This window comes from Phocoena phocoena, chromosome 11 (assembly GCF_963924675.1).
Source record: "Phocoena phocoena chromosome 11, mPhoPho1.1, whole genome shotgun sequence".
Taxonomy (NCBI): Eukaryota; Metazoa; Chordata; class Mammalia; order Artiodactyla; family Phocoenidae; genus Phocoena; species Phocoena phocoena.
The window spans coordinates 30,626,773-30,770,951 of record NC_089229.1 but is presented as its reverse complement, the minus strand read 5'-3'; the positions used below and the strand labels follow the sequence as shown (position 1 = coordinate 30,770,951).

General features: G+C 38.9%; 2 protein-coding genes and 1 non-coding gene across 4 annotated transcripts; all 3 read right to left on the bottom strand.

Annotated features, from left to right (window-relative positions):
• Positions 1-28,971: 28,971 nt before the first annotated feature.
• POC1B (POC1 centriolar protein B) lies at positions 28,972-131,853 on the bottom strand. 2 transcript variants are annotated; one of them, XM_065887547.1, is made up of 12 exons: positions 131,814-131,853; positions 131,061-131,145; positions 110,805-110,976; positions 106,354-106,533; positions 86,982-87,089; positions 86,736-86,851; positions 85,248-85,381; positions 83,071-83,139; positions 82,181-82,333; positions 67,184-67,264; positions 32,642-32,860; positions 28,972-29,298 (listed from the first exon to the last, which is right to left on the bottom strand). In XM_065887547.1, exons 1-12 carry the CDS (start codon positions 131,826-131,828, stop codon positions 29,194-29,196), a joined length of 1,437 nt encoding a protein of 478 aa, XP_065743619.1. In that variant the 5' UTR covers positions 131,829-131,853; the 3' UTR covers positions 28,972-29,193. The 2 variants fall into 2 exon arrangements, with proteins under 2 accessions (XP_065743619.1, XP_065743620.1); XM_065887548.1 differs by lacking the exons at positions 67,184-67,264; positions 131,814-131,853 and having other exon boundaries at positions 131,061-131,406.
• LOC136131628 (U6 spliceosomal RNA) lies at positions 52,310-52,411 on the bottom strand. The gene has a single exon (XR_010656365.1). It is a non-coding gene; the product is annotated as a U6 spliceosomal RNA (small nuclear RNA).
• GALNT4 (polypeptide N-acetylgalactosaminyltransferase 4) lies at positions 128,364-130,715 on the bottom strand. Its single transcript, XM_065887546.1, has one exon. It carries the CDS (start codon positions 130,471-130,473, stop codon positions 128,725-128,727), a length of 1,749 nt encoding a protein of 582 aa, XP_065743618.1. The 5' UTR covers positions 130,474-130,715; the 3' UTR covers positions 128,364-128,724.
• Positions 131,854-144,179: the final 12,326 nt, after the last annotated feature.

Sequence of the window (144,179 nt, the reverse complement as noted above, 5' to 3'; positions counted from 1 at the left end):
ATTCAAGTTACCATCTGCTATTCTTCTCAGCTACAAACTTCTTTTAGTCTATCTTCTGAGGCAAGTATGCTAGTAATCAGTTCTCTAAGTCTTTACCTGTGAAGGCATTTATTTGGCCTCCTTGTTGGAAGAATAGTTTTGTTGGATATAGGGTTTTTGTTGGGTCTTTTTTCTCTCTTCCAGCACTTTGAATATGTCATCCCACTGTTTTCTAAACCCTATCACATCTGATCAAAAGTAAGCTGTTAATCATTTTGAGGTTCCTTTACTTGGTGGATCATTTTTCTCTTGCCAGTTTTAAAGATTGTCCCTTTATCTTTGGCTTTTGATAATCTTCCTATGATGTATCTAGATGTGAATCTCTTTATATTTGTTCTACTTGGACTTTCTTGAGCTTTTTGGATGTATAAGTTAGTTTTTTGTTGTTTGTTTTCCCATTGAATTTGGGACGTGTTCAGCCAATACAATTTCAAATTAAATTTGTGCTTTTTTTCTCTCTCTTTGCCTTCTACAACTCCCATTATATGTCTTAGTAATAGTGGAATTCTGTAGGTCTCTGAGACTCTGTTAATTTTCCTTATTCTTTATTCTTACTGTTCCTCAGCAAGAATAATAACTACTGACCTAGCTTCAGATTCACTGATTTATTCTTCCTTCAGGTCAAATCTATAGCCTAGTCATGCTAGTAAATTTTTCTTTTATTTTATAACTTTTAATTCCAGAGTTTCAATTTCTTTCTTTTTTTAAAGGAAGTTTTCTCTATTTATCAATAGCCTTTTTTTGTGGTGTTTTATTGTCATTATACTCTAACTAAAAATTTTTTTTTCTTATTTGAACATATGTATAATAGCTGATTTTAAGTATTTTTTCACTAAGGCCAATATCTGGCCCTTTCCATTATTTTCTTTATATTTATAGGCTATCCTTCCCTCTTTGCTTTTCTATCTAATAGATTTTTTGGTTGAAAAATTGGATGTTGTAGATCATTATAGTGTAAGAGATTTGAATTTTGATTACTCCCTGCAGCTGTTGTTTCTGTTTTTTGCTTTATTATTATTATTATTTTGAATGAGGGGCTCAGAAAACTGTTTTTCATTTAGTGATTTACTGTAATAAATTTACAGAGTCTCTGTTCCCTGCAGGTGCAGCCACTAAAGCCTCTTCTCAGTTTTTGGTTTTTATTTTTTAATTCTTGTTTTCATTTTTAAGGCTGGTTTCCTAAGGGTCAGCCCTGAGTCAGCATAGCTTAGTAGTCAACCACAAATTGTTCAGTTTTCTTTAAACAACTCGAGTCAACAAGGCACAAACATCTTGCCCTAGGAGATCTGCGTGTGGGTTGCAATATGCATTCAAAGTGCATGCAGTTTACAATCAGCCCTGAGCAAATGGGTAACCAATGCCCTCTTCTGTCTTTCCTGGCCCTACTGCAGCCCTGCATATGCACAGCCTTCCAGATCCCCAGGAATACACCAGAGGTTTCCAGAGTTGTCTAGGACTATTTCATCTTTCCCATTTCCCTTAAATTTTTGACTAATCTCTTGCCTGGTCCAGCAGTATGATCATTGTGGGTTGCCATGATTCTCTTTTTTCCCCCATCATTTGCCATCAATCAATTACTATTGATTTTGAAAACATCCCTGATATGGGACTTTTATGCACAGCTGCAAATAAGTCAGCCCACTCCATCAGCGGCAAGGCTGCTGGTCTTCAGGGATGGGGCAGGACGGTAAGCAGCCCCAAGTCAGACAGCGCAGACGCTGTGCTTTTTTTTTAGCAACATTCAGTACTTTTTCTTGAGTAAATATTTTTCATATTTGTTGTTCTCCTTTAATTAATTTCCAGAACTCTAAAATAGTTGTCTTTGATAATTTCATAGTTTTGTGAGTTTCATAGTTTTTTTGTTGGAGGAGAGAATTTTCTGAGTTCTTCATTCCATCCTTCCAGAAGTCCTATACCAAACTTTGAGTTTTTGGCAACTGAAGCTGCTCACTTAGCCCATCCCATTGGTGGATTTTCGTTAAGAAAATGATGATCTCCTACATGCTAAGCATTTTGTTCATTTCTAGTGAATAATTGGGAATTCTGTCTACCTAAAAATAGACCCTGACCTTATGTGGGTATCCTGGTGCTATGGTCCTCTAATCATACTGGGTTCTGTGTAGTATTAGGGCTTCATGAATTACAGGTGCAAGTATTTGTCTTGCATCTTAATCAGATTCTCTTCCTATGGCTTAGCATCTTATCAGATTTCTGAGACACAAGGATAAAAAGTAAAAGAATGATATGCAGAGCAATATGCAAATTCTAAAATAAATGATGAAGAATGAGAAAAAGGAATAGATACTGTGGACTCCAGTTTTATGAAGATGGAGATTAGGCAGGACTATAGAAATCTGATCAATGATTTCCTGGGGAGGGGAACGAGGGACCTTTCTGGGTGATGGTGTATTCTATATCTTGATGGGTTATGGGCTACATTGTATACACATGGTAATACTGATTGATTTTTACAGTGAAACTCTGTAGTCTATGACATGTAAATTATTTCTCAATAAAGCACTCTGAAAGAATATATTCAGGTGATTACTACATCAAAGAAGAACCTGAATGTAATACATCAGAAGTAGAAAAAAAAATTGGGGAGAAAATTGATGACTGAGAGACTTAGAATAGGTGTTTTGATGAACCCATTCACGTTTGAAAGGAGAAGACCAGGTAGATCTCTAGAACATAATCAAGCCTTATTAAATGAGTTTCAAGGTAACACATTTATTCTAGGTGAGGGTGTCTGTCAGGTATAGGACGAGGAAGCAACATAATCATGGGACCGAAAAAGAGCAATGGTTGATAAGAGTCTGCAGGATGGAACAATGAGAGTATATCTCCACCATGGCCTTGCAGAAATGACAGAGGTGAGGGGTATGAGATGCTCTGGATTTTGCTTATTTTTTATTTCATGTGTTTGACACCAGGAGATCACAGGGATAAAATATAGCACAGTACGTTAAAGTCATCTAAGCTCAAAAGCAAAGATAAATAGGTAAAAAGAAGGCAATCAGATTAAATAATCATTGTTGGTCCTTCATGGAGTAAAGAAAGTAAGACTCCAGTTTTAGCTAGTGAAAATACAGCTAAACCCATTCAGCTAAAACTTTCAGAAAGGTCAGAATTCAAACCAAGACAGGGAAGCAACCTAAATGTCCACTGACAGATGAATAGATAAAACAGATGTGGTATATATATACAATGGAATATTACTCAGCCATAAAAAGGATGAAATATTGCCATTTGCAGCAACATGAATAGACCTAGAGTTTATCATCTTAAGTGAAGTCAGAAAGAGAAAGACAAATATATCATTTATATGTGGAATCTAAAGAATAATACAAATGAACTTATTTATAAAAGAGAAAGACACACACAGACATAGCAAACAAATTTATAGTTACCAGAAGGGAAAGGGGGTGGGGGAGGGATAAGTTAGGAGTTTGGGATTAACAGATACAAACCACTATATATAAAATAGACAAACAACAAGGACCTACTGTATAGCACAGGGAACTCTACCCAGTATCTTGTAATAACCTATAAGGGAAAAGAATCTGAAAAAGAATATATATGTGTGTGTGTGTGTGTGTGTATATACATATATATGTATATATATACGTGTATATATATATATATATATATATATATATATAAAACTGAATCACTTTGACCAGAAACAACATTGTAAATCAACTGTACTTCAATATAAAATAAGTAAATGGATGAATGAATGAATGAATAAATAAATAAAATTACTCCAAAAAAAAAGAAAAACAGATTCCAAACTATGATGTATCCTCAAGGCAGAGACCATTGTGTGGGTACTTTGGGGAATTATACTCATCTGACTGGGAAATTTTTCATCATTGTCTCTTCCTGAGGGTAAATTTTCTTTAGGATTGATTATTGGCCAAGGGTAAATGAAATGATTTCCTGGAGGTAAATTACTGGACAAGAAATAAACACAAAGGTATACAAATATGCCAGGAAAAGATATTATCTGGTTGTCGGACCTACTTTTTGCAAAACTGGACCTGTAGACAGAGTAAACTTCTTTGAACTTCCGAAACAGACGGGTGGATTTCTCTGCTCTTTCCACATTCTTTTTGTGCAAGAATTGATTCAATGCATAGCGCCCTTAAGAGTCTTAATGCCATTCACTAGGAGATCCAGTATGGCCTGAGGTTTTTTAGTGTCCAAATTGCAGGAATTACTTTTCAGGTTTGTTCTGATGATGGGGCTGTGTGCTTTCTTCTTCACGTCTACAACCTCTGAATTCAAGACCTTTGAGAACGTCTGTGGTCTGCATTGCTCCCATAGACTTCCCCTGGGAAGATGAGACAGCATTGTTAGAGCTCATCTGTTCATGCTGCCCTCTTGTGTAAAACCAGTTTTCTCTGAACTGTACAAATAATAAAAGGCTTCACTCTTTGCCAGTCTCTTTAAAACTCCACAGGTGGGAATTTTCAACTTTCCAGAAATACCATTAAATGATTTAAATTTCTTGCTCTAGCAATTTGTGCAGCTGACTTAGCACACGTGTGTACCCCGTTGCCTAGCAACCTTGCACTTAGAATGTTGGCTTGTAACATTGTTTTGTTTTGAACATCTTTTCCTTTGTCTCTCAAGACTATCTTCACCATCTCTACATCTATAAATGCTACTACGACCTGTCAAATAGTTCAACACATTGTTTATGTCATTAATTAAGGAGTACCTGCCTCATACTATTATAACACATGCCAAATGTACTGCCTTTTCTCCTCATCAGAGGTTTGTTATATTTCACCTTATGTAGTCTCATCTATTTAAACTATTAATTTGGACCACCTTTTAACTCATGTAAGTTCTAGAACAGACTGGCTACATTATGTACAGACCTCCCTCCCATGTATTATGTAATATGAGGAAGTTACTAAAAGGATAGTTCAAGATAATGATTTGAAAGGACAGTCATAATATTTGAGGGCAGAAAAATCAGGAATATCTTATGAGTATGGTGTTAGGTGGTGCCATTCAACAAATGCTACTGGCATAGTGAAGATCAGCATAGGTCCTTTTTATTAAAATGTTACTAAATTTAAATCTAGATCTTCTGGATGGATAGCATGATAAATGCACACTGTTTTAGAGGTGTAATTCCCAAGCATGTTAGAGGGAAGCTATATTTTAACATTGTTAAATCTGAGGGAAGTACATTTATTTTTGGAAGATACATATCAAATTTCTAGGACTTTTCATATTAGTTACACTTATAAAGTTTATAAGTCATCACTCAGGTCCCTAGAAGAAGAAAATGAGCAAAATGAAAAAGATCAGCTTTTCTTGGACGCATTAGAGAACTGAGGTCTAAGGGCCAACAGATTCATCAAATTCTGGAGGGACAGATGTGTACAGAGTCACAGATGAGACTTGCCAACCTGAAGCACAAGCTTCTGGAGCCATCACAGGGTAGCTCAGATTAAATGGTAATTTTGTCAAATTCTTGGAGGTGGAGTGTAGTCTTTGAGAAGGAAAACATCCTGGTAAAGTCAGGTGTCCACACATCTCATAGGTTGTCTCCAGGAACCTGGAGTATTGAACCTGGAGTATTTTATTGAGGTAGAGTTGATTTACAAAGTTGTGTTAATTTCTGTTGTACAGCAATGTGATTCAGATATATATTCTTTTCCATTATGGTTTATCACAGGATATTGAATATAGTTCCCCATGCTATATAGTAGAACCTTGTTGTTTATCCACCCTATATACAACAGTTTGCATCTGCTAACTCCAACCTCCCACTCCATCCTTCCCCGCTGACCTCCCACTTGGCAACCACAAGTCTCTTCTCTATGTCTGTGAGTCTGTTTCTGTTTCATAGATGGGTTCATTTGTGTCATATTTTAGATTCCACATATAAGTGATATCATATGGTATTTGTCTTTCTCTGTCTGACTTCAGTTAGTAGTATGAGAATCTCCAGGTCCATCTGTGTTGCTGCAAATGGCATTATTTCATTCTTTTTTTTATGGCTGACTAGAATTCCATTGTATACCTGTACTACATCTTCTTTATCCATTCATCTCTCAGTGTACATTTATGTTGTTTCCATGTCTTGACTATCGTGAGTAGTGCTGCTGTGAACAATAGAGTCCATGTAACTTTCTGAATTATAGGTTTGTCTGGATATATGCCCAGAACTGGGATTGTTGGGTCATATGGCAACTCTAGTTTTAGTTTTATGAGGAAACTCTATACTGTTTTCCATAGTTGTTGCACAAACTTACATTCCCACCAACAGTGTTAGAGGGTTCCCTTTTTTCCACACCTTCTCCAGCATTTGTTATTTGTAGGCTTTTTAATGATGGCCTTTCTAACTGGTGTGCAGTGGTACCTCATTGTAGTTTTGAAATGTATTTCTCTAATAATTAGGAATGTTGAGCATCTTTTCATGTGCCTAGTGGCCATCTGTATATCTTCTTTGGAGAAATGTCTGTTTAGGTCATTTCTCGATTGGGTTGTTCATTTGTTGTTGTTGTTGTTGAGTTGTATGAGCCATTTGTATATTTTGGAAATTAAGCCCTTGTAGGTCGCATTGTTTGCAAATATTTTCTCCCATTCTGTAGATTGTCTTTTCATTTTGTTTTTGGTTCTCTTTGCTGTACGAAAGCTTATAAGTTTGATTAGGTCCCATTTGTTTATTTTTATTTTCATTTCTATTGCCTTGGGAGACTGATCTAAGAAAACATTGGTACAGTTTATATCAGAGAATGTTTTGCCTGTGATCTCTTCTAGGAGTTTTATGGTATCATGTCTTATATTTAAGTCTTTAAGCCATTTTGAGTTTATTTTTATGTAAGGAGTGTTCTAACTTCGTTGATTTACATGCGGCTGTCAGACTTTCCCAGCACCACTTGCTGAAGAGACTGTCTTTTTCCCATTGTATATTCTTGCCTCCTTTGTCGAAGATTAATTGACTGTAGGTGTATGGGTTTATTTGTGGACTCTCTATTCTGTTCCATTGGTCCATATGTCTGTTTTTGTACCAATACCACACTGTTTTGATTAGTGTATCTTTGTAGTATTGTCTGAAGTCTGGGAGGGTTATGCTTTCTGCTTTGTTCTTTTTCTTCAGGATTTCTTTGGCAATTCTGGGTCTTTTATGGTTCCATGTAAGTTTTAGGATTATTTGTTCTAGTTCTGTGAAAAATGTCTTGGATAATTGACAGGGATCACATTAAACTGTAGATTGCTTTAGGTAGTATGGCCATTTTAACAGTATTAGTTCTTCCAATCCAAGAGCATGGGATATTTTTCCATTTCTTTGAATCACCTTCAATTTCCTTTATTAATGTTTTATAGTTCTCAGCATATAAGTCTTTCACCTCCTTGGTCAAGTTTATTTTTAAGCATTTTATCTTTGGGGGTGTGACTTTAAAGATATTGGTTTCTTTACATTCTTGTTCTAATATTTCATTATTAGTATAAAGAAATGCAACCAATTTCCGTATGTTAATCTTGTATCCTGCTACCTTGCTGAATCTGTTGATCAGTTCTAGCAGGTTTTGTGTAGAGTCATTAGGGTTTTCTATATATATTATCATGTCATCAGCATATAATGACAATTTTACCTCTTCCCTTCCAATTTGGATAACTTTTATTTCTTTTTCTTGTCTGATTGCTGTGGCCAGGACATCCAATACTCTTTTGAATAGATGTGGTGAGGGTAGGCATCCTTGTCTTGTTCCAGATTTTAGCAGGAAAGCTTTCAGTTTTTCACCACTGAGTATTATATTGGCTGTCAGTTTGTCATAAATAGCTTTTATTACGTTGAGATATGTTTCCTCTCTGCCAACTTTGGTAAGAGTTTTTATCATGGGGCTTCTCTGGTGGCGCAGTGGTTGGGAATCCGCCTGCTGGTGCAGGAGACACGGGTTCGTGCCCCAGTCCGGAAGGATCCCACATGCCGCAGAGCGGCTGGGCCTGTGAGCCATGGCCGCTGAGCCTGCGCGTCCGGAGCCTGTGTTCCGCAACGGGAGAGGCCACGACAGTGAGAGGCCCGTGTACGGCAAAAAAAAAAAAAAAAGTTTTTATCATGAATGGATATTGAATTTTATCAAATGCTTTTTCTGCATCTATTGAGATGATCATGTGGTTTTTGTCTTTTATTTGTGTGATGTGTCACATTGATTGATTTGCATATGTTGAACCATCCTTGTAAACTTGGGATGAATCCCACTTAGTTGTGATGTATGATTTTTTTAATATGTTGTTGGGTTCCATTTGCTAATATTTTGTTGAGAATTTTTGCATCTATATTCATCAAAGATATTGGCCTGTAACTTTCTTTTTTGGTGGTGTCTTTGGTTTTGCTATCAGGGTGGTTTCATAGAATGTCTTTGTGAGTGTTCCCTTCTCAGCATTTTTTGGAAATGTCTGAGAAGGATTGGTATAAGTTCTCCTTCGTATGTTTGGTGGAATAAGTCCATCTGGCCCTGGACTTCTGTTTGTAGGGAGTTTTTAAATTACAGGTTCTATTTCACTTCTAGTGATCGGTCTGTTCAAATTATCTATTTCTTCTTTTTTTTTTTTGCGGTACGCGGGCCTCTCACTGTTGTGGCCTCTCCCATTGCGGAGCACAGGCTCCGGACACGCAGGCTCAGCGGCCATGGTTCATGGGCTCAGCTGCTTCGTGGCATGTGGGATCTTCCCAGACCGGGGCACGAACCCATGTCCCCTGCATCGGCAGGCGGACTCTCAACCACTGCACCACCAGGGAAGCCCTATCTATTTCTTCTTGATTCAAGTTTGGTGTACTGTATGTTTCTAGAAACTTTTCCATTTCTTCTAGGTTGTTGAATTTGTTGGCATATAATTATTCATAATATTCTCTTATGCCTTTTTGTATTTCTGCTGTATCAGTTTTTATGTCTCCTTTTTCATTTCTTATTTTATTTATTTGGGTTCTCTCTATTTTTCTTCTTGGTGAGCCTGGCCAGAGGTTTGTTGATCTTGTTTATTATTTCAAAGAACCAGCTCTTGGTTTTATTGATTTTTTTTTCTATTTTTTAAAATCTCTTTTATTTATTTTCTCACTGATCTTTATTATTTCCTTCCTTCTGCTGACTTTAGGTTTTGTTTGTTCTTGTTTTTCAAATTCTTTTAAGTGGTCGGTTAGGTTATTTATTTGATATTTTTCTTGTTTTTGAGGAAGGCTTATATTGCTATGAACTTCCCTCTGACTTTAGGTTTTGTTTGTTCTTTTTCAAATTCTTTTAAGTGGTAGGTTAGGTTGTTTATTTGAGATTTTTTTTTTTTTTTCTGGCGGTACGCGGGCCTCTCACTGTTGTGGCCTCTCCCGTTGTGGAGCACAGGCTCCAGACGCGCAGGCTCAGCAGCCATGGCTCACGGGCCCAGCCGCTCCACGGCATGTGGGATATTCCCGGACCGGGGCACGAACCCGTGTCCCCTGCATTGGCAGGCGGACTCTCAACCACTGCACCACCAGGGAAGCCCAGATTTTCTTGTTTTTTAAGGCAGGCCTTTATTGCTATGAACTTCCCTCTAAGAATTGCTTTTGCTTCATCCCATAGATTTTGTACGGTTGTATTTTCACTGTCATTCGTCTCAAGGTATATTTTAATTTCCTCTTTGATTTCATTGTTGACCCATTGGTTTTTTTAGTAGCATGTTAGTTAGTAGCATGAGTTAGTCTCCATGTAACCATTTTTTTCTTATTTATTTATTTTAAATCTTTATTAGAGTATAATTGCTTTACAATGGTGTGTTAGTTTCTGCTTTATAACGAAGTGAATCAGTTATACATATACGTATGTTCCCATATCTTTTCCCTGTTGCATCTCCCTCCCTCCCACCCTCCCTATCCCACCCCTCCAGGTGGTCACAAAGCACCGAGCTGATCTCCCTGTGCTCTGCTTCCCACTAGCTATCTACCTTACATTTGGTAGTGTATATATGTCCATGCCAGTCTCTCACTTTGTCACAGCTTACCCTTCCCCCTCCCCATATCCTCAAGTCCATTCTCTAGTAGGTCTGTGTCTTTATTCCTGTCTTACCCCTAGGTTCTTCATGACATTTTTTTTTCTTAAATTCCATATATATGTGTTAGCATACAGTATTTGTCTTTCTCTTTCTGACTTACTTTACTCTGTATAACAGACTCTAGGTCTATCCACCTCATTACAAATAGCTCAATTTCATTTCCTTTTATGGCTGAGTAATATTCCATTGTATATATGTGCCACATCTTCTCTATCCATTCATCCGATGATGGACACTTAGGTTGTTTCCATCTCGGGCCACTGTAAATAGAGCTGCAATGAACATTTTGGTACATGACTCTTTTTGAATCATGGCTTTCCTAGGGTATATGCCCAGTAGTGGGATTGCTGGGTCATATGGTAGCTCTATTTGTAGTTTTCCAAGGAACCTCCATACTGTTCTCCATAGTGGCTGTACCAATTGACATTCCCACCAGCAGTGCAAGAGTGTTCCCCCTTCTCCACACCCTCTATAGCATTTATTGTTTCCAGATTTTTTGATGATGGCCGTTGTGACTGGTGTGAGATGATATCTCATTGTAGTTTTGATTTGCATTTCTCTAATGATTAATGATATTGAGCATTCTTTCATGTGTTTGTTGGCAGTCTGTATATCCTCTTTGGAGAAATGTCTATTCAGGTCTTCTGCCCATTCTTGGATTGGGTTGTTTGTTTTTTTGTTATTGAGCTGCAAGAGCTGCTTATAAATTTTGGAGATTAATCCTTTGTCAGTTGCTTCATTTGCAAGTATTTTCTCCCATTCTGAGGGTTGTCCCCTGGTCCCATCCATGGTTTCCTTTGCTGTGCAAAAGCTCTGAAGCTTCGTTAGGTCCCATCCTTTCACCTTTGTTCCTATTTCCGTTTCTCTAGGAGGTGGGTCAAAAAGGATCTTGCTGTGATTTATGTCATAGAGTGCTCTGCCTATGTTTTCCTCCAAAAGCCTGATAGTTTCTGGCCTTACATTTAGGTCTTCAATCCATTTTGAGCTTACTTTTGTGTATGGTGTTAGGGAGTGATCTAATCTCATACTTTTACATGTCCCTGTCCAGTTTTCCCAGCACCACTTATTGAAGAGGCTGTCCTCTCTCCACTGTACATTCCTGCCTCCTTTATCAAAGATAAGGTGACCATATGTGCGTGGGTTTATCTCTGGGCTTTCTATCCTGTTCTGCTGATCTCTCTTTCTGTTTTTGTGCCAGTACCATGCTGTCTTGATTACTGTAGCTTTGTAGTATAGTCTGAAGTCAGGGAGCCTGATTCCTCCACCTCTGTTTTTCATTCTCAAGATTGCTTTGGCTATTCGGGATCTTTTGTGTTTCCATACAAATTGTGAAATTTTTTGTTCTAGTTCTGTGAAAAATGCCAGTGGTAGTTTGATAGGGATTGCATTGAATCTAGATTGCTTTGGGTAGTAGAGTCATTTTCACGATGTTGATTCTTCCAATCCAAGAATATGGTATATCTCTCCATCTATTTGTATCATCTTTAATTTCTTTCATCAGTCTTATAATTTTCTTCATACAGGTCTTTTGTCTCCTTAGGTAGGTTTATTACTAGATATCTTATTCTTTTTGTTGCAATGGTAAATGGGAGTGTTTTCTTGATTTCATTTTCAGATTTTTCATCATTAGTGTATAGGAATGCCAGAGATTTCTGTGCATGAATTTTGTATCCTGCTACTTTACCAAATTCATTGATTAGCTCTAGTAGTTTTCTGGTAGCATCTTTAGGATTCTCTATGTATAGTATCATGTCATCTGCAAACAGTGACAGCTTTACTTTTTCTTTTCCGATTTTTATTCCTTTTATTTCCTTTTCTTTGATTGCTGTGGCTAAAACTTCCAAAACTATGTTGAATAAGAGTGGTGAGAGTGGGCAACTGTGTCTTGTTCCTGATCTTAGTGGAAATGCTTTCAGTTTTTCACCATTGACGACGATGTTGGCTGTGGGTTTGTCATATATGGCCTTTATTATGTTGAGGAAAGTTCCCTGTATGCCTACTTTCTGCAGGGTTTTTATCATAAATAGGTGTTGAATTTTGTCGAAAGCTTTCTCTGCATCTATTATTTCTTTTTTCTGTGGTTAATATCTAGTTTCATGATGTTGTGGTCAGAAAAGATGCTTGAGATAATTTCTGTACTCTTAAATTTGTTGAGGCTTGTTTTGTGCCCTAATATGTGGTCAGTCCCAGGGAATGTTCCATGTGCCCTTGAAAAGAATGTGTATTCTGTTTTTTCGGATGTAATATCCTGAAAATATCAATTAAGTCTAACTGTTCTATTGTATTATTTAGGATCTCTGTTGCCTTATTGATTTTCTGTCTAGATCTGTCCATTGATGTGAGTGGGGTGTTAAAGTCTCCTACTTTATTGTATTCCTGTCAGTTTCTCCCTTTATATCTGTTAGTATTTGTTTTATGTATTTGGGTGCTCCTATGTTAAGTGTATATATGTTGACAAGTTTAAAATCTTCTTGTATTGATCTTTTTGTCATAATATAACGTCCTTCTTTATCTTTCTTTATGGCCTTTGTCTTTAAGTCTATTTTGTCTCATATGAGAATTGTGACCCCCCACTGTCTTGTCATTTACGTTTGCATGAAATATCTTTTTTCATCCCCTCACTTTCAATCTATGTGTGTCCTTTGCCCTAAAGTGGGTCTCTTGTAGGCTCTTGCTTTTTCATCCGGTCTGCCACTCTGTGTCTTTTGATTGGAGCATTTCATCTATTGACATTTAGTGTAATTATTGATAGATATGTATTTATTGCCATTTTAAACCATGTTTTCCTGTTGATTTTACATTTCTTCTTTGTCCCTTTCTTTATCTTTTTCCTTTTGTGGTTTGATGATTTTCTTTTGTATTAAACTTATGTTCTCTTATTTTTGGTTTTTATGAATCTGCGTTTTTGATTTGTGTTTACCCTGTTTTTCAAGTATGTTACCCCCTTCCTTTATCTACTTGCCTTAGACTGGTAGTCATATAGACTCAAACACATTCTAGGAAAACAATCTACATTTACTTACTCTCCTCCCCCACATTTTATGATTTGATGTCCTCTTTTACACCTTCTTGTTCATCCTTTTGTTGGTGGTCATTGTGGTTATCATCACTTTCACAGAAATCTTTTTTTAAATCTGTGTAATGGCTTATTAAGTAATTTACTTTCCAATTGTGATTTTCCTATAGATTCTTCTTTTTTATTTAGGGAAGACCTTTCAATATTTCCTTTAGGATAGGTTTAGTATTGCTGTATTTTAGTTTTTTCTGTCTGAGAAATGCTTTATCTCTCCTTCTATTCTAAATGGTAATCTTGCTGGGTAGAATATCCTAGGTTGCAGATTTTTTTCTTTCAGGACTTGAATATATATTGCCACTCCCTTCTGGCCTGCAACGTTTCTGTAGAGAAATCAGCTGATGGCCTTATGGGGGTTCCCTTGTAATTAACTCTTTTTCTCTTGCTGCCTTTATAATCCTCTCTTTAACTTTTGCCATTTTTGTTATAATATGTATTGGTGTAGGTCTCTTGGGTTTATCTTGTTTGGGACCCTCTGTGCTTCCTGTATCTGTATATATTTCCTTCTTTAGGTTTGGGAAGTTTTCAGCTATAATGTCTTCAAATACATTTTTGACCCACTTTTCTATTTCTTCCCCTTCTGGAATTTCTAATATGCACAGATTGACATGCTTTATATTATTCCATAGGTCCCTTATATTGTTTTCATTTTTTTTTCATTTGGTTCTCTGTTTTCTGCCCTGATTTGGTGATTTCCATTATTCCATCTTGCAGGTCACTTACTCGTTCTTCTGCATTATTCATTCTGCTATTCATTGCCTTTAGCTCAGATTCCATCTCTGCAAATGAGTTTCCTAATTTTTCTTGGTCCCTCTTTATAGTTTCTAGTTCCTTTTTACAGTACTCTGCATTTCTGTCGATAGCCTTTATAATTCCTTCAGTGTTTTCGTTATCTCCTTTTTGAACTTGGTGTCTATTAGACTGAAGAGGTCTGTTTCATTGTTTTTTCCTTTAGTGGAATTCTGCTTCTTCATTATACTTATATTTCTCTTATTCTGTGAGTTTAGGAGAAACAATTATCTCCTGCGGTCTTGGAGGACTATTTATATGTGGGGGCGTCCCTGTGTAGCTTGTGTGGGTTTAATACATTTGGTGTGAGGGTTTTTTTTAGTATGGATGCCTGTTGCCCACTAGCAATGGGCTTTCCCCAGAGTGTGCTGTTTGTTATTCCCTTAATAGCAGGTGTGCAGATGCATCAGCTGATGACTGGTACTGGGATTCTCAGTGGCTGTGGCAGCTCAGGTGCACCCCCAGAGCATGCAGTTGGAGCAGAGGCAGCTCACAACCACTCCTGGAGTCTGGGAGGGAGGCAGCAGTGGCTTGCGACCACCCCTGAGGCCCTTGCAGGTGGTGTCCTGCCCTCTGTGAGCATGCGCACAGGGGAAAAGGCTGCAGTGATGGGCCCTGACCCTCCCCTCGTGCAAATCCCAAACAATGGCATCTGGCCTCTAAGGTGGCCCAGGCTTCCTCTGCGTAAACCCTCAGTTGCTGTCATGCCAGATTCTAGCACACCCCGCCCCCGAGTCTGTTTCTGCACAGCCAACCCCAGTCTTCTCCCCAGGTCTGATCTCCAAAGCCTGAGTTCCAGCACCCAGCCCACACTGGTGATCATGTTTCTCAGGCTGGGGAATGCAGGGCGGCGGCCCTGACCATCTGTACAGTCCTTCCTTCACTCTGGCTGCCACAAACCAGCTGCTGCATTCTCCTCTGAGGCTCTGAAGCTCTCCTTCTGTCTTGGCTGATCTCCTTGCCAGTGAGGGGGCTTCCCAGGGTGCGGGAACCTTTCCTCTTTCACAGCTCCCTCCCAGTAGTGTAGTTCTCATCCCGATTCCTTTCTTACTATTTTTTTTCCTTTTTCTTTTGTCTTACCCAGTTACGTGGAGATTTTCTTGCCCTTTCAGCAGTCTGAGGTCTTCTGCCAGTGTTCGGTAGATATTCTGTGAGAAACATTCCACACGTAGATGTATTTTTGATGTATTTGCGGGAGAAGGTGAGCTTCACTTCCTACAACTCCTTTATCTTGATCACATTCCCTAGCTCATCGTAGTTTTATTTGCATTTCTCTAATAATTAGCAATGTTTAGCATCTTTTCGTGTGCTTTTTTTTGTCATCTGTATGTCTTCTTTGGAGAAATATCTATTTAGAACTTCTGCCCATTTTTCAATTGGGTTGTTTGTTTTTTTGATATTGAGATTCATGGGCTGTTTGTGTATTTTGGAGATTAATCCCTTGTTGGTCGCAGCCTTTGCAAATATTTTCTCCCATTCTGTGGGTTGTCTTTTCATTTCATTTATGGTTTCCTTTGCTGTGCTAAAGCTTTTAAGTTTAATTAGGTCCTATTTGTTTATTTTTGTTTTTATTTTCATTACTCTACTCTAGGAGGTGGATCCAAAAAGATATTGCTGCGATTTGTGTCAAAGAGTGTTCTGCCAATGTTTTCCTCTTAAGAGTTTTATAGTATCTGGTCTTACATTTAGGTCTCTAATCCATTTTGAGTTTATTTTTGTGTATGGTGTTAGAGAATCTTCTAATTTCATTCTTCTACATGTAGCTGTTCAGTTTTTCCAGCACCAATTGTGGAAGAGACTGTCTTTTCTCCATTGTATATTCTTGCCTCCTTTGTTGTAGATTAATTGACCATAGGTGCATGGGTTTATGTCTGGGCTTTCTATTCTATTCTGTTGATCTATATTTCTGTTTTTGTGCCAGTACCATACTGTTTTGATGACTGTAGCTTTGTAGTATACTCTGAAGTTCAGGGAGCCTGATTCCTACAGCTCTGTTTTTCTTTCTTGAGATTGCTTTGGCTGTTTGGGATCTTTTGTGTTTCCATACAAATTAAAAAATTTTTTGTTCTAGTTCTATGAGAAATGCCATTGGTAGTTTCATAGGGATTGTATTGAATCTGTAGATTGCCTTAGGTAGTATAATCATTTTGACAATATTGCTTCTTCCAACCCAAGGACATGGTATATCTTTACATCTGTTTGTGTCATCTTCGATTTCTTTCATCAGTGTCTTATAGTTTTCAGAGTACAGGTCTTTTCCTTCCTTAGGTAGGTTTACTCCTAGGAATTTTATTCTTTTCAGTGTGATGGTAAATGGGATTGTTTCCTTAATTTCTCTTTCTGATCGTTTGTTGTTAGTGTATAGGAATGCAAGAGATTTCTGTGTATTAATGAACTCTAGAAATTTTCAGGTAGCATCTTTAGGATTTTCTACGTGTAGTATCATGTCATCTGAAAACAGTAACAGTTTTACTTGTTCTTTTCCAATTTGGATTCCTTTTATTTCTTTTTCTTCTCTGATTGCTGTGGCTAGGTCTTCCGAGACTATGTTGAATAAAAGTGGCAAGAGTAGACATCCTTGTCTTGTTCCTAATCTTAGAGTAAATGCTTTCAGCTTTTCACCATTGAGGATGATGTTAGCTGTGGGTTTGTCATATATGGCCTTTATTATGTTGAGGTAGGTTCCCTCTATGCCCACTTTCTGGATTGTTTTTATCATAAATGGGTGTTGAATTTTGTCAAAAGCTTTTTTCTGCATCTATTGAGAGGATCATATGGTTATTATTCTTAAACTTGTTAATGTGGTGTATGATACTGATTGATTTGTGGATAATGAAAAATACTTCCATAGGATAAATCCCACTTGATCATGGTGTATGATCCTTTTAATGTATTGTTGAATTTGGTTTGCTAGTATTTTATTGAGGACTTTTGCACTTATGTTCATCAGTGATAATTGGCCTGTAACTTTCTTTTTTTGTGATATCTCTGTCTGGTTGTGGTATCAGGGTGATGGTGGCCTCATAGAATGAGTTTGGGAGTGTTCCTACCTCTGCAATTTTTTGGAATAATTTCAGAAGGATAGGTGTTAACTCTTGTCTTAATGTTTGATAGAATTCACCAGTGAAGCCATCTGGTCCTGGACTTCTGTTTGTTGGAAGTTTTTTAATCATAGTTTCAACTTCAGTACTTGTGATCAGTCTGTTCATATTTTCTATTTATTCTTGGTTCAGTCTTGGAATATTGTAACTTTATAAGAATTTGTCCATTTCCTCTAGATTGTCCACTTTATTAGTATATAATTGTTTGTAGTAGTTTCTTATGATCCTTTGTATTTGTTGTGTTAGTTCTAGCTTCTTTTTCATTTCTAATTTTATTGATTTGAGCCCTCTACTTTTCTTTCTTTATGAGTCTGCCTAAAGGTTTATCAATTTTGTTTATCTTTTCAAAGAACCAGCTTTTAGTTTCATTGATCTTTTCCGTTGTTTTCTTCATCTCTTTTGCGTTTATTTCTGCTCTGATCTTTATGATTTCCTTTTTTGTACTAACTTTGGGTTTTGTTTGTTGTTCTTTCTCTAGTTGCTTTAGGTGTAAGGTTAGGTTGTTAATTTGAGATTTTTCTTGTTTCCTGAGGTAAGATTGTATCTTGTAAACTTCCATCTTAGAACTGCTTTTGTTGCATCCAACAGGTTTTGCATCATCAAGTTTTCGTTTTCATTTGTTTCTAGGTAATTTTTTATTTCCTCTTTGATTTTTTCATTGATCCATTGGTTGTTAGGTAACATATTGTTTAGGCTCCAAGTGTTTGTTACTTACAGTTTTTTTCCTTGTAGTTAATTTCTAATCTTATAGTGTTGTGGTTGAAAAAGATGCTTGATAAGATTTCGATTTTCTTAACATATACTGATTTTTGCTTTGTGGCCCAGCATGTGATCTGTCCTGGAGAATGTTCCATATGCACTTGAGAAGAATGTCTATTCTAATGCTTTTGCATGGAATATACTATAGATATCAACTAAGTTCATCTGGTCTAATGTGTCATTTAAGACCTGTGTTTCCTTATTTTCTGTCTGGGTGATCTGTCCGTTGATGTAACTGGGGTGTTAAAGACCTCCCCCCCATTATTGTGTTCCTGTCAGTGTCTCCTTTCATGGCTGTTAGTGTTTGCCTTATATATTGAGATGCTCCTATGTTGGGTGCATATATATTTCAATTGTTATACCTTCTTCTTGGATTGATCCCTTGATCAACACGTAGTGTCCTTTGTCATGTGTAACAGTCTTTATTTCAAAGTCTGTTTCTTCTGAGATGAGTATTGCTACTCCACCTTTCTTTTGATTTCCATTTGCATGGAATACCTTTTTCCATTTCCTCACTTTCAGTCTGTATGTGTCCCTAGATCTGAAGTGGGTCTCTTGTAGAGAGCATATATATGGGTCTTGTTTTTGTATCTGTTCAGCCAGTCTGTGTCTTTTGGTTTGAACCTTAAATTCGTTTATGTTTAAGGTAATTATCTATATGTATGTTCTTATTGTCATTTTGTTAATTGTTTTGGATTTGTTTTTCTAGGTCTTTTTTCTTTCCTTCCTCTTTTGTTCTCTCCTGTTGTGATTTGATGACTAACTTTAGTGTTGTGTTGGGATTGCTTTTTCTTTTGTTTGCGTGTGTATCTATTGTAGATTTTCAGTTTGCCGTTACCATGAGGTTTTGAGATATAGCCATGTATATATATATATATATATATATATATGTATAATATATATATATATATATCTCACATACAAGATTGTTTCAAGTTGCTGGTCTCTTGATTTCCAATGCATTTCCAATATATCCTACATTTGTACTCTCCTCGTGATTGCTGGTTTTGATATCATATTTGTATGTGGATGACTTCTTACCTTTACGTTTGCCTTTGTCAGTGAGCTTTCCCATTCGTAATTTTCTCATTTCTAGTTGGGGCCTTTTCTGCCTAGAGAAGTTCCTTTAGCATGTGTCATAAAGCTGGTTTGGTGGTGCTGAATTCTCTTAGCTTTTACTTGTCTGTAAAGCTTTTGATTTCTCCCTCGAATCTGAACCAGAGCCTTGCTGGGTAGAGTATTCTTGGTTATAGGTTTTTCCCTTTCACCACTTTAAATATATCATGCCACTCCCTTCTGGCCTGCAGAGTTTCTGCTGAAAAATCAGCTGATAACCTTATGGGGATTCCCTTGTATGTTACATGTTGCTTTTCCCTTGTTGCTTTTAGTATTTTCTCCTTGCTTTAATTTTTGTCAGTTTGATTAATGTGTCTTGTTGTGTTCCTCCTTGGGTTTATCCTGTATGGGACTCTCTGTGCTTCCTGGACTTGGGTGACTGTTTCCTTTCCCATGTTAGGTAAGTTTTTGGCTATTATCTCTTCAGATATTTTCTCAGGCCCTTTCTCTCTCTCTTCTCCTTCTGGAACCCCTGTAATGTGAATGTTGGTGTGTTTAATGTTGTTCCAGAGGTCTCTGAGAGTGTCCTTATTTCTATTCATTCTTTTTTCTTTAATATGTTCCATGACAGTGATCTCCAGCAATATATTCCAGCTCACTTGTTCTTCTGCCTCATTTATTCTGCTAATTGATTCCTTCTAGAGTATTTTTTATTTCAGTTATTGTATTGTTCACCTCTGTTTGTTTGATTTTCAAATCTTCTAGCTCTTTTTAAAATATTTCTTGTATCTTCTCAGTCTGTGCCTCCATTCTTTTTGTGAGATCTTGGATCGTCTTTACTCTCATTACTCTTAATTCTTTTTCAGGCAGATTGTCTATCTCCACTTCACTTAGTCATTCTTCTGGGGTTTTATCTTGTTCCTTTGTCTGGAACATATCTCCCTGCCATTTTGTTTTATCTAACTTCCTGTGTTTGCAGTCTCCGTTTCTGAGGCTGCAGGTTTGTAGTTTCTCTAGCTTCTGGTGTCCGTACCCTGGTGGGTGAGGTTGGTCCAGGGGTTTGTTCAGGCTTCCTGGTGGGAGGGACTGGTGCCTGCCCACTGATGGGTGGAGCTGGGTCTTTTCCCTTGGGGCAAGGCCATGTCAAGGGGTGTGTTTACAAGTGGCTGTGGGCCCAGGATGACTTTAGGCAGCCTGTCTGCTGAAGGGTGGTGGTGTGTTCCCACCCTGTTGGTTGGTTGGTTTGAGGCATCCCAGCACTGGAGCCTGCAGGTTGTTAGGTGGGGCCAGGTCTCAGTGCCAAAATGGCGACCTCCAGGAGAGCTCACGCTAATGAATATTCCCCGGGGCCTCCACCAGCATCGTCCTTGTCCCCACAGTGAGCCACAGTCAACCCCCACCTCCCCAGGAGTCCCTCCAAGATCCACAGGTAGGTCTGGCCCAGGCTGCTGTGGAGTCACTGCTTTGCCCTGCATCCCAGTGCATATGAAACCTTGTGTGGACCCTCCAGGAGTGGAGTCTTTGTTTCCCCCAACCCTGTGGAGCTCCTGCACTCTAGTCCTGCTGGCCTTCAAAGCCAAATGTTCTGGGGACTCCTCCTCCTGATGCCGTACCCTCAGACTGGGGAGCCTGACATGGGGCTCAGAATTCTCACTCCTGTGGGAAAACCTCTGATATAATTGTTTTCCAGTTTGTGGGTTATCCACTCGCTGGTTATTGGATTTGATTGTATTGTGAAAGTGCCCCTCCTACCATCTTGTTGTGATTTCTTGTCTTTGAATATAGAATATCTTTTTTGGTTGGTTCCATTCTTTTTTATTGATGGTTGTTCAGAAGTTAGTTGTGATATTGGTGTTTTCATGAGATGAGGTGAGCTCAAGTCCTTCTACTCCACCATTTTGTCTCGAACATGTTTTGTTTTGCTCTTAAAATAAGGAAACCAACTCCTTTGAGCCCAGAGCTCACTGTTTTTTGCTACATCCCTCTTGAATCCTGGATCCTTGTGCCACGGCTTTTTTTTCCCCCCTGAGCTTTCAGAATTATTTGAAGCATTTCTTGGGAGTAAACTTTCTGAATCTTGTATAGGTAGCATCCTTCCCAGTCTCTTCTGGGAATGCCTCTTGCATCTTATTGATTTGAGTAGATATTAAGAGATCTCATTAATGGCTGAATGATGAATCCTTTACATTAGAGAAACTTCTAAATTGGTAAATTTTTAGAGTTCTCATTATTAACAGCTGTTTCATTGGTAACTATAGAAAAAATTAGAAGGTGGAAAAAATATTTAGTGGTTAACCTAAGAACTCCCTTAATTTAAAACAAACAAACAGAAAAACGGTTTGGGAAGCCTTATTTGTGGTCTCCACTTCCCCTCAATGAGTCTCACAGATGCTAATAAAAACAGTAGGATTATTAATAGGTTGATTAACAGAGAATAAGAAAAAACTGAAGGAAAGTCTAGAGACTTCCTCCCAACGAGGTGGAAATTTTAAAAGTACTTGTCCCAAATGGATAAAGAAGTCTTTAGATGGTTATTAAGCATTGGGATAAATTAAATGGACATCAGTGGTATTAAAACAAAGATTTGATACAACAATACCTAAGGTTGGATGACCCAAAGAGACCCTCTTTTTGGTTCCCAACGTTAAAGCACTCCAAACGAGTTTGCTCTTTTTCTCCCAGCTTATACATATACTTAAAAATGTTGGAAGAAAATTACTCTGAGATATTTGATGAACAATTACTTGCAGCAACAGTTAGGCCTAGTTAAAGTCAAGTTAAAAGACTGATGAAAGGGCCTGAGTCCCTTGGCTCAACCCCTCACTGGGGACCCCAGAGCCTTTTATACAAAAACAGATAAATGGTCAGGAATAAAAAGAAAGGAAAGCTTCTAGGACTCCTTGTAACAGCAAGGCTTTTTTATTGTGTCCTAATTGAAACTAAAAGCTAAACATGTAAGAGTTGATAGAATTGAGATGAAAGTTTATAAAAATTGGTATATTTAAATATGCTTTATTGAAGATGGTTACATCTCTTTTGCCTAATTATATTGTGGGATAAACAGTATATCTCACTGGGGAATGCTTCCCCTGCTTGGTATTATAAGACAGGGCATGTGAATCTGTCTCTCAGGAAACATTAATTAAACATACTAAGGAAACCAATGGGGTTACCTGAGACTGTACAATATAAAGTAAAATCTGCAAGGTAATATTCAGGGGCTAATAAAAGAAAAAAAACAACAACAGAAACTTTGCTCTGGGTCTAAGGCTGTGCACTCAGAAAGAGGGACTTAGTTGAATGCTTTGTGCAAGCTTTTGAAGGCTTGATAAATGAAACTAAAATTCTAGAACATAGAACTCTTGAATTTCAGTTTAGTTGGAAATCTTCTCACTTATATGAAAAAAGCAAGTGAAAGGAAATATAGTTGGGCAAATCAATCTTTTAATATCATTTAGGAGGCAGACCAGTTCTTTGGAGAATTAAAAGCAGCTATCTTTGTCTTGCAAATCTCTACAAATCAGAAATTTAGATATAACCCACAATGACCTGGGACTGAGCCTTATCAGTTCAATCAGAAAGAACCTGAAGCCAAGGAGAGAAAAAGGGAAAAAATGGCCTTTTAAAACTCGAACAACTGGAAAGGCTCCCTCACCTAGAATCTAAATCATGTCCTCCTTAAGTGTTTATCAAGGACAAATAAAAATCTTACGTCTTTTCCACAAAGAGTAAAGCCCTAGTCATCTGAGCAAATAAGTTTAACTTATTTAAACTATTATTTATAAACTAAGTTTATATTGTTCATAAACTTATTTTATATTGTAAGTTTATATCTAAGTTTATATTGTAACGCCTGATTCATAACTGTTAAAGTGAAGCTATGAGATTTCTAATTATGTCTTTTTATGTCTGTATATTATACATATAACATATCTCTACCTCCAGAAAATATCAAAATTAAATTTATAGAAGAGCTTTGTTTGACTTGAAAGTAAGCACTTAACAAATAAAATATTTCTAAATATAAAAGAAACTGGTCAGAATGAATTTGAGGTTCACATGATCCAAGAAATATCCAATATTAAGTTAGTATCTGGTATTAAAGCTAGCTTAGGCTTGTTGGTTTATCAATATAGACATGTTTTTTATTGTACCTAGGTTAACTGAAGGTCAGTAAGGTCATGTTATTTCTGTTGGAGAGTTTGTCAGCAAGAAGAAAAAGTTAACTTGGTATATTTTCATAACTTGTAAAACAAAAGTAAATGAGTTTTCAGGTTAACTCCTTAGGAATTATATTTGGGGTATGTCTGTCTAAAATAGTTTCTCCAGATTTCTGGTAACTTGAGTTTTGCTAAGTTAAATGATGGGAAATTATTGAATATCAAGTCATTTCAAATAAGATAAAATACTGGAGCATTAAGTGCTAAAGCAGGTCTAAAATTACCTACCTTTGTATCCTTATGAGAGGGAAAGAGGAAGGAAATTATGCTGTGAGAAGATGTATGTTTCTGGAGGTTATGGATTTTTCCAATCAGGAAATGCTGGTATGACAGAGTTCACCATTACTTGCTGCTTGTCAGTTTTTGCTAGAGATTAAGGTTTTTAAGGGTTAAAGTGGTAATACGTAGTTAAAGCTACTAAAAGTGAGGGAAACATTTCAGTATGCAAGGAAAATAGGATGTGTGTCTTCAGTAAAAGAAGGTATGAGGAATGGAAATACCTTTTGTTAAGTGAAAAGAGTGATTTTTGTTCTAGAGCTTGTTCTTGATGGAAAAATACGGGACAAACTCATATGGATTCAGAAAGTCATGAAAGCTTTATGGAAAGGGAGCCCTGAAAAGTAGTTTTGTGCATGGTTAGGCTGAGATTAAATTTAATTAGGTAAATGGATTTTGTTAAGTGGGGTGGTGCAGGACTGGATTTGGTTCCTCTCTTTGTTAAGGGAACAAATTTTTCTTGGAATACTGCTTTTGATTGTGTTCCTTTAAGTGATTTGTATTTGCTTTTGAAATATTTTGTCACTTATGTTAAATAAGTACTGTTTCACAGTGACCTATGATCCTATTTGACCAAGTGTCTTGAAACCTTTTTGATATTTTTGACAGACTTCTCAAATATCAAATTTAATTGAAGTTCTTTTGACCTCCAGCTAACTCAGGGATGCCTCAGAGGAGCCCTGAGGCACCTTAGAGAAATGTTAAACTAATTAAGCTTATTTGGTATGTTAAATTACTCGAAGCATTGTTAAATGATTGGAGACAAACCTTAGGTTATATTGTATGGGTATATGTCATTAATATAGATATTCCAAAATTTATATGAAATTCCTAAAAATCTAATATGTCCTGTTATGTTATCAGTCATAATTCTATTATCCCAAAATGTTGTATGTCACAAAAATATCCCAAGTTTCTTGTCAATTGCATTGTAATCAGATCTTTAGCAATACCATTTTAAATCTTCGTCATTTAAAATCAATCATTGTTTTACTCTGATTTTATAAAATGAGGATCTTCAGGAAGATTCATAAAAAGGACTTTTTGATAAATTAGGGTTTCTGATAACTTTTATATCATACAACTGAACTGGGTAGGAAAGTTTAAAACTCTAATGAAAAAACCTGATGACTTCATCCAGATCAACAGGAATTAGTTACATGGGACTGAATGAACTGATACATAAGACAATTTTATTCAGACTCTCTTCTGAAATATACTGCCTTTTAATCTTTTCCAGAAAATCTTTCCTCTTATGCTAACTGTGACCTGCAACAAGTTGATAAAGTATACTTTTGTAAATGATTATGAAACATTTAGCTTTTTCTCTCTACCTGATTCTTCCAGAATTTGGCTTCTCCAGGTGGCTCCCCTGTGGACTTGATGGCTTATTGCAACCAGATTATAACTAGTTATACTAATCATTGTTTTAATTTGCTCTCTTGTTTTCAAATTATTTATACCTTGTGTCTCTCTTTGCTGTACTATGACCTTATTAATGTTACTAGCTATATTACTTATTCTATTTTATAGGATTGTTATCTCTTACACTACCCAGTGTATAACCAGGCCTCTGACAAAATTAATGATGGCTAAAAGTCTTGAGGTAGTGGATCATATATAACTACATAGAATAATTGTAATAGTGCATGCAACTCTAGATATGGGAAGAAGCAACAAAGGAAAACAGTACGTGGATCATAATAGTCTAGTAAGACCAGCCGATCCAGAGAATTTTAGAAGATCAATAGCCCTAATCCAAAAAATGAGCAGATTGAATAGCCTATCACACAGTCTTCGCCTGATCTAGGAATGAGCCTTCCTAGCACTGTGGGACAAAATTGGTCATTAAATGCCTCCCAAACCGTTGGTTGAATTTATGACCAATAGGAAACGTTGTGGACATAGAACTTACCAGCATTTCAGTAAACAAAGGATGCTGCAGCCACTGCAGCCACCAACTGTGCACCCTGAGGGGAATTCAGGATGGAGAAAAACAGGATACTGGCCCTAGATAGTTAAGGTGCATATCAAAGGAATAATTTCAATAAGCCCAGACTCTTGCATCTTCCCATACATGGAAAAGTGCTAAAGTTCATTAACTTTGAGATGTCTGGTTCTTCTCTAACAGTAATCTTTTGATGTTCTGACTACCTGTTCTTGTTCGTTTTGTTTGTTTTGTTTCGTTTGTTTGTATTGTTTTGTTTGCAAAACTCCTTTATATCCTGGCTCCTGTCTTAACCTCTTTGTAAATAATCCCTCAGAGCTATCTGAGAAGCTGTATCTTGGGCTTATCTCAGTAAGCCCACTGGATAAAACATAATTCTCAACTTTTAGGTTGAGCATTGTTTTTGGACACCTATCTGTTGAGCTCAGCCTATGAACGAGGTACTGTGGTAGATGGGGAATATAAAGGTGACAGTGCTTGGTTTTTGAGAAGGTTGGTTCACAGTGGAAGAGGCAGGACTGTAACTGTGTTGCAACCTGTGTTGTACCAGAGCTATATACCAGAGGGAGTGAATGGAGGGTTACTATTCCATATAGGCCGGTTAGGAAGAGCACCTCTGAAGAGGCAGAATGTGAGCAGGGCTGGAATGTTACGAGGGATACCTGGGGACAGAGCTCCAGGCAGAGGAAATGGCAAGTACAAATGCCTTCAAGTACAGATGCCCTTAGGTGGGAACCATTTTGCTTCTACAAAGGGAAGCAGAGAGGCCACTGCTGCCAGAGGGCAGTGAGTAAGGGTGACCCCCAAGGGGGAGGGGAGGTCTAAGGTGAAGAGGTTAGGAGCACATCACTACTGTCAAGTCTTGGGCTTTTACTCTAAGGTGGGAAGTCCTGAAGGGTTTGGAGCTGAAGAGCCACATGTTTGAACTCGGGCTTTTCTTTCTTTCTTTTTTAACACCTTTATTAGAGTATAATTGCTTTACAATGGTGTGTTAGTTTCTGCTTTATAACAAGGTGAGTCAGCTATATATCCCCGGATCTCCTCCCTGTTGCGTCTCCCTCCCACCCTCCCTATCCCACCCCTCTAGGTGGTCACAAAGCACAGAGCTGATCTCCCTGTGCTATGAGGCTGCTTCCCACTAGCTATTTTACATTTGGTAGTGTATATATGTCCATGCCACTCTCTCACTTCGTCACAGCTTACCCTTCCCCCTCCCCATGTCCTCAAGTCCATTCTCTACATCTGTGTCTTTATTACTGTCCTGCCTCTGGGTTCTTCAGAACCATTTTCTTTTTTTTTTTTTTTTTAGATTCCATATATATGTGTTAGCATATGGTATTTGTTTTTCTTTCTGACTTACTTCACTCTGTATGACAGACTCTAGGTCCATCCACCTCACTACAAATAACTCAATTTCGTTTCTTTTTATGGCTGAGTAATATTCCTGAGTATGTATGTGCTGAGTATGTGCCACATCTTCTGTATCCATTCATCTGTTGATGGACACTTAGGTTGCTTCCATGTCCTGGCTATTGTAAATAGAGCTGCAGTGAAAATTGTGGTATGTGACTCTTTTTGAATTACGGTTTTCTCAGGGTATATGCCCAGTAGTGGGATTGCTGGGTCGTATGGTATGAACTCAGGCTTTTCAAGAACCACTGTGGCCTACTGTGCAAGGGTGACAGTGGGAGACAGTTAAGAGGCACTGCAGACATCAGGTAAGAGATGATGGTGGCCTGGGTTTTGGTGGCTGATGGAGGTGTGAGAAATGATCAGGTGTTTCATATGTTCTCATGAGATTTGCTGAAGGAATGGGAGTGAGACCAAGGATTTAAGGATAACTCTGAGGTCTTCAGCCTGAGCGCCTTGAAGGAGAGTTGCCATTTATGGAGATGGGAAGACGAGGGGAGGAGCTGGCTGTGGGTGGGGGTGAGGCGCAGCAGTTTGGCTGTGGACATACTCAGAGGCTGCCTGCCATGTCGTCCAAGTGGAGATGTTGATCATGCAGTGAACATGCAGCTAGGACAGATGAGAGGCTGGCATCTGACGAAAAGAAGCCTCAAAAGCATAAAAGAGGTGTTGGGGGGCTTATAAAATAACCCTCCTGAAAAAGTGTCAAGGCTTTTAAACTTACATCCTCACTGTTTTTATATCACTTATAAAGTTCTATGACTATAAAAGGTGTGGCAATACCACGTTGCAGGAAGTGGCTATAGCTGGCCAGTGGTTTCTAAAGTGTGGGCCTGAGGCCAACAGCATTAAATCTCCTGTGAGCTTGTTAGAGATGCAGATTATTGGGCCTCACCAGACCAGACCTAGTGAATCATAAACTCGGGGCAAAGGGCCAGAACTGTTTTGACAACTTCTCCAGGAGATTGTTATGAAGGTTAAAGGTGAGTGAGCTAGATAAGAAGTTTAGCATTTCTAGATTTTAATCATTTAAAAAGAAACAACTTTTTAAAAGGTAATATGTCTTTATTGTTTGAAGCATTAAAAAAGTAGATAAAAATTGGTAGGACATTTCATTTCTTAGTCTTCTCAATGAGGTGATAAAATACAGTGCCACTTAGTCTTATAAACTCTTGAAACTGTCTAGAAGTTCACACTTAGTGTTATCTAAAAAGTCACTTAAAACACACGAGATGATAATACAATCAAAATTGCTTTGAGAAATTTCTAAATATAGACTCCTAGATAAATAGGACTTTTTTCTTTTCCAAAGCATAGACAGTATTTTCCCCATGATATGCCTACAGGCATCATAAATGTGGACTGCCTTCTCCTACCTTCTGTTCTAGATATAGGTTAACAGAAATGCAAACTAAATTCAGTTTTTTTCAATTTAATCTCTTATTTTGTTTAAGATAAAATTCTTAATTTAAAACGAAGATCTTTTAGAATGCCTGGCTCATTTTCATTTTGTTTCAAATCACAATTCATTAAAAAAAATAGGAAGACGATGCAAATGTTCTTTTAAAGTACTTATATTCAGCTACAAAATCACCCTAAACAGTTCTGAAGAATGTGAACATACATGTGTGTATATTTTTAAATATTGCTGTTGCCATCGTTCTGGGTTTTGAGGATTCTGCACTAACTTAATCTTCGTAAACTGAGATCACAGGTTTGGATACAACCCAAATCATTCAGTGCATTCACCTACGGAAGCAGATTTGTGCACTTTACATATTTCTAACTCTTCATTTTCTTTTAGGTTGGTCAAAGAATAAACAATGAACAATGTACACCATAAATTAAATCGAAACCCCCTGCCGTATGTCCTGTATGTGCTGTTGCTAATTAAAGTAAGTGTATTCTTGCTGTGGAAATTCTGCGGTTTGGGAGTTCTATGAGATCATCTTTTCAAGGCATAGGTAGGTAAAGAATTTTTTTTTTAACAGAAAGAAATACAAATCAGATCATTAATTCATTCTCTGCATACAAAATGCTGTTTTAGAGGTAAGTGAATTATTTCACTCCAAGGGTAGTTTACACTAAAAAAGTACACCAGGTGTTTAAGGAATTGCCTGAACATGGTCAATTTGGAGTAACAGTGAAATACAGAGATTTGACGACTTTACTAGCAGGATTTGGACTATTAATGAAAACTGACATTTAAAATAATATGGGGGAAAATACAGAGCCACTTGAACGTGTATCACTTTATTACTGCAATCATAAATGGTAATGATTTGAATTAGTCCTTGGCATTGATTTGTGTGTTTAAATTAGTCCTTAATTATGCCTTTTCTGCCTTTTGTTGCTCACCCTTTTAAGAAATGCCATGATAATTAGCACATGGTTGTGTTGCATAAAGCATCTTGTACTACCTTCCTGAGTACGCGTACATTTCTCGTGCCTCTGCTCATATCTTTCTGTTCAACTTTTCTGTTGGATAGCATTGAAAAGCCTTTGCTGATTTTCAAGGCAGTCTTTCAGCTTATCCTCTGTCAAAGTCAGTCGCTGCTCCAGGATTGAAACAGTCTGCAAAAAAGGAGGACAAAAGAATCAATGCCTGGTGACCTGGTGGTGAGGATGATGATGATAATCTCAGCACTGATCTTTTTCAGAACTGGAATGCCACCCTTTCGCCAGGAGGTTGGCTCAGAAATGAACCCCAGAACTTGCCCCGCTTCTGTGCCCTAACACAAGGCAAAGCACTGTCAAGCAGTTTGAGGAAAAGAAAAAAAAGGGAACCATTTGAGGAAAATGGAGTAAATGATCAAGCCTCTGTAGGCAATTCTGAAGTCTGATCTTCTAAAGCATTGCTGCCAGAGAAGAGGCCACATGAGGCATGTTAGGTAGTGTCACAGGTGACATGGGATGGGGGAGGTGGGGATGGAATGCCACATAACCCCACTGCTACTTAAATGGCATCACTGGTCCTTCTGTCACAATCAATCCATGACGGACCATACCTATATTACCCTAGACGGCTGGATACCTAGCTTACTTTGAAAATATAATGACTGCTACCCCTTTCTGCACCCAGAAGATGACAGCAACTCATAGGGTTGTTAGGAAGACTGACTAAATGAAATACGGCACGTAAAATGCTTAAGCTGGTGCCTGCCACACAGGACTTCGTGAATCTTAGATATTCTAACTCCTTCAGCTTGTGAGTGAGTATATAACTACACACCTGCGTGCGACTACTTTTAAATCTAATAGTGATAGACTACTTCATCTTCAGTCTTTTATCTTTTAAAAAAACTATACGATAAAATAGATTCAGGAAGTTGCATGAAAAACATGTGGCACTTAATGAACTCTCACAAGAAAAGCACGCTTATGACCAACACCCAGGTCAAGAACTAGAACTCTGCCAGCCACCCCAGAGTGCCTTGCGTGCACCTTCCCCCATAACAGCCCCTATTCTGACCATTATAATACTCACTTTTCTGCAGGTCTTTATAGTTTTATCTTTCAAGTGTACATCCCTAGACACTATATCTTACCCATTTTCAAGATTTGATGTCATTTAAAGTCTTTTAATCTACAGATCCCTACTCACTCCATTTATTTTCTTTATAATTTGTCTTTGGACAGGTTCAGGCCATTTGACCTGCAGCACCTCTATCAGTCTGGATTTTAGGGACTGCGTACTCTGGGTACAGTTTAATCTGTTCTTCTACCCTCTGTATTTTATGTAAATTGGAAGCTGGATTCAAAGGCTTGGTAAGACTCAGGTTAGATCCCTTGGTAAGACTATTCTTTCTTTTGAGGGCGCAATAATAACATTTGCTTCTTTTTCTGTGTTGTCAGTAGCTACTTAATGTCTAGATCTATCGATTCTTAGAGATTGCCAGTGATATTCTAATTCCATCATTTAAAAAATGTATTAGTTGAGATAATTTATACAAGACACTTCTCTCATATATTATTTGGTTACCTGGTAGTACAGGTCATATAGGAAAAGCAGCATAATAAATGCTTGGTTACAATTGATTCCCTACCAGCCTCTGAAGGCAATCAATCAGTTTTAAAAAAAAAACTGTCTAATAGTTTTTGCTCTCATATTCCATACTATAGATCATGATTCATTGAAATTAACGGCAATGCTGATAATACTTTCTACTATTTCTTGAGTGCCTATTATGTGCCAAGCATTTTGCCTGATACTTATCACAATGTAAGATGCAGAAGCTTTTGATATGTGTATCATCAACACCTTTAACCCTGGTTAACTCCACTCACCTACCAACCATCTTAAAAGTTATAATGAGAAAGTGATACTACAATCTGTACTGAATTATAAGCACTGCCACTGGGTTAGGAGATGTTCAGTCATCTGTAATTAAAGTGAATCTGAATGTGTTTATTTTACTTGTTATTTGCCCACAGATTCACACTGTTCCCATTTTGCAAGTGTGCTGTGCCTGCTTTTAACTTTTCATATTTGAAGGAAATTAAAAGTAAAAAATTACAGACTTTCAATAAAGTTTAAAGTGATCCATTAAAGAAGGCAAAGTGAGTCACGAAGCTGACAGAGTAGAAGATGGAAAGACCCTAAAGAGGACTTGCCACCAATGTGACAGTGCAGGTGAGGAAGCCAGGGCCCTGGGAAACAGGCCAACCAAAACTAAAGCTGGCATGAAGCTGAGAGAAAAACTGCCTTTTAAAGGAAAGGAAAGTCTGATAAACACACACTCTAGCACAATACTGCAGAGCAAAAATTGATGATTTTCCTATGATTTTCATTGAACAGATCTTATGACTCCAAGGTCAAACACACACTCTAGCACAATACTGCAAAGCAAAAATTGATGATTTTCCTATGATTTTCATTGAACAGATCTTACGACTCCAAGGTCTCACAAGGCTTGTTCTCACAATTTGTCATGACCCACATCCACATCCATCCACATCCCTTAACTCCAAGGCCCTGAGATGTTATCTAAAGGGTAAAAATTTTAATTACTGGCTCTTAACCCAAAATGGAACCTTAAAAGTCCGATGCCAGGGCCTTGAATTCTCTGGAGATGAGAACAAGAATTAGATGATTTCTATGCATGAGCAATTTCAACTTGAAATATTTATTCTACAAAAGTAACTGACGTCTTCTCTAGTTCACATTATAGCCTCTTTCTGTATAATTTAGGACAGTGTCTGCTCTGGATCCTCATTCTGTTTATCAAAGAGGAACAATAAGAATTCTTCAAAGGAAACACTGAGCAGAGCTGGAAGGGCAACCTCTGATGTATCCATCTTAATACACCGCTTCCATTAAATGACATCTGTATTTCCTGACCAAGAGTTGGAAGACCTTTGATATGTTAAGATCCATGGTATCCCTTCTTGCAAAAGTATACTGGCATCAAAGGACTGGGTAATATTCTAAAAGGGGAATGTGGAAACCTCACCTCCAGAAGAACAGAGCATCAACGTAAGGAGCTTTGGAATGAGGGAAGTTAAACATTGGACAGAGAGAACTTCTTCAGAGTGAAAAACTAAAGCAATGCCAAAATTTCATTCTAACCGAAATGATTAATCCCAATACATTTTTCTTATTGCCCTAAATATTTCTTTGATAATGTCCAAATCTGAATACATGGCATCAAAAATTCTTACGGCAAAACATTACTGTCCAAAATCAAATAATACATTTGTAGCATGAAGTACATGGTCTCCCCTATTTGCCTGTGGGCCTCAGATGCTAGATAGAGTACAGTGTGTGTGCACACATGCATACGTGTGTGTGGGCTCTGACTTGCCTTAGGTTTAGAGCGGCTCAGCACAGCAGGTGCTGCTGTATTAACTACCACCTTTGAACTTGCCTTGCTAAGAAAGAAAAACTTGCGACTAAGTGAAAAGTGCGCCAACCCACCTGTGTCAAAACATTGAGCTGTTCCATAATATGCTCCAATGCGTCGGTCACAGCGAGTGGTATGCTTCGTTGATTCTCAGAAGGGAGGTCACTCATTTCTTCTGTTTTCTTTTTCAAGGTTGTAGGTGAACATTCTGATGACATTAAAGAAGGGTTCAAGAAATATCCGCAGATCTCTTCACCCTTGTCTGGTAGAGTATGAACAGTGGTTTCCGTTGTCTTTGACACCATAGAAAAGATAGGAAGAGTTATATTTTCCAAACTTTAAAATGATATAATATTAAAAAGTTTTCAATGTTCCTCTTTTAAAAGCCCAGCTTTAATTGTTCATCTTCAACTACAGCAAATTATGGAAACTACAATTATAAGAAGGAAAAAAAGGCTAAAAAAGGATGGACGAAATTCACGATTTTCCTTGATTTTTTTCCCAATAAAATTGTATGTATCTGTCTGAAAGATCAGGTGTTCTACCATTAAAAAGGTGTTACATGCTAATTCTTGATTTTTAAAAAGTCACATCCATTAAGGTGAGGATTATTTGATTTCTATGGGGAGGAGACAAGATGGCAGAGTAGAAGGACTTGAGCTTACCTCCCCTCATGAAAACACCAAAATCACAGCTAACTGCTGAACAACAATCGAAAAAAAGATGAGAACCTACCAAAAAGATACTCTACATCCAAAGACAAAGAAGAAGCCACACAAGACAGTAGGAGGGGTGCATTCACAGTATAATCAAATCCCATAACCACCAGGTGGGTGACCCACAAACTGGAAAATAATTATATCACAGAGGTTTTCCCACAGGAGGCAGAGTTCTGAGCCCCATCTCAGGCCCTCCCCCAGCCAGGGGGACTGGCATCAGGAGGAAGAGGAGCCCCCAGAGCTTTTGGATTTGAAGGCCAGTAGGGCTAGAGTGCAGGAGCTCCACAGGACTGAGGGAAACAGAGACTCCACTCCTGGAGGTCCCACACAAGGTTTCATGTGCACTGAGATACAGGGCAAAGCAGTGACTCCACAGGAGCCTGGGCCAGACCTACCTGCAGGTCTTGGAGGGTCTCCTGGGGAGGCGGGGGTTGACTGTGGCTCACTGTGGGGACAAGGACGATGGTGGTGGAGGCCCCGGGGAATATTCATCTGCATGAGCTCTACTGGAGGTCGCCATTTTGGCACTGAGACCTGGCCCCACCCAACAACCTGCAGGCTCCAGTGCTAGGATGCCATGGGCCAACCAACCAACAGGGTGGGAACACACCACCACCCATCAGCAGACAGGCTGCCTAAAGTCATCCTGAGCCCACAGCCATCTCTAAACACACCCCTTGACATGGCCTTGCCCACCAGTGGGAAAAGATGCAGTTCCACCCATCAGTGGGCAGGCACCAGTCCCTCCCACCAGGAAACCTGCACACAGCCCCCTAGACCAACCTCACCCACCAGGGTGCAGACACCAGAAGGTAGAGGAACTACAAACCTGCAGCCTCAGAAACGGAGACTGCAAACACAGGAGTTAGATAAAATGAAACGGCAGGTAAATATATTCCAGACAAAGGAACAAGATAAAACCCCAGAAGAACAACTAAGTGAAGTGGAGATAGACAATCTTCCTGAAAAAAAAAAGAGTAATGATAGTAAAGACGATCCAAGATCTCACAAAAAGAATGAAGGCACAAGAAATGTTTAAAAAAGAGCTATAGAAGATTTAAAAATCAAAGAGGTGAACAATACAATAACTGAAATGAAAAATACTCTAGAAGGAATCAATTAGCAGAATAAATGAGGCAGAAGAACAAGTGAGCTGGAATATATTGCTGGAGATCACTGTCATGGAACATATTAAAGAAAAAAGAATGAATAGAAATAAGGACACTCTCAGAGACCTCTGGAACAACATTAAACACACCAACATTCACATTATAGGGGTTCCAGAAGGAGAAGAGAGAGAGAAAGGGCCTGAGAAAATATCTGAAGAGATAATAGCCAAAAACTTACCTAACATGGGAAAGGAAACAGTCACCCAAGTCCAGGAAGCACAGAGTGTCCCATACAGGATAAACCCAAGGAGGAACACAACAAGACACATTAATCAAACTGACAAAAATTAAAGCAAGGAGAAAATACTAAAAGCAACAAGGGAAAAGCAACATGTAACATACAAGGGAATCCCCATAAGGTTATCAGCTGATTTTTCAGCAGAAACTCTGCAGGCCAGAAGGGAGTGGCATGATATATTTAAAGTGATGAAAGGGAAAAACCTATAACCAAGAATACTCTACCCAGCAAGGCTCTGGTTCAGATTCGAGGGAGAAATCAAAAGCTTTACAGACAAGTAAAAGCTAAGAGAATTCAGCACCACCAAACCAGCTTTATGACACATGCTAAAGGAACTTCTCTAGGCAGAAAAGGCCACAACTAGAAATGAGAAAATTACGAATGGGAAAGCTCACTGATAAAGGCAAACATAAAGGTAAGAAGTCATCCACATACGAATACGATATCAAAACCAGCAATCTCGAGGAGAGTACAAATGTAGGCTATATTGGAAATGCATTAGAAATCAAGAGACCAGCAACTTGAAACAATCTTGTATGTGAGATATATATATTATATATATATATATGGCTATATCAAAACCTCATGGTAATGGCAAACTGAAAATCTACAATAGATACACACGCACACAAAAGAAAAAGCAATCCCAACACAACACTAAAGTTAGTCATCAAATCACAACAGGAGAGAACAAAAGAGGAAGGAAAGAAAAAAGACCTAGAAAAACAAATCCAAAACAATTAACAAAATGGCAATAGGAACATACATATAGATAATTACCTTAAACATAAACGAATTTAAGGTTCAAACCAAAAGACACAGACTGGCTGAACAGATACAAAATCAAGACCCATATATGCTGTCTACAAGAGACCCACTTCAGATCTAGGGACACATACAGACTGAAAGTGAGGAAATGGAAAAAGGTATTCCATGCAAATGGAAATCAAAAGAAAGGTGGAGTAGCAATACTCATCTCAGAAGAAACAGACTTTAAAATAAAGACTGTTACAAGAGACAAGGGCAGTACATGATGATCAAGGGATCAATCTGAGAAGAAGGTATAACAATTGAAATATATATGCACCCAACATAGGAGCATCTCAGTATATAAGGCAAACACAAACACTAATAGCCACAAAAAGAGAAACTGACAGTAACACAATAATGGGGGGGGGTCTTTAACACCCCACTTACATCAATGAACAGATCCAGACAGAAAATCAATAGGGAAACACAGGCCTTAAATGACATGTTAGACCAGATAGACTTAATTGATATTTATAGTGCATTCCATTCAAAAGCAGCAGAATAGACATTCTTCTCAAGTGCACATGGAACATTCTCCAGGATAGATTACATGCTGGGCCACAAAGCAAACCTTGGTATATTTAAGAAAATGGAAGTCATATCAAGGATCTTTTTTGACCACAATGCTATGAGATTAGAAATCAACTACAAGGAAAAAAACTAAAAAACACAAACACGTGGAGGCTAAACAATATGCTACTAAACAACCGATGGATCACTGAGGAAATCAACAAATACCTAGAGACAAATGAAAACGAAAGCACGATGTTCCAAAACCTATGGGATGCAGCAAAAGCAGAGAAATTTACAGTGATAGTCTTACCTCAGGAAACAAGAAAAATCTCAAATAAACCTACCCTTATACCTAAAGCAACTAGAGAAAGAACAACAGACAAAACCCAAAGTTAGTACAAGGAAAGAAATAAAGATCAGAGGGGAAGTAAAATAGAGACAAAGAAAACAATAGAAAAGATCAATGAAACTAAAAGCTGGTTCTTTGAGAAGATAAATAAAATTGATAAACCTTCAGCCAGACTCATAAGGAAAAAAAAGGAGAGACCTCAAATCAATAAAATTTGAAATGAAAAAAGTTCCAACAGACACCACAGAAATACAAAGGATCATAAGAGACTGCTACAAGCAACTCTATACCAATAAAATGGGCAACCTAGAAGAAATGGAAAAATCCTTAGGTATAATATTCTAAGACTGAACCAGAAAGAAATAGAAAATATAAACAGACCAATCACAAGTACTGAAATTGAAACTGTGATTAAAAATCTTCCAACAAAGAAAAGTCCAGAATCAGATGGCTTCACAGGTGAATTCTATCAAACATTTAGAGAAGAGTTAATACCTGTCTTTCTGAAACTATTCTGAAACTATTATAAAAAATTGAACAGTATAGAGGTTCCTTAAAAAACTAAGAACAGGGCTTCCCTGGTGGTGCAGTGGTTGAGAGTCCGCCTGCCAATGCAGCGGACACGGGTTTGTGCCCCGGTCCAGGAAGATCCCACATGCTGCAGAGTGGCTGGGCCCATGAGCCATGGCCACTGAACCTGCACGTCCGGAGCCTGTGCTCCGCAACAGGAGAGGCCACAACAGTGAGAGGCCCGCTTACCACAAAACAAACAAACAAAACAACTAAAAACAGAACTGCCATATGACCCAGCAATCCCACTCCTGGGCATATATCTGGAGAAAACCATAATTCGAAAAGGTACATGCACCCCATTGTTCATTGCAGCACTATTTACAATAGCCAGGACACAGAAGCAACCTAAATGTTCATCGACAGATGAATGGATAAAGAAGATGTGGTACAGAAGATGTGGTACATATATACAAGGAGATATTACTCAGACATAAAAAGGAATGAAATAATGCTATTTGCAGCAACATGGATGTACCTAAAGATTATCATACTAAGTGAAGTAAGTCAGACAGAGAAGGATAAATATATATCACTTATATGTGGACTCTAAAAGGATGATACAAATGAACTTAATTACAAAAGAGAAACAGACTCACAGACTTTGAAGACAAACTTATGGTTACCAAAGGGGACAGGTCAGGGGGAGGGATAAATTAGGAGTTTTGGATTAACATCTACACACTACTATATATAAAATAGATAATCAACAAGGACCTACTTATAGCACAGGGAATTCTACTCAATATTCTGTAAAAACGTACATGGGAAAAGAATCTGAAAAAGAATGGAGATTATATATGTATAACTGAATCACTTTGCTGTACACCTGAAACTAACACAACATTGTAAATCAATTATACCCCAATATAAAATAAAAAACTATTACTTTAAAAAATGAAAATAATAAGCGTTGGTGGAGAAATTGGAACCCTCATGCATTGCTGTGGGAATATAAAGTGGTCACCTGATGTGGAAAACAGTTTGGCTATTCCTCAAAAGGTTGCAACACAGAATTAGCATACAATCTAGCAATTCCACTCCTGAGTATATATCCACAAGAACTGAAAGCAAGGACTTGAACAGATACTTGTACACCAATATTCATAGTGGCATTATTCACAATAGTCAAAAGATAAAAACAACCCAGTATCAATCAACAAATAAATGTATAAACAAAATGTGGTACACACATACAACTGAATATTATTTAACCATAAAAATAAATAGAATTCTACTACATGCTACAACATGGATGAACCTTGAAAACATACTAAGTGAAAACAAACAAGACACAAAAGAAAATACCGTATGATTCCATTAATATGAGGTACCTGGAATAGGCAAATTCAGAGAGAGTATAGGTTACCACGAGCTGGAGGGGAGAAGAAACATGGAGCTTATGTACCCATAATGAGGACAGAGTTTCTGTTTGAAATGATGACAAAGATCTCAAAATAGTGGTGATGGGTACATAACATTGTGAATACTTAATGCCAGGGAACTGTACACTTAAAAATGGTTAAAATGGTCAATTTTACGATATGTATATTTTACCACAATAAAACAAATAAGCCCTCCAAACATAGAGCAATAAAAATCTAAAAATAAAATTAAGAAAACAACTCAGTCTACATGAGCATCAAAAAGAATAAAATGTTTAGGAATCAATTTAACAAAAACAGTGCAAGGCTTATATACCAAAAACTACAAATAAACCATCAATGAAAGAAATTAAAGACCTAAATAAATGAAAAGACATTCCATACCCCATGTTCATGGAATGTAAGACTTAATATTGTTAAGATGGCAATATTCTCCAAATTGATATATACAGGTATACAATCCCCATCAAAATCCCAGCTGCCTGTTTAAAAGATATTGACATGGGGGTCTTAAAAGGCATATAGAAATGCAAGGAACCCAGAATAGCCAAAAGAATATTGAAGGACACATTTCAAGACTCACATTTCCCAGTTTCAAAATTCACTACAAAACTACAGTAATCAAGACAGCCATGGGACTGGTATAAGGACAGACATATAGATCAATGGAATAGATAGACCTTTCCATATACAGTCAATTGATTTTTGACAAGGTTGCCAAGATAATTTAATGGAAAATAACAGTCTTTTTCAAGAAACTGTGCTGGGAAAACTGTGTTTTTAAATTCAAAAGAATGGATTTGGGCCCCTACCTCACACCATGTACAGGATTAACTCAAAATGGATCATAAAGTTAACTACAGGAGCTAAAACAATACAAATCTTAGAAGACAACATAGGAGTAAATTTTCCTCACCTTGGATTAGACTGAAGCTTCTTAGATACAATACCAAACTAACAAATGACAAAATAACAAATTGGACTTTATCAAAACATACAACTTTTGTGCTTCAAAAGACAACAAGAGGGACTTCCCAGTGGTCCAGTGACTAAGACTCCATGCTCCCAATGCAGGGGGCCCAGGTTCTATCCCTGGTCAGGCGGCTATATACCACGTGCCATAACTAAGAGTTTGCATGCCACAATGAAGACCCTGCACGCAGCAAAGAAGATCTCGCATGTCTCAACTAAGACCCGGCGCAGCCAAATAAATATTTTTTAACAGTAGGTAACAAGAAAGTGGGAACAAATCTCGCAGAATTGGGGAAAATATTTGCAAATCATGTATTTGATAAGAGACTTGTATGAGAACATATAAAGAATTCTTACAACTCAACAATAAAAAGACAACCCAGGGGCTTCCCTGGTGGCGCAGTGGTTGAGAGTCCACCTGCCGATGCAGGGGACACAGGTTCGTGCCCTGGTCTGGGAAGATCCCACATGCCACGGACTGGCTAGGCCCGTGAGCCATGGCTGCCGAGCCTGCGCGTCCGGAGCCTGTGCTCCGCAACGGGAGAGGCCACAACAGTGAGAGGCCCGTGTACCGCAAAAAAAAAAAAAAAAAAAAAAAACCAATTAAAAATGATCAAAGGATTTGAATAGACATTTCTCTAAAGAAGATGATACACAAATGGCCAATAAGCACATAAAAAGGCACTCAATATCATTAGTTATCAGGGAAATGCAAATCAAAACCACGATGAGATACCAATTCATACCCATTAGGATGACTAAAATAAAAAAGAAAGAATAAAACAAGTGCTGAAGATGTAGAGAAACTCGAATCCTCATACATTGCTGGTGGGATTGTAAAATGATACAGTCACTTTGGAAAACAGTTTGGAAAAATTCCTCAAAACATTAAACATTGAATTACTATGACCCAGTGATTCCACTCCTTGGTATATGCCCAAGAGAAATGACATCCTTTACATATATCCACCTAAAACTTGTACATGAATACACAGCAGCATTATTTAGAATAGCCAATAAAATGGAAACAACCTATATACATCAGAATGTTGTGATAATTAATGGAAAAACAAAATGTGGTATTATCCTTACAATGGATATCAGTTACCCACAAAAAAAGAATGAAGTACTGATACATCCTACAACACGATGAACCTTGGAAACAGTAGGCTGAGTTAAAGAAGCCATACACAAAGGCCACATATTATGTGATTCCATATGTATGAAATAGTCAGAATAGACAAATACAGGAAGACAGACTGAGATTAGTGGTTGCCAGGGGCTGGGAGGAGGGAAGAATGGGCAGAGGTCGGTAATGGGTATGTGGGTGATGAAAATACTCTAAAATTATTTTTGGAATGATTAAACATTCTAAAATTAGACAGCAGTGATGGTTGCACAACTTTGTGAATATTCTAAAAATCATTAAATTGTACTCTTTAAAACGGCAAGTTTTCTAGTATGTGAATTACCTCATTAAAGCTATTTTAAGAACAAAGAATCCAAATATATGCATCACAGAATTAAAAAAAAATTTTAATCAGTTTTTCATTCCTGGTTGTCACTGGCATATGAGAGTTCCAGACAGAAGGTACCTCAAACATGGCATGTGTACTTCTAATGATGATGGTGGTGGTGGTGATGATGATGGTGACAATCAGCAAGTACAGAGCTTACTGTGTACTTGGCATTGTTTCAAGTGCTTTACACATGTTAACTGGTTTAATCTTCACAATAACCCGATCAGGTACGTTCTGTTCTACTATTATTCTCATTTTTCAAACTAGGAAACAGAGATACAGAGAGACTAAATAACTCGCCCAAGCTCACACAGGTAGGAAAGGTGTATGAAACATAACCAATCATAGATCTAAGAGATGCCAAAGCACTCTGGGTATTGTAACCTTGGGATCAAAGCCACTGTTCTGCATGATCTTCCCAACCATTTTTAGGAAGATGAAAACTTTCAAATTTCCCTCTGTCATAATCTTACTAATTCATCATCTGTTGAAAATAATAAAAACAAACTCAAAATCCACCACCCCCAGTTCAAACTTATTTTAAAATATGCATAAAACACATCTTATTACTCCTACCCAGCTGAGTGTATCTGCTCAGGTTCTTTTTGTTTGTTCACTTAACAAATACTTCTGGAGCCTCGCTCTGTGTGAGGCGCAGATCTCAATGGTGAGAACCTAGCAGTGGGTGGCAGGCCCCAAGACTCTGCTCTCCTAAAGCTTATGTTCTGGTACCTTCAGTTATTTGGTACCTTATCTTTTCTACTTTTGTTTTGTTGCATACCAGCCTATGTTTATCTCCAAAACCATCCTGGTCTCTGAGCAGTTATGCTCTGTACCCACAGTTTTCCACCTTTGTGATATACCTGACAATATTAGGGTCTGAACCTAAAATACCTGAATGAAAATGACTTTTTTGGGCAGAAAGCACTCATTAAAATCCACACCCCCCAAAGAATCCTATTAGTAATGCTTTGAATTACTGAACTCTGTGTGATGAAGAAAATCTAAAACTGTCCTTGAAATGTTCAGAAGCAAAACTCCTAGCAATCACAGATCACAGAACAAGTTCACATAAAGGATTTTTAATGCCACTCATTAGCTGGGCCCAGAAGCACCTATGACCTACTTATTCATGTCCTGAGCTAAGGGAACTTAGAAAACAACCTACAGCACTTATCTACCAGGGTCCCCAGCTATTGGCTGGTGGCAAACAATGAAATGAAAGCAGTGTAAAAGTGAGTATGGAATATCTGAAGAATTCACCAAGAAGTCCTGTCTCACAGTCACAGTCTGCATCCTGGTCCTAGGCAGCCACTTCATTGACTGGGGACATTGTATGGATGGCCATGCACAGCCATCCTCACCTTAAAATAAATAATTCCTGCTCAAAAGACAGACTTTTTTTTTTTTTTTTTTAACATTGCTTCTGCTGTGCCTTCTCTGCCCTCCTAGCATGACTGAATCTTTTTTGATCTCCAAATTTCAGCTTAATTGTCACATCTTCAGAAAAGTAGTCCCTGGCCACCCTAATGAAGGTGGTCTGTCTACTGGCTACCATGGCCTCCTGATGTCTTCTTCTGTAACTGATCAGAGTTGTCTTTTCCTTCTCTATTGTCTGTCTCCCTCACTAGACTGTGCTATGCCTACTCTTCTGACCACTGTACCCCCTGGATTTAGCAGAAACATAAATATTTTTGAATATGTTAACCACTCACATGCAGAGTTTATCACCGCTCTCACAGATGGAAACCAAACTCTCTATGACCAGGACAGTCTTTTTTACACGGATCACAACATACCTAAGTATGTACACACATGGTCGCAAATATAACTAATTGTAGTAGCAGCTCCGGCCCTTCGTGGGAAAAGGCCTCAATCTAATTAACAAATTGGTCATCAAACCCTGGGGGATTGCAGTCAGGGTGGTTAGTGAAGAAAGGGCAGTAGGAAATGGGCAAAGAAAGATTTAAGGCCGTAGACAGTCTAGGCAGAAAACCTTAACAATAGTTTTCTTGTTTGGGACCCCCCAAAAAAAGTATATATATATATACATATATATATATATATATATATATATATATATATACTATCATATGACACATAAAGATGAATAGAAAAGGGAAAAGGGTATGGGCAGAGAGAGAAAAAAAGTACGAGATCTCCATCCCACATTAGCCAACTGACAGATCTGTTCTCTGGTCTCTCAAAGCTATTTGGACCTAGATATGAGCAGATTCTTTCCCACCGACCAAGCCTGCCTTTGCTTCCTGTTTGTACAGGAAAAGAACAAGATGCACAGCTTGGGGAAGTTTCAATGCTCTCATTCATAAAATTTTAAAAAAAAATGAAAAGGGAAAAAATATGTTTAAGATTCTGGGTTATTAAAAGTCTAGCAAATGAGGCTGCAGTACCTGCTTGCTCCCAGTACATTGAGGTCCTCTCCTACTTCAGAGTTGCTAATATTCATTTTTTGGGTGAATGCTTACTGAACACTGACATTATACTAAGCATTTACCAATGTTAAATGTGAGTACAATGTGATACCAGCAATCAAGGAGGAGTCTCTATTATGGGGAGAGAATTAAGACAGAGCAAGGCCGGGATCCCCTGCAGTGCCTGGCATATACCGGCAGTGAATAAGCAAGAAACACAAGCAAATGACTGTAAGAACAGAACAAATGCTTTGGAAGTCCATAAAAGGAAGAAATCACACATGTTCCCTTACCTCTTACTTTTTTTGCAGACACTTGAAGTACAGCAGGGTAACAATAACATTCATTGATTGATTCAGCAAATGAAGGCCGCCTATACGTAGGCATTAAAGCTACAGCAAAGAACAAATAAGATATGGTACCTTCCTTCACGGAGCTTACAGTTCTCCAGGGAACCAATTCCTTCAAATGGATGGCAGGGCAGTTACCACGCTTAAGTTCTCCTTGGATAAACTCATGGTTGCCATCTCAAAGATGGGAAATACAGCCTCACCAAGTGCACAGAATGAATGTGTGTGGCTAAGAAATCCTTATCTCTACAGGTTAAAAGGCTCCACTTTCCCTCTGAACATATATAATAGAGTAAAAAATACAGAGTTGACTGATGCAAACTACTCTGATAGTCCTGAGAGCTATATATAAAACCTGTCACATTCTGGGGACAAACGACTCTTAACAGGTTGTTTAAATGCCATGATTAATTTTAATGCATAAAGTTTCATTTGTCACATTAGAGAATGAATTCTTTTAATGCATCAACAGAAAGTGAAAATTGTGGCATTTGCAAGTAAATTTTTATTGGGAAATTAACCATTCAACAATGTAATCAAGGTCTACACATTTAAACTACTACTATTTATATCATTAACAATGAAACATTCAAGATACTGTGGTGCCCAATTACATATGGAAGTTCATGCATTATATTTATTCTCTTTCTTCCTCGCCTCTTCTCTCCCCCTTCTACTACCCTTCCTACTTACCCACTCAACTGTCTGGGCTGGCAAGTCAGAACTAATCACTGGCACCACTTCACTCTCGAGGAGGCAAAAGACCTGTACTCTGAAAACTACAAGACGCGGATGAAAGAAATCAAAGATGACACAGACAGATGGAAAGATATACCATGTTCTTGGACTGGAAGAATCAATATTGTCAAAATGACTATACTACCCAAGGTAATCTATAGAGTCAGTGCAACCCCTATCAAATTACCAATGGCATTATTCACAGAACTAGAACAAATAATTTTTAAATTTGTGTGCAACACAAAAGACCCAGAATAGACAAAACAATCTTGAGAAAGAAAAACAGAGCTGGAGGAATCATGCTCCCTGACGTCAGTCTATACACAAAGCTACAGTCATCAAAACACTATGGTACTGGCACAGAAACAGAAATATAGATGAATGGAACAGGATAGAAAGCCCAGAAATAAACCCACGCACTTATGGTCAATTAACCTACAACAAAGGAGGCAAGAACATACAATGAAGAAAAGACAGTCTCTTCAATAAGTAGTGCTGAAAAAACTGGACAGCTACATGTAAAGGAGTGAAATTAGAACATTCTCTAACACCATACACTCTCATAAGTCTTTGTTCATGCCATTGGTAGAGCATTCATCACTTCTCATTATATTTGTGCTTTCATGTCTAATATTCCCTACCAGGTCATGGGGATTACTCTCGAGGGTAGGAGCCATAACTTGGTCATCTTTCTTCCTCAGGTGCCTAGCATAGTGCATGAGTCACATACAGGGCTTAACATTTGTTGAACTGAATTCAACTGACCGTCCTGCATCTGCTGAGCCATCCTCAAAATGTAAATATTAATAATTTGACAGTATTTGGAGAGAACTATTGATATAAACTCAAAGTCAAGCCAGTACGATTCTCTACTAAAAATTACTATCTTAGGCCTCCTCAAAGGCATAATGAGGGAGTAATGGAAGCATTTATCACTTAACTGCAAATCACTTCTTGATTTTTATCCCCCAAAAGTGTATTTGATGGTTTCTGGTGAAATAGCATAAGGATCTTCTGACAAGTGTGAACATGCAAAAGGAGGTACTTCACGTGTACAGATAAGCAGTGACCTGAACTGCAGATACATATTTAATAAATGGGTTAAAATAAGTCAGTTTGGGCTTATACTTAACCTTTCTAGTTTTGATTTAATTCTGTAAGTAGAGAACAAAACAGACCAAAGTCAGCAAAGTCTATCCCAAAGTGGTCTTGATCCCTCTAGCTAAAGTGAGTTTCCCATCACTGAAGGTTCTAAAGTAGACTAGGGATGATCACTTATCAGGGATATTGTGAGAAGTATACAAACATCGGATCAGGAAATTCAAACTGAATGCCCTTTAAAAGTCTGTTCCATTCCTGACATTCTGAGATTTTTTAAATCACTACACACACACTCTTATAAAATGCCTGCCTGAAACAGACCAGGATAACAAAAAATACCTTTTGCCTGGACAAAAATAAAAGCAAATATTGCTTTTCAAAGAAAGAATGGATCATTTATCTTCAACAATAACAATTAGAATAGGGATTAGAAAGTCCAATAATCTTTATATGGGATACAAAACAATGAAGACATACCATGTATTCAAACAAAATTGTTTTTACTTAGCACCTATGTGCCAGGAAAATTCTAGGTGCCAGAGATATAGGAGTATATTAGTTTCCTACCACTGCTGTAACAAATTACCACAAGTTTAGTGGCTTAAACCAACGCAAATTTACTTACTATCTTGTAGTTCTGAAGGTCCAAATAGATTTTATGGGGCTAAAATCAAGGTGTCAGCAGAGCTGTGCTCCTTCTGGAGGCTCCAGGGGAGAATCTGTCCTTGCCTCTTCCAGCTCCTGAGGCTGCCTACATTCATGGCTCTAGGCTGCATCACTCCAATCTCTACTTCTCTGATTCCTATGCCTCCCTCTTCCTCTGTGAGGACCATTGTGACTGTATTGGACCGTAATCTAGGATAATCTCCCCATCTCAAGATCCTTAATCACATTTGCGAAGCCCCTCTGCCGTGTAAAGAAACATATTCACAGATTCTGGGGATGAGAACTTGGACATCTTTACGGACCACTACTCTGCCTAACACAAGAAATGATTACACAAAAGAGACCCTGTTGGGCTTCCCTGGTGGCGCAGTGGTTGAGAGTCCGCCTGCCGATGCAGGGGACACGGGTTCGCGCCCCGGTCCGGGAAGATCCCACGTGCTGCGGAGCGGCTGGGCCTGTGAGCCGTGGCCGCTGAGCCTGCGCGTCTGGAGCCTGTGCTCCGCAACGGGACAGGCCACAACAGTGAGAGGCCCGCGTACCGCAAAAGAAAAAAAAAAAAAAAAAAAGAGACCCTGTTGACATGGGGTTATATTCCAGTGAATAAATATATAGATATGTGATGTAATGTCAGGTAGTAACCATGGTTATGAAGAAAAATAAAGCTGGGCAAGGTGTTACATTATGACTTAGCTCCACTGATGATGCATTTTTTAAATTGGGAGCATGTTAAGTTTGGGATGCCTATGAGCCCTCCAAGGGGAAGAATCATGAATACAATTGGAAATATATGATTCTAGATTTCTGTGGAGAGGTTGGGGCTAAAGATATAAATTTGGGAGTTATCGGAATATATATACATATATTTACCAGTTTTTATAAAGGATACAAATGAACAGCCAGGTGAAGAGGTACATAAGGCAAGGTCTGGAAGGGTACCAATTGCAGAAGCTTCTGTTCCCTTGGAGTTGGGGTATCCGGCATATAACTATTTACAGCCATGGCTCTATGATCAAACAAGAGGGAGAAGCCAAACAAAAGAACAGCTGCGAAGACTTTAGAAGGCAGGAAGAGAAGGAGCAGGAAAGGTGACTAGCGACCCATGAGGTAGGAGGGGTACTGGACCCAAAGGTAGGTAAGGAAAAAGTTTCAAGGGGAAGGGAGTGATCACTAAGACCAAGTCCTATAGAAAGGCTGATTCGGATGAATACTGGGACCTTGACATGAGTGGAATGGTGGGGACAAAAGTTTAACTGAAGTGGATTCAGAAGAGTAGAAAGTGAAGAAATGAAGACTGAATATATGCCTTTCTTTCGAGGAGTTTTGCTATAAAGGGGAGCAGAGCAATGAGACAGGACTTGGAAAGGGATGAGGGGTCAAATGAAGTTTTCCTTTTTAAAGATGGGAAATACATTACAAACGTGGGCTGATGGAAAAGATCGAACAGAAAGAGAGCACTGATGTCACAGGACGCTGAGGAGATAACTACTTGGTAAATGGATTGCTAGGCAGTACTGAGTGCCCCTGGAGCTTTGTATAAATAAATTTAAAGGGAGATCAGTCAGCATGGCTGTCTAGTTGAATTCAGTTGCTTGGGTGTAGGTACAGAGTCGGCAGAAAAAAAAAGATTTAACCAGGCTGAAGTTTTTTGGGGTGAGTACAAAGGAGAGAGAAAGGGGCAAGGGTATGGCTACGATGATGGACTATAGAATCTAAGCCCATAAAGGCGAGACACACAGACACAGAAGGTGGGCAATGAAAAGGCAGAGGCTCAGTGGATTGGAGGTCCTTCTGGGGTTGATGAGTTATCAAAACTGAAGGACTAGAGGAAGTGGTGGCCAGTGCGTGGGAGGCTTTACACTGAGTTTACCATTAACACAAAGGATTTAGACAGTCACTGAGTTCATCTGAGAATCCTGACCAAGAGAGGATGGCTGTCTTTCAGAAGTGACTCAGAGTGTTGCTCTGTCTTTGAGATCAAAAGCCAGTGTTAACCAAGAAGTGGATGGATTAATCAGAAAAACAGAATGAAGAGCTATGGAGTCACCCATGTGGGGCTGTCACAGGACCACAACACAGGATTCGTTCCCAATTTCTAAAACTCTTAAGAAGAGAAGGCTGTTGATCCTGAAGAAGAAAACCACATCTCTTCTATGTTACATCTGCACAGTGTATTGTATATCCTTGTAGGAACATACCCACCTGATCCAGTCTCATTGATTTAAAAATACTTCTAGGATAAAATCAGAGAATGTCATGTGAAATTTGTGTCTCCCAGACTAAAGTCGCTGAGCTGAGAAAGCCTTCTGTTTATCCCTTGGGAAAAATCATACATCTTTTTCTCAAAGAGAGAAAAAGAGGCTTTGGGGATAAGGTTTTACTGAGGGCTTTGATTTTTCTTCTTCAAACCAAATTGGACGTTTCATGTTTGTCAGAAGACTTGAAAAACACCCCCGCCCCAATGCAACTATCAAGTAGGAAATCTGAGTGATTAATTCAGTGCCCTTGAAAATGACAGCCGAGGCCATAAATCTGTCTATCTTTGTCTTTAATCTTTACTATCATCTCCAGAGAAGCTTATTACTTTTGAAGCCATGAATAGGTAGGATACAGCTAGGACAAATAAAATCTGTACAAAAATTTCCTTTCATGTTTCACTATTTACATGATTAGGCAAACACAAACTATGAATCCCTTAAAGGAATATTTGTCTTGTAATGCCTTATGCTGAGTCTACAACTGTGCACTGCACCAGGTAAATTTTAATTAATGATAAAGTACTTACCAGAATTATCTGGGGGAGGTGGAGGGAGACAGCAGGTAGTCAGTGAACTAGAATTAGTACTCTCTCTTCTGAGTTAATATAAAACTAAAAATTCTAATCCCAGTGTTCTAGACAAGTAGAATACCAATAAAACTTTCTGTAAATTCCAAAGAGAAAACAAGTAGTCATTACATCTTTTGTGAATCCTGCTGTTATACCCCAAAGGCCTACAGAATAAGGGATTCATTCTTATTATCTCTTCCATATAGAATCAACAAGAATATTTTATGCAAGTTGCTGAAATGACAAGGGCAGAAATCAACCATTATTTATAGCGATACCTTACTATGTTCAAAAAAGGTGTGTGCATGTGTGAATCTAAATTCTGAGGCAGGTAATAACTTATATTGTACAATGATGTACTTTTTTAACAGATATTTTACATTCAAGTAAGGATTACATCTTGGAGAAAACTGAAGTTTGACTTGGAAAACCACATTTGGTTTAGTTTCACCCACATCATGTCTCAAAAAAGCCATCTGTTCACCTTTCAGAAAGCTGCCCCCTTCTTTGCATACAGAACAGCAATCAAGTGAAATTAATACAGGCATGAATAAGCAATGCAACCTCACTGCAACACTAACATTTCTGAATGAATCTGTAATCCCTCTTTTTATCTCATAATAACTGATTTTTTAAGTTCCAATTTTGCTTTCAAAAATTCGTTGAAAATAAAACTACGAAGTGAAGTAAGTCAGAAAGAGAAAAATATCACATGGTATCATTTATATGTGGAATCTAAAATATGACACAAATGAACCTATCTATGAAACAGAAACGGACTCACAGACATAGAGAACATACTTTGGGTTACCAAAAGGGTGGGGGGGGGGAATGGATTGGGAATTTGGGATTAGCAGATATAAACTATTATATGTAGAATGGATAAACCACAAGGTCCTACGGTATAGCACAGGCAACTATATTCAATACCCTGTGATAAACCATAATGGAAAATATGAAAAAGAAGGTATATATATGTATAACTGAATCAATTTGCTGTATGGCAGAAATTAACCCATTGTAAATCAACTACAATAAAGTAAAAAATTTTTTAAATTCAATGAAGAGATATAAGAATAATAAAGCAACCCTCTCCCCTACCTTAAGAAACAAAGTATACCCTTTTATGATCTATCTCCCTGCCTTTCCCTCTTAAAGGATACCACCATCTTGAATAGTGTCTATCATCCCAATCTATGTCCCTTTACTTTTATCACATAGGTAGACATCCCTAAACAGCAGTATTGCTTTTGTGTGTATTCAAGCTTCACATAAAATAGTATTAGATCTCTTTAGTATTTTCTGTTAACCAACATTGTTGGGTTTGTCTATGGTGTTGCAGGTAGGTCTACTTCACTTATTTTCCTTGCCAAATAGTATTCCATTGATTGGGTATTCCACAATTTATGTGTCCTTTGTACTGTTAACTAGCACTGAATTCCACAGTAAGCATTCTTATAAATGTCTCCTGTACACAGGTAGGTGAGTTCCTCTAACGTGTCATAGTTCAGTTATAGTTTTACCAGATACTTTCCCAAATGGTAGAATCAACTTACTCTTCCATGAGCAGAAGAAAATCCTCCCTTTTTCTACAAAGTCAAAAATATTTGATTGTCAGGCATTTTAAATTTTAACAAAATTATGGGCAGGAAATGGTATCCCATGGTTTTAATTTCATTGTTTGTTTCCTTGATTATTGGTAACTTGAGCATATTTTATGTGTATATTGATCATTCTTCTGCAAATTACCTATTTAAGTCCTCTGTCCACTTTTTAGTTGGTCTGCTTCTTTTTTCTAATTTATATTTAAGAGTTCCTTCTATAGAGAGAAATACAAATCAAAACAACAATGAGGTACCACCTCACGCCAATTAGAATGGCCGTCATTTAAAAGTCTACAAATAACAAATGCTGGAGAGCATGTGGAGAAAAGGAAACCCTGTTACACTGTTGCTGGGAATGTAAGTTGGTGTAACCACTGTAGAAAACAGTATGAAGGTTCCTCAGAAAACTAAAAATAGAACTACATATGATCCAGCAATCCCACTCCTGGGCATATATCCAGACAAAACTATAATTCAAAAAGACACATACATCCCTATGTTCTTAACAGCACTACTCACAACAGCCAAGACATGGAAGCAACCTATATGTCCTTCGACAGATGAATGGATAAATAAGATGTGGTACATATATACAGTGGAATACTACTAATCCATAAAAAGAATGCCATGTGTGGCAACATGGATGCAACCAGAGATTATCATACTAAGTAAAGTAAGAAAGAGAAATACCATATGATATCACATATATGTGGAATCTAAAATATGACACAAATGAACCTATCTATGAAACAAACAGAATCAGGGATATAGAAAATAGACTGGTGGTTGCCAAGGGGAGAGGGAGGTGGGGGAGGGATGGAGTAGGAACTTGTGATTAGCAGATGCAAACTGTTATATAGAGAATGGATAAGCAACAAGGTCCTACTGTAGAGCACAGAGAACTATATTCAATGTCCTGTGATAAACCATAATGGAAAGAATGTGTGTGTGTGTGTGTGTGTGTGTGTATATATATATGTATGTATGTATGTATGTAAACTGAATCACTTTGCTATATGGCAGAAATTAACACAACATTGTAATTCAACTATACTTCAATAAAAATTTTAAAAAGTTGCTTATATATTATGGATACCAATACTTTGTTTATATGTGTAATACATCCCCTACTCTGTGGATTGTGTTCACTTTTATGGGATTTTTTACAGAAGTTTTTTTGTTTTAAATGTAGTCAAATTTATTAAACTTTTTCTTTTATGATTCGTACATTTTATATTTTGCTTAAGCAATCCTTGCCTACCCAGAATACATAAATATATTCTTCTGTTTTCCTTTAGAAGTTTTGAAGTATGGGGTTTCACACTTAAGCCTTTAACCCATCTGGTATTGAGTTCATTTGTGGTTAAAAGTAAGAACATAATTTTTTATTTTTCATATAGCTAGCTATATGAAACAACATTTATTGAACAGTTGACTTAGTGACAAACCCATCTTCATGGGTCTACAAAATCAGGCCTTTCATAGACCAACCATCTGCACTTGTGTGGGTCTGCTTATGTGCTCTCCATTGTGGATTCTTTGTCTCTCTGTGTAACAATATCACACTTAGAGCTTAAAGAGTCCCCAACCTTCAAATTTCTTCAGAATTGTCCTATTTTGGGCCCTTCGCTCTTCCATGTATGCCATAAAATCAACTTTTTAGGTTTCTTGAAAAACCTTAATAGGATGTTTATTGGAATTGCCTTGAATTTGTAGATTTATTCAGGGAGAACTAACGTCTTTATGACACTGAGCCTCCCTAACTACAAACATAATATTCCAAAACACGTGGAACATTTAATAAATTTCAACTTATCCTCTCGTGGAGGCCACTCTAATATTTTCTGTATCTTTTCAATTTTAGTATACGTGCTGCAAAAGCAAATACACCACCACCATTTTAGTATCATGATAATGTACACGGAGAGCCGACCAAACCAACAAGCCAAATGTTGTCCTCAAATAACTATCCTCATTATTTTTATGAAACACAAAATTATCACAGAGTCAGGATTATTTAGAATAAATTTATGAAAAATTATTTCCTGGGCTTGCTCTCTTAAGATAAATAATGCCATTCTTTGACCTTTTTTACAGGCCTATTTTCTGTTCCTCAAAACCCTTCAAGTGCCGAGTTCAGGAGACGTGAGCTGTGTGTTAAAAGTCATGAGATAATTTCTTTTTTTAATTGCACATACACAGTAACTCATGCTTTGCTCACTTCAATAAGACTAGCTTCTTTACTGTGTTTTAATACTATGAAGAGGCAATTTTAAGGCAGGAATTTATCCAATCATTTAACAAAGCTACATCCAGAAAACTGGCAAGCTTTTCCGAACATCTTTTAGAGGGCAAATATTACATTTATTTATGTTCTATTCACCATCTAGCATAATGTGAACATTCTAGTACGATTAATGATAAAACTGTGATTATAACAGTAATGTATATTCACAGCTGGGTATTGAGAACCACTCTTCTATTTATTGTTCATTATATCATTCAGAAGACAGAGAGTGAAAGCTTTCTATGAGATCTCAGTATACACAGTGCACTTTATGTAAGTTCACTTCAATTTGCATTTGCAAAATAATGAAGTCTTTCCTCATCTTCCCCAAATAGATGCAATTTGCCTGTTCTAGATCTCTAGAAAAATTCAATTTTGTTTCTTAAAGGTAATTATCAATTTTCCCTGCATTTCTGCTGTTTGTGATACTGTATAATTATCCATGCTATCATATAATATGGCGCTATATTAATGGGGCATCAAGTCACATGGACTTGGGTTTAATCTTGTCTCTTCTGTGTACTGACTGTATGACCTTGGACAAATTACTTGGCTTCTCTAAGTGTTAGTTTCCTCACCTGTAAAATGAAGAAAATAACCCTGGGCTACATTATAAGGTTGCTGTGAGAATACAGGTAAAGAGTTTAATCTATAGTTTGTGATCAGTTACCTATCATTATCAATATTATCAAATTGTGTCCTCCCCCCAACTCCACTAAAATCTAAATTGCACTTTTCTAGAAGGCAGAAGCCATAGCTCACCTTCTTTTGGATAGTTGACAATATGGTGAGTGCCTCCTATGTGTAAGGCATACATAAAGTAATAAAATTTGTTGAATTAAAGGTATTTTTCTATCCATTATATTCAAATTAAAAAAAATTCTTCTATGTCTGGTTTCTCAAATAAGTTAACAGGCTACTTAAGGGCAGGTGGAAGTTCAAAAAAATAAATGAACAAGCCATACTCAATAAAGTAGTAACTGGATAAGCATATGCTGAATATACATTTAAAATGAAAATCACTGTTCAGCAAATCCAACACAAAATATTAAGACATTTTCAGATATAGTTAAAAAAGAAAAAAGTTTCCATTTTCAGGCAGCTGCCTGAGAAATGTACATAATACTTTTTAAAAACACTTAGTAAACAAAGATACAACATCTTTTTAAAAATTCTGGTCCCATCATTTAATGCGTGAAAAATGATTTCCTAATAATAATACAGGAAGCCAATCTAACATCAAGCATTTAAATCTATGAATCTCATCTGAAATATTTAACCCCTTGATAAAGATTATATAACTGGACATAGTTGAAAACTTATGGCATAAAATCTTCAGGACAAAGAGCTTATGAGTAGAAAATACTTCTACTAATACTTTGTTATAATGAAGTAACAAATACTTCATTATAAATAAGAGGCCATGATAACAACATTACTGTTTGATAGACATACTATATTTTTCTTTCCTACATTTTTGTATATAGAAAGATATGGATGTTTTGCTCCTCTCTAATTTTGCTGGTGGAAGAAACTCAGAAACCAAAGGATAACAACAATGACTGATAACTAACAAGGACCTACTGTATAGCACAGAGAACTATACTCAATATTATTTTAATAACCTGTAAGGGAAAAGAATCTGAAAAAAAAGTGTGTGTGTATATATATATATATGTATATATATATATATAACCAAAACTAACACATTATAAATCAACTATACTTCAATTAAAAAATTAATTTTAAAATGACTGTCTTTATAAAGAAAGATTTTCCTTTCTTTTATTTTTTTTTAAACCAATTATCATGGGGAAAATGGTCCAGGAGAATTAATGTTCAAATGCTACCATAAAGTTCAAAAATATTTTTCACAGATGTCATGAGTCAAAGAGAATATGAACTACATTCTGTAACTTTATTAAAAGTGTGGTTAAGAATCATGAAAATTTATCTACACTAAACACATACCCAGAGGAGTAAGCAGGAAGTTCTTAAAAAAGGAAGCCGTGACACCACTAATGCACGTCTGCTACTTACAGCCATTAAATGCAACCAGTTTTATCTGCTTTATATTTCAGTCACAGTATTCACCAAATAACCAGCATTATTCAAGCAAACAGTCTTCTAATTACCACTCCTGATGAATGAGATGAGATTACTGGTGATCATCTATTTGTCATAATCATTACCGTATTTAGTATGAAGCTGCAGTTCAGGGATCACCCTGTGGGACCTCACGGCTTGATCAATCAATTAAAGATTCCCAGATCTATACTTCTGCCTGGATGCTCCATACCCAAGACCTGTCTCTGTCCTATCTTGGTAAACAGTGCCATTATCTACTCAGGAGCTTCAAATTTGGGAGCTATTCTAGAGTCTTCCCTCTCCCATGTCTAATCAGTAAACAGAACTTAACTCTTTCTCTTCAAGATCTCACGGCTCAGTCTCCTCTTCTTCATTTCCCCCATGTTACTGCTCAAGATCAAGCACCCCCCCACTCCGTATCTAGATTATGACTGCACTTGCCTCCTAATTTTCATGCCTCCCAGCCTCACCTCCCTCTAACCCCTCCTTTATCACATCTCTAGAGTAACTGTCCTAAAACTCAAATTTGCTCTTGTCATGGTTCCCTGAATTCACCATCCCCTCTTAAGCCTTGTCACCTATACAAATGCTGAACTCTGTCCGTGTTCTCCATAATGGTAGGCAAATTCTTAAAGAAACAGCTCAAGTTTCAACCATTTCCAGGAAGTTATCTCTGATTAAGTTTTCTGTCCCCCACCCAAATTTTCTAGCACTCACACACATGCTCATGTGCGCGCGCACACACACACACACACACACACTCCTTATTTAACCACTCCACTGATGTACTCCCATAGCAACTTAGGCATTTACCACTATTATTGGACTCTTTCATCTGTGCATTCTCATTGCTTGGTATATAATAGACGCACAGCAAATGTATTCAATAAAAGAAAGAATAATCTATTCTAGCTGTCTCTTTGCTCATCCTGCCCCTTCCACTCACTGTTCAACTCACTTCCTACTGGCTCGCACCTGTATTAGTCCATTGAAAAAGCTCTCCAAAAGGTAACCAAAATTTTCTGCTGAATTGATTATTATAAAAATCCTTCTCTTGGCTTTCAGCAATGTCGACACTCCCATCTTCTTTAAACACTCCTCTCTTGGCTGTCCTGATACCACATTCTCCTGCCTATCCCTGGGCTCCAGCCCTCTTCTCAGTCACTAGAGCATACCAAGGTTCCTGCAAGCCAGTCTTTGCACACACAGTTCCCTCTGCCTAGAACACGCCACTACTCCTAATCTTCTCACATCCACTCTTACTGAAGCTTTAGATCAGCACTTCTCAAACTTTAATGAACACATAAATCACCTGGGGATCTTATTAAAATGCAGAGTCTGATGCAGTAGGTCTGGGGTGGGACCCAAGACTCTGCATTTCTAAGAAGCTCCCAGGTGATGCTCAAACAAACCATGGACCACATTTTGAATAGCAAGGTTTTATATCTCAGCTTAAAACAACTTTTTCAGGGAAACTTTCTCTGATTTCGCCTCACCTATACTCCTGACTTAGTCAAATGCCCACAATTCATACTGTCACTGTACTACGTAACTTTCCATGATAGCTTTTGCTTATCATTATAACCCACATTCATCCTCCTCCCTCTCAACCCCCTACTCCTATCTAGTGCCTGGCATGTTCATTTTTGAGAAATGAATGAACAATGTCTATTGAGTCAGCCCCTAACTTAGGCTGAGTCACTTCCCTTCGTGATGCTGCAACCAAAGGTTCACTGCCCTGGGCTCAGCTCCTGCAGAAATTCAGCTCATCTGTGGTTAGTACTCTGAAAGATTTTCTATTCCTGCCAAGATTTACTCATTTGGGGTCTGCAGAGCTATGGCAGGAGAGTAATTAATTCCATATGTACTCGTTTCGCTACTCTAACAAGCTGGTTGGCCACAGTCTCCACATACAGTCTACTAGTACTCCAGATTTTCTTGTGCCAGGTATATAAGCAGCAGAGGAAAAAAAGCAAATCCTAGTTAATGTGGTCAGATCCAAATCTCCCACCCTGGTGTGAGGACTGGCACCAGGAAGGGTAGAGGCAGGAGGAAAAGACAAAAACTTTCAGTACATTCTGATTTTTTTCCATTCAAATTTCATTGTTTAGCTTCTCATAAAATTCATTTTTCCTTTACATTTAGGAAAATAATTTTGACTAAAAATACTGTAGGAAAAATTATATAAGTTAATGGCTGGATACAACAGCTAGAACATTTGCATGAAATAAGTTGTGATGGGGAATATACTGGAAGAGCTTAATTGCATAAAACATGACAAGTAGAAGCAATGCCACTGTTGCCAAGAGAACTGCCTGGAAAAAGTGCCAAAGCAAAACTAAAAATAAACAAATAAAACATAATTTGAGATAAACCCCAGGAATGTCATTTTGCTTGACTAATAAGTACATAAAAATAATCATAGCACATAGTAACAGAAATAACAAGATCCTAATGCTTGATTAAAATATTAATCATATAATACCTTAGGGAAAACTATTGCTCTCTAAATAAAAAGTTTCAAATACATTTCAGGGAAGAGATAATTTATTTTTAAATAGAAAATTTTTTTCCTCAATTCTGTGTCATAAACATCAGTTTACTCAATTTAAAAAATGGTGATATTTTAAAAAACATATTATTTGTTAAAAATTTTTCGTGTCATTTAATTGTATATCAGAAAGAGGTTGTTTTCCCTGAGTTGGGAGGAAGAGGGTGTGACTCTGATAGATTAGTGCCCAAAATGTAAAACAGCCATAGTTTTATGGCATTTATAATTCACAGAACATATATAAACGATTTCTTGAAAAAGAACAAAGTTTTTAAATAGTGTTAACAGCTTGAATTTTTTTCAGTAATTTTACTGTGTACTGAATTTTACAGAAAGTACACAGAATTTTCTAAAAGTACAAATCTGGGAGAGTGCATTTCTTAGTCAAATTCTTCAAAATTTCAACTGATTTTCCAAAGCACACAACTGTCTTCACTTTATCTTAAAATAATGCATTTCCAGTTCTGTTTAAAACAAGTAATTATTTATCAACAAATAATTAAAATTTCATTAGATGATTAATTATTATCCCTAAAATGCATTGTTTCTGAATTTAGAATAATATTTACTCTGGTACTTTGCCTGATGCTAGATGTCATTTAAAATGAATTTAGTTTACACAATATCAACCTTAGAGAATGGACAAAATGGGACGCAGATTCATTCTACTGAACCTGTAGCTTCAAACAGAAGAACTTTCCGAGTGAATTACAAAATGTCTTTTGAAGTTTCAGCTATGGGAACAAGGTGTACTATTACTGTAACACTGTAATTATGGATTTGGGCATGCTTTCAAGCGTAGCCCATAAGATTTCCAGCCCAATAAACAGAATATTTACCAAGAAAACATAGCTCTGCTTAAAAATAAAAGTCAATGGAAAAATAGGATTCACTTCATAAAATTCACACTGTAACCAAATCTGATGGAAACTGACTATCACCTATTCCACAAAGGAAATAATATCTGCACACACCAGAATGAATAGCAATAACACCACCAAAGACACCTTAGGCACACACAATTCTTGCCACAAAGAATACTCTTTCTTTAAAAAAAAAAAAAAAAAAAAAGAACAAAGAAAATAATTCATTGGGTGAGGTTGGGGACCTGGGAAGAGCAGTAAAAGAAAAGTAACTACAAAGCCCTACCAAAGAGGTAAAGCCCATGCTCAATTTTTGTCAACTGGCATAGTGATGTTCTTTATAGCAATTCTTCTACTGACCCAGAATCAAATTCAGAATCATACACATGCATTTAGCTGTTGTTAAACATGGCATGGCTATATAATATTCCATCACTTGATGTACTATAGTTTTATTTAACTAATACTCTCTTAAAGGATATTTGACTTGTGTCCATTTGTTGTTATAAGTAATGCTGAAATAAACATCCTTGGATACAAGTCTTTTTCTGTACTTCTGTTTCTCTAGGATGGTTTAGGATCTTTAGGATGATCATTCAGGATCCAGCAGGAAAACAGAAACCACAACAGTAATTTTAGCAGAGAGAATTTAATATAGGGAACTGGTTAAAAAGGTTTGGAAGTCTGCAAAGGCTAAAAGGGATCACAGAGGTGAGGAGAAATAGTAAATGCATGAAGCAACTAACTCTAGGGCTGAAGGAACAAAGGAAAGAAGTTGGTTTGTTAGACACTTAGAGGCCCCTCACTGAGTTGAGATGGTTTGTTCATAGGAGGGAAGAGGAATGTTCATTAAAAAGACATTCTGAAAGGAAGAGGAAATGCCTGACATTCCTTTTCTCCATCTCCCCTTCAACTTAAAACAAACAACATGTAACTCTTATGTGCTTCAGTAAAATAATCCAAACAAATACATGAAAAGTAAAGGAATTTTGCCACCATAAATGCTGAAACCCACCAAAATTCTGTAGTGATCTGGAAAGCAGTTTTAAAAGAACATATGATATAAAAACTGGGCTTTACAGTGGCCATCATTATCTCAAGTAAAGGAAAAAGAAAATACGTAGGAATTAGGGGAAAAAAAATTATACCAGAACATTCTTCAGTTGTAAAAGTCATTCCAAGTCAGTCTCAATTTTTAAATTATAGGGGTTGGTGGATTGGCTGGTTTGAAGCAGCAGAGTTTTCTGTATGCTCAAGGATGTATGATTGTGCACACAGTGTGGTATCTTTTACTGATGCCTGACTGTTTCAGAAGGTAAAAGCAAGGAGACTGAAAGACATAGATGGAACTAGGCAAGAACCAGCACTGGGCATCAGCCGCCAGTTCACTCAGATTATGAGGATTTTAATCCCTCTGAAGTCCTAATATAGTTTACATAACCTGACTTCATAAAGCACAAAGAACTGACTGAAAAAATTCATTTCAGCAGACTTGCTGACTACTTCCACCGAACAATTAGCTGTCAGGTGGCTAAATAAAGGAGCAAAGCCAACTAGCTTCACTGTATAAGCAGCACCAAATTACTCAAAACCAGATGGGTGTAATATACAGAACAGCTGAAAGGGAAGCTCACTATCTTCCAGGCAACTCTGACAGACCTGCCAACGGCATTTAGCTCCATAGTAAACCATCCTCCAGGTCAGCAGGAAGCTCATTATGGGCTGACAGTCCAGGAGACAAGCACTTTGCAGAATGCTCCCCTAGTAATTTCCTGTGTGAAAAACTCACTGCTGTTCCTGCATTCCTCAGGGTGCATTTCTTCTCATCTCAGAGGATGTTGCTCTTCCACAGGAAGAGGAAGGAACCAGTTGTTACTGGGTGTGTGGGCTGAGGCTGTCAGGCATTTTCTGCACGCCTCAGTCTCAACTGTGGGAACCGGGGATGCGGCTTAGATTCCCAGGCCTGCGACAGTCCAGATGACTGCAGCAGTTTAGAAATACAGTAGCTCAGGAAGTTGGAAGGCAGAAATAATACCTGGAACATCAAAACCTCCAGTTCCCAGAAATGTGCTAATTTTCTAAAGGAAATTAAAAAACGTATTTATTCTGTTGGGCTCCCAAATAGCATGTTTTATAAAATCCTTTTGTAGAGTTCTCTCCCTCTTTACATTTCATAAAGAAAAGTTTAAGTCCTAAATCACTTTTGTCAACAGGTTATAAAGACCAGTTTCACTGCATGAATTTTTAACTAGGACTATGCTTAAAAATTTACTTAGTATAAAATTTTTGGTAAAAGGAAACACTCATTAATGTAAGCTTTCTTTCTCGGTGACCTTGAAACTTAAAGGGAATGAAACTCAAATTAGTTAAGTCGTTAAGGATAGTTAAACATTTGGGACTTATGATTATTATGATTTTTATCAAAAAGTATATTTTATTTGGAGGAAAAAAGAAACCCTCTGACTCACACTATTACTCTCTTTTTACAATGGTACTATCTTAGTAAATCAGCTTTAAAAAAAAAAGCCACGTTCCTTTAACAGACTAAAAGTTTTAGTTGCTTCTTTTTTCTTTCTATAATCCCCAAAACACATTTTTTTTAAAGGTCAGCTATCACATTCACAACTGTTGGTAGTTCTTATAACATATAGGTCATGATGTACTTCTAAAGCAAGGATGCAACTAATTTGGAAATCGTCTCTTCCTCTCTAATGTTTTCTCTATCTCTAAAATAGCTTGTATCTGAAAAAACCATAAATGTGTTTTCTATTCTAAAGGGTGAGAGATTTGTGGAAGTGTATTTTTTCTTATTTACTTCTGTTAGTTTTATCATGTATGTCTTATTTTTAAAATGCTTTGACAATTTAATTACTTTATTTCTTTCAATTTCAAAGGGTAATGTTTTAAAATTATTTCTCAGCCCTGATAAGAATTCATCTTTTACTCCTACTAAGCATCTTAACTTTTTGAGACACTGGATTAAAAAAAGAAAAAAAGCAGCACTGTATCTCACCTGACATATTCACTATCATTTGAAATTAAGACTAAATGAGGATAAAAAAATATGAGGATAAAAAATGAGGATAATAAAATGAGGATAAACTGTGGAAAGCACCTCTGTGTACAGTCCATAGGCGGATTTTACAAATGCCTGTGTTCATTTTCTTTCAAACACTTCAAGTGGGAGCAGGAGAAAAGTCCCCAGGGCCACTGAACTGATGCCTAAAGATACCATGAATATCTGTCTCCTTAAGCTTAGCAAGCAACAACAACGTTACAAACATATCTAGTTTCAGAAATCATATGTCCCGAATTTACAAATCAAATGCTACCTTATAAACTGTTGCAAAGTTCAAACACTTAAAAAAGAATTTCACCTACCTCCAAATTTAGAAGCTGTTTCTATGTAAATGCAGGAATGTTAGCATATAGAAAAGCAGTATAAGCAGGAGGTTTGCACAACATGATTTTTACTGATTTTCCTGGAAAGGTAAATGAGGTATCTGGGGACAATGCATCACATATTCCCATTTTACACTTTCAAATTACAAATTTTAGTTTTGAACATTTAGGTTTCATACACTGTGTTCTTTCAAGTAAGTCCTTCCAAATCTTTGCTTACATAAGCAGTTAGGAACTGGAATAGCTCTGAACTGGTTACGCAATGTTGTCCAGTAACCAGGACGAACTGTTGCCACAACAACCATGGAGATATCCTCTCTGCAGCTGTAAGTTTACTCTTTGTATGTCCTTTTATTTTATCAATATATCAATATTTTTCAGAGAGCATATATCATATGACAATCTCCATGAAAGTGGGTAACTTTTTTCTTCCTAAAAATAGGCTGATGCGACAGCCTTTCCAAAAGGGAAACCAATAAACATCGCTGAAAAATGCAAACCTAAAGGACACCTAGGAAGGAGGACTATGTTTTACCACTGTGCTTCTCAAAGTCACAGAAACAGCACAGCCTCTCTTGCTTTGATTCAGCCGATCACCTTCCTAATCCCAGAAAAGAAGATAGGAAAATCACAAATCTTTTTTTCTCTCAGCAACCCCTCTGGCCAAATGATGCTGAGCCAGGAGATAAGCTGGGCCACCCTGAGATTACTCAGGGCTGCGCCTTACTATCCCTGGGGAAAGGAGACAGGGAATCCCACAGCGGACATCCAGTCCATTGGCTCCATCTTCAAAATACATCCGGAATCAGATCGCTTAACACCACCTCCTCTGCTACAACCCTGGATCAAGCCACTTCTGCCTTCTGTCTGACGATTTCATTAGCTTCCGAACTGGTCTCTTTGCTCCCCTCCGCCATCACCCCCAGCTGATTCTCAACACAGTAGCCAGAGTGACCCTGTTAAAACACTCATGAGATTATGCCCCTATCTCTGCAGGAAACCCTCCAGTGGCAGCTCCTCACTCCCCATCTGGCCTTCCGGCACTGCTCCCATGGCCTGGAGTACCTTCCCAGATAGTCATCTAACTTGTTCACTGTCATTCCTTCAGTTCCTTCCACAAATGTCACCTTTCACATGACTCTTGTCCTGGCCATACTATCTAAATGCACCCTTCTTGCTACCTAACTTCGGTGCTATTTACACCTTTGCATTGTTTCCGTCTACTATACTATATGCTCTACTTTTTTTAAATCTGTGAATTGCTTGTCTCCTCCTCTAGAATATACAATGTAGGCTTCTCTGGGGCAGGTATTTTTTGTTACTCAAGAAGTACTGATTGAGAGCTAAAAATGTGTGTGAGTAGGTATGCTCCCAGCATCCTACCACATCTGCTATCCATTGAGTTAGGCAACGCAGAGACTCCAGATTAGACGGCTGCACTTTTATTACCATGGTACGCATTGTATTTTCAATTACTTCTAAGGCATCTACTTATACCTTGCTTTCCCCACCTGGAATGTCTCTATCAAAATCCTACCCATCTTCAGTCAGGTCAAGAACTGGTCAAATGTTTTCTGCTAGAGAAGTCTTCTAGTTTCCTCTAGCCCATTCATGACCTTTTCTGAATCCTTCTGTTAACAACCTTTCCTTTGACAATCATATACCCTTAGCATCTAGTATCTTGAAACTGCCACTTACTTCTTACACTGTTATTTCTCTCTGGCTTGGCTGTAAGTTTCTTGAGGTGAGGCGGCCAGCTTGTCTTCAGTATATCATATGATGCCTCCATGCAGTGTGGCTTTAAATATTTGACTGATGGAGCAAGAAAAGACTGTAGACCTTGATTTTCTTCTATGATATAACTTCAGATTCTCAGTTTATTGTAAATAATTAATTTAACCTGAAAACTGTCCCTAATTCTAAAGAAAGGCATAAATATTACATTCATACTCTACACAGTTGCCAGAGTAAAGGCAAGGACACTCTTTGAGTTCTCTGAGTCCAGCGTTTTGAGTCAATCAGAGTAATACTAGCAAGATCATCAATTTCATTATGTTCATTTGTTGGACAAATAGTAATAAAATACATCAAAACCTAGGAATATAGTTTACCTAAAAATAACAATTTTAATAATCCTAGAGTATTTTAAATAAGTTCCGTTTAGTTAGTATTTTAAAAATAAACACCACTTTATATTAGGACACAGAAGAGAAATTACTGTCTTATTTGCCTTTGGGAAGAGAGGAGCTGAGGATGTAGCCACACCACATGCGCTAAATGCCTTGTACAATTTTGATGACAAAACCTCAGTCTAATAGAATAAATGAAAACATTAAAAGACTCAATGGGAATCTTGAACTAAATAATCTTTAAAAGATCAGCAAATAGCAAGAGACAACGTAATTGGAATAAGATTCAGAAATTTGAGATCAACATTTTTAAACTATGTCTATGTGACAGCCAGTATATCCCTTTACAGAAACTTTTTTTTTTTTTTTTTACAACAAAGCTTTAAAAATGCAGATTGGGAACAGCTTACTTTGATCCCTAAATATTGTATCAAATTTCCTGCCTGGCATTAGAGACACAAGTGCAAGCCACAAAGATACCAACTGTTACACTGTATGCCATAATTTCTTCTCTGTTGTAAGAAGGCATCAGAGCATAGATATCAATACACTTAGATCTAGAAATCATCCTGAATGTAATATTAAATCAAGTCAAAACAGGAACAGAAGCCAACTATTTCTTACACCATAAAAAAACCTACTTTTATCCTAAGAAATTTCACAAATTAAGGTTTAAAGAGTAACCTTTTTACATCTCATCTTGATGAAAATGAACTTCTAAAGAAACTTTCTTCCAGTCTGCAAAAACCAAACAAACAAATCCCCAAAATAAACAGTAACCACAATAACAAAAACCAAAACCATCTGTAAATACTGCTTTTTTTTCTTTTTTGCTTCCAATACTTCTCTGTGTTTTTTCATTATAATTACATGCAAAGTTCACACCACAATAGTGCTTCATGCCAGAATAGAAACAAATCTCCTTTACATTTATGTTTGATTTGTTGTGCAGAAGCAAAAGAAAAGCAGCCAATACAGAGGAGATGACAGATTAAGAATTACTACTAGATTAATGGAAAGGCAATTACAGTGATTGCGCTTTAGTTTTCTAACCACTTATCATCTATCAATGAGCTAAAAGAAAGACACATACATTGAAAACTTAAAGGAAAGCTCTTTAAAGATACTCTTTATAAAAATCTAAATGCTTCATGAATATCTGTCTTCAGAAAATGTGTCAGTAAAATAAATAAAATCAGGAGTCCTTATGTCTTGCCAGGAGGCAAGCAGCTATCTTCCAGATTGTAAAAAAATCTAAGGGGGACATCATTAGCCTAATTCCAAACCAATTTATAGCAAACAAGTTTTTGTTTTGTTTGTTTTATTTTTATGTAGCATCAAGCACACAACTCAAAGTAACAGTGGAGTCTTCCTTTTAATGCTTATGTGTGGGGCTGAACCATGGGAAATCACTGATATGTATTAGATCGTTTTTGCCTACAAAATGGCAATATCATATAATTCAGCCTAATAATATCCCTTATGTGGGTAATAACTGTACTCTTCAGTCTTATTATTCTGCTTTGTAACACAACTGCAAACGTGTCACGTTTATTATAAAAATTGTCTTCCCTGTAGAGAACAGACTTGTGGTTGCCAAGGGGGAGGGGGGGGAATGGACTGAGAGTTTGGGGTTAGCAGATGCAAACTATTACATATAGAATGCATACACAACAAGGTCCTACTACATAGCACAGGGAACTATATTCAATATCCTGAGATAAACCATAGTGGAAAAGAATATGAAAAAGAATTATATATATGTATAACTGAATTACTTTGCTGTACAGCAGACATTAACACAACACTGTAAATCAACTATACTTCAATTAAAAAAAAAAAAAAGAACTGTCTTTTTGAAATCCTGCGTACCCTGTATTCCCGAGTTAGGGTTCTATAACATAGACACTTGACTTTGGCACTTCTGCATTACCATCCAGGGACAGACACCCTGCTATCGCTTGCTAGGTGGCACTAACACCCACCTCCATAGCACACTATTGAGAACACATGGATTCCTCAGGTCATGAGGTTTTGTAAATTTCAAAGGGTACTGGCAGGGAGAGTGAGTCTCAAAGCTCCAATCAAAGATTTTTGATGATCTCTGATATCTTCTAGGCCAGAAACACCCAATTTTAGTCTACCAACTACCTCACAAGAAGGCAGCACATCTCAAAAACCACCTATCTTTTGCTCCTCTCACCAGTGGGGCAAACACCCAACTCACCAGAATTTGTAAATTTCAACAGTGAGACTTTTGAGTAATTTATTGAACATAAGTATTGAGCACCTACTACAAGCTAAGCACTATGGCAAGAATTCGATGTCTAGTTAATTTTTTTTTTTTTTTTTTTTGTGCGGTACGCAGGCCTCTTACTGTTGTGGCCTCTCCCGTTGCAGAGCACTTGCTCCACGGCATGTGGGATCTTCCCAGACTAGGGCTCGAACCCGTGTCCCTTGCTTTGGCAGGCGAATTCTTAACCACTGCACCACCAGGGAAGTCCTCCCATTCGTTCTTATAACTAGTTTTGCCCTGACTAGCAGAATTGATGGCAGAAATAATCTGCTTTGCAAAGATTAAGCAGACTCAAATTGAAATGCTAAAACTCTCAATTTTTGAAGTCTTTGGATACACTTAGTAAATAAATTATATGTATGAAATTTTTTAAAACAAAATTGCAAGTGTTAGAAATACTTCTTAATTTCTGGATTATCCTTCAAGAGACGAACAAAGGGAAATGACTGCTTTTCTTACACCTTCTAAGGAGACTAGACGTAAGTTTAGCACCTCTGAAAGGCAGTTACCAAAGAAGGAAATCTGTTCTGTGACAGCAAGTGAAATGTCACATGGGTGGCACCTTAACAGGAGATGAGACGGTATGGATTCTACTGAGCTCAAGGTCCTCAAATCGAAGCTTTTCTAGAAATTGGTACTGCTCCCCCTTGTGGTTATTTAGACACATTGTAAATATGACTTTTGTACAAGGTTTTTTCTATGCTAAGGTGTTAGGCTATTTAGCCCATTTTTTATGTTCTCTCCCACACACTTTTTTTTTTTTTTTTTTTTTTTGTGGTACACGGGCCTCTCACTGTTGTGGCCTCTCCCATTGCGGAGCAACAGGATCCGGACGCACAGGCTCAGCGGCCATGGCTCACGGGCCCAGCCGTTCCGTGGCATGTGGGATCTTCCCGGACCGGGGCACGAACCCGTATCCCCTGCATCGGCAGGCAGACTCTCAACCACTGTGCCACCAGGGAAGCCCTCCCACACACTTTTTAAGGAAAATGGATTGTGCCAAACGATTAAATACCATTTAAATGCCAAAGAAAACTTACTGTGGTAGAATCAAAAGAAAGGATGTCCACAACAGGGGGAGTAGAGGTCTGCAAATCGACTACATCAAGCTTTGGATTAATCTGTATATATACATTAAAAAAAGCTAATATTAGATTTTTATACCATAGGAAAGTGGATGCCATTTCTAATAATCTAGAGGGTATTTCCTAATATATTCTAAAATGAAAATATCCATATATTAGCATAGATACAAAAATTTTAAATAAAATATTAGCCTATCAAATCTAACAATATATAAGAAAAGATCATTGTGAGCAAGTTGAATTTATCCCAGGAATAAAAAGTTGCTTTTACATTAGAAAATCAATGGGATTCACCTATTAAGGGATTTTAAAAATAAAATGAAATGACCCACCTCAAAAGATGCAGAAAAAAGTCCTAGCCAGTACAGTAAGACAAGAAAAGGAAATAAAAGCATTATGATGTAAGAATTAGAACAGAAGAAATAAAAATTGTCATTCATATATAATTATCTATAAAGAAATCCTAAAAGAATCTACTGCTGAATCATTAAAACTAAGAGTTTACTAGATCCAAAATTGATATACAAAGTCAATTACCTGTCTGTACTTCAGCACACAGAAAATGTAAATTTTTAAAAATCATAATTTATAATGCCATAGAAATTTTTAAATACATCAGGAAAAAACCCCAAAAATGCATATGACCTTTAAAGAAAAAAAACTCATATAAAGACATTAAAGAAGTCTTTAAAAAATAGGAAGCAATCCGATAAAGAGTTCAGAAGCAAAGCCCTGTATATATGGAAAACAAATACAAAGGAAAAATGGTGCCACAAATCAATAGAGGAAGGATGACTTGTACCTAAGAAAACGGGATCACTAAATAGATCCCTGCCTAATACTACATACAAAGATGGACAGCAGATAAATTATAAACCTAAACGGTATGTTAAAACTACAAAGTTAGTAGAAGTAAATGTGTAAGAATATCTTTCTGACCCAGGGTAGAGAAGAATATCTTAAAAGCTGCAAAAGTAAAACCATAAGGCAAAAACTAAATAAATTAAAAAAAAATTGATCCGTTTACCCCAAAATTAAGGATTTCTGTTTAACAATGGTTACCACAAAGTTAACAATCAGATAATGGAATAGGAGGAGATATTATATCTGAAACTGAAAAAGGACAAATACCTAAAATATATAAGAAAAACCTACAAATCAATGTGAAAAGAAGAGCAATCCTAAGGAAAAAATTATAGAAAACCTAACAGTTATCTAGAATATGAAGAGATTTTCAGAAACATTAGTAGTAATTAGAAAAGGGACGATTAAAGCAAAATACTGCTTAATACCTACAAGACTGCAAAAGCTAGAAAGCTCAATGATGCTGACATTGTTTAGAGCAACACTGTAATGGCAAAAACAGAAACAAACCACAGTCTTGCAGAAACTAACACAACACTGTAAATCAACTATATGTCAATAAACAGTAAATTAATTAGAAAAACAAACCACAATCAGAAATCCCCACCTGTTTATCAACAGTAGAATAAATGTATAATCATGGGAATTACTACTGTAGTAAATTCACTGAAATCCTATACAGCTGTGAAAATGAATGAAATACAACTATGTGCAACAACATATGAATGTATGAATTCAGAATCCATGCACATGAACCTCAGGATTTTAATGCTAAATAAAGGAGGAGGCTATAGTAAAATATATGCAGTATGATTCCATTTATATAAAGTTTAAAACTATCCAAAATGAAAAAATATCTCATTACTGATTCAATCATAAATAGTAAACTTTAAAAGAAAAGCAAGGGAATAATTAGAGTGGTGACTACTTCTGAGGGAGATTATTTCAGAATTCAGAAAAACAAAAAGGGAAAGAAACCACATGATCACCATTTATTTACTAAACATTATGAATACAAAGAAGTAAACAAAGGGCAAGAGAGATAGCAGAACTTGGTATCAAATAAATGCTACCAGCAAAAAGCATACTGACGAACCTCAAAGGAGAAACTGTTGACTAAGCACTTAGTGAGAAAGGCTTCTCGTGGAGGAAACAGACCTTGTGATGGCTCCTTTAGAAAAGGTTTATAAAACAAAAGCAAAAAGAGAGAGAGATGAGGTTACAAGCCTCCCTGAGCATAGAGGCAGAATGCTGACACGATACTGCTGCACAGGGCAGCAACAAGAGAGGGTGGCAAGGGTCAAATTGTGAGGGGTGAAGGAATTTGGGAAGGCACAGAAAAACTGGAGGCTAAAATGTGCTTTAGAAAGATCAATCTGACAGGAACATGTAGAGTATCAAGAATAAAGTAGGGGTTAACAGTGAGGACAACACTGCAACAGTCAGGGACTGTGGTAAGAGGAGTGGAATGATTTTAACAGCACTTATCAAGCTTGATGGGTACAGCTGTAGTTTTGGAAATATTAATAAGCATTTACATCTATCCAGCCACTTGTGTCAGAAGTAGAGATGTACACTCCCAGTAATCCCCACACTGCAGTGAAGGAGGAATTAGAACCATGTAGGACTACCTGCTTGGCCCACCAACACCTATGTTTCTTTCTGGCCATTCCACAGAGCAGAACGCACAACCTTCTTCCTATGAGCTCCAGTCCAGAGTCGAGGCAATGTTAAGAAACTTGAGGCTGACTCGCTTTCCTTTTAATCTTGGGCCAGCTGTCCAGAAAGAGTGCTTGCAGACACATTATTCTCATTTATCTACTGCCACCTAGTGTAGATATGAAATTGTTTACCAATGAAAAATACAACCTGGTTTTGCCATCTGAAACCAGAATTGCTCAAAAAACCACTAAATCACATGGAAATGGTCAGCATTTCTCGTAGAGAAATCCTTGAGCTTCTACGAGCTGGGAAACTTTTGATGTAACAATATTTTACTGTATTGTACCACAGTTGCTGCCATATACATTAAATGGAGCAGGAAATTCTTACTAAGTAAAAGTTTACAGTCTTCTCTGCAAAGAAAATATGCTGAGGCAGTGACACTTACAGTTAAGTTCTTTGCAAGCTAACCTCCATGAATATTAACAGTACTATCTCTCCATTTTTATTAAAGGAAAGAACGCTTCAATAACTACAGTTGCCTTGAAATGGGGTTGGCTGCCTTATGAGAGGCTGAGTTCTCCATCACCAAACAAGGGATTCATGCACGAGGGAGGGTTAGTATACACGACCTCACCAATACCATCCCACTCTGAGGTTCTGGTGTATCCATCGTACTGAGGAGTCCATGAGCACAAACCCTGCTTCTGACAAATTCTGAAGGGCAAGAAACATGCCCATCTTGTTCACTGTTTCACACTCTAAAGCTAGTACGATGTCCAATATCTGTTAACAGGATGAAATTAACTTTTTATTCTACTGAAGCACTGCATCAAAATAGTTAAAGGTACAGAATGGAACCAGACTGACTGGGTTGGAATTCTCATGTTGTTACTTACTAGCTTTAAGATTTAATTCACAGACTAGGAACCAAGATGGCAAAGTAGAAGGACGTGCTCTCACTCCCTCTTGCGAGAACAGAATCACAACTAGCTGCTGGACAATCATCAACAGGAAGACACTGGAACTCACCAAAAAAGATACCCCACATCCAAAGACAAAGGAGAAGCCACAATGAGACGGTAGGAGGGGTGCAATCACAGTAACATCAAATCCCATAACTGCTGGGTGGGTGACTCACAGACTGGCGAACACTTATACCACAGAAGTCCACCCGCTGGAGTGAAGGTTCTGGGCCCCATGTCAGGCTTCCCAACCTGGGGGTCCGGCAATGGGAGGAGGCATTCCTAGAGAATCAGACTTTGAAGGCTAGTGGGATTTGTTGCAAGACTTCAACAGGACTGCGGGAAACAGAGACTCCACTCTTGGGAGACACACACAAAGTAGTGTGCGCATCAGGACCCTGGGGAAGGAGCAGTGACCCCAGGGGAAACTGATACAGACCTGCCTGCTAGTGTTGGAGGGTTTCCTGCAGAGGCAGGGGGTGGCTGTAGCTCACCGTGGGGACAAGGACACTGGCAGCAGAAGTTCTGGGAAGTACTCCTTGGCGTGAGCCCTCACAGAGTCTGCCATTAGCCCCACCAAAGAGCCCAGGTAGGCTCCAGTGTTGGGTTGCCTCAGGCCAAACAACCAACAGGGAGGGAACCCAGCCCCACCCATCAGCAGTCAAGCAGATTAAAGTTTTACTGAGCTCTGCCCACCAGAGCAACACCCAGCTCTACCCACCACCACTCCCTCCCATCAGGAAACTTACACAAGCCTCTTAGATAGCCTCATCCACCAGAGGGCAGACAGCAGAAGCAAGAAGAACTACTGTCCTACAGCCTGTGAACAAAAACCACATTCACAGAAAGATAGACAAGATGAAAAGGCAGAGGGCTATGTACCAGATGAAGGAACAACATAAACCCCCAGAAAAACAATGAAATGAAGCAGAGATAGGCAACGTTCCAGAAAAAGAATTCAGAATAATGATAGTGAAGATGATCAAGGACCTCAGAAAAAGAATGGAGGCAAAGATCGAGAAGATGCAAGAAATGTTTAACAAAAACCTAGAAGAATTAAAGAACAAACAGAGATGAACAATACAATAACTGAAATGAAAATTACACTACAATGAATCAATAGCAGAATAACTGAGGCAGAAGAACAGATGAGTGACCTGGAAGACAGAATGGTGGAATTCACTGCTGTGAAACAGAATAAAGAAAAAAGAATGAAAAGAAATGAAGACAGCCTAAGAGACCTCTGGGACAACATTAAACTCAACAACATTTGCATTATAGGGGTCCCAGAAGAAGAAGAGAGAGAGAAAGGACCCGAGAAAATATTTGAAGAGATTACAGTCGAAAACTTCCTTAACATGGGTAAGGAAATAGCCACCCAAGTCCAGGAAGCACAGAGAGTCCCATACAGGATAAACTCAAGGAGAAACACATTGAGACACACAGTAATCAAACTGGCAAAAATTAAAGACAAAGAAAACTTATTGAAAGCAGCAAGGGAAAAATGACAAATACCATAGAAGGGAACTTCCGTAAGGTTAACAGCTGATTTCTCAGCAGAAACTACAAGCCACAGGGGAGTGCCATGATATACTTAAAGTGATGAAAGGAAAGAACCTACAACCAAGGTTACTCTACCCAACAAGAACCTCATTCAGATTAGATGCAGAAATCAAAAGCTATACAGAGAAGCAAAAGCTAAGAGAATTCATCACCACCAAACCAGCACTACAACAAATGCTAAAGGAACTTCTCTAAGTGGGAAACACAAGAGAACAAAAGGACCTACAAAAGCAAACCCAAAACAATTAAGAAAATGGACATAGGAACATACATATTGATAATTATCTTAAACGTGAATGGATTAAATGCTCCAACCAAAAGAGACAGGCTTGCCGAATGGATAGAAAAACAAGACCCATCTATGTGCTGTCTACAAGAGACCCACATCAGACCTAGGGACATACACAGACTGAAAGTGAGGGGATGGAAAAAGATATTCCATGCAAATGGAAATCCAAAGAAAGCTGGAGTAGCAATACTCATCACATAAAATAGACTTTAAAATAAAGAATGTTACAAGAGACAAGGAAGGACACTACATAATGATCAAGGGATCAATCCAAGAAGAAGATGTAACAATTATAAATATATATGCACTCAACATAGGAGCACCTCAATACATAAGGCAACTGCTAACAGCTATAAAAGAGGAAATCAACAGTAACACAGTAATTGTGGGGGACTTTAACACCTCACTGACATCAATGGACAGATCATCCAAAATGAAAATAAATAAGGAAACACAAGCTTTAAATGACACAATAGATCAGATAGATTTAATTGATATTTATAGGACATTCCATCCAAAAACAGCAGATTATACTTTCTTCTCAAGTGCGCACAGAACATTCTCCAGGATAGATCACATCTTGGGTCACAAATCAAGCCTCAGTAGATTCAAGAAAACTGAAATCATATCAAGCATCTTTTCTGACAACAACGCTATGAGATTAGAAATCAATTACAGGGAAAAAAACGTAAAACACACACACACATGGAGGCTAAACAATACGTTACTAAATAACCAAGAGATCACTGAAGAAATCAAAGAGGAAATCAAAAAATACCTAGAGACAAATGACAAGGAAAACACGATGATCCAAAACCTATGGGATGCAGCAAAGCAGTTCTAAGAGGGAAGTAGCTTTATAGCTATACAAGCCTACCTCAAGAAACAAGAATAATCTCAAATAAACAATCTAATGTTACACCTAAAGGAAAGAGAGAAAGAACAAACAAAACCCAAAGTTAGCAGAAGGAAAGAAATCATAAAGATCAGAGCAGAAATAAATGAAATAGAAACAAAGAAAACAATAGCAAAGATCAATAAAACAAAAAGCTGGTTCTTTGAGAAGATAAACAAAACTGATAAACCATTAGCCAGACGCATCAAGAAAAAGAGGGAGAGGACTCAAATCAATAAAATTAGAAATGAAAAAGAAGTTACAACAGACACCACAGAAATACAAAGCATCCTAAGAGACTACTACAAGCAACTCTATGCCAATAAATGGGACAACCTGGAAGAAATGGACAAATTCCTAGAAAGGTATAACTTTCCAAGACTGAACCAGGAAGAAATAGAAAATATGAACAGAACAATCACAAGTAATGAAATTGAAACTGTGATTAAAAATCTTCCAAGAAACAAAAGTCCAGGACCAGATGGCTTCACAGGTGAATTCTATCAAACATTTAGAGAAGAGCTAACACCCATCCTTCTCAAACTCTTCCAACGAATTGCAGCGGAAGGAGCATTCCCTAATTCATTCTATGAGGCCACCATCACCCTGATACCAAAACAAGACAAAGATACTACAAAAAAAGAAAATTACAGACCAATATCACTGATGAATATAGATGCAAAAATCCTCAACAAAATACTAGCAAACAGAATCCAACAACACATTAAAAGGATCATACACCATGATCAAGTGGGATTTATCCCAGGGATGCAAGGATTCTTCAATACATGCAAATCAATCAACGTGATACACCATATTAACAAATTGAAGAATAAAAACCATATGATCATCTCAATAGATGCAGAAAAAGCTTTTGACAAAATTCAACACACATTTATGATAAAAAGTCCTCAGAAAGTGGGCACAGAGGGAACCTACCTCAACACAGTAAAGGCCATGTACGACAAACCCACAGCAAACATCATTCTCAATGGTGAAAACCTGAAAGCATTTCCTCTAAGATCAGGAACATGACAAGGATGTCCACTCTCACCACTATTATTCAACATAGTTTTGGAAGTCCTAGACACGGCAATCAGAGGAGAAACAGAAATAAAAGGAATACAAATTGGAAAAGAAGAAGTCAAACTGTCACTGTTTGCAGATGACATGATACTATACATAGAGAATCCTAAAGATCCCACCAGAAAACTGCTAGAGCTAATCAATGACTTTGGTAAAGTTGCAGGATATAAAATTAATGCACAGAAATCTCTTGCATTCCTATACACTAATGATGAAAAATCTGAAAGAGAAATTAAGGAAACACTCCCATTTACCACTGCAACAAAAAGAATAAAATACCTAGGAATAAACCTACCTAGGGAGACAAAAGACCTGTATGCAGAAAACGATAAGACACTGATGAAAGAAATTAAAGATGATACCAACAGATGGAGAAATATACCATGTTCTTGGATTGAAAGGATCAATATTGTGAAAATGATTCTACTACCCAAAGCAATCTACAGATTCAATGCAATCCCTACCAAATTACCAATGGCATGTTTTAGGGAACTAGAACAAAAAATCTTAAAATTTGTATGGAGACACAAAAGACCCTGAAAAGCGAAAGCAGTCTTGAGGGAAAAAAGACAGAGCCGGAGGAATCAGCCTCCCTGACTTCAGACTATGTTACAAAGCTACAGTAATCAAGACAATATGGTACTGGCACAAAATCAGAAACATAGATCAATGGAACAAGATAGAAAGCCCAGAGATAAACCCACGTACCTATGGTAAATGAATCTACGACAAAGGAGGCAAGGATATACAATGGAGAAAAGACAGTCTCTTCAATAAATGGTGCTGGGAAAACTGGACAGCTACATGTAAAAGAATGAAATTGGAACACTCCCTAACACCATACAAAAAAATAAACTCAAAATGGATTAGAGACCTAAACGTAAGACTGGACACTATAAAACTCTTAGAGGAAAATATAGGAAGAACACTCTTTAACATAAGTCACAGCAAGATCTTTTGTGATCCACCTCCTAGAGTAATGAAATGAAAACAAAAATAAACAAACGGGACCTAATGAAACTTCAAAGCTTTTGCACAGCAAAGGAAACCATAAACAAGACGAAAAGACAACCCTCAGAATGGAAGAAAATATTTGCAAATGAAGCAACAGACAAAGGATTAATCTCCAAAATATACAAACAGCTCATGCAGCTCCATATTAAAACAACAAACAACCCAATCCAAAAATGGGCAGAAGACCTAAATAGTCATTTCTCCAAAGACATACAGATGGCCAAGAAACACATGAAAAGCTGCTCAACATCACTAATTATTAGAGAAATACAAATCAAAACTACAATGAGGTATCTATCACCTCATACCAGTTAGAATGGGCATCATCAGAAAATCTACACACAACAAATGCTAGAGAGGGTGTGGAGAAAAGGGAACCCTCTTGCACTGTTGGTGGGAATGTAAATTGATACAGCCACTATGGAGAACAGTAGGGAGGTTCCTTAAAAAACTAAACATAGAATTACCATATGATCCAGCAATCCCACTACTGGGCATATACCCAGAGAAAACCATCATTCAAAAAGACACATGCACCCCAATGTTCATTGCAGCACTATTTACAGTAGCCAGGTCATGGAAGCAACCTAAATGCCCATCGACAGACGAATGGATAAAGAAGATGTGGTACATGTATACAATGGAATATTACTAAGCCATAAGAAGGAAAGAAATTGGGTCATTTGTTGAGACATAGATGGATCTAGAGACTGTCATACAGAGTGAAGTAAGTCAGAAAGAGAAAAACAAATATCGTATATTGACGCATGTATGTGGAACCTAGAAAAATGGTACAGATGAACTGGTTTGCAGGGCAGAAGTTGAGACACAGATGTAGAGAACAAACATGGAAACCAAGGGGCGAAAGCCACAGGGTGGTGGTGGTGGTGGTGTGATGAATTGGGAGATTGGGATTGACATGTATACACTGATGTGTATAAAATTGATGACTAATAAGAACCTGCTGGGCTTCACTGGTGGCGCAGTGGTTGAGAGTCCGCCTGCCAATGCAGGGTACACGGGTTCGTGCCCCGGTCCGGGAAGATCCCACACGCCACAGAGCGGCTGGGCCTGTGAGCCATGGCTGCTGAGACTGCGCGTCCGGAGCCTGTACTCTGCAACGGGAGAGGCCGCAACAGTGAGAGGCCCGTGTACCACAAAAAAAAAAAAGAAAAAGAACCTGCTGTATTAAAAAAAATAATTAATTAAATTAAAAAAAAAATATTTAATTCACATGTGCCTCAATTTCTCATGGGATAAAAATGGTGCTTGATGGGGCTTCCCTGGTGGCGCAGTGGTTGAGAGTCCGCCTGCCAATGCAGGGGACACGGGTTCGTGCCCTGGTCCGGCAAGATCCCACATGCCGTGGAGCAGCTAGGCCCGTGAGCCATGGCCGCTGAGCCTGCGCGTCCGGAGCCTGTGCTCCGCAACGGGAGAGGCCACAACAGTGAGAGGCCCGTGTACCGCAAAAAAAAAAAAAATGGTGCTTGCTTTATAGAGTTTTAAGGAAGATTTAATGACAATTTGTGTAAGGCTATTAGAAAAATGTTGCATGTGTTAGATATTAGTATTATTACTGCTATTATTGTTATGTAATCTCTGAAGAACAGTTTTTGAGGTCCAAAACAGTGTAGACATATAGCACAGCTAGAACAAAATTACAAAACTGATAGAGGAGTGGTCATTTTTTTAATCATAAATCATAATGTTTCAAGCTTAATAGAAGGTTGAGATAAAACCCAATCTCAGACTCCAAGACTTAAAATTGATCACTTGTAGTTTTGAACTATGAATCGTGGCCGGACTTCCATAAAATATCATTATATAAATATTTGGTTAAGTTAAAGGAAGTTTTCCTTCCTGATCAATGTCGTACAGAATTTCCTATGCAATGTGTAGATTAAGGTAATCTCAAGTGGCCATTACAAAATTAGAAGCCATCAAAACAATTGTTTTATTAACAAATTCTTTTTAACAAACTAACCATTACCCCTTCCTACAATATTCGGCAATTCTCCTAGAATAGCTATTTTGATGCCTTTCTGTCACCAAGATCTACCACCATCCCTTAGAATGGCTCTATGTCTTCCCATCAAAATATGCAAAAGGGTAGGGAACTGCTTGGGAGAAAAGTGTCAGGCACACACATTAAGTTAGTTCCTACTTCAAGAAGGAAAGTTTGGTTTTGTCTGGGCGGCTGGACTAGGCAGTCCAGCTCGTGACAGTCTAAAGAAGACAAAGTCAGCACAAATTCGTGATGTGCCATTGAGCAATGCAGGCAGGGTTAAGATACCTTGTTTTAAAAGTGGGCTTCTTTCCCACCAAAAAAAGCAAGAAGTTGTTCTTATGTTTTAATTAAGACAGAGTGCCCAGGCCGGGAGCGTTACAAAGGCTCCGCAGTTAGATGAGCAGAAAGGACAGAGGAGGGGTCTGACACAGCAAGGGAAAGAATTTCATGCTTCCTGCCTTCTTTCATGTGGCCTTCTTCTCTCATTTATTCTAAAAGCAATCTGGCTATCACCCTCTCTATCTGTGTAGGAATTAGTAATTTATATCTGTAGTCAGCTGGTACCCAAGGTCTAAGACTCCACAGGATTCCCCACCTTCAAACAAGTGATGACTTTAAGGCTGACAAATGGATGGCTTTTGCAAAAGGCCAAATAATTTCACCCAGAAGACTGAGATTATATGCGATTCAAATGAGCCTCACAGAAAACACAATAAAATACAAATCATAGGAAAGCTATGTTACTTCAAACTCAGAAATGAAGCATTCGTGGTTACTGTAAAAAGAGAAAGCTGGGGAAATTAGATTATTTAGATGCCATTTATTTCACATCTTCTAATAATACATTTTTATTCCTTTAGTCAGGAATTCTGACCTCAAAAAAAAAAAATAAAATGTTTAGGGCTTCACTGGTGGCGCAGTGGTTGGGAGTCCGCCTGCCGATGCAGGGTACACGGGTTCGTGCCCCGGTCCGGGAAGATCCCACATGCCGCGGAGCGGCTGGGCCCGTGAGCCATGGCCGCTGAGCCTGCGCGTCCGGAGCCTGTGCTCCGCAACGGGAGAGGCCATAGCAGTGAGAGGCCGGCGTATCGAGAAAAAAAAAAAAAAAAAAAAGGTTTACTAGTTTCCAAATATTTCCAAAGTAACATATGTAAGCTGACCTTGCCTAAAGCTTTGAAAAAAAAAAATCTAATCCATCAAATTTAGTATTTCAAAGTAAAATTTGCTAATCTTAAATGAGCACAGTACAACTTCTGATTCATACTATTCTATTCTAAATGATATTTAAAAATTTATAGTCTTTTGGCTCTATGAGGGATTCACAGACATTACTTTAAAAAATAATTTGATATTTAATAATTATTTGTTCATAACATTAAAGATGTTCTCTGTCCAGAAAACTTTACACCCTTGCTTTATTATAAGAGATTTTAAGGGAAAAAAAAAAAACGAACAGTTGGTTGTTCATATGCAGAATCGTATATCATAAAATCTCTGGCATTTCATATCACAAACTCTGAATTTTGACAAATATTAAGTCATACTGTATACTTAATTTAAGCAGATAATAAATGTAAAGCGCCCAGGTAGTAACTGATATTTAATAAATGTTCAATACTCTCTATTACGTACTGGCATCTAGTAAGAACCAAGCCTTTTGGTAAATATGAAAAATAAAAATAGTAAGTAGAGTTGTAGAGAATATCTATGTGCACAATCTGTATACTCTCCCGGGACATTTCTCTCATCACTGTCCTGTATACAAACCATATTTAGAGTGGTAAATCATAATTACTTGTTTACGCTTAGGGAGACAGAGCATTGGTTCCCCCAATCATCTTCTGTAACTAAGATAAGGGAAAGAAATGGATAATGACTCTTTATGAATTGGTATCTGATCCCCTAGGATTAGAAACTGACATTCACTTTCTCAGAAGTGCCATTTTCTAAAATTTTTGTGGTAGATAAATGATAGATACTACAGTTGCTACTATAAGTTTATTTCAGTCCCCATTCAGTGAGTATGTATGAGTGTGTACAGCTAATTTAAACTGTACACAGAGGCTGACTTTCTTAAGGCAACAAACGTAATTCAGTCACAGTGTTCAAGATTCTGTATAGTGTAACTGAGGTGTAACTCCAAGATGAAAAGCCAGTTTTTAATAGATTTTTTAAGGGTATATGTGAAAAATATGGGTTGAGAGTGGCTCTGCATGGCCTGGGTCATCTTGACCTAGCCATAGAAAGCAACGCAGCTGCTTTTACTGCTTTCTGGCTCCACTGTCAGAGAAGAGCTACTTAGAAAACTTGTTGACACTTTAAAGAAAGTCTAGGGCTTCCCTGGTGGCGCAGTGGTTGAGAATCCGCCTGCCGATGCAGGGGACACGGGTTCGTGCCCCGGTCCGGGAAGATCCCACATGCTGCAGAGCGGCTGGGCCCGTGAGCCATGGCCGCTGAGCCTGCGCGTCCGGAGCCTGTGCTCTGCAACGGGAGAGGCCACAGCGGTGAGAGACCCATGCACCGCAAAAAAAAAAAAAAAAAAAAAAAAAAAAAAAAAAAAAAAAGTAAGTCTAGCACTCTTAAGTGAGCTGGGGCTGAGAGTAAATCACAGAGAAAATGGCTTGAATCCTCAGTGCTGAGGCAGTGTGATGTCATGGAAGTATAACTGAATTAGGAGTAAAGAGACCTGGGCTCAGCCTGCAGCTCTGTCACCTACCACACTGGAAAGGTAGGTGGCTAAGCGGATGAGAGGGCAGCAGCAATGTTGCTGATTAGGCCCAGCTAAGCTACAGAAATACTAGAATATAAAACAGCAAGAGTCAATAAAACCAGCTTAGGTAAAACAAGAAAACTCAAGTTAAAATATATTTCACAGGGCTTCCCTGGTGGCGCAGTGGTTGGGAGTCCGCCTGCCGATGCAGGGGACACGGGTTCGTGCCCTGGTCCGGGAGGATCCCACATGACGCGGAGCGGCTGGGCCTGTGGGCCATGGCCGCTGGGCCTGCGCGTCCGGAGCCTGTGCTCCGCAATGGGAGAGGCCACAACAGTGAGAGGCCCATGTACCGCAAAAAAAAAAAAAAAAAAAAAAAAAATATATATATATTTCACATATATTTGATGTGAATGCATGGGATCACAGGGGATCAACAAATGCATCCATAATTGCAGAAACAGAAACAAAAATGTGGTGAGCCACAAATTACATTACATTCTTTCTTTCAAAGAAATGAAAGAGGGGGAAATGATAATACAATAAGTGGCATGAAGATGTAGTAAAGCACAATGGTAAACACTTTAGTTAGAAGGTCTGGAAAGATGGTCGGAAGTTGGAGAGGACAAAAATTATAGCAAAGAACTGAAAATAAACACTACCATTGAAAAACAAGGACAGAAATCCCCCAAATGTGGCTAGATTAAACAAAATCTAAAAAACAGTCTAGAAGAATTAAAAGTTTTAAAAACTTAAATTTATGCATGCGTGCACATGCACACGCACATACACAAAACCTGAGACTAAAAGAAATACCTGAGGTAAGAGAAAAGGCTAAGACCAAGGAAACCAAAATTAAAGAACTGACACAGGGTAAGGAAGCCAGAGACCACAGAAGGGGGTCTGGAACCACAGCATGAATAACAAGCAGGAGGTGGCTGTGAACTGCCACTCAGGAATAATATCTTAAGAATTTTTAAATATCTACTTGAAAAGCAAAGAAAGACTCTGCCAGTGATTGGAAAAAAAATTCAGATGAACAGATAATAGTAATTCCGGATATCTGCTCTTTCTGAGAGAAAAAACAACTTAAGAAGAATCATGCAATGGGAATTCCCTGGCAGTCCAGTGGTTAGGATTCAGCGCTTTCACTGCTGTGGACCCGGGTTCAATCCCTGGTTGGGGAACGAAGATCCCACAAGCCAGCCAAAAAAAAAAGAATCATGCAAAATGGAAAGAAATAGACTAATACCAGCAAAGTACCCAGCAAAGACAGAACTCTTTTCTTTGAAGAGAGTAGAACATTTAAATCTATAGGACCTAAGGGAACTTGCCAACAAAAATTTACAGCTAAACAGATAATTATATACTTGAAAATATATGTTGGCAAACACTAAAATGGCCTCAACTATTAGGTTTAATGCTTAAGTCTCTTCTTTTTACTGTTCATAAGACCTTTTATTTTATTTTTTTGTTGTAAAAGGGCTTCAAGATACCTATTTCAATAACTGCTCTAAAAATTCTTGCCCTTCAGCCCTGTTCTCATGACAGCCATCACATGAGCTCCCTAAACATGTCTAGAATATGAAGCCAGCTCAGACTTTACAGTCATCAGAGGTCTTAGATTTGATTCCTCATTTCCATTATTATTAACACAATTTTTAAGTTTTATTTCTAAATCTTCAAGAAGCAAATATGAGAGGTTTTAGTACTATTACACACTACCTTATTTATAGTTTTATTTTATTAGTGAAAGTAATTGTTTCTTGAAGTGCTGCTGTTTTAAAGCAGGACTAGGTTTCATCTAATTAAGTATAATTTCAAGCATCTAGTTGACCAACAGCCCCAAAGTGTACACTTAACAAATGGTAGGGCAAATATGCACAAAGTACTCACTTCAACAGTTTCAATTTTTCCCTCCTGGGGATGTGGTGTCCTTGGGTAGATATCGAGAAGATGTGGTGGTGAATCAAAGTGTAATCTTTTGAGGTTTCTTTTAATAACATCTTTACAATTCAGTTCATCAAAGTTAGTCCTCCACAATAAGACCTATAAAAATTCATCAGGTTGGCAGTTATTGACTTGCATGTACAAGCAGTAGAAGTAAATTTTTAAAAAAATGAATATATAGAATTGTCTCTCAAAATAGTCAGGAAGGCTAGATATATATTCTGACAACACTACATCTCAACACTTTTTTTTTTAAAGGGTGATAGGGAGAGATTTAGCATTTCAAATTGCCTTTATGTCCAGTTTAAAATTCATATTAAGAAAATAACTTATTACCTTAAAATCCTCTTTTATTTTTCCCAAAGCCCAAAATCATGTTTTTGGCTCTACTGTCCACCTTATTCAATAAATCTGGCTCTGAATGACTTTTGGTCATTTCAAATAAATGCAGATTTGCTATACAAACAATTTAATTTTACCATCCTCAAGGAGCTTAATCAACATTTGAAAAACAAGGCATACAGACAATAGATTAGGCAATAATTCAAGTGAAAGGGCCACACCAATATTAGGTATTCAGTAAGTGTCAGTTTTATGTATTATAATTAAGTGTAAAGATGAGCAAAAGAAAATAACTGCTATTTGAGTTCCAAAAACTATCAGAACTGGAAGTATTTCAGCTATGAGATAGCAGACTTCCTGGCACTAAATTAAAATATAAACTCACTGATAATCATCTTAACATATACAAACTAGCTGGTTGTAAAAATCTTAGGTGAGGTCTCAGATTCCATTCCCCTATCCAAATCAAAGAGGGAGCCGAGAGATTTACAAACCTGTGCATCTGCACCTCCTGATGTAAACAGCTCTCCACCTTTTGAAAATGTAACAGTGAAGACAGGCCCCTAAGAAATAAAGGGAGATAAAAGAAAAACTTACTTGGTAATGTGTTCTCATGGCCAAGAGGGCCGTGAGTATTAATTTTTCATCCTAACTTGTGCAGACTATTTATGCAATGTCTTGAGAACATATCCAGCTGTTAGTAACTTATGCAGGCAAAGAGAATCAAAGAGTCAACCCAATTACATTAAAACATCTATAAATGATACTAAGTGAAAAAAGAGATGCTAATAAAAATGAGAAAATACACTCTTCTCCCCTTTAAAGAAAAGCTTGTGCATAGGTAAGTTAGTAAGAATTTCTGTTAAGATTTTCTGGTTTTGGATTCTTTATTCAACAAATCACTAGCAGAAACTGAATGATAATTCTGCAGGTGACGGGAATGAGGTTGCACGAACCAAGCTTATTTCCTGACCACAACAGGCTTCGCTGAGCTCTCCCTTCATGTGGGCAATATTGAGCCACTCAAAGTTTTAAGAGCAGGACATGGATAGAAGAGCTGTGATTGATGAAAATTGATATCACGATTGTGAGAACGATGAGTTGGAGTCAGAACAAATGGTTGCAGGGCAGTCAGGAAGTTACTGCAATTATCTGGGTGAGAGGTAACAGGAACACGAAATGGAGCAATGGCTGTGGAGCTGGACAAGACTATACCCGGCACAGTCACAACATGACCTCTAGGTCAATTTTCAGTCAAGATAAGAGTAAATCTTCCTCATTTCAAAAATATGCGTATACTGTTTGTTTTTAATATGTCCTTAATCTATGCAAGAAAATCTTGGGGGAAAAACATCTATTTTTCAAGTAGACCATCCCACAGACTCAGGTTATTATAGCCTCATAAACACCTTCACCTCCAGACTGTGAAATATTCCATCTTCATGTGTAGTGCTTTTCTCCTAAATTATTTTATTTATCTTTTTTCTATTACTCTGTCCTTCATCCATGGATATTTTAATCTTTGGCCACTTTTATTTGTTGTTCATCCAGCCTAAATCCATGGGTACACATATATCTGAGCTGGTTAGTGTCTATTTCTGCTTCACTCTAACACAGCTGCAGAACAAATGATAAAGCAAGCAGGAAGTCCGGCAGGATACATGAAGGCAGAAAAAAAAAACTTCTCCCTTAGACCACAAAACCCATTCTATTTCTGGATATAAATAACTTATACTTGGTTAAAAGGAAGTACATAGTACATCTTATTTAAAAAAAAAGAGGATGCATTCTAAAAAATTTAGAGAAGTTTGAATATTTACCCAGAAAGGAAAGATAGTTTCTACACTTAAAAAGTTTTTCTTTAGTACATTATATACTAGTGTATATGTGTTTGTGTTTGTGTGTGTGTGTGTGTGTGTGTGTGTGTGTGTGTGATTGAATAGGCTCAATAGATAGCACCCCACTTCCCCACTGGGTTCCTAAAACAATTGAAAAATAAGACAAAAGAAATATTACCTTTCTTACTGATGAAGGCTTATAAAGAGAAAATGTGGCTTTATCTGTGGGCAAGTGGGCTTTCTAGAACTGAATCCCAGAATGAGTCAGATTTGAGTACCCAGTCACAGGCAAGGCTGGACAAGGGCAGGCCTCCCCACAAGAAATATCAGAGGAAAACCATACAGACAGGCACAGGCTTCCAAGAGTAGAAGGCATTGGGCTTGACTTGTCAAATTTCTCCTTCTAAACTCGCCAATCAGATTAGTGAAAGGAGAGAGTGAGGGGGTGTGGAGGCTAAGAGGGTCAAAGCTAGTGGGACAGCCTCCACATGAGGGGAAAGATCAGAAGTAAGAAAAACATGTATCCATCACCATTTACCCAGTCAAACCTATACTACATACTGAGGAAGATAGCAGTAAAGGATTAAGTTAACGTCCACTGAAAGATACACATTGATTTTGACATGAATTACAATAAATAATATTTATTTAAAGAGAAATAATATTTATTTTAAAATAAAAAACATAGCCTTGGAAGCAAAAAAAAAAAAAAAAACACATTGTGGTAGCAGCAATGTGTGCTACACTTGGAAAAATAATAAAGCCATATAATAAAATGGATCAAAACTTTTAAAGATATATTATTTAAGAAGTAAAAATCTTACTGTTCATACCGTATGTCCTTGAAGTGTATATATAAGCCTTCCTTCTAAGAGGTCCAGAATCTTAAGCATACCATCTGAAGAAGCAGTGATGAGATAGTTACCCGAAGGATGGAATGACACACAATTAACTCCACCGCTGTGAACTGATTTGTAGAAAATTAAAGCAAAAAGTTCAGAGAATAATTCTTAATTCTAGAGATGCCCCTTTACCCTATTAGCAATACCAGACTGAAAGAATCAATTAGGGGCAATGTCTCCACAGCAACCAAAATTCCACATAGCTCATGACACAGAATAGCTTTACAAATGAGAGTGTGTCATGGAAGAATGATCTTAATAAACACGCAACTATAAAATCTTCAGATATATTACCAATATAAGCAACCATTGGTTACCACCAGCTCACATAAGGTATACATCTTAGCCTTAAACTAAATTTAATTACCAGTTAGTTGCTTGGGTCAAGGGGTGAAGAGTATGGAGATATATTTGGAGAAGGGCAGTCTTGCCAGCTTGAGAATTCATTTCTGGACAATCTCCTTCCAATAGGAGGCAGCATAACACAGCGATCAAAAGTTTGTTCATCAATGTATTTTATAAAAATGTACTTTATAAACAGAAAGTCCCATGTCAGTTCTATCAATATTTTAGCAAGTAACTTAGCCCCTTTAAGCCTCAGTTTCCTTATCTTTAAAGTAGAGGTAAGAGTAATACCTCTTAGGGCTGTTGTGAGGATTTAGCACAGTGTCTGCTACATTATAGTTATTAAGACAGGGAAATGTGGGGCTTCCCTGGTGGCGCAGTGGTTGAGAGTCCGCCTGCCAATGCAGGGGACAAGGGTTCATGCTCCGGTCCGGGAGGATCCCACATGCCGCAGAGCGGCTGGGCCCGTGAGCCATGGCTGCTGAGCCTGCGCGTCCGGAGCCTGTGCTCCACAACGGGAGAGGCCACAACAGTGAGAGGCCCACGTACCGCAAAAAACAAACAAACAAAAAACCAAAAAAAAAAAAGAAAGGGAAATGTGGATTTAATATAAATCTAATATACACTAAAAAATCAATTCATTTCTCTTTTAACTTCAATATATGGGCACAGTAGGATGTTGTTTTCTACCAGTTATAACACCTATCTGTACTCAGGTATCTCCTTCTGAGTCAACTTCTATCCTGGATTCTTTTTTTTTTTGCGGTACACGGGCCTAAAGTAAACAGATAACTAAAGTTTGAAAATCTTACAGTAACCTTTTTTCTTCTTTTTTTTTTTTTTACAGCCCTGGCATCATTTTTAAGGTCCCTCCACCCCATTCTGTACGCTGGCCTCTACTCCAGCTCCTTGGACCATGCTGCTGATAGGGGCTAACTCTTCTCTAGTCAGTTCAAAGTCAGCCCATCTTTCTCATTAAGAGGGCTAAGCCCCACTGAGAAGGATAGTCTGTCAGCGTAAGAACTTCCTAGAGGAGCCCATTTTACAACTGAATTTTGTTATGGAAATTGTTACCTTGATAATGCTGGAGTAACTTGTTCACTCTTATATCCCAGATTTTCACGGTATGATCAGAACCTGCTGAAGCTATGCATGTACCATTAGGGTTAAAATCCACAAAATTTGCAAACCTAGGAGAAAAGAATAAGATGGTCTAACATTTTGATTTCTCTTTACTCTCATTTCTTTATTTGAATTGTAATAATTAAATGTCTCCATAGCAAACTAACCCATATAAATGCAAAAAGAGAATGGACTTACCCTACAAAATCTGAGAAGTTATTAACACATTGCTTATTTGTGGTATCCCAGATTTTAATAGTTTTATCCTCACTACATGATACAATTAGTCTTCCATCAGGTGAAAACCTGGAAAGCATAAGAAAGATAATTGTTATGGAAGGCTCCTGACAATCACCCCCACCCCCACAATGACATACACATGACATGCATGCACATATTAAATACCCTAGGCCAGTGTTGGCACACCATGCAGCAAACTCCTATTCTGCTACCAACACCTTTTCCAACTAAAAATAAGCATAACGAAAGACACTGATAGACCATTAAAAAGATGAAAATATACTATATAGACTGAGAATCTTTTAAGCTTTTATTCTTTTATATTTAAATAATTTAGTTTCAAGGTAGTTTCTGTCTGAGGTCTGCACTGCTTCCAAGCCAAGTACGTTGTTTTTTGTTTTGTTTTTTTTCTTTTTGTGGTATGTGGGCCTCTCACTGTTGTGGCCTCTCCCTTTGTGGAGCACAGGCTCCGGACGCACAGGCTCAGCAGCCATGGCTCACGGGCCCAGCCACTCTGCGGCACGTGGGATCCTCCCGGACCGGGGCATGAACCCGTATCCCCTGCATCAGCAGGCGGACTCTCAACCACTGTGCCACCAGGGAAGCCCCAAGTTTTTAAAAAGTATTTAAAAATACTTTTGTTTTTTATAAGTATTCTCTATTTCTTTCTACTGTCATTTTCTGGTGTATCCATATGACCCAAGAGAGCATCTATTACTCATCCTAGCAACTCTACAGTGAGGCTTTTTGTAAGAAAAGAACTGGTGTGTTGAGAATTAAAATTGAATGCTATCATCAACAAAAGAACCAACTCCTCAAGCCTGTAACTTCCTGGATTGGGGAGGCCAGAGAGCTCCAACAGATTGAAAAGAGGACAACTCATTTACACAAAACTGAAGTCCCTTCAGAGACACAACTATTATCCATATGCCCCATTAAAAAACAAATGAGGGCTTCCCTGGTGGCGCAGTGGTTGAGAATCTGCCTGCTAATGCAGGGGACACAGGTTCGAGCCCTGGTCTGGGAGGATCCCACATGCCACAGAGCAACTAGGCCCATGAGCCACAACTACTGAGCCTGTGCGTCTGGAGCCTGTGCTCCGCAACAAGAGAGGCCGCGATAGTGAGAGGCCCGCACACCACAATGAAGAGTGGCCCCCGCTTGCCACAACTAGAGAAAGCCCTCACACAGAAATGAAGACCCAACACAGCAAAAATAAATTAATTAATTAATAAACTCCTACCCCCAACATCAAAACAAAAACAAACAAATGAGAAAATTCCCAGACATCTTGTCTACTGCTTTTATACTCTTTCCCTTTAAAATCCTTTCCAAGGTTCTTTTTCTCTCTTAAGTGCCGTTTTAGAATGGAGATAGAAGAGCAGAAGGCTGAAAAGAAAATGAAAAATCTTAGACTATTAAGAAACTATGGAGCAGAGGCAAAAAGAACTACAATTGTGCAGCCTGTGGAACAAAAACCACATTCACAGAAAGATAGACAAGATAAAAGGCACAAGGCTATGTACCAGATGAAGGAACAAGATAAAACCCCAGAAAAACAACTAAATGAAGCAGAGATAGGCAACCTTCCAGAAAAAGAATTCAGAATAATGATAGTGAAGATGATCCCGGACATCGGAAAAAGAATGGAGGCAAAGATCGAGAAGATGCAAGAAATGTTTAACAAAGACCTAGAAGAATTAAAGAACAAACAGAGATGAACAATACAATAACTGAAATGAAAACTACACTAGAAGGAATCAATAGCAGAATAACTGAGGCAGAAGAACAGATGAGTGACCTGGAAGACAGAATGGTGGAATTCACTGCTGCGGAACAGAATAAAGAAAAAAGAATGAAAAGAAATGAAGACAGCCTAAGAGACCTCTGAGACAACATTAAACTCAACAACATTGGCATTACAGGGGTCCCAGAAGGAGAAGAGAGAGAGAAAGGACCCAAAAAAATATCTGAAGAGATTACAGTCAAAAACTTCCTTAACACGGGTAAGGAAATAGCCACCCAAGTCCAGGAAGCACAGAGAGTCCCATACAGGATAAACTCAAGGAGAAACACATTGAGACACACAGTAATCAAACTGGCAAAAATTAAAGACAAAGAAAACTTATTGAAAGCAGCAAGGGAAAAATGACAAATACCATAGAAGGGAACTCCCATAAGGTTAACAGCTGATTTCTCAGCAGAAACTCTACAAGCCAGAAAGGAGTGGCATGATATACTTTAAGTGATGAAAGGGAAGAACCTACAACCAAGTTACTCTGCCCTGCAAGGATCTCATTCAGATTCCATGGAAAAATCAAAAGCTTTACACACAAGCAAAAGCTAAGAGAATTCAACACCACCAAACCAGCTCCACAAAAAATGCTAAAGGAACTTCCAAGTAGGAAACACAAGAGAATAAAAGGACCTACAAAAGCAAACCCAAAACAATTAAGAAAACGGTCATAGGAACATACATATCGATAATTACCTTAAACGTGAATGGATTAAATGCTCCAACCAAAAGACACAGGCTTGCTGAATGGATAGAAACACAAGACCCATCTATGTGCTGTCTACAAGAGACCCACTTCAGACCTAGGGACACATACAGACTGAAAGTGAGGGGATGGAAAAAGATATTCCATGCAAATGGAAATCCAAAGAAAGCTGGAGTAGCAATACTCATCACATAAAATAGACTTTAAAATAAAGAATGTTACAAGAGACAAGGAAGGACACTACATAATGATCAAGGGATCAATCCAAGAAGAAGATGTAACAATTATAAATATATATGCACTCAACATAGGAGCACCTCAATACATAAGGCAACTGCTAACAGCTATAAAAGAGGAAATCAACAGTAACACAGTAATTGTGGGGGACTTTAACATCTCACTTACACCAATGGACAGATCATCCAAAATGAAAATAAACAAGGAAACAGAAGCTTTAAATGACACAATAGACCAGATAGATTTAATTGATATTTATAGGACATTCCACCCCAAAACAGCCAATTACACTTTCTTCTCAAGTGCACATGGAACATTCTCCAGAACAGATCACATCTTGGGTCACAAATCAAGCCTCAGTAAATTTAAGAAAATTGAAATCATATCAAGGATCTTTTCTGACAACAACGCTATGAGATTAGAAACCAATTACAGGGGAAAAAACGTAAAACACACACACACATGGAGGCTAAACAATACGTTACTAAATAACCAAGAGATCACTGAAGAAATCAAAGAGAAAATAAAAAAATACCTAGAGACAAATGACAATGAAAACATGATGACCCAAAACCTATGGGATGCAGCAAAAGCAGTCTAAGAGGGAAGTTTATAGCTATACAAGCCTACCTCAAGAAACAAGAAAAATCTCAAATAAATGATCTAACCTTACACCTAAAGGAACTAGAGAAAGAAGAACAAACAAAACCCCAAAGTTAGCAGAAGGAAAGAAATCATAAAGATCAGAGCAGAAATAAATGAAATGGAAACAAAGAAAACAATAGCAAAGATCAATAAAACTAAAAGCTGATTCTTTGAGAAGATAAACAAAATTGATAAACCATTAGCCAGACGCATCAAGAAAAAGAGGGAGAGGACTCACATCAATAATATTAGAAATGAAAAAGAGGAAGCTACAACAGACACCGCAGAAATACAAAGCACCTTAATAGACTACTACAAGCAACTCTATGCCAATAAAAGGGACAACCTGGAAGAAATGGACAAATTCTTAGAAAGGTATAACCTTCCAAGACTGAACCAGGAAGAAATAGAAAATATGAACAGAACAATCACAAGTAATGAAATTGAAACTGTGATTAAAAATCTTCCAACAAACAAGAGTCCAGGACCAGATGGCTTCACAGGTGAATTCTGTCAAACATTTAGAGAAGAGCTAACACCCATCCTTCTCAAGCTCTTCCAACAAATTGCGGAGGAAGGAACACTCCCAAACTCATTCTATGAGGCCACCATCACCCTGATACCAAAACCAGACAAAGGTACCACAAAAAAAGAAAATTACAGACCAATATCATTGATGCATATAGATGCAAAAATCCTCAACAAAATACTAGCAAACAGAATCCAACAACACATTTAAAGGATCATACACCATGATCAAGTGGGACTTATCCCAGGGATGCAAGGATTCTTCAGTATATGTAATTCAATCAATGTGATACACCATATTAACAAATTGAAGAATAAAAACCATATGATCATCTCAATAGATGCAGAAAAAGCTTTTGACAAGATTCAACACCCATTTATGATAAAAACTCTCCAGAAAGTGGGCATAGAGGGAACCTACCTTAACATAATAAAGGCCATATATGACAAACCCACAGCAAACATCATTCTCAATGGTGAAAAACTGCAAGCCTGATCTTTCCTCTAAGATCAGGAACATGACAAGGATGTCTGCTCTCACCACTATTATTCAACATAGTTTTGGAAGTCCTAGACACGGCAATCAGAGGAGAAACAGAAATAAAAGGAATACAAATTGGAAAAGAAGAAGTCAAACTGTCACTGTTTGCAGATGACATGATACTATACATAGAGAATCCTAAAGATCCCACCAGAAAACTACTAGAGCTAATCAATGACTTTGGTAAAGTTGCAGGATATAAAATTAATGCACAGAAATCTCTTGCATTCCTATACACTAATGATGAAAAATCTGAAAGAGAAATTAAGGAAACACTCCCATTTACCACTGCAACAAAAAGAATAAAATACCTAGGAATAAACCTACCTAGGGAGACAAAAGACCTGTATGCAGAAAACGATAAGACACTGATGAAAGAAATTAAAGATGATACCAACAGATGGAGAAATATACCATGTTCTTGGATTGAAAGGATCAATATTGTGAAAATGATTCTACTACCCAAAGCAATCTACAGATTCAATGCAATCCCTACCAAATTACCAATGGCATGTTTTAGGGAACTAGAACAAAAAATCTTAAAATTTGTATGGAGACACAAAAGACCCTGAAAAGCGAAAGCAGTCTTGAGGGAAAAAAGACAGAGCCGGAGGAATCAGACTCCCTGACTTCAGACTATGTTACAAAGCTACAGTAATCAAGACAATATGGTACTGGCACAAAATCAGAAACACAGATCAATGGAACAAGATAGAAAGCTCAGAGATAAACCCACGTACCTATGGTAAATGAATCTACGACAAAGGAGGCAAGGATATACAATGGAGAAAAGACAGTCTCTTCAATAAATGGTGCTGGGAAAACTGGACAGCTACATGTAAAAGAATGAAATTGGAACACTTCCTAATACCACACAAAAAAATAAACTCAAAATGGATTAGAGACCTAAATGTAAGACTGGACACTATAAAACTCTTAGAGGAAAACATAGGAGGAACACTCTTTGGCATAAATCACAGCAAGATCTTTTGTGATCCACCTCCTTGAGTAATAGAAATAAAAACAAAAATAAACAAATGGGACCTAATGAAACTTCAAAGCTCTCGCACAGCAAAGGAAACCATAAACAAGATGAAAAGACAACCCTCAGAATGGGAGAAAATATTTGCAAACGAAGCAAGGGACAAAGGATTAATCTCCAAAATATATAAACAGCTCATGAAGCTCAATACTAAAACAACAAACAACCCAATCCAAAAATGGGCAGAAGACCTAAATAGATATTTCTCCAAAGAAGACATACAGATGGCCAAGAAGTACATGAAAAGCTGCTCCACATCACTAATTATTAGAGAAATGCAAATCAAAACTACAGTGAGGTATCACCTCACACAAGTTAGAATGGGCATCATCAGAAAATCTACAAACAGCAAATCCTGGAGAGGTGTGGGGAAAGGGAACCCTCTTGCACTGTTGGTGGGAATGTAAATTGATACAGCCACTATGGAGAACAGTAGGGAGGTTCCTTAAAAAACTAAACATAGAATTACCATATGATCCAGCAATCCCACTGCTGGGCATATACCCAGAGAAAAACCATCATTCAAAAAGACACATGCACCCCAACGTTCACTGCAGCACTACTTACAGTAGCCAGGACATGGAAGCAACCTAAATGCCCATCGACAGACGAATGGATAAAGAAGATGTGGTACATATATACAATGGAATATTACTCAGCCATAAAAAGGAATGAAATTGGGTCATTTGTTGAGACGTGGATGGATCTAGAGACTGTCATACAGAGTGAAGTAAGTCAGAAAGAGAAACACGAATATCGTATATTAACGCATATATGTGGAACCTAGAAAAATGGTACAGGTGAACCGGTTTGCAGGGCAGAAATTGAGACACAGACGTAGAAAACAAATGTATGGACACCAAGGGGGGAAAGCGGCGGAGGGGGGGGGGGGGTGGTCGTGGTGGTGTGATGAATTGGGCGATTGAGACTGACATGTATACAGTGATGTGTATAAAATTGATGACTAATAAGGACCTGCCGTATAAAAAAATAAATTAAATAAAATTCAAAAATTAAAAAAAAACAAAGAAACTGTGAACAGTAATTTTGCTATTAATATTTTAGCAATAACAAAAACCAAAAAGAGATTTAGGTCACAGACCGATTATGTTCCAATTTTATTTGTAGTTTCCCTCTCTGCCCAGATTACTATAAAAGTGATTAACTAAGGGTGTGGGTTATAGGTGAAGGTTTTTCTTTTTGTTTTCTCACTGTCCCCTCCCCTGCCCCTCCCATTCTTAAGGTTGGCCGACAAATAATTCTTCCTAACAGAAGCTTTCAATCTGGAATTTATGAATTCACCATATTTCAAAAGCAACATAGATGCATAATTAAGTTCTATGTGAAATCGTTTTTAAAAATTCAAGAAAATAACCTTGCAAGGAAATATTTTCCACACTTGGCAGTTCAGCTTGATTTTATCATAATATTTTATTAATCTTTTCCTTTAGGAAAATATGTGAGGAAGATTCAAATATGAAAGACAGTTTTACAGAAATGCTCCAAATAGATGTAACTTATTTTGTATAGACACTGGGGAAGAAAAACCTATTCAGTATCCCCATGAAAATAAACTTTACATAGTAATTGTAAACAACTAATATAAGAAATCAAATTGTGTTTATTAATAAACTCTCTTCTAAAAAATTATTTAATGTGAGCATTCTAAATGATAAGAATATTTTTAGGAGATGAGTTGATTCTGACATTTTAAGAAAGCAATGATGAAAAAAATGTAATAGAATGGAAGGATTAGGTTAAAAGCAAAGTACAAATATATTCATTCTATGATATTATTGGCCAAATACCACCACCACTACCATCATCATCATTATTACCCTGTCAACATTTACTGAGCATCTGTGTCCTAGAATGGTTCTTAACACTTTACCTGTAGCAACTCATTTAATCCTCAGAATAACCCTACAAAACAATTGCTATTGCTGGCCTCCATTCAAAGATGAATAAACCAAGGCACATAAAGGGTAACTGCCAGTCACACAGCCAGGAAGATGTGAACTAGTCAGTCTGGCTCCAGAGCCAGATCTCTCAGCCACTCTGTTTACGTCTCTGACAGAAAGGAAAGTTTCTTTTACCGGCCAAAGGAGAGCACAGGAAGTTCTGTGTGGCTTGTGTGACCACAGAAAGTTCTAAAGTGGAGAAAAACCACAGGCGATGCTCTTAGGAGGCTATATCACTGGGCTCTGCCTGACAGGCTAACCACTAGACAATCCTTTAATAAAAATCTCTGTGTCTGCTGCCATACCCGATCAGTGTCCTTGAGGAGTTTATGGGGAAGATAGTCATTCACTGGCTCATTCGAATATACTGAGCACCCGCCAGATCCAGGCACTGGTCACTGGCCTAGGTAATAGGAATACCACAGTGAAGGAGCCTGCTAAGACCCCTACTCTCATGAGGCTTTCATACTAGGAAGGAGGGAGGGCACACAAATAATATAATTTTAGATAATGGTAAGAACAGAGTTGGTAACAAAAAGGTGCCAATTAGTTACCAGAAGAAACAGGATTTTAAAGAAACTTGTGAATTAAGGAAAAGAAGGTATCTTGACCAGCCAGAAATTCATCCTAAGCAGGAGGGGCCATAGCCTGGGAGAAATTTCCCCAGCACTAGAGAAATGAAGGGAATGTGAACCTCAGATAAGTGGGGAGTGGAGAAGCCCACTGGGATGAAAGAAGGCGGTGCCTGAGGGGGGCGTTTCTACCTCCCCCCCTCTGCACGACCAAAGCGGGGGTCAGGGTTAGGTCCTCTCACTTGCTCTGGACACTGTGTATAATCCCCGCATAAACTGTTGGCTCTTTTCGCCTTTGGAGGGGTTGAAAGTGAGGATGGCGGTTTGTATCTTCTCCCTATTTTTACTTTTTTTTTTTCCGGTACACGGGCCTTTCACTGTTGTGGCCTCTCCCATTGCGGAGCACAGGCTCCGGACACGCAGGCTCAGCAGCCATGGCTCACGGGCCCAGCCGCTCTGCGGCATGTGGGACCTTCCCGCACCAGGGCACAAACCCGTGTCCCCTGCATCGGCAGGCGGACTCTCAACCACTGCGCCACCAGGGAAGCCCCTCCCTTTTATTTATTTTTAATTAGATACATCAGATATAGGTTCGTGCCAATAAAACAGGCTTCTCTTTGCCCTGACTTTGATCAGGAAAGGATAGTCCTTTTTTTGTCAGGGCTCAAACAATATCTGATGGGGTTATTAATTTGAAGAATGTTAAGAGGATATAAAATTTCTATCAAGACATAAAAAAAATTTCTAACACTAATTCAGTACCACCTAACCACCTTTTAAAACTTCCAGCAAGTGTGTCAAGAAGATGGATGTCACATTAGTCAACAGTGACTAATGGATCAGCAGACGTGAACTGTGTGTAAGGCATTTGCGAAGTTAACTACTTCCTATTCAAGCCTTTAAAATGTACTGGTACTCTTTGGAGAAAATGAGGAAATTCTTGAACTTTCTTCTGGAAAAACTGGTTCACATGTCCTTCAGAGTAGCCCAAGTTATATAACAGGAGTTCTTTAACTTTGAATCTATGGAGTTCCTGAAACTATATATAAAATTATATGTCCATAAGTACAGTCACTGAGTTATTCGTTCATTAGCGAGCCAAACATGTGCATGAACCCTGAGAAGTTTTAAAGTGCTTTCGTAAGAAATCAAAAATTTCATCTGGCTATTTCTTATCATTAGACTAAATAGTCTACAAAAATACAACATATACATGCATGTATCAAATCACCACATTGTACACCTTACGCTTACACACAGTTATATGTCAATTATATCTTAATAAATCTGGTGGGGGAGGAACAAGGACACAGAGCCCCCATCCCTGCCAGACACTCAGCTGCATGGAGGAAGGGCTAAGCCTTCTGAGATGAGAGCTTGTGACTCAACCGTCAGCCCTCCAAACAGGAGGAGGACACAGAAGACTAATTTGAGAGTTATATACGCCACATTTAGGAACTAGATATCGTCCCTGAGGACCAACCTGGACTCCAGGGGCTGAAGGATATCTATTTAGCATCCAATGTCAGCCACACTCACCAGCTCCACCTCTGGTGGGGGTGGGGGAGGGGGGCAGGGTAAAAAACAGAAAAGAAATTAAAAATAAGGGAGGATAGAAAGGGAACAGTGGGAGAGAAGGAAAAAATGAAGGAAATACAGAAAGAAAAAAAACAAAAAACAAAACCCTACATTTTTGGCCCTCAGGGCTCTGAGACCAGAGTAGGCACTGTTCCTTGTCCCTTAAGAAACAAATCATTAGTAAGTGGTACTCTGAAGCCAGCAGCTATTCAATAGGAGGGGAAAGCAGTAAAAAGCAGTGAAAATAAGACTACCCAGTCAGCGCAGAGTCCTGAATTCTAAAGCCAATTTTGCAACTGCCCAGCTATGTAACCTTGTGAAACTCATAACTACCCTGGCCACCATTTTCTATTTGGATAATGAGAAATTCTGGCTTGCATTCAGGCCTAAAACTTTCACAGACATTAAAAAAAAAAAAATTGGCAGTCTCAGAGTTTGCTTTGATGGGATTTGGGGTTTACATAGTTCAAGGCAATAAGCAAAACGGTTATGCTTTTTAAGTGTTGGTCAGCATTAGAGGAGAAACCGTCTTTTGGTCGCAGTAACAGGATTCATTCCTATAACTGCTGAGAGACAAAAAGCAGATGAAAGAGACATAAGAAGATTTAAGTATGCCATGAAACATGCTAATTATTGCTGGGTCATTTACCATTGACACGCCCAGACTCCTCTCCCGGGATTTCCACCCGTAAGTACAACTGCCTACTAAGCGTTTCCTCTTGGATATCCTGCAGGCACCTCTGACTCTGAACTTGTCCAAATCTGAACTCATTATCTTCCTCCCCGAACTGCTCCTCCAGCGTTTCTTTTCTCAGTAGATGGTTTCTCAAGACAGAAACCTAGGAGTCAAGTTTGATTCCTTTCTCCTCCACTTGCTGCCACGTTCCAATCCATTATCAGGCCCTTCCTCTTCCAACCATAACAGGCCCTGCTGACATTCCATTCTCCACAATCAATAAAAGTGATCTTTAAATCTTAAATAAATTTTTTCTGATTAAAACCTTTCGGTGGTTTCACATTTCCCTTGGGAAAAAGTGACACCCTTACCACTGCTTCCCGGGTCCTCCAGGATCTGTCCTCCTGTCTCTTCATCTCCATCACCTTACTCTTCCTGGCATCACACCCCTCTTCTCTCGGGTCTTTCTCTTGCCTCAGGTGTTCCCTCACATGCTGTTCCCTTTGCTTCAAACACCGCTCCCTACTCTTTATCTAGTTTTTGGTTGTTTTTTTTTAATTTATTTCATTTACTTATTTTTGGCTGCATTGGGTCTTCGTTGCTGCGCGCGGGCTCTCTCTAGTTCTCGAGCAGGGGCTACTCTTCGTTGCAGTGCGTGGCCTTCTCATTGTGGTGGTTTCTCTTGTTGTGGAGTGCGGGTTCTAGGGTGCATGGGCTTCAGTAGTTGCAGCATGTGGGCTCAGTAGTTGTGGTTCACAGACTCTAGAGCACAAGCTCAGTAGTTGTGGCACATGAGCTTAGTTGCTCTGCGGCATGTGGGATCTTCTGGGACCAGGGCTCGAACCCGTGTCCCCTGCATTGGCAGGCAGATTCTTAACCACTGCGCTACCAGGGAAGCCCTCTTTGTCTAGTTTTAAATACCTAAGGGGATTTTACTCATCCTTCAAGTCTCTGCTCAGGGTCACTTCCTCAGGAAAAGCTTTCCTGAACTCCTCCCCCCAGTAGATCTGCTCTCCAGTATGCATCTTAGAGTAGCTCACAGTCACATTTACAACCAATTATTCTGTTTGCTTCCCTAAGAGAATGTAAACTCCAAGAAGAGAGAAACAACATCTGTCTTATTCACTCACTGCTGTATCCCCAGGCACAGTATATGGTACTGAGTAGGTCCTCAGTAAATATGTAGGGCATTAAAAAACTTTTCAAGGGGATTTTCATCAGCCAATGAACGCTGATGTTTAAAATCTTTGCAATTATTTGCACAACATAAACGTACTTAATGCCATTGAACTGTATACTTGAAAGTGGTTAAATGGTAAATTTCATATTATATATAGTTTACTGCAATAAAGAAAAATCTTTGCAATTCAGATGATCAAAGGTCACTTGTAACACTACCAAACACTGAAAACTAAGGTCAGATTTTCCCCCTAAAATTAATGCTAGAAAGACAAAGTTGGAAAAGTCGTTCATCAGCCGCTACTTTTTTTTGCCTGAGGACACCTAAAGAAACATAAGTTATACCACAACACACATTATTTTTTAAAATACAGGATTATAACAATTTGAACTTTTAGAAAAATTCACCTGCCACTAAAAATAAATATTTCTCAACCCGCATATGTATATATTTCAAACGATACATGTTTTCTTCATTACTCGTTAAAGACAAATTGCTTGTTTAAAAAAACTGGGAAATATAGTAAGTAAAAAAAGTCCACGGTGTAGCACCCAAACAAAATCATGTAATATTTTATGTATGTAGGTACTTTATCTTTTGTTCGTGTACAGATCTTTTATATTATAATCATGAATTCTGAATTTTGCCCTTCTTACCCCACACATAAACATGTTTTTATGTCACTACTTACATATATTCTCCTTTTAGTGGCTAAATAATAATCTAAATTTTTTTAACCAGTTTTATTTGGAAAACTTGGTTATTTCCAGTTTCTCATCATTATAAATTAAACTGAAAGCAGTATCTTTAAATACAAAGCTTTTCCTTTAAATACAAAAGAGTATTTACTTAGGATAGATTTATAGTTGTGGACTCACTGCAACAAAGACTCCTGATATATTTTGCAAATTGATTTCTAAAAAGACTAGAGTAATTTATATTTTTAAAGCATGAATATATCTCCCAATAGATGATATATCTTAAAAATATGAAATATTTCTGTGAATCAAGATGTATGATCATAAACGATAGTCCAGAAAATATAGCTACTCATCTCTTCTTACACCAATGGGCACCATCTCTGTGCCACATGGAGTAGGTCTGGACTCCAGGGACAAACTCATAATAAGTACTAGGCCCAGAGAGACACAGAATTTTAATTACTCAAGTCCATGGCACATTTAAAATTCAAATACTTAAGGGAGAAATAATTGCTCTGTTGACCCTCTACATTCATTTAAATATGCTGTCCATGCATTGGAAGGAAAAGCAGTATCACTTAGACTATTTTTAATGTTTAGTTGTTTAATTTATCTACAATTTTTGTTAATGTGTGGTGTGCAATATAGATCCGACTTTAAATTTTTCCAAATAGAAACATAATTATCTTAACTACATCTAAAACAACTATTTTAATATATTAAATAACTATTTAATATTATCTCTTTTTTTTAACATCTTTATTGAAGTATAATTGCTTTACGTGTTGTGTTAGTCTCTGCTGTATAACAAAGTGAATCAGCTATACATACACCTATATCCCCATATCCCCTCCCTCTTGCGTCTCCCTCCCACCCTCCGTCTCCCACCCCTCTAGGTGGTCACAAAGCACCGAGATGATCTCCCTGTGCTATGCGGCTGCCTCCCATTAGCTACCTGTTATACATCTGGTAGTGTACATATGTCCATGCCACTCTCTTACTTCATCCCAGCTTCCCCTTCCCCCTCCCCGTGTCCTCAAGTCCATTCTCTACGTCTGCATCTTTACTTCTGTCCTGCCCCTAGGTTCTTGACAACCATTTTTCTTTAGATTCCATATATATGTGTTAGCATACAGTATTTGTTTTTCTCTTTCTGACTTACTTCACTCTGTATGACAGACTCTTGGTCCATCCACCTCACTACAAATAACTCAATTTCGTTTTTTTTTTATGGCTGAGTAATATTCCATTGTATATATGTGTCACATCTTCTTTATCCATTCATCTGTCGATGGACACTTAGGTTGCTTCCATGTCCTGGCTATTGTAAATAGAGCTTAATAACTCTTTAATATTATCTTAACATTTTAAATAACTATTCATCCATTTCCCCACTGATTGGAAATGCCATCTTTATCAGAAAACATATATGGATCTGCATCTGAGCTTTCTATAACCTATTTTCCTAACGTGGTACCATGATCACCACACTTTAATTTCTATAGCTTTATACTGTGTTCTGAGAGCTGGTTAAACAAATTTCTTCCAATTTTTTCTGGTCATTTTTTCACACATTTAACTCATCTGTACAAATTTTGAAACTGGCTTGGCAGTTTCCACTAAATTCCTTCGGCAAAACTTCACGTTCTGGATAGGAGCAGTAATGATTATCAGACTTACTTCCCTACCATAAACAATCATACAACTCAGCAAAATACATGAAGCAATTGTTTTTAGGCACTGGACAAGAGACGGCACAGGGCTATGAAACTTGACAGACAGAAAACAAATGAGATAAACACAAAATCCATCCCAGGTTTCTACCCAGGAGCATTTTCAGGCATGGCATAAGGACGCAGAGTCCAAGGAAACAGCTGCAGTCTCACTGAGCAGAGGAAATAGCAATTAGAATTCAGAACTGCTAAAGGGCTGGAATTTTGTGGGCAGGGTAGGTGAGAGGACCTGTGAAGAGCAGAAATCCCCCAAAATCTACCTAGGAGTCTCACTGAGTCTTGGTCAAATACAAACCTGATAATGCACAGGACAAGAAGGCTTGGCAGAGAACAATGGAGACTGTGAGCCAAAGAAAGATTCCTGAGGTTACACAGTACTGAGAGATGTTCAAGTTCTGAACCGATTTGGCTGAACACTCCAGGCATTCAGCTGAGGCCCTAGAAAGTCCACTAGCACTATAGCCCAAGAGTAAAGGCCACTCTGGATCCACCCTAAAAAGTCTAAATCCAACACAATCTGGCCAGGCCAGGAGAAAGTTAATTGTTTACCAAAACAAAACCCAACACTTTTCAGAAGATGATAGAGTAACTCATACTCTCAAACACTGAGCAATGTTTGTGCATACAACAAAAAACTTAAAAAATACAGAGAAGCAAAAAATTTTGATCAAGATATGACATAAATGTTAGAATTAACAGACAAGGACTTTAAAATTGTAATTATAAATATGTTCAAGGATTTAAAAGAAAAGATGGGCATAATGAGCAAACAAATGGAAAATCTCATCAGAGAAATGGATAAGCTTACAATAGATTGGACAGTGCAGGGAAAAAAATACCACTGAACTTGAAAACAGGCCAATAGAAACTATGCAAACTGAAGCACGAAGAGAAGTTTGAGAAAATGAACAAAGCCTCAATAAATGATGGGACAATATCAAGTGGTCAAATGTGAATTTGGAGTTCCAGAAAAAGATGAGAAAAAAATTAGGGCAGAGAAATAATGTATGAAGAAAAGAGAAAAACTTTCTAAATATGATGAAAAAAGATCAATCCACAGATCCATGCAGTTCAATGAACCACAAGAAAAATATACAAAACCATAACCAGGTTCATCATGGTCAAATCACTAAAAACAGAAGATTAAGCAAAAAAAATCTTAGAGCAGCAGAGGAAAAAAAGACACATTACATACAGGAGAATAACAATAAAAACGACTTGCTTTCACTTTAAAAAAAATGCAAACCAGAAGACAATGGAATGATATCTTTAAAGTGATGAAAGAAAAATTATCCACTGAAATAAAATTCTACATCTCAGCAAAAATATCCTTTAAAAAGGAAAAACAAAAAGCTGAGAGAATTCATCACCAGGAGTCCTGGGATACAAGAAACAGTAAATGAAGATTTTAGGGTGAAGAGAAATGATATTAGATGGAAACTTGGATCTACACAAAGGAAAAGAGTGCAGGAAAAGGTAAATATAAAAGCCTGTTTTGTTTCTTTAGAAGAAAATGGTTGCTTAATGTATTATGGGTATATATGATATGTAGAAGTAAAACTGTCAAGAGGTGGGTGAATGGAGATGTATTTTTTTAAGTTCTAACATTAGAACTTTTATAAGTTCTAACATTATATATAGAATAGCATAAAATTAATTCTAGGCTATGATATGCTAAGGTTACCACTAAACAAAAATATAAGACCAAAAGTAAAGCTAAAAAGACAATAGAGGGACTTCCCTGGTGGCATAGTGGATAAGACTCCATGCTCCCAATGCAGGGGGCCCAGGTTCGGTCCCTGATGAGGGAACTAGAGCCCACATGCATGCCACAACTAAGGAGCCCACGACCCGCAACTGAGGAGCCCGCCTGCCACAACTAAGACCCCAGGCAGCCAAATAAATAAATATTTTAAATAAATAAATTAAAAGACAATAGAGGAGATAAAATGGGATACTAAGAAATACTTGATTGATCCAAAAGAAAAGGAGTAAAAAGAAATAAACAAATGAGACAAATAGAAAACAAAGAGCAAGATGGTAGTGTTAAAATAAATCTAACCGTAGGACTAGTTACATAAATTTAAGTGGACTAAGCACTCCAATTAAAAGGCAGAGATTTTCAGACACAAGCAGTTAAAAATAAAGTTACCCTCTATAGTTAAGTACATAAAATGCATTCAAAGGTTAATAGTAGTTACCCATAGCAGCAACCCCAAACACTACGTGCAAATGTGTGAAATGACTTTGGAACACAACCTAAAGGTGACTCCAGTAGAATTCCAAGGAGAAAAGGCTGGAGTGTGAGGGTAGTTAATAGCTGACATTATTTACATTCATTAACTTGTTCAGTTTTCAGGATGACTCTCTGAGGAAGGCACCCCTTTGTATACATTTTATAAGGGAGCAGACTAAGGCCCAGAGGAGTTATGTCACGTTTGCAGGATCACATGCTAGTGAAACCAATCAGCTCTACTGCACCACCTAAAAGATACTATGTCAACAGAGAGGAGGTGCCCAGGAACCACCCGAGGCAAGAGCAAGAGCAATCATCCATCAGGCTGTCTCCAGCCTGGCCCAGGGACGAGAGTACCTGACCAGCAGGGAAGAGAGTACCTGACCAGCAGGGAAGAGAGTACCTGACCAGCAGGGACGAGAGTACCTGACCAGCAGGGAAGAGAGTACCTGACCAGCAGGGACGAGAGTACCTGACCAGCAGGGACGAGAGTACCTGACCAGCAGGGACGAGAGTACCTGACCAGCAGAACTGATTGTGCAGTCTCCTTGGCAGGTATGTATATGTGGAGGAGATAAGCCCATCTTACTACCCTAACCTGAAAAAACTATCCATCAAGATTTTTTTCAACAAACTTTCTTGCCTTAGTTCCAGGGCCCACTGAGCCCTTATTCTGACTTTGTTGACAGAGTTGAAGAAGGCCCTGACCGAGGCACGCAAATGCCCTAGCCCCTCTGAAGGTTAGCGCTGTCACTGTCAATAAATTGTAAATTTGGCTTCTGTTTCAGACTCTCCTATGTTTATTAAGCCTGACTTAGTTCCCCCCTGAGCCTTCTCACCTCGGGCCAAAACAGAACTTCTGATCCTTCAGACATTTAGAAGAAAGTCCTGGACTAGAAGGACCCCATCAAGGCGAAGCTCTCACAGGAAGCTGCACAAGCACTGAGAGGCCGGGCCTGAGTGGTCAGTTAGGCCCTCCCAACTCTCTTGGACTCCATCTGCATTAAGAGGAGTCAAGAAAAAAGATGGTAATAAATGTGTGAGAAAGAACTCATGTTATCAAGCACATCTATGGAAAGCCGGCCCAAAGAGGAAATCTTTATTCATTAAATTTAGCCAAATTTGTTACCAAAGAACATTCCTCCAGAGAGGCCTCTGCAGAATTCCACAGGAATCACTCACTCCAAACAGTAAGAAAACAACTGATTGAAAAATCAATCAACCAATCAATCCCTCAGATCCACAAGGTACCAGCAAAATAAAGGCATTCCATTAAGACCAGGTGTGCAGAGTATAAAAATTATCAATCTGATCAAAAATAAAACAAAACGAAAAAGTAGTGAAGCCACATAAATATTCCTCATGTATAACATGCATGTACAGTACTCCTGAATTTGGTATAAAAAAATCCACAGAAATGACTCTTCCCTGAAGAAGCCCACGAAAACTCCCACCAAAGCCACCTGCACATTAGCGGTCAACCTTTCATGGATTCATTCAACCCACATTTTTACACAACTCCTCTGAGCCTTCCTCACCCTATAACTAACACTCTGTATCTGACTCTAAATTCAACACTCTCCCCCAATACCTACCTTATTAGTTCTCCCACTTCAGTCAATGTCACCTTAATAGAGCTGCCTTCCCTGGCCACCATATGTAGAAGAGCACCTCCCATCCCCGTCACTGTCTGTCCTGTTACCTGCTACAGCACTTTTCTGCAGAGCACATATCACTAGTATATTTGGTTATTCTCTGTCTCCTTCTGATAGAAGGAGCTCCACGACAGTAGGAATTTTGTCTGTTTCACTTTCTGCGGTATTTACAGAATTTAGAATGGTCCCTGGCATGAGAATACACAATGAATAAAATACTTGTAATTCAAAGTCTAATGGGGAAGTGAGGCCTAAACTGGCAAACAGACCTCATTAACAGGGTAATGTGGTGGCATAAAAGAATCATAAGAGGCTCTGCCTGGGAGAGTCGGAAACACTTCTTAGCGGAAGAGATGCAAAGCAGGCTGGTGAAGGGAGGGTGGAATTGGGGGCATTCCAGGTATGGCAGGCAACATGTGAAGGGGCACAGAACACAACAGAGCATCGCACACTTGGGGAACCTTGTGTAGCTGCAATAAGGTGAATGGTGAAAAGGAAAGAAAGGTGAGCTTGTAACAGGAAGGCAGAGCAGATGTGGCAGGACAAGTGTGCCTGGACAGGAGTCACCGAGTGGCTTTAACCTGAGGAAGAGCACAATCAGATTTGCATTTCACAAAAGTCTCTTTGGAGGCCGTAGGGGAAGGAAGCCTGGAAGTTACACTCAGCTCCTCCCCAACATCCGATAGGTCAGCAACCTATTTAATGTGATAGTGATACACTAGTATTTATCGACACTACTGAAAAAAATGCACGTATGAGTGGAGCCCTGCAGCCCAAACCTGTGTTGTTCAAGGGTCAACTGTATGGATTATCTAAAATCCAACCGCTTCTCAAAATCTCCACGGCCACTACCCTGGACCAAATCGGGATGAGAACCACTGCAACAGCCTGCACCTCCGGGCTCTGCCCTGACTTCTGACAGTCTACTCGCCACACAGTGGTCAGAGGGGTCCCGTTAAACTGTAAGTCAGAGAGATGAACATGCTCCAATGGCGCATCTACTCAGCGTGCCCGTCAGGGCTGTTCCCCGGCTTCCCCGCACTCTTGGCCACCCCTGCCTTCTTGTCCTCACACAGCGACCCAGCTCCCGCCTGAGGGCCTTCACTCCTGCTTCCTCCACGCAGACTTTCCTTTCCCAAACATCTTCAGCCCTCACTCCCTGCCCTCCCTCTGCTCAAAGGCCACCCTCTCTGGGAGCAGTCGCTGAACACCCTGTTTAAACTGGCAGCCCCCCTTCCCATCTAGCTCTGTTTCTCCCCGTAGCACTTACCACCATCTGACCTACCATATCCAGTTTCCCATTTGTTTATTGTCTGTCTCCCCTCCCCAGAATATAAGCTTCATGAGAGCGGCAGTTTTCGACCGTTTTGTTTACTATTGTTCCTGGCACATAGCAAGCACACAATAAATATCTGCTGAATGAATGAACAAATGAATGAATGAATTTGCCCTCAATCTCCTTTTCTGGGAGTTGGGGGTGTAAAACATGGACTATAGCAGGAAAAAAAAAATGTGGAAACCTTACCGTGAAACTTTGCACTTACTTGGCACAGCGAACCCAGTGTGTGTGTCGGTACAAAGAATATAAGAAGCGCTGGCGATACATGTTCCATACTTTGATAGATTTGTCTTCAGAAGCTGTAGCAAGAAACTGGCCATCGGCTGAAAAGTCCACACTTCTAACTGGAGCTGTGTGAGCTTTAAATTCAGAGGATTTCCCTCTCCTGGAGACAAACAGTTTAATATTTATAACATTTGATTTAATTATCAGTATACAGACTTTGAAACATATAAAATAGTTTGTTGTAAAAACTGACAGAAGTGTGAAAAGGCTGTGTTGTACCGTACTCTTCATTGACAGTGTTCCAAGCTGGTTTTGTTAAAGTCACAGCTGACACTAAACAAGTGAGAGCCTAGTGGTCCCCACCCTGAAATGCATTTGCTGACTTTGCTTTAATTGGAAGCTACGGAATAATATTTTGAACAAATCTCTACCATGCATCTTAAGTTCCTGTTGCTCCTCTAGAGAGAGCAACATACAGTTTAAATAAACTGCCAGCTAGAAAACCTAAGATTCATTAAGTGAAGAGCTCTAAGGTAGGGTTTTCAAACTGGGCTCACGTGGAAATTGTATGGACTGGCAGTCTGGCTTGGGAAGGAGGAGACGTCCCCTGTGTCACTTGCCTCTATGCAGAATGTCCCTGGGTGATCTGACTTTCCTGCTTTCACCCACCAGCAATGCGAACTGAGATCCTGAGGTATACCTAAGGCCTTGCTCACCCCTGAGCCCAATCTTACATTCATAAGCAAAACAAAAGATAAATGGTAATAACATATTGATCCTTCAGTTCTCAACACCTTGAAATTTCAGATACTTTTTTTTTCCTTGGCTAGGGTGGGAAAAAGAGAATAGGAAAAAAAGGTGGAGAAAATAATGTGTGGCATTTAAGGAGAAGCAGCAGGAAAAATGCTGACATAATTAGGGGTAGGCTGGTAGACAGTGCTGGAGTTAAATGGTGACATTTGGGAAATGCTACTTTGTGTCAGCGTTTCCAAGTTCCCAAGGTACTTTCACTTTATACTACATTTAGACTTAGCAATTTTTCCATTCAGAAAGTCATATTTATACAGGTAATGCCTTATGGGAAAAATCACCACAAGTGTTTGAAGAAGATCAGGCAGCAGAATTTGCAGAAGCCTGGAAGTTACACTCAGCTCCTCCCCAACATCCGATAGGTCAGCAACCTATTTAATGTGATAGTGAGACTGCTATCACCTCCTAAATATCTTTTGAATCCCTCCTCTTCTTTCCATCCCAGCTATGCTTGCTTTAAGGTAGATATACATACCCTCAATATCCTTCACCTAGATTACTGCAAAAGCCTCTTAACTGGTCTCCCTGCTCTAATCTTTCATCTCCCTCCAGTCACCTACATACTGTGCTTACAGCCTTGCTAAATGTATAATTCTAAGCGTGTAAATCGCAGTGTAAACGTGTCATGGGCTGCTCTCCAAGAAAAAGTAAAACGCCCAAGCTCTTTGGCGAGACATCCTGCCACTGCACTGACCTTTGTACTCTTACAACAGTCTCACTGCTTCAAACACACCTCTGGCTTTGTACTTACAGCTTTCTTAGCCTGACTACTTTCCCCTACCAGCAAAGCCCCCTTGACCAACCCAGACAGGCTTAATTGTTCCCTTTTTATTATAGCTATTTTGCTTATTACATTATACAGCAATTTTTCTTTTAAAATAGTCCTGTTTCTCTCCTATTAGGCAGTGATTTTTTGAGGACAGGAAAGTTGACTTATTCATCTCTAAAAGACCAGCATCTAGCACAATGTCAGGCACGGAAAAAGAACTCAGTACGTTTTGCTGAATTCTGCTGGGAAGAGTCAATACTTAATGGTTCTTAGATCCATCCTGGCTTTCCCTTCCAGTGGCCTGTAGAAGGCAGAGGTGACTTTGTCATAAATCTCCATCACCTGATATATGACATACCAAGAATAATTAAAATCAATATTTTAAAAAAAAATAGGAGGGAGCATTCAGGGACTACTAGGTCAGTGAGGTTTCAAGGGAAAGTTCTTTGAGTAGAAGTCAGGAGTACAGCACGGCCTGATTTTAAGTATAAAGCCTAGAGAAAACAAAGAAAAGACTTGGCATCTGCTATGGCCAGGAAGTCAAGAGACAGCTGGTATCATCAAAGTCTGCCCTGATCTTTCTTCTGCACTCCATACTGCAGGAGGCTTTCCTGCTTGCATTCTTTCTAAAAGCCGCTCCTCTCGGCTACAGGCTGGCCCAACGGCCAGATCCAGGTCCGGTCTCAACAGGAAGCATCTAGGAAACCGAGATAAGAGTGCCTAGTGTTTGTTGTGCTGGTGCTTAACTGGTTTCTAGTTCCTTACATTGCCTTCACCCGGACTTTCCACCTCCCACACGTTCACCTGCCCTTTCCGCCCAAATTCTCTTGACTGCCGACTGTGATGAACGCCAGGCCAGACCTGCCTCCGAACTCGTTCCTACTATGCTTTCTTAGCCTTCCCGTCACCAGCTCTGGTGTTTGCTCATCTGGCTGCCCACAATTCCCCTCATCCCTGTGCACACACGCCACTCCTCCCCATGGGAGGTGGAATCCATCAATTTCTCCTCCCTTTGAATCTCGGCTGGTGCTGTGACTTACTTTGACCAAGAGAATGTGGCAGAAGGGATACATACTGTGCAAGTTTCAGGACCAGCCTTTAAAAAGTCTAGCAGCTCTGGCCTTTACCATCCTAGAATCCAGCTGCCATGCTGTAAGGAAGTCCTTGTAGTGCTGGAGGACCACGGTGCCCCAGCCAATAGCCGGCACTAAGGCCACAGGTGTATGAGGGAGGCATTGGACCTGCCAGCCCAGCTGCCAGCTTAATGAAGCTGCGTGAGTAAGAGCCAACATCAGTGGGGCAGAGGAGTCATCCAGGCAACCCAGAAAATTGTGAGAAATGATAGTTATTGTATTAAGCTACTAAGTTTTGAGGACTGTTATGCAGCAATAGGTAACTGGTTAGTCAGTTTCCTTCTCCTTGCCGTGACCCACTATTGCCCTGGCCCCACCATGATGTGATTTAGGAAGAGGAACTAGACGTGTCTACACAGCCTAACTGTTGTACCTAGATCAGCCAGTACAAGTCAATGATTCAGTGTGCTTTTACCTCATCTACCCTTGTGCAGTTTACCGAGATTTCCCTCAATTAGCGATGGGGGACGGACGCTGTGCTGAGGATAACAAACCACTAGTCCTAAATTCCTGAAGCGAAGGATTTAAAAAAATGCTTTCACTTTTGGACCCCAAATCAGCCTCTTGTCCTTACGATTCCCTCTACATTCCCATCTGCAGTATCATAATATGTCACCTCTCCTCAGTAGTGTCTGCTGCCTCGGGATAATGTTCAGATTTCTCAGCATGGAGATCCTTTGGGTAGTGGCAGGAAAAAAGTGCCCACTGGCAGGGAAATGCCCCTGGAACTTTCATTCATTTGCGAGTGCCTGAGCCTGTTCGGGCACATACCACAGATCAAATCCTGCCACAACAGAGTGAAGGAAAACACTCGTTTCTTATTATCCTAAGTATTTATGGAGGAAATGATATGATGTGTGAGATTTGTTCTAATAATACGTATTCCAGAAAAGAAAAAAAAAAGGTGTGTGGCAACGGGGGAACAGATGAAACAAGACTGACAGAACACTGATTACTGCTGGATATGGGGGATGGTTATGTGGGGAGGGAGTTGTCACATCACCCATTCTATTTTCATGTATGCTTGAAATTCTTTATAATTAAGAGTTTAAAAACTTTTAAAATAATCAAGGCTCGATAATTGCTTAAAATAGATGGGCTATCAGCTAGGATTTAAAAAACCTCTTATAGAGAGGTTTGCTATGACAGGATAGGACTGTGCACAAATGCAATGAGGTTTATACATTTGCCAGAAATTCTCTTTAACAAGAAAATTCTGGAGCCCAAATGAATGATATGCATCAAAGAATAGCTAGCCCTGGGGTTTTTAATAGAGATTCAAAGTCCCCTCAAGGATCCGCGATGGGTGGTAGTAGGTTAATAAACTGTAAAATCTTGATTAGATAGGCTGATGTATATCTCTCTAGGGAGACGATCTAAAGCTTACATCAGATTTATAAAGGGATTGATAACCATCACCCTTCCTAACCACTGCCCCCCACCCGCCCCAAGAAAACCTTAGGACATATTAAGCATATTTCCATGGTTAGAAACAGTTTTCAAACAGAAGACACAATTATGAGTTAAAGATGAGGAAAAAACGGTAATGAAATAGTCTGACTTTAGGACAAGGGCAGTACACCTTGTTTGTGACTCAGACTAAAGATGTGCAGGTAACTGGGGGTGTGGGCATTCCAAGAAGCGCACAGGGAACAGCCTGCCTCCAGTACTCTTTCACATTTCTAAATCCAGAGCATAACAGGTGTTTGTTTCTCTTACTTATCAGGAATCCAGAGTCTAACGGTCCTGTCTCGTGAAGCAGATGCCAGTAAGTTTCCAAGTGGAGAAAACTGCACGCTGGTTACAACGTCCTTGTGACCCACATATCTGAAAGCTCTAGCTTGCGGCTTGAAACTCCACAGCATGAGAAACGTATCCCAAGAACCGGTAGCTATTAAGAAATAGAAGAACAAAACCACTGTGTATTAAAACACAAACGTAGGCATGTCTCATTACAATGGGCAGCATATCTAAGAACAAGACGTCCAGGTAACAGAGGGGCCTGGAGGTTGTGAGACAGACCAAGTAATGGCAAAAACATTTGTAAAAGAAACCCAAAGCCACATCACTAATATGCAAGCTTCGCTGTGTCCCATGTAGCCACAGAGCAGGATTATTGGTCCCTGTATTTGGTTAGAACTCAATGACTATTTACTAGAAGAAGGCAGCACGATACAACAGAGACACAGGAGTAGGAGTCAGTTCTGTCTCTCTCAGGTTGACTGAGAAAGTAACTTAATCTTCGTGTCATAAGGACTGAATGCTTTTCCTGAGACGGCTGGATGAGAATGATTTTTTAAAACTGTTTATGCAGAGACAACTTCACAGTTACAGAACAGTCATAAAAATAGTATAAAGAACATTAATATACCTTTTACCAGATCCACCTGTTGTTACTATTTTGCCCCATTTGGTTTATAATTTGCTCCTGTGCGCACTCTTTTCCTGTACACAAGCACTGTATGTGTGGGCACACATACAAACACACAATTTTTTCTTCCTAAGCGATTCTGGGGTAAGTAAATTCATCATCATGGCACCTTTATTCCTAAATACTTAAGTGTATTTTTCTAAGAATAAAGATATTCTTTTACATACCAATAGCACTGTAATCAACTTCAGAAAATTTACCCGTGACAGTACTTTAACCTACTGCTTTCCAGTTTTGTTACCTGACCAGTAATGTCTTTTATAGCTAGATAAGGTAATCTTAAAACACACTTTTTGCTCTGTTATCACATTCTACAATTAATAAAAGAGTCATGTGTTTCAGACATTAACTTAAGGCTTTAAGAAAAGGAAAACAAATGAAATCAACAGTGGAAATAAATGCCTTAAACAAGGAATGAAGAAGTAAACAAATGAAAGATAGATCTAACTCTTGCCCTAAAACCAAATTTTATATATTCATGTAGCCCCAAAATAGCCCCAGTGAGAGGAACCAGGTCAATGAGAATCACTAAGTCTAGATTGTAGAATGTTTAGAAAAAAAAAACTTTATAAACTTGAAATACAATTAGTATTACTGTTAGAAGAGAAATATAAAGTCACTGAAAACCTTCTAAGTTCCTTAGCCATAGATAAAATTCATTTGGACTTGGCCTATGCAATGTTTCCATGTAAAATAGTTAAAGTGGGTTTATAAGCTGTATACTACCCCCTTTTCTGAAAAGTACAAAAAGTTGACATTCCATTACAGCTCATCAAATTATTAAATAAATCAGGGTTTGAATTATCTGGGGCTAATGTGGACAAAATAGGGAAAACAATGAATTATCATGTACATTATATTGGGGACTCTGAGTTCTAAGGTATTATGCTACAAACAAGAGCTACAAAAGGGAGTAAGACACAACCTCGCGCCCTCAGGGAATCACAACAGAGCAGGAGATGCTTCATTAGATTATAATATCATACATGTTCAGAGGACTTTTACATATTATTTTTTTTTCTTCCAGGTTTGAGATATACATCATGAAATGATTACCACTATAGGTTTAGTGAACATTCATCATTTCATATTTCTCATTAAAGAAAAAGAAAAAAAAATTTGTTTTCCTTGTGATGAGAACTCTTAGGATTTACTCTCTTAACTTTCACATATAACAGACAGCAGTGTGAATTATATTAATCATGTTGTACATTACATCCCTAGTACTTATAAGTGGAAGCTTAAACCTTTTGACCATATTCTTAATGTTATATGGGGTAGTTAGTGGTCCTTTCCAAGGAAGGGACATGCGAGCAGAGACTTGAGTGAAACGAGGAGTGATCCAGGCTAAGACGTGAAGAAAGAGCACTCTGGGCAGGAGGGCTCCACATGCGAGGGCCTGAGACAGCCATGCACTTGTCAACCTGAGGAACAGCAAGGAGACCAGCATGTCCACAGGGGAGGGGAGAAAAAGAGAACAAGGGATGGAAGCCCAGAGAGAAGCTGATGCCAGCAAGGAGCCATGGTGAGACGTGTGTATTTAGTTCTCAGCCACTGAAGGATTATAAGCAGCAGGACCTTGTGATCTGATTTAAGAAAACTGCCGCTCTGACAGTGAGAAAAGGATGATCTTTGCAAAAATGATGTTGGGTCCACTGGGTATTCACAAGGAAAAAAAATGTACCTTGACTTCTACACTTTATACTGTACACAAAAGTAATTCCGCGTGGATTGCGGATCTAAATGTGATCGGTAAAACAATAAGCTTTTAGGAGAGAACTTAGGGGAATATCTTCATGGCCATTGGGGTAGGCAACGATTGCTTAGATAATACCTGAAAATGACTAAATTACTAAAAGAAAAGAATGATAATTTGTACTACACTAAAATTAAGAAATTTTGCTCATTGAAAGATACCGCCAAGCAAGTGAAAACGCAAACCACAGAGACGAAAAAGATATTTACAATACATTTATCCAACATATAATAAAGAATATATAAAGAATCCTACAAATCAATAAGGAAAGGCAGTAAAATACGACAGGCAAATACATAGGCAAAGGGCTTAAATAGGCACTTCATAAAGGAGGCTATGCAAATGGCCGATAAACATATGAAAAGGTGCTCAAATCCATTACTCACTAGGAAAGTGCAAATTAAAACCACAATAAGATATCACTACACTCTCATTAGAATGGCTACAATAAAAGAGATAAATAGTACCAAATCTTGGTGAGTATGCGTAACAAGTGGAGCTCTCAAATAATGCTGGCCGTTTTAAGCACCCTTGGAAAATTGTTTTGAAATCTGTTGAAGCTGAATGTACACTTACCATCTGACTCAGAATTTGACGCCTAGGTATATACCTACAGAAATTCTTATGCATGTTTAGCAGAAGACATGTACAATAATGTTGTGGAAGTACTATTCAAAGAAGACCAAAACTAGAAACCCAACTGTCCATCAAAAGTAAAACGGATACAAAAGCTGTGGTATATTCATACCGTGCACCTAATATGTAATGAAATTTCATTTATACGAAGTTCAAGAAGCAGCAAAACTAATCTATGGAGTTAGAAGTCAGCATAGAGAGCATGTGGGTGGTAGGGAAGGAGGACAGTGGCTAGAAGGGAGCACAAGAGGGCTTCTTACTCTGGATGTTGGCAAAATGGGCATGTCACGGTTGTGGAAATTCTGCAAGCTGTCCAATTGTGGTACATATCTTACACTTTAATAAAATGTTTAGACGAAACGAACAAAAAATCTCACTCTGGCTGTTGTGTGGAGTACGCACAGCGGGAAGAAGGAAATCACTCAGGAGGCTACTGTAATAATCCCGCCAGAAGGTGGTGGTTTGGACTAGGCTGAAGGCTGTGGAAATGGTAGAAGCAGTCAAAACCAAGATACAAAGACGGGAGTCCACAAGGCTTGCAAACACATTAGATGTGAAGGGGAAAGAAAGAAAAGAAACAAAGGTGCCCAGCTTTTGGCGTGCACACCCAGGTAAATCTTAGAGAGATTTAATGAAATTAAGGCATTTAAAGTATTAAGTGAAATAATACTCAGAAGACATGCCTGGCACATAGAAAATGCTCAAATGTAGCTATTATCACTGTCGTTTTAATTTGTGTTACTGTCAGCAGCAACAGTGTAGATAATACATTAAAGACTGGAAACTGGATGGGATCACTCAGGCCGTGAGTCTAGATAAAGAAGACGGTGCAGATACTTAACCTGGAGAGAAGGGAGAGACAGGAAGGAGCCATAAATGGAGGGGGAGGGGGCAAGGAGACTGTGGTGTCCAGGAATTCAGGATGTGTTCCAAGAGGCTGACGGGCTGTGTGAAGTGCTTTGAAGAGACCTGGTTAAGATCAGGCCTGAACACACCAGCTACATAATCTGGGGGTTCCAGTGTAAATGTGGAGGCCCTTGTAGGAAATCATTAAGAATTTCAAGACCATGATAGCAGAGCATTAAACCAAGTATGAGACCTGCGCAACGATACAGGTCATTTGCCCAAGAAGCCAGCCCTAGGCCTGAGGATCAAACGTTGGCTTGGCAACAAGATTTGTTTCAGTGAAGTGGTGGGATCAAAGCTGGAATGGTGTGGGTTGAGGAGAAAATGGGAGGGAGGCAGTGGAGAGAGTTAATATACACAATTGATCCATGAACTCATTGAAGGTTTACAGGGTCACTAATGTTCAATATGACAAGGACCAGAAAAAATGTTATTATAGGATCATGGTGAAGCAACAATTGATTGGGGGTGGCATGGGCTGGGTGGGGGGGAGGGGCAGAGGGCAGAGCCAGAGGAATAGGAACATGACACTTAACTGAGAAGGTGCCACAGGACTTGAGCCTTTACATATTTTGTCAGAAAAGGAAAAGGACATCTTAAGCAGACTAGATGCTCAAAAATCATAAATTTAGAGTTGATGGCTACATTAAAGCAACACTTGGCTATTACCAGCCTGAGACCCGCTAAAGAGAAGTGATGAGAGGGCAGGATGAACGCATGGTTTAAAGGACAGCAAAACCTTACAGCAAGGTGGCATTTCCAAGCCCTAATAATTATGAAACACTAGAAGCAGGGATGTCCCAATTACAACTGTGTGGCTCAGGGTACACTCTACATTTTCTTCCAAATTTCAAGGAAACAGAAAAAAAGACTAACAATCTACAAAAAGCCCATGAATGCATTCTTATTGGAAACTATGAAAACCAACACTGAACTTCCCTCCTTACTTCCTTAACCCTGCGCCACCAAACCCTAATACCACAATAATAAAAGGTACTTGATTATTGGTGTCAATGCTGTACAGTGTCAACCTGGAATTTGCTTTCATACATTTCTAGTGAACCACACCCTCTATAAACATTACCACATCATTTAAAATGTCAAAGCTTGTACCTAACCATCATCTGACTCATCTATTTTAAGATAAACTATCAAAGGGAGGAAGTTAAAAATTTAACTAGTAAATCTACCCATTTAAAAACAAAAGTATTTATATTTTATAACAATAATCTATTGTTTCAAGAAATCCTCATTAGGACAAAAGAAAGAACAAAGTCCACAGTCACCTAGGCCAGTGTCAGGTCTCTGGAGGTGACAACAAAGAGCATACTAATGGTTTGCTCTCCATAATGTCCAAAAGGCCAACAGTTATTGCGTCACCTTAAGTAGCAATAACTTTCTTTCCTCAACCCGAGCTCTCTCATTGATTTAACCAAAATCAACTACAGTTAACTGGAGGTTTGCTTTGCGAGGAATACCTTTTTCTGGAAAGAGGTGGTACTGCCTCCCAATTATTGCATTTGTTGTTAAATTATCTTTTCTAACGGTAACAAATGTATATGACGCAGAATTCTAGTATTAACAAGAGTATTTACCAAATTTCCTTCCAGCCCTTGGCCACCTGGTTTCCCTTCCTAGAGGCATAGTTAACATATTTGTTTAAGCACATAGAAGAGAGGATACTCATTTTCTTGAGTATCCTCCCCTGTGTTTAAGCAAATATGTGTGTCAAATCACTTTTTTTTTCTGGATTTTTTTCTTCCATTTTTATTGCAATATAATTGACATACAGCACTGTATAAGTTTAAAGTGTACAGCATAATGATCTGACTTACACACATCAAATGTCACGATGACCACAGTAAGTTTAGTGAACATCCACCATCTCATAGAGATCCAGTAATGAAATAGGGAAAAAAATATTTTTCCTCATGATGAGAACTCTTAAGAGTTTACTCTCTTAACAGCTTTTATATACAATGCACAGCAGTGTCAATTATAATTATACACCCCTAGTACTTATTTACCTTACATCTGGAGGCTTGTACCTTCTGACGACCTCCATCCAAATCCCCCTTCCCCCACCACTGCCTCTGGTAATCACAAATCTGATCTCTTTTTTAATGAGTTTGTTTTCTTCCTGTTGTTTCCTTGCCATTAGATTCAGGATATACACTTTTGACAAGAACACCACAAAAATTTTGTTGTGCCCTTATCAGTGCATCATATCAGGGTATGCTTGATATCTGTCCTAGTACTGGTGAGATTAACTTTGACCACTTGGCTTAGGCAGTTTTTGCCTTGTAAAGTTAGTATTTTTCCACTTTGTAATTAATTAGTATTTTGTCGGGAGATACTGTAAACTATATAAATATCCTCTTCCTCAATAAACTGTCACCCACTAATTTTATTTTTTTAAATTAATTAATTTATTTATTTTTGGCTGCGTAGGGTCTTTGTTGCTGTGAGAGGGCTTTCTCTAGTCGTGGAGACCAGGAGCTACTCTTCGTTGCAGTACGCGGGCTTCTCATTGCGGTGGCTTCTCCTGTGTGTTGCGGAGCATGGGCTCTAGGCACGTGGGCTTCAGCAGTTGTGGCGCACGGGCTTAGCTGCTCTGCGGCATGTGGGATCTTCCCGGACCAGGGCTTGAACCCGTGTCTCCTGCATTGGTGGGCGGATTTTCAACCACTGTGCCACCAGGGAAGTCCATCACCCACTAATTTTAGCATCCTTCAATGATTTTCCAACCCATTATTCTTTCTATGGTTTACTAATTAATGTTTAATTAATGAACTAATGTTTAATTTGTTAACTTTAAGGAAGAATCTTCCCTTTTTCTCCGCTTATCTACTTATTCAGATACTTGTTCATATCAGTGTGAACGCAGATTATTTTACTCAGTGGGTTATAATTCAAAGCTATCATTATTTATTTTGACTCATATTTTTCCAGATTTGGCTAGTAAGAGCCCCTTAAAGCTGGCCTCTGTGTCCTTCTGATATGTGTCCATCATTTTGAATACTTCCTTACTTCTAGAATTACAAGATGTTCCAAGATGTACTTTCCCTGCTCCAGCCCTGGAATAGGTCTTTTCTCCCTAAGAAGCTCTGATTCCTCTTAATAGAGAGTGGTATTTAGAAACCAAGATCTGGAAACTGTTTGCTCATTGCTACTGCTGTGACAGCTAACAGAACTAAGAAATAAGGTATAAATAGAAATCTCAGCAGGCAGAACTAAGAAAGTAGATATAAATAGAAAGCTGTATCTATCAATATGTAGAAATGAAGATAAAGATATTAAAAACCATGAGTTCATATTGATAACTCTAATTCAATCTAACAGCACCAAATACATTCCAGCCCTCCCTCTTCTTACACTTATAACTCTCTTCCCCCACAGTAAAAAATCTGGCTCACGTTACACTCAATATATTTTTGTTCAAGTCTAGAGCACGCCAACGGTTTCAGAATCACTAACCCACACCCCTGCAGAAAGCGGTGCTATTAACTAGAGTTCAGGGTGCAGTTTTACTCCTTTTGATCTTGCCAGGCTTGGTTTTATTCTTTGTTAGAGCAAATCTACTTCAGTTTTAAATTTAGTTTTCGGGCATGCCCTTTATTTCAGATGTGGTCCTGATGCCTAAGGCCTGGCCTCCCTGGTGTCTTGCCTGAGGTGCTGGGCAAGATCTCCCCTTTGCCTGAGCTAGAGCTGGAGCGCTCTAGCCCGGCATGGTCACTGGGCTCACCACTCCTCTCTCAGCCCAGCAGGAAGGGGTCTCCGCTAGACCTCACAGTCTCTCAACTTGCACCTCAGCCAAAACTGCAGCAGGCCCCACAGACATCTGAGGCCACGTACCCCACTCAGCAGCAGCTTCTCAGGAACCCTGCCACACGCATTCAGCCCGGACACAACCAGAAGAACTAAGACCTCTGCTCCGCTTTGCTCTACCTCTGCTGTGCAGCAGGAAGAGTGCCCCCCGGGGAGAAAGCCAAGTAGGGAGGAGCTCACCTTCCTTGCAAGAAGGTGTTTCCTTCTTGCAAGGATCACCGGTTTACATTCCCTGTTTGCTCAACGCCCGAAAACAGTTGCCTCATATATTCCGTCTCGTTTTACAGTTGTTTTCAGCTGGAGGGCAAGTTTGCTTACCAGTTACTATCGTGTCTGGAGGCAGAAGTTGGCCTTAGTCTTTTTAATAGCTGCATAGTATTCTATGGTGTAGCTATACCTTAATTTATTTAACCAGTCTACCCTGTTTAGGTTGTTTACAAATGATGCTGCAATGTACATGTGTCACTTCTGACATATGCAAAATAACACTGTGATAAATGCCCAAAAGAATTATTGATGGGTCAAAGAGTACATATTTTAGAATTTACTAAAAAGGTCCATGTTCATAATATAATATCTTTCACAACTTTATAAATTTGGATTATATTCCTCTTAGGTCTTTTCATTCCATAATCAAGAGAGTCCTAATAACTCAATCACCTCCATACAGAAATTCTTGAATTTTTCAATTATTGCAGAAGTCCCTCAATATATTTCCTACCCTCATTATGTTCTGCTTTAAAACCCACTACCAGAATGAAACTCAGCTCTCTAGTTTGAGGGCACCATGATTTTGTACTTTCTGTTGCATTTCCAGGTTCATGCTGGTCTTTGGTTCACAACAGAAACACTGGACCACCTTCTTCAGGAAAATATAAACAAGGAAATCTTCTAAGGAAATCGAAGAGAAGGAGTTCACTATAAGTATTTTTAAGAAAAGAAAAATAAAATGTAATCCCCAGGCATACACACCCATAAACCCAGACAGAAGGGAGACGGTTGCACAATAAAAAGATAATATTCTAACCGTAACTAGATAAACTTTAATACCCTATCTAATACTTTCAGAACAGTTTGTACAATCCAAGCACTATGTAATAGTATAATTAAGTGATGGCACTGACTTAAAATTCCTGTCTGAATGAGGGAATAATTTTCTTGCTAGCTGACACTAAGTAGTTAGCTTGCTGGTGTAAGCAGTCTCAAAGGAGCTGTGACTGCTTTAAGAATAATCTCTAGTGATGACAACGTGGAGAAATTTAACGTATTCAAATTCTGTATCTCGATGAGAGGTGACAATCTTAACACAAACCCTTCTCACTTGTCACTGTGGGCCGAGTACTTTTAAGAACTTGGTAAACATCCTTTTACATAATCCTTACAACGAGGTAGGTGACTATCATTATCCCTTTTTTACAGATGAGGAAATGAGGCTTGGTGAGGTGAAGTAACTTGCCCAGAGTCACGCAGGTGGAAAGGAGTAGAGCTCCGTGTTTAACCGGGTCTATCAGACTCCACAGCCGGGGCATTTAACCAAGAACCCAGTGCTTGGAGAAGCTCTGGGGATTTACTGATTATCCCCATTGGAATTACTTGGGGACCTTGTGAAAAACGTGTATTTCTAGTAAGTTACATTCTCTGAAATGAGACCCAGGAATCTGAACTTTTGATCACTTTCTCAGTCCATTCTGATATATGTGGACATCTGAGAAATACTGCACTCTGCTACTGCCTCTCAGTGTGTACCCGAGCTTACTTTAGTGCTTGGGAGCAATTTTTAAAACTATAACAGTAGGAGGAACTTAAGTAAATCTGCTACACAGGTTGCCATCAAGAACCAGAATAGAAAAAGAATTTCTGGCAAACTTTAACTATAGTTTCACTGTGAGGAAAATAACTTAAAAATTCACAATTTCATTCTGCCTCTATTCAGAAAGAAAAAGGAGATATAAACTTGTCCTATACTGTCATTTACTCTACAAACATCCCACAGATTAAATAGGGAATGAATCAATGACAGGGTAACCTTGAACACAAAAAGAGGAAAAGGTGACACCATCAATGTTAAAATATATCGTTTTAAATGGAAACTTCTAAAGCGCAGCTCAGATCGTGCACGTCACACGAAAATGCTCTTAAACTCTTCTAACATTTGTATAAACTTAAGTGTGCCCCTCTGGGAAACTGCCCTAATGGAAAAGTGTGGCTCCAGAGGCCGACTGGAAGTCAGGCTCAGCCAAGCTCTGCTGCTTACTAGCTATACTGCCTCAGCAAAGTTGCTCAACTTCCAGTTTCTGTCTGCATAAAGAGGGATGGTATTTCACAGGTGGTCATTTTTTCCCATCGTCTCCTCTCTGATCATCTTCCAACTCATCCTGTGAAACCCAAGAGCCCACCACTTTCCAAGAGGCTACTGAGTATAAATCCACCATGCTTCATGCTGTTTCCTCCAGTCATGACCAGAATTTAAGCCTTCAGCCTCTCTGGTCATCAATTACCCTGCACTCTCTCCCATAATGCTCCAGATAGCCCCTTAGCTGACCCTGGTACCCATGCCTGCTCTCCTTCCCCAAAGCTACCACGGGCCAGAGAAACACCCACTACATGATCCCTCTTGTGTACACATCCTCCTCTCTGAAAGTCCCTCCTCCTACTAACCTACTTACACTTTGACTGTGCTTGGGTACATCAAGTTCCCTGCAACCCTTTCAAGCAACAATCATTTTCTCTTTCACACTTCACCTACCTCAGGTCACCGTCTTTCTCTCCATTCTAACTCCTGGTATTATTAGTTCATTCAACAGATATCTCACCCCTACCACATGTAAGGCATGGTGGGCGGGGTGGGGAGAGTCCTAAGTAACAATACAGGCAAAAATCTCTGAATAGGGAGCTTAATTTTTTTTTTTTAATTTAAGTTTGTGTGAAGCTTTATTTCATTTAAGTAACTTCTTTGGGTTTCAGTAGATGCATTGTTTTAATGAACATTTCAATAAATGCAAAATCAAATATGCTGGCAGGTCACAAACTTATCTGAAAATTGCAGGAGAGCTCTTGACTCGGGCAGCATTTTCAAGTGCTAAAATCTATATTGCATCTCAGACACAGGATCTTAATGGAAGAAAATATCTTTCTCCAAAGCCAACAGTACACCTATCACCGTTCTCCCAGCAAAATCTGCTTTAGCCATGATAACACCCAAAGCAAACACCAATGATTATCTTGCCAGCACTTTTCCATGTGCCTCTTTGTGCTGAGCTACTTTATTTGTAAAACAGGGAGCCCTGGTATAGGCTTAAATTTAAGCAGAGAAGAGGGAAACAAGTCAATTAGCAGGCAAGCATATCACTTTAAATTGTGCTAAGAGACATGAACGATAAAGCAGGATGTCACATGAGAATTTTTCATGGGCATAGAATACTTTATTCAGATGGAGTAATCAGCGGCATTTTAAGTGGAGGCGTGAAGCACAGGAAGGAGCCAGCTAACCAGAGTGAGGTGGTGAAGAATATTTCAGACTAAAGGGACAACCAGGCCTCTCCAAAGACCTTTTCTTCCATGCTTCCTCAGCAGCCCATTCCATGGTCAAACCCTGGATTTTGTCGCCAGCAGAACCAACACTTCCCTGATTGCTAAATGAAACCCACTACCCTTTGACAACATGCTTTTCTTATAGCTTCTTTTCTGGATGAGCTTCTAACTCATCCAGAACTCCAATCCATTGACCTATGTTCTCCACTGAGGCTCTCTTTCACTATCTTCATTTCACTATCTGATTTATAATCCTCACTTCTCTCCTTATCCAAATTATAAACCCCTTCTTATACATATATTCAATCCTTTGACTTTTCCTCCTTCCTTTAAATTCCCCTGGCAAAATCCCAGTCGCTCTGCCTTTTCTGAGACTATATCTGTGCCAGTGAGAATTGCTAGACACACTCCCAGGAAGACTGGAAATACTATAAATTCATGATCGCTGATTGCACATGGATCTTCCACACTGCCCAGTGGTGCTCAATTCTATAATAGTTCCCTTCCCCACTCTTTCTAATGACTATTTAATATCTTCTTCTCTCTCTTCTACATTTTTACTCCACTCTATCTACACCTTGGCTTTCATAATACCTTACTATAATGGGTTCCCCTCCTATTTTTCCGACTATTCCTTCTTTGATTCTTTTGTCATTTCCTCTTCTGATCCAAAGGTTGGAGAGCCTTAGGACTCAGAAATGGACCATTTGCCCTCATTGTTCTATGTTTTTCCCAGGTGACCTCATCTATTCCCATGACTTTAAATACCATTTGTATGCTAGTAACTCCCAAATTTCTCTCTTTCCCAGGCTATCACCGAGTTTGAAGACCACCATCCTAGTCTGAACCACCATCATCTCCTGCTGATATAAGTATAATAGCTCCTAATTGATTTCTCTACTCACAGTGGTTCAATCTCCACGTAGTAACCAGAGTGATCTTTTTGAGGTATAAATCAGATTGTATCATTCCCTCATTTAAAATCCTTCAACAAATTTCCATGACTCTCAGAACAAAAGCCTAAAACATGCCCTCTTAGTTTCCTGTGGCTGCCATAACGAATTATCAAAAGCTTGGAGGCTTAAAGCAACAGAAATTTATTCTCTCACGGTTCTGGAGGCCAGAAGCCCAAAATCAAGGTGTTGGCAGGATCACACTCCCTCTAAAGGCTCTAGAGATTTCATTCCTTGCCTTTTCCAGCTTCTGGTGCCTCCAGGAGCTCCTTGGCCAGCGGCTCTATCATTCCGATCTCTGACTTCATGTGGCCTTCTCCTCTTATCTCCTCTGTATGTCTCATTTTAGGGCCCACCCAGGTAGTTCAGGAGGATCCCTGCTCAAGATCCTTGATTACATCTGCAAAGACCTTTTCTTTCAAATAAAGTCACATTTACAACTTCCAGGGATTAGGACATGGACATATCTTTTGGGGGGTCGCCGTTTAACCCACTATAGCCTCCAAAGACAACTCAAGCTGCCTCTGCCTCCCCCTGCAATTTCACCTCTCAAAGCTCTCTTTCTCCCTTTGTTTACAGGCTCTACCCATTCTGGCCTTCTTTTATTTCCTTGATCAAGGACAAGCTCTTTCCCACCCTTGATTTTTGCTTATTCTATTCTGTCTCTAGTCTTTGCCTAGCTAGCTCCTTCTTCAGGTCTTGAGTTAAATCTAACTTCCACGGAGAAGTGTTCTTTGACCCCATAAACTTAAGTACGTTGCCCCAGTTTTCATCCCTCAAAGAATCCTGTTCCTTTTCTTCACAGCATTTGGTTGTTTTCCAGTTTCAAGTTGTATCTGCACATGATTTGTATGTTTACTTGTTAATATCTGTCTCTATCACTGGACTGTGAATTCTTCATACCATCATAAGAAGCACACCTGTTTTGTACATCTCTGTATGTACACCCAAGCATAAGACAGCACCTGACACATAGCAGAATTAACTTTAAAAAAAAAAAAAAGAGTACTAAGTAGAGTACCTCCTATTCCTTTTATGAAGAGGATTAGATAAGTGTAAATAAATGGGTTAGAATGATGATCAGACAGCTGAGGACACTGCTGGCCTGCAGCAGACATCCCTCCCCAGCCAGCCTGGAAAACGATCAAGTTGGGCACAAAAGGAAAAGTAGTATCCGAATACTAGCAAGTTAGAAGGAGTTCTCTAGTCTTCAGTTCTGCCACAGACAATTATATACTCTGGGAACTCGTTTCACCTTTTATAATAATCTCTACCTCCTGTTCAAAAGGATTGAGGTTTTTTTGAAATCTTAAGAAAAAACTCCAATACAAACTGGCTTCCACCTGCACCCTCATACGAAGCTGGGAGATTCACATATTTATCTAACTTCCTTAATTCTGCTGAATTACAGCATGACTCAAGTATCAACAATAAGTACTGCTGGCCTGTTTTAAAGTCTAGTATGCACAGAGGGACAGAGAAAAGAGCAATCTTTTCTGAGACACATGAAATTCTCCAGCCTCTTTTTCTCCCCTGAACTTTTTTTTTAATTGAGATACAATTCACATACCACAAATTCACCCTTTTAAAGTGTACAATTCAGTGTTTTGCCCAAAGTTGTACAACCATTGTCACTAATTCCAGAACATTCTCATCACCACCACCACACCCTCCAAAAAGACCCATCCTCATTCGCAATCATTCTCTATTCCTGCCTCCCCCAGGCCCTGGCAGCCACTAATATTGTCTCTACGGATTTTCCAGTGTTTTCTAACGTTCATGAAACTGAAACACAGAGAGATGAAATGATCTGCATAGGGTTGCAGTCACTTAGAAACTTACTAGCAAGATTATATTACTCATTATTAGGAAGATCATAACATATTTATAGTAACGTTTTAAACTGTACATTAAAAAAAAAAGATCAGTGAAAATATGTTTAGCTTGACTACACATATCCTAAACGTGGCTATAAGACATCTGAAATACAAAGCGGAGTCCTTGGGCTGGTGATGCTCAGGCAGTGTTTCAGGCCAGGGAGAGGCAGGGGTGGAGGGTGTTTGGCAGGAATCACTAAAAGAGGGACAGAGATGCTACTAGTGGACAGGAATTGCACTTAGGGACAGGGTGATGCAGAGAGAAGGTTGAGGGAAATGGGAAGCTATGCAGTTTACAGGACAGACATATTTCTTTCCGGCCCAGGGTTCTGAAATTTGTGCTAAGGTGCCCACGTAGCCACTTGCCTCCTTCTATAGTGTCCCCAACTTGTCCCAGAGATCTCCGATCATTTCCAGTTTGTTTATGAGTAGTTAATGCATGAGTAGTGTTAACACCACTTCAGAATACTTGCTGGTTAATGACACTTGGCAAGATAATACATGAAATTCAACTTTTTAAAATATTCTACTGCCTGCATTGTCAAATAAGTAAAATAATTGCAAGCTAACTTACTTCTATTACCATCAATAAATGTGTACACAGGAAGAGTGACCCCAGGGACTAAAATCATCAGAATCCATTTGCAAAAGTAATTAGGCACACATTTTATTTTATATGTCTTAATCAATATTGCAAATACCATTAACAAAAGGAAAAAAGGATGGAAACCGCTCATCACACACAAAAAAATTCATCGTTCAAAAGAGATTAATCTGAACCTCCACATTCCTTGTGCTCATTTTAAAACATTATTAAAACATCAATAGAAAAGGACAAACAAGTCAAAACTAAGTATTTTATTAATTAAAATTGAGCCCCTAAACCAACTAAAATTACACAACTGAAAAATAACCTCCTATCATCAACCTAGAAAAGTGAGATTTGCCAACAATTAATGAATACTCAGGAGCCTACTACTGGGTGCACAGACACATTTTCGTTTACAAACAAGTTATTCTGAGTTATAGAGATCCTGTAGATGACCAGATTATCATTTTTTTTAATGGCTGCTAAAAATGACTATTTAGTCAACATATTCATAGAACTGAACACTAAATAACATAGTGACCATTTAAAGTTGAAACTTCTTGTCTACCAAATTTTTTATAAAACTTTTTAAGCATATAAATTAAAAGATCAACTCTTAATTATCTACTGCAAAAGAGAGCTTTGGTACCAATAAATTAGAAGTAAGCAATCAAAATATACTTTGTAGTTTTACAGTGTATTTTAGGAATTAAATTGGAAATGCCTATATGTGAAAATTGGGTCTCATTCTTCCGTTACCTACATTACTGTGAGGAATGAACAGCCCACTGATTCCAAGTTACTGATATAAATAAAACACTAGCCTAAAATTTCTTCCAAAAAGATTAACAGGTCACACCCTGCAATTTAGGCAAAAGGTAAATAAAGTATGAAGCGCTTTACTTTTCAATGCTCCCTTTTTTTTCGATGGGAGCAGCAAGATTCTAGAATAAAAATAATTCCAGTAAGTACATTTAGAATATGTCAATCTTAGTTTCCCATTTGACAGGGGGCTAAGAAGAACAACAAAAATAAATAAAAAGAGAAAGGGTGATTTTAAAGACAAAAAGGCAGACTGAGCAAGGGGTGAGGGTGGGTTTAGGAGCATATCTGCTGCCAATTAACCACATCAGAGCAGATTACAAACCCTCCTAAATTGTACCCAGGGCCATGCACACTGCACATGGAATCTGGACAATTCTTTGCTACATAACATACAGAAAGTTATTAACACATTTTTAAGAAACAAAAGAGAAACAAAATATTCAAAATACATAGCAATTTTACTTTTTGAAATGGTTATCCTACAAACTTTTCTTAAATTTAGATTTTGCAAAGTTCCTACTCTCCAAGTCATCAAGTAGACACCGAAAACAACTTCCGAGTACTGTGGACTGATGCTTTATGGAGCATGCATTTTTCACAAATCTAGACCACAATGAACTAATTAAGATTTAATTCTGAATTCAGCCTGTGATTGAATTCTGGATACAACATTGGAATAAAACCAGTAAAAATAATTTTTTTAAGTATGTTTACTTCTTGCATAATTTAGTTTGGAAAATATTCATATTCTTAACCCAAAAGATAACTTTTAGAGTTTGAAAGATTAAAGATAAAAAACAAAAATTGGTTCAGCAATTGTCAAAATAAAATGAATACAAACACTGACCACAACTTTCCATTCAATCCAAAATAAACCACTTCAGTTGAGCTCAGCTCACTTAATTTTTAAAACCATTTCTTTTTTTCCAGCTTCATAACTGGACTGAACGTTGCTCAACAACATTACCTACGTTAGCAGGGAGGAAATAAAGGTGTTGTAAAGATTGCACAGTGACTGACTGTACAAGCATAACATTTCAGAGCTGGAGGGATCTTCAAGACCTGCTCCAGCACCCACATTTTACAGATGAGAAACTGAGGCCCAAACTAAGTCAATCAAATGACTTGACCAAAGTCACAATCATCAGCTGAGCCATTCAGTCAGTCAGTCATTCACCCACAACTACTGACAGCTGCCTAAGCACCAGGCTCAGGGTTAGGTGCAGAAAACAACCTGGAAGGCAGCATCCACCATTGCCAAGGCTATCTTTTCCCCTCGTTCTCTTAAAATTGATCCTTAAAAGTCCTAATCAGCAAGAAGCCTGTAGGAGAGTCCTGCAGCCTTTGTAGATGTGGGCCCACTTTCAGTTTCACACATTTCAGTAAATGCAGCTGTCCTCTATTGTGTTAATTTTAAGTGATTAAGCATTTACTTTAAGTGATTAAGCATTAACAAAGAGAAGCACAGTATTCCGAATGAGTCCCTCTCCAATACATTCATAACTTAAGGAAGTGCAATCAGAAAATGCCCTACACACACAAACAAGTTCACAGAGAGCACAGCTTACAAAATCAGAGTGATGTGAGGTATCAGTATAGATCAGTTAAGTCCAATAGCTCAAGTTTGCAGTCTGGAATGTAAGTATCTCTCATTTCATTCAGATATGGGTATATTTTTCTGAGATGTCTGTATGTTAAAAAGACCTCTAAACTTACATTCAAATTTACATCTAATGACACATATGTCTAAACCAGGTCTTTCTCCTTAAGATTAACTTTCCTTGATTTCTATTTGAGTAAAGGAAAATTAGAATTAAAAAAATAAACAAAACCTAAAATTTAATGTGCTGGCTAAAAGAAATTCAAATTCTATGTACAATAAAAATAGCAATAGCTCAAACTGCACATTTCTGAGTTGTTTTCTTGTTTTTTTTTGATGAGATGTGCAGTGAACTTACCCATCAAAATAAATCATCCCTCGTTTTGCATGGACTTTTACGTTCTTTAACATTAAGTCTGGCACTTAAATGTTTTGTGTATCTCAAGTCAAATTCATTAAGAAGAGACCATATTGACAAAGCTCTTAAATAAAACCCATAAGTAAGGCACTTGAAATATTAAACAGCAGCTCTCTGTGTACCCAGTTTCAGTGTTTTTACCAAAATGATCCACAGCTTTTACAGAGCTCTTGCAGATGACCATTGGGTGAATGCTGATAAACTTAATCTTCACTGAGGCTCTCTGAAGGCTCTTTGACGTTCCTCAAGCTATCGTCAGCTCAGGACGAGAAAGTGCTGTTATGCTCTTCTATTTCTCAAACTTCCAGATTTGATTTTTATCTAGAGCATCACAAGTTCTCATTTGAACATCAGGTCGGCCCTCAGGTGTCCGGTAAGCACTAAGACACAGTCCTGAGTGGGGATGAAAAATGGTTCCATCTTCTTTAAAATACCAAATAATGTTTGCTGGAACAGGAAACCCATCTCTGGGACAATTTTGCATTCCCACGTGACTTTTTTGCTCAGGAACCTCTGCACATAACTCTGTCACTGAATTAAACCTTATTTCTTTGTTCGAAGTATATTCAAAGAATTGATTGCCTCCTTGACCGTGGCATCCAAACAGTGAAAGGTTAGCACCTGTGGGGTTGTTGTCAGGAGAATTATAATCTAAACATTCAGAAGAGATCCCAATACTGCGAATAGCTCCGTGCCAGCCTGGCCTATCCTCTGGAACATGTAAATTAGAAAACACATTTTTCAAATACCAGTCAAAGCTCTTGCACCTCAGCCGTTCTCGTAGTAATTTTCTTTCAGAAATATCGCCATAAGCTTCTTTCCTTGCTGGAGGGTTTCGATTGTAGAAATGCTCTTTGTACCCGTCCATCCACACTTCCGCTGCGCGAGCAGTATTCTGCAGGAAATTGGGCCGAGCATATGGCGCCCGCTTGGGGAAAACGTGGCCCACGTGAGAACAGGGGTGGATCTCCAGTTTACCTCCACACTGCCACACCCTAAAAGACAGCTCCAGATTTTCACCTCCCCACACTTCCATCCCAGTGTCATAAGTTCCAAGGTACTGAAAATATTTTTTGCTGACAGCAAACAGTCCTCCAGCCATGGTGGGTGATCTGATTGGGTCAATTCTCGATTTCCTCCTCTCCCTTTCATGTTTGGGGACAGAATGCCACTGGAACGTTAGACGCCAGTCAAACCCACCAATCATGGGCTCCCCAGTCTGCATATAGAATTCAAAAGTATTCCAATCAATGGTGTCTATAACAGGACAAACAATTGCTGTTTCATCTTTAGCAATCCTTTCCAAAAGTGGCTCCAGCCAACCAGTATTACACTCACAGTGACAATCCAGGAAAGTGAGGACATCCCCAGTGGCAAAAGTGGCCCCAATCAGACGGGCCCTAACCAGCCCCTCCCGCTTATTTGTTCTAATCAAGCGGACTCTATCGAGATTGCTGATATAAGTTTCAAGTTGTGTCTTCAAATAAACTCTGTCGCTCAAGTCATCGACTAAGATGATCTCCTTCAAAAGGACTGCAGGAGAAGTTTCTAAAACACTGTGGATGGTGCGGAGCAAAGTCGACCAGGCTTCGTTATAGAAAGCAACGATAACAGAAGTGGTGGGAAGTCTCCTATAGTTAAATTTCTTGGATTTACACTCATACATTCTTTTATCCTCTATGTGGCGGTGCAGGGAAATCCTGTCACTGAGGTAAATATTAATGGCATATCTCTCAATGAGTTCTTCTTGCTGCTTCAGTTCACCCTCCTTGAGCTGGAGTATGCTGGCTTTCCCCCACTCCCCAAGTGCATGGGAATCTGCAGGGGGCTTCTCATAAAGCGGTCGAGACAAATCCACTGCTTTCTTCCCGGAGTCTGAGAGCTGTCTTGGGCCCCGCTCCCTGGTAAGGCCGGCTCCTGGGGAGGCATGGAGAGTGGAGATGGAGAGTTCCACCAGGAGATAGGTCACTGTTAAAAGCGCCAGCAGCAGGCAGCCTTTGCCTGCCCACGTCCACCTCACGGCCATCCGGATCCTCATTGCTGGGGCGCGGACGCGGCCACCAGAGCCACCACGCAGGGGAAGGGCTGCGGGACCCGACGCTGGAATTCCGGGCTCAGGTAGAAGCGAACTTCCCAGCAGGTTCCTCCTTTCATGCAGGCGCTCGGCTCCTTTCCAGCCGCGGGGGCTCCCCGGGGGTCACCTAAGACCACCCCGCGCTCGGCCTCCGGAACAGCCCCAACGCCTCTCTCCCCACTTCCTCCTGCTGGTCTCACAACTTTTCACAAACTCTCCAGCCAACACCCCTCCCTCCCGGGGCCGAGGACAAACTCCGCCCCTTCCCACTTACTCCTCCTGGTGGTTAGTTCGCGAAAGTCGTCGGCCAGGCGCAGGCCTACAGACGACCCTGCGGGGCCGGGCTGTGGGCCGGGATGACCAAGGTGGCCCCGGATGACCAAGGTGGCCCCAGCTCGGGCCCACTCTGGCTCCGAATGCATCTCGGCCGCTTTCAACACCACCTCCACCCATACGTCCTCAGTGGTTCTCGCGGGGGCCCGGCGTGGACAGGAGGCAAGGGTTCTGACCGGTTGAGCGTCTCATTACAAAAAGAAAAAAAGAAAACTTACCAAGTTGTTTGCCGTCGGGACTAAAGTCCGCGGAGGTGATCGCCGCTTTGTGGCCCTTAAAATAACGCTGCAGAACGGGGTCCTCCTGGGAAGGAAAGTTGTCAAGTTTTGAAAGCAGATGCTGACCTCGAATTTGGGGGGGTCGGGCATCAACGCTGTTCCCTCCCCCGGAGGCCGGCCCGGGAGCGGCCGCATCGAAGGTGGGTGTGCAGAGCAGGAGCGCCCCGCGCGAGCACACACGGCCACCGCTACAGGGGGACGCCGAGCGCCAACTTCCCCAGCAGAGCCGGCCGAATCCTCCACTCGCGCTTCCCAGAACCGAGCGCACGCGAGGGACCACCTGGGCAGCTCCATTTAAATGCACGTTCCGGGACCCCGCCCGCTGGCACGCAGTCACAGGTGCGAGGCGGGGCCCGGGCTTCGGTACTTTTCAAAAACTTCCCAGGTGATTCTGACGCAGGCTTTCCACGGAAACCCTCAGAGAATTCTGGGGTCCACGGAGCTGCCGGGGCTGTCGGAGCTCCGGGACTCGGGGAGGAGTGCCCGGGAGCTCGGCCAGGGCTCTGCGCTCCCGGTGTCCCAGTGGCAGAGAACGAGTCACCGGCGCCCCGGAGCGAGGGGCGAGGAGCTAGCGGCTCGGGACCCAACTGAGGACGTCTGCCTCCATCTCCCGCCAGGTGCGGGCGCGGCCCCGACCTGGCTCCCCGGCCGGCGGGACCGGCTCCGGGAAGGCGCACCCCAGCCCGTCCTTACCGGGGCGGAGGCCATGGGGGGAGCGGTTGGCTCCTGGCTCCTGCCCCCTTCCCCCTGCCCGTGTGGGGAATCGGGGGAAGGGAGGGGGCGAGGTAGGAAGGGGAACCTTGCGACGCCCGGAACAGTCTGCCTGGAGCGGCAGCGCCTCGCGGTCACTACAACAACGGCCCACTCAAACCCCGCGCTCCAGGCATGGCCAGCAGAGCCCCGAGGCTCCGCCCGCGCCGTAGAGCCTGGGCTCCGCCACCTGGCAAGCGGGAAGCCCCGGGGTCAGGTGCCGGCACACATCAAAGCCAACGTTTACTAACACCTGCGCTCCCCACGACTTGACACAAGTAGGAGGGTAGTAACCGGGATAGAAAAGAGACCGATGGGTGGGAGAGGATAATGAGCCTGTGATCGATGCAATCAGAGTTCTATTACACGTTAAAGAGACAGCCCGCGCGAATTTCAAGCTGGTCCCAGACAGCTTATGACGCACAAGAGAGTTTGATGCGAAATGGGGCCGCTTGCTATTTATTAATATACCCAAAGGAACTAAACCTCTGGAGGACAGGCTTGAATTTATTTAATCACAAGTTTTCACAGAATGCCTGGCTTGTTATAAATGTAGATACTGTATAAACGTGATGAATGAATTAATGTTGTGAATCTACTTAATGTTTTTCTGCTGTGCGTTTTCTATTCCAATCTCATTTGCATATGCTTTAGAGCAGCAAATTGATACAGCAGCATATTTAAACTTTTTAGGAAGACGTAGAAAGGAACATATTGTTTTGTTTAAATTATTGGGCAACAGAGTAACAATAGCCTTTGCTACAGTAGGCTTTCTTGCACAGAATATCATTGAGCTTCAGCAACACTATGAAGTTAATAGAGTTACAAAATGTTACCAACCTTTACAAATTATAAACTTGATTCTTATTTAATTATCAACGATCACACACAGCTCTTCCAGTTCCAAGTCCATACCCTTTTTTACCCTGCCTCAACACTTGAAGGACTCAGCTGAAAACTATATACAGAAGATTCTTGGCAGCATAAGATGGCATAACAGACCACGGCTGGTAAGATACACATTCTATGCAAATGAAAGATAAACTATACACCAAAACTACAGATGAACTAGTTGTCTAGTGATAGAATTTCGTTTTAATGAGTACTATACATAGCAATCAAGCAAGTAGGAAATAGCTTTAGACTGCAACATTAGTTCAAGTTTGTTGAATATCTCCTGTATATTTGGCTCTGAGGAGTACAAAGGTGACTGAGGTATTTTCCCTGCCTTTAAGAACTCAACAATCTAGATTTCTGAGTCTCATATTTTAACATGCATAATGATGATTTAGGGCAGGGGTCCCCAACTTCTGGGCCGCGGACCGCTGCAAGTCTGCGGCCTGTTAGGAACCCGGCCATACAGCAGGAGGTGAGTGGCAGGCGAGCCAGCAAAGTTTCATCTGCCACCCCCCATCGCTCCCTCGCTCGCATTACCGCCTGGACCTTCCCCCCACCCCCCCGCCACACATACACACACTCACCCCCCGTGGAAAAACTGTCTTCCACAAAACCGGTCCCTGGTGCCAAAAAAGTTGGGGACAGCTGATTTAGGGGACCTCATTCCCCAAAATGCTGAATCAGCATGTAGGGGGTGGGATCGAGGACCCTATAGATGTAATAAGCCCCTTAGGTGATTGCCATGGGAGTCTCAGCTGTGTACATTGGGAAACATTGCTCTAGTTTAGGAGGTGATGTGTCCAGATTGTTGATACCAGCAATTTATCAGCAAACTGTGGCAGGACTCTAAGCTTTGCTACTTATTCCCAGTCTAGGTTTGACTTTTTTTTTTTTAAAAAGAGCAATATATTTAAAAATAATGCTGGATGCTGGTGGGAATGTAAAAGGATATAGCACTGTGGAAACAGTTTGGCAGTTCCTCAAAAAGTTAACCCCTAGGTATATACCCAAATGTATTAAAAACAGGGACTGGAACAGGTACTTGTACGCCAATATTCATAGCAGCATTACTCACAATAACCAATAAGTGGAAATAATTCACGTATCCAACACGTGAATCAATAAACAAAATGTGATACCTACATAAAATGGACTGTTATTCAGTCATAAAAAGAAATTTTGATACATGTTATAACACGGGTGAACCTTAAAACGTTAAGCTAAGTGAATAAGCCAGACATAGAGGAACATATATTGTATGATTCCACCTATATGAGGTACCTCAAATACATGGATTCATAGAGAGAGATAGTGGAATGGAGGTTACCAGGGGATGGGGATAAGAATGGAGAGTTATTGTTTAACGGGTGTGGAGTTTCTGTTTGAGATGATGTTCTCCAGTTTTGTTGAGATATAACTGAATTACAGCACTGTATAAGTTTAAGGTATACAACATAATGAGTTGACTTTCATACATCATGAAATGATTATCACAGTAGGTTTAGTGAACATCCATCATCTCATATAGATACAAAATAAAAGGGTACGCAGCTAAGGAAGTGGCAGAGCTTTAGATTTTAGTGGGCACTTCCAGACTCCACCTCTTAATCACTAAGTCATGATGCCTTTTTTGTGCTTGCAAGGGTATGATAAATGTAAAATTCTGTATCCTACCTAATGCTTTACCAGTTTACAAGTTTTACAAAAGAAAAAAATGTAACACCTTTATTTCCATTCCACTGTCCTCATTTATTACTCCCAAATGCCCCTCCCATGATTCTCTTCCATATTTGATTTTATTTCTTTTTGCTCTTCCTAACCTTTGCAAACAGCAAAAGCTCAGAGGTGGATATTTGGAAATGTGGCCCAAGTTGGGGATTTTTTTTCTAACCCTAAGCCTGCTTCAGTTCATGTAATTCTACTTGCTACAGTAATTATTTGGGACCACCTCAAATTGCAAATTTATTAATCTGGATGGGAGTCACAATATTTAAAAATCTAAGGTGTCATTGGAGGCCAGGTACAAAGGTCGGGTGAAACTGACTCTTTAATTAGCCCTCCTTTTCCAGATCCCCTTCAAATCAGAAATTGAATTTATCCACTTGAACACTACAAAGGGTTGTTTCTGTTTTAGCACGAGTCATTCCGAGGTTACTTCCCTTCAAAGTGGAGAATTCAGGCATAGCACAAAAGTGCCATCTACTGTTCATTTCCCTATGTGGCACTTGGACTGAAAATATAGTTGACCCTTGAACAACAGGGGTTTGAACTGCACAGGTCCACTTATACGTGGATTTTTTAAAAATAAAGATCTTGGATTTTTTTTTTGAAATTTGCAACAATTTGCAAAAAACTTTCTAGGCTACTTTTTTGTAGCCTAGAAATCTCAAAACATTAAGAGAAATTTAGGTATGTCATGAATGCATAAACTATGTCCATCCTTCATAGGCATAAGGTGAGTGATATTGAATATTAAATTAATCATGTATTAGTCTTCTTACTGTTTTATAACTTTGCTTTCAAAGAATTACATTACCATATGGTATGCCTCTCTTGTAATTAGAGAAACTGCATATCAGCCTATCATCACAGGTGTTTCTTTAAATGTAACAATGTTTCCAATACTGTACTCTGAATAGGACTGTATGCCATAAAATTTTTATATTGATTCATTCATTTAGTGTATAGGCTAGGCTATCATGAAGCGTTTGCATTGATTGCACTAGACTACACGATAAAGCAATGATATTGCTGCTGCTTCATTATCAATGCATGAATCGTTACACCTGAAAATAAACATGGATTTCCTTTTCACAATATCTTTTCATTTTTGATGTCTAGTGTTACTAATATGTATAAGATATACAGTGGTTTGTATTACATAAGATAATCTTGATGTAGATACAGGCAGACGATTCATCTTGTAAACAGACGACCTAAACTTATGGTATTGATAAATATAGTACAGTACTGTAAATGTATTTTCTCTCCCTTATTATTTTCTTAATAACATTTTCTTTTCTCTAGTTTACTTTATTGTAAGAATTTAGCATATAACACATATAACATACAAAACAGGTGTTCATCAACTGTGTATGTTATCAATAAGGCTTCCAATCAACAGTAGGCTATTAGTAAAATGTTTTGAGCAGTCAAAAGCTATACATGGGTTTTCAACTGCCCCTGGGGGGCGGTCAGCACTGTTCAAGGGTCAATTATTTTGTAGCCTGTTGCCTGGCAGTGTAACTCTCTTCTGGAAACAGTTACTTCAAAGTATAGGAGAATACATAGAAAGGAAAGTACGAGATCTTCTGAATCATTAAAGCATTAACCTTTAAAAAAAAAAAGACTGAATGATTTGTCAATCAACATTAAGTTGCCAAATCCTATCCACTATATCCTCACAACAGATTTTATCTTCCTATCCTTCTGTTCTTTGGCCCCAGCCCCTCTGCCTCTGCCTTCTAGAGTATTTCCATAATCCCTAAATTACTTTCTGACTTCAAGACTTACCTGTGTCTGTCTATCCTGCATGTTGCCAACAAACACATAAGAATCACCTGGGTAGCTTAAGTACCAATTCTTGGGCCCCACCCCAGATATTTTGATTTAGAAATGCTGATGTGAATGCAAGAAATCTATATGTTCTTAAACAAGCTTTCCAGGTGATTATAATGTACATCAATATTTGGGAGCCACAGGGCAAATCATGCCATGGGACTTCTTTAAAATGCATTTTGAACCTCAATGCATGAGGTGCATTGCATGGTCTGACCTCAAACCAACTCTTATTTTATATCCAACAGCCCAGCTTCCCTAGGCCAATAGTTAAGCCATTGCAGAAAACTTCTGCAGGAAATGGGCATTAGGATCACCTGAAGGACTTGTTAAAATGCAAATAGCTGAGTCCCACTTGAGAGTTTCTGGTTCAGTAGGTCAGGGGTCCAAGAATTTGCATTTATATTTCCTAGATGTGACGCTTATGCTATCAATGAACCATTCTGTGGCAATCAGCAGACTAAATAAAAAGTGGTGTTGGGGACTTTCCTGGTGGCGCAGTGGTTAAGAATCCGCCTGCCAATGCAGGGGACACGGGTTTGATCCCTGGTCCAGGAAGATCCCACATGCCGCGGAGCAGCTAAGCCCATGCACCACAACTACTGAGCCTGTGCTCTAGAGCCCATGAGCCACAACTATTGAGCCCACGTGCCATAACTGCTGAAGCCTGTGCACCTAGAGCCCGTGCTCTGCAACAAGAGAAGCCGCCACAATGAGAAGCCCACGCACCGCAACGAAGAGTAGCCTCCGCTCGCTGCAACTAGAGAAAGCCCATGCGCAGCAACAAAGCCCCAACGGAGCCAAAAATAAAATAAATAAATATATTTTTTTAAAAAGTGGTGGTGGGATGCAGGGAGGAGACAGGAAGTAGAATGGTGGTTGCCAGGGGTGGAGGGGAGGAGGAGATGGGGAGTTACTATTTAATGGGTACAGAGTTTCAGTTTGAGGAGATAATGAAGTTCTAGATGGATGATGGTAAGAGTTGCACAACAATGCGAATGTACTTAATGTCACTGAGCTATATACTTACAAATGGCTAAATAGTAAACTTATGTTGTGTATATTTTACCACAATTGAAAAAAAAAGTAAGAGACGTATTGAAGGGGAAGAAAGTACATAAATAAAGGCATCCCTTTCGTGGGATGAACTTCAGTAGAATGGAGAGCACTATAGGAATGGGGAATTCTGGCATTGTTGGAGTAGTGGCAGTAGGGATGTAAAGAAATTGATAGATGTGTGCAAGTGTGACATAAATAAAATGAAGGGGAGGGGGCAGAAAAACTGTGAATGCTGTCCTTGGTCCTGAACCAATAGTACCTGTTGGCAAATGGTTATCTGACCTACTTTGAGGCACTGGTAACTCCTCTTTTCGGGCTTACAGTTCAATATTTAATTTTTTTAAAAAGAATGAAGATTTTTACTGTCTCAGAACAAATAAAATCCCGAATTATTATCAATTTACCTAGCTTATTCCTTGTATTTTGACCGTTGTATCAGGTTACCACTTGTAAGATTTTTTTTTTTTTTTTTTTTGCGGTACGCGGGCCTCTCACTGTTGTGGCCTCTCCCGTTGCGGAGCACAGGCTCCGGACGCGCAGGCTCAGCGGCCATGGCTCACGGGCCCAGCCGCCCTGCGGCATGTGGGATCTTCCTGGACCGGGGAACGAACCCGTGTCCCCTGCATCGGCAGGCGGACTTTCAACCACTGCGCCACCAGGGAAGCCCCTCCTTTTTCCCATTAGAAAGAAAAGGCAGTACATGCCCCCTTTCCCTCTCCATCCTAATCATAAGCTTATACATTGGAAGGTCAGTTGAGGTGAAGTATCACTAGGACTTGTCAAGTGACTGTGTAAGAGGGATGAAGGGGAAGATGGAATTGAAGATGGCTGGCAGGGTTTTGCTTAAACGACACCCCTCAAAGAGGCTTCAGAGACTACCCTATTTGGTGTGGCTCCTCTTTCCAGTCATTCCCTATCCAATTACCATGTTTTATTTTCTCCATAGCCCTTGCTGATCCCTCTGCCTTTACTTCCCTAAAATCTTTGCATGACCACCTTCTTTTACTTCACTTAGGTCTCACAAGCTTTTTAAAAATTCATGCCCCCACTCATTCCTTATCACATTTAACTTTCATTTTTCTTCAAGCATGTATGCCTCACAACTAAAAAATAGGCAAATGATTTGAAAAGACATTTCACCAAAGAAGATATATAAATGGCCAGAAAGCACATTAAAAGATTCCCAATATCATTAGTTATTAGAGAAATGCAAATCAAAACCACAATGAGATACTACTTCACAGCCACTAGGATAGCTATAATCGAAAAGATGAATAATCCTAGGTTGCAAGGATGTTTCAACATATGCAAATCAATAAATATAATATACTACATTAAAGGAATGAAAGACAAAAATCATATGATCATCTTAATAGATACAGAAAAAGTACTTGACAAAATTCTACATACTTTTATGATAAACACTCTTAATAAATTGAGTATAGAAGAAATATACTTCAACATTATAAAGGCCATATATGACAAACTCACAGGTATTCATACTCAGTGGTGAAAAGTTGAAAGCTTTTCCTCCAAGATCAAGAACAAGACAAAGGTGCCCACTCTCACCACTCCAATTCAGCATAGTACTGGAAATCCTAGACAGAGCAGTTAGGCAAGAAAAAGAAACAAAAGGCATCCAAGTTGGAAAGGAAGAAGTTAAATTGTGTGTTTGATGATGACATAATCTTGTATATAGAACATCCTAAAGACTCTACCAAAAACAGTTACACCTAATAAACAAATTCAGTAAAGTTACAGGATACAAAACCAACACACAAAAATCAGCTGCATTTCTACACACTAACAATGAACTATCTGAAAAATAAAGAGAACATCCTGTTTACTATAGCATCGAAAACAAAATACTTAGGAATAAATTTCACCAAGGAAGTTGATGAGCTATACATGAAACACTATAAGACACTGATGAAAGAAATTGAAGAAAAATAAGTGGAAAAATGTCCTGTGTTCATTAATCAGAAGAATTACTATTATTAATATTAATTTGTCCATACTACCCAAAGCCATTTATAGATTCAATGCAATCCCTATCAAAATTCCAATGGCATTTTTCACAGAAATAGAAAAAACAATCCTAAAATTTGCATGGAACCACAAAAGACCTCAACTAGTTAAAGCAATCCTGAGAACAAAGCTTGAGGCATAACCATTCTTTGTTTCACACTATAATACAAAGTTATAGTAATCAAAACAGTATGGTAATGGTATAAAAACAGACACAAGTCCAATGAAACAGAATCAAAAGCCCATAAAAACTCTCACATATATGGTCGACTAATATTTGACAAGGGAGCCCAAGAATACTCAATGGGAAAAGGACAGTCCCTTCAATAAACTGTTTTGAGAAAACTAGATAACCACATGCAGAAGGATAAAACTGGACCCTTATCTTACACCACTCACAAAAATTAGCTTGAAATGGATTAAAGACCTAAACATAAGACCTGAAGCCATACAACTGCTAGAAGAAAACATAAGGGGAAAGCTCCTAGACACTGGTTGTAGCAATGATTTTTTGATATGACATCAAAAGCACAAGCAATAAACACAAAAATTAATAACTGAGACTACATCAAACTAAAAGGCTTCTGCACAGCAAAAGAAACAATCAGCAAACTAAAAAGGCAACCTATGGAATGGGAGAAAATACTTGCAAATCATATCTTTGATAAGGGGTTAATACCCGAAGTATATAAAGAACTCATACAACTCAATAGCAAAAACCAATCTGAATAAAAAATAGAGGAATATATATTTTCCCAAAAAAGACATATAAATGGCCAATAGGTACATGAAAAGGTGCTCAAAATCACTAATCATCAGGGAAATGCAAATCAAAACCATAATGAGAGAATCACCTGTTAGAATGGCTATCATCAAGAGAATGAGAGATACCAAGTGTTGGTAAGGATATAGAGAAAAGGGAACCTTTGTGCACTGTTGGTGGGAATGTAAATTGGTGCAACCACTATGAAAACAGTATGGAAGTCCCTCAAAAAATTAAAAATAGAACTACCATTTGATCCAGCAATCCCACTTCTGGGTATATATCCAAAGGAAATGAAAACAGGATCTCAAAGAGAAATTTGCACTCATATTTATTGCAGCATTATTCACAATAGCCAAGAAACGGGGGTAAAAAATATATATGCCATTAAAAAACAGAAGGGGGGGCTTCCCTGGTGGCACAGTGGTTGAGAGTCTGCCTGCCGATGCAGGGGACACGGGTTCGTGCCCTGGTCCGGCAAGATCCCACATGCCGCGGAGCGTCTGGGCCCGTGAGCCATGGCCGCTGAGCCTGCACGTCCAGAGCCTGTGCTCTGCAACAGGAGAGGCCACAACAGGGAGAGGCCCGCGTACTGCAAAAAAACCACACACACAAAAAAAACAAACAAAAAAAAAACAGAGGGGAATCCTGCCATTTGTGACAGCATGGATGAACTTTGAGGGCATTATGCTAAGTAAAATAATTCACACAAAGACAAATACTGTATGATCTCATATGTGGAATCTAAAAACATCAAACTCATAGAAATAAAGTAGAATGGTGGCTGCCAGGGCTGAGGAGTAGGGTAAAAAGGGAGATGTTGGTCAAAGGGTACAAACTTCCAATTATAAGATGAATAAGTTTTGGGGAACAAATGTACAGCATGGTGACTATAGTTAACAACACTGTATTGTAAATTTAAAAGTTGATATGAGAGTAAAGCTTTGATGTTCTCACCCTAATAACAACAAAAACAACAAAATGGTAATTATTTGAGGTAAAGTATGTATGAACTAACCTTATTATGGTAAACATTTTGCAATATAGCTGTTTATCAAATCATCACACTGTACATCTTAAACTTACACAAAGTTATATGTCAATTATATCTCAATAAAGCAGGGGAGAAAAATGGAAAATAACAAGTGTTGGTGAGGATGTGGAGAAATTGAAACACTCCTGAGTGGTGGCAATGTAAAATGATCTGGCCACTTTATACCTAGGAGTAGAATTGTTGGGTGATATGGTAACTTGATGTTTAACTTTGTGAAGAATTTCCAAACTGTTCCTCAAAAAAGTTAAACATAGAGTTACCATATTACCAACAATTCCACTCCTAGGTAAGTACCAATGATAAGTGAACATATATATCCACAGAAAAACTTGGACACAAATGTTCATAACACTATTACTCATAATAGCCAAAGAAAGAAAGAACCTAAATGTCCATCAACTGATTAATGGGCAAACAAAATGTGGTACATCCATAAAATGGAATATTATCTGGCAATAAAAAGGAATGATTTATGCTACAACATGGATGAAACATGAAAACATTACGCTAAGTGAAAGAAGCCAGTAAACAATATTTGATCCTGTTCACAAGACATTCTCAGAACAGACAAACCCATAGAGAAAGAAAGTGGATTCATGGTTGCCAGGGACTGCAGGGAGGAAAGAATGAGGAGTGACTACTAATGAGAAAGGGGCTCCTTTTTGGGGGAGATGAAACTATTCTGGAATTAGATAATGGTGACAGTTTCACAACTTAAGTATAAAAACCTTGCTTTTTATACTTAAAATATTAAATAAAAATTTTTCTTTAAATGAATAAACACAGGTAACCACTTATCTTTTTTTAAAAAAAAAAACTATTGGAATAAAATTGCTTAACATTGTTGTGTTAGTTGCTTCTGTGTAACAAAGTGAATCAGCTATATGTATACATATATCCCCATATGCCCTCCCTCTTGTGTCTCCCTCCCACCCTCCCTATCCCACCCCTCTAGGTGGTCACAAAGCTGATCTCCCTGGGCAATGCAGCTGCTTCCCACTAGCTATCTATTATACATTTGGTAGTGTATGTATGTCCATGCCACTCTCTCACTTTGTCCCATCTTACCCTTCCCCCTCCCCATGTCCTCAAGTCCATTCTCTATACGTCTACGTCTTTATTCCTGTCCTGCACCTAGGTTCATCAGAACCATTTTTTTCCCCATATATATGTGTTAGCATATGGAATTTGTTTTTCTCTTTCTGGCTTACTTCACTCTGTATGACAGACTCTAGGTCCATCCACCTCACTACAAATAACTCAATTTTGTTTCTTTCTATGGCTGAGGAATATTCCATTGTATATATGTGCCACATCTTCATTATCCATTCATCTGTTGATGGACACTTAAGTTGCTTCCATGTCCTGGCTATTGTAAATAGAGCTGCAATGAACATTGTGGTACATGACTTTTTGAATTATGGTTTTCTCAGGATATATGCCCAGTAGTGGGATTGCTGGGTCATATGGTAGTTCTATTTTTAGTTTTTTAAGGAACCTCCATACTGTTCTCCATAGTGGCTGTATCAATTTACATTCCCACCAACAGTACAAGAGGGTCTCCTTTTCTTCACACCCTCTCCAGCATTTATTGTTTGTAGATTTCTTGTTGATGGCCATTCTGACTGGTGTGAGGTGATAACTCATTGTAGTTTTGATTTGCATTTCTCTAATGACTAGTGATGTTGAGCATTCTTTCATGTGTTTTCTGGTGATCTGTATATCTTCTTTGGAGAAATGTCTATTTAGGTCTTCTGCCCATTTTTGGATTGGGTTGTTTGTTTTATTGATATTGAGCTGCATGAGCTGCTTGTAAATTTTGGAGATAATCCTTTGTCGTTGCTTTATTTGCAAATATTTTCTCCCATACTGAGGGTTCTCTTTTCATCTTGTTTATGGTTTCCTTTGCTGTGCAAGAGCTTTTAAGTTTCATTAGGTCCCGTTTATTTTTGTTTTTATTTCCATTTGTCTAGGAGGTGGGTCAAAAAGGATCTTGCTGTGATTTATGTCATAGAGTGTTCTGCCTATGTTTTCCTCTAAGAGTTTTATAGTGTCTGGCCTTATGTTTAGGTCTTTAATCCATTTTCAGTTTATCTTTGTGTATGGTGTTAGGGAGTGTTCTAATGTCATTCTTTTACAGGTAGCTGTCCAGTTTTCCCAGCACCACTTATTGAAGAGGCTGCCTTTTCTCCATTGTATATTCTTGCCTCCTTTATCAAAGACAAGGTGACCATATGTGCATGGGTTTATCAATGGGCTTTCTGCCCTGTTCCATTGATCTATATTTCTGTCTTTGTGCCATTACCATTCTGTCTTGATTACTGTAGCTTTGTAGTATAGTCTGAAGTCAGGGAGCCTGATTCCTCCAGCTCCGTTTTTCTTTCTCAAGATTGCTTTGGCTATTTGGGGTCTTTTGTGTTTCCATATAAATTGTGAAATTTTTTGTTCTAGTTCTGTGAAAAATGCCAGTGGTAGTTTGATAGGGATTGCATTGAATCTGTAGATTGCTTTGGGTAGTAGAGTCATTTTCACAATGTTGATTCTTCCAATCCAAGAACATGGTATATCACTCCATCTGTTTGTATCATCTTTAATTTCTTTCATCAGTGTCTTATAGTTTTCTGCATACAGGTCTTTTGTCTCCTTAGGTAGGTTTATTCCTAGGTATTTTATTCTTTTTGTCCCAATGGTAAATGGAAGTGTTTCTTAATTTGTCTTTCAGATTTTTATCATTAATGTATAAGAATGCAAGAGATTTCTGTGCATTAATTTTGTATCCTGCTGCTTTACCAAATTCGTTGATTAGCTCTAGTAGTTTTCTGGTAGCATCTTTAGGATTCTCTATGTGTAGTGTCATGTCATCTGCAAACAGTGACAGCTTTACTACTTTTCTGATTTGGATTCCTTTTATTTCTTTTTCTTCTGAGTGCTGTGACTAAAACTTCCAAAA

Coding starts and splice junctions, on each gene's coding strand:
- GALNT4 (XM_065887546.1), bottom strand. CDS start 130,473: ATGAGGATCCGGATGGCCGTGAGGTGGACGTGGGCAGGCAAAGGCTGC.
- POC1B (XM_065887547.1), bottom strand. Junction 85,382..86,735: donor GTTACTCCAGCATTATCAAG/GTAACAATTTCC, acceptor TCTACAAATCAG/TTCACAGCGGTGGAGTTAAT. Junction 83,140..85,247: donor ATACACTTCAAGGACATACG/GTATGAACAGTA, acceptor TTTATTTCTTAG/GGGCCTGTCTTCACTGTTAC.